The following is a 135,003-nucleotide window of genomic DNA, read 5'->3' as shown; positions in this document are numbered from 1 at the left end:
TCAATCACATGCATATGGGACAAGCTTGGGTTCTCAATCAGATGCATATGAGACAAGCTTGGGTTCTCTACCAGAATGATAAGCTGAATCCTTACTCATTAACAAAAAGGTGACAATGTATCCGTACTCAATTACATGTATGACAAATTGTATTGTAACGCAATTATGTAAAAAAGATACAAAATGAATCAGATGTAGTTCAGCCTGTTTCTTTATTGTTTCAAACACATGCAAGCCTATTTTTATTCTCAAAGCACAGCTTTAGATGCGACATGGCGTTAGGTCCATTCGTATAGCATAACACTAAGTACATTATAATAGCAAGAACTTGGTCCATTCTTATAGCATAACACTAAGTACATTATAATAGCAAGAACTTGGTCCATTCCTATAGCATAACACTTACGTACACAGTTGTAATATAGTGCTAAGTCTATTCTTATACCATTCCTGTAATTACATTCGTAATGCATAACACTAGGTGCATTTAAAGGTGTAGAAATATGTCTATTCTATAGTTCTAGATGCATTAATATAACGAAGCGCTGGGTCTATTCTTATAGCATTGCACTAAGTACATTATGAAAGCAAAGAGCTAGGTACATTTTTATAGCATAGTACTAGGTACATTTTATAACACAATGCTAAATACATTATTATAGCATACAACTAGGTCCATTCTTATAGCATATCATTTAGAACATTCTTATAGCATTCCATTTAGTACTCATTCAGATTTTTGAGGAGCACTACTCTTTCTCAATCAGATGTACAAGATACTGGATCAGTCATTTGTGTTAGATAAACTGTACCTTTACTCAATCACGTGCATATGAGACAAGTCTGGGTTCTCAATCAGATGCATATGAGACAGCTTGGGCTCTCAGGCTACCAGAATGATTAACTGTACCCTTACTCTCACATAAAGATCACAATGTATCCATACTAAAAAAACATCCATAAGAAATGGTAAAGTAACTCAATCATGTTATTGAGATATTAAAAGTATCGGATAAATGACAACCTTATTGTAAATATTTCAGATGTGTGTTAGCCTGTATTCTCCATGTACCAGATGTCAGCCTGTATCCTTTAATGTTTAAGATTTTTAAGATATTGTAAACTGTTGAGTCTCAGGAAAGTTAAAAAATATCTTGTATTAATGTATTGATTAATTTTCGATTGCTTAACGTCTAGGCAGTGACAAATATTTCATGCATGTTCAGGACGAGTATATAATAAAGAGAGAAACTAATAGTGTTAACGTTGTTGTCGACAATTTATTCTTTCACTTTGATTTTAATATAAGTTAGAAAGTAATAAAATTTGATAAAAACTAATCTGGTTTTAAGTCAAAATTATGTAACATTAAGGGATATTTTCAAAAGAATGTGATTGTAACTGGGACGCATTTAAATTGGAATAAGTGTTATGTTGTAATTGGGAATTTAGTGTTGGTTTGTTTTCTTTTGCAGTAAAACTATTTTGATATAGATATGGATTTTACATTTTTTAAATTCTTTTTCAGGTTCAGAGAATATGATCATTTGTTGTCACGCGCCTAGTATGGAAGTTCTTTACTCTTGTTTTGACTCTTTGTCACAAATTGGGAATCCTCTAGTTTTATCCATTTATCTGACTGAAAGTTTACGCATTAAAGATGTTCGATACTCTTGTTTTGACTTTTTGTCAAATTTTGGGAATCCTTTAGTTTTATAAAATTGAGAATTAAAATGGGGAATGTGTCAAAGAGACAACAACCCGACAAATGAGCAGATAACATCCGAAGTGGGTATTCAACGCAGCGAAGAAATTCCCGCACCCGGAGGTGTGCTTCAGCTGGCCCCAAATGTATACTAGTTCAGTGAAATATACAAAAGAAACTTAAAAAAAGGCCAGAGGCTCCTGACTTGGGACAGGCGCAAAAAATCTGACTGACAGTTTACGGATTAACAGATGATGAAAGAAACGCTTTATGATAATAAAACGCCACAACTAACAATAAAATACTCCCAATATGTATGCTATGGACAACTGACCACTCATAAAATATTTATAGTCGTATATTATTTACGACTCTCTTTGTTTCTGAAAAAATATAGAGGAATGGTCAATTTCGGGCGACACAATGCTTTTCTTAAACGAGTTCATATATTTCCGTTATCTCTGTGACGAGTTTGTGGTCAAGCATAAATACTATCTACAAATTACGACTGAAATGTCTCACTTTTCGTATATACAACCTCGTCTTTACTTATTGCTACATCAATAAATTTGACTTGCTATTAGGCATTGCATTTTTACTTGTCGTTTGCAACATGACGGGTGCTACTTGTCGCTCAAGAATTGCTGTCACTTTAATAAAAGCACAAGATTCACTCCAAGTTCTTGGAGGTTTTTTTACCCTGTATTTTTTTTTTAGTTGTTAGGGTTTTGTGAACTATTATTGTTCGTCTTTCTTTCTTTTTCTTTTTACCAAAGTACAGTATTTTTGTTTCAGTTACCCTTTAGGGAGAAACCATGTAACTTCAAATGAGGGGGATCTAAGTCAGAAATTTTTCGACGCTATCGATCAAATTATTTGTTTTCAAATTTAACACTATAGGGACAATCTGAATTCAGAATATTTTAGTCTTGGCATCTGCTTGACCACAATATTTTTTTCATTGGGGATCAGAATAGATCTTTATTGAAAATAACCTTTTTGGAATTAAATTATCGTTCCATTACCAATATGCAGCAAGGTGTTGTCTGGTTTTTGTTTGACTTATATAGTTTTTGTTTAGTGTTCAATTAGTATTTTCTCCCTCTCTTCACTTCACTGCTAGTTAACCGAAGACGTCTGACTGACAGGTCAAATATTATCAGATGGTAAAAATAACAATTTACGGTTATAAAAACGCCCAAACTGACGTACAATAAATGATTATTATGATGTCTGCCGTGGACAACTGACCATGTGCTTACCAAAGATTTATGGTTGTTTATTTAACGTCCACACTAGGTCGTAGTTTATATCATTTAACTATTGTGTTATGATATTCTGTTGCAGTCCATATTATTTATATTCAAATTATCGTTTCCTCGATCTGCTAGAAAATTGACATATTTTAAAAGCTAAGCTTTCAGATAACTAAATATTTAGAAGAAGGACATGTATATGCGTCCGTTTTTTTTCAGTAATAGATACAATAAGAGTACATTGCAGTTGTTTGGGACGAAAAAATATACCAAACTTTAAACAAAATAAATATCTACACGATGAAATCAGAGGTAATCAATTAAAGTTATACTATACAGAAAATCTTCAAATTACACACACAAATTCGACCTCCTGTCATTGAACCCCGCGTGTGACCACAATTTATAAAATGGGGTAAGGAAAAATAAAATCTTTTGAAGTGAAATTTGAGTATAAAAATGTAAACTTTTGTATCTTGATAAACCTTTGCTGACGTAAACCACTAGCACTCTATCGTGCGTACTTTTTGCACACAGAAATCACAGTTATTCTGGACCCTTGTTAGATTTATAGTTTTTCCGTTAAAAGAAAGTAATTTAGTCCAAATTTCCAATGAATGACATACAGCAAATATATTTTAACGTTTACGTAACAAAATGTCAGGTTCATTAATAGTTTTCTTGTTGTATGGTGAAAACAATTATATAACCAACCAGGGGTATAACTATCATTAATTGATTTATAGTGAATTGATTTGGATTTTGAGAAATTTATAGTTTTTTCGTAAAAGAAAACATAATTTAGCCCAATTTTCTAATTTAGAGGAAGTTAAACGTAAAATATATATCAACATGTTACGTAACTTGACAAATATCAATTTCATACAAGTTTTTCTTGCTTTATGGAATAACAATTCGCGAATATTTTAGTCAGCCATGGGTCGCGATTACAGTAAACACTAAACGAAAACAGAAACGTGTTTTGTATCGATGCGTTTAACTGCTTTAGAATGAATGAGATAACTTTGTATCAATATCAAAATCAGAAATAAGGTAACGACTTTTGTCGAAAAAGCGAGACAAAGCACGATCCTGGTACATTCGTCGTCTGCTGTGTCTACAAATAATCAGTCTGTGGTTAAATTAAGTTTTTGAAATTTTAATAGAGTGGGGCGCCCATATTCGCCGGGGACACAATTTCGCCGTTTTAGGATTTTGAGGTGTAAAAACTTCAAAGGATGGCCGAAATGGAAGACATTTACCGGTAAATGATATTATATAACTAATATGATTATTTTTTAAAACCGAGACAAAATTGCGGCACCTACTGAAAAGGATCGAAAAACGGACAACGATTTTCGGCCAATTTCCTGAAGAAAAAAAAACGAATTCAAAGAAGTATTTCTAAGTAATTCTTTGACTGAATGCCCCTAAATTTCAGTTCTTAACACCTTTGAAATGTCTGCTATTCATCTATAATGAAATTGATTTGATCAATGTTGTTAAAAACTGCGGTTATTTGATTGTAAATAGATGTGTAAAAACGGCGTATATGTGTCCCCCATTGACAAAAAATCAATAATTTCAAACATCCTTAAATCTAACTTTTCAGATGATTATATTAAAACATACACGTTTTCAAGCTAAAGAATATTTTGCATTTGTAGTTATCTTCATATAGAAATATCAGTATACTTCAAAAACATTTAGACCTGAACAGAAACTGTAGAAAACATGAAAAGATGTGGCGAAAATGAGCACCCCACTCTAACTTTCTTAACCTATCCTTGAATCCTGCCAAACTTGAACAAAAGCTTGTTTCTGATCATAAGCTTGTATCAAGAAATAAATTTTTAAAAAAAATCCTGTTTATCGAAATTTTACTTATTAATGGACTAAGTGTTATGTTAGTTAATATAACATTCACTCTGTGGTTAACGTTTTTGAAATAATAATAAATTTCTTAAACTATTCTTGATTTCAACAAACCATGGACAAAAGCTTGTATATGATCAAAAGGTGGTATCCAGATGTAAATTTATTTCCTATTTTACTAATAAATAAACTTAGTTTTTCTGCCAATTAACATAACATTCACTCTATGGTTAACGTTTTTAAAATTCTAATAACACGAATAACTTATTAAACTATCCTGGATTTCTACCAAACTTGGACAGAAGCTTGTTTATTATCAAAAGCTAGTATATAGAAGAACATTTTATTTAAATATATTTCATGTTATTCCGCATGTTACCTAATTATGTACGTAGTTTTCTTATAGCTAACATTACTCACAATCTGCAGTTAAAATTCCCAAATACGTTTATTAGATTCATAAAGAAAGCGAGTGGAACCCTTACACATTTTCATCTAAAAATCAAAATGGCTATTAAAAAGGGGTCCGTATTCCAGGGCTGTACTATTAGACACAAATGATATGTAATGAATAATATGTGTTCCTAATAATTGGAAAGTTATCCCCTTCCCCTTCATGAATTTGACCTACCGAAATAGACTATTTACCGTTTTTGTTAAAACATAAGCAACACGTGGGTGCCACATGTGGAGCAGGATCTTCTTTACCAAACGGAGCACCGGAGATCAACCCTAGTTTTTGGTGGGTTCGTGTTGTTTACTCTTTAGTTTTCTGTGTTGTAACATGTGAACTATTGTTTGTCTGTTTGTTCTTTTCATTTTTAGCCATGGTGTTGTCAGTTTATTTTCGATTTATGAGTTTGACTATCCCTCTGGTATCTTTCGTCCCTCTTTTATCATTTTGCTCATTGAAGAATTATTTCGTTTGTTATACAAAACACAGTTATAGGAAAGTTATGTATGATTGAATAGTTATAAAAATTATAGATTTAAAGTATACATAAAGAGAGAAGTTAATATACCTAATGTTTACCCTACCACGGCGTTCTTCAATAGTCTTTAAAATGAATATGACTTGTGATAAATCATCATCATAAAACATGTCAGTAACTGAATATTTAAAAGTAGATGCGTTCGATTGTTTTTCCAATGATAAATGCAAGGAAAGCACTTGCTGTGGTCAATTAAAAATATAAATTTAAACAAGTTCAAAAACTACCCAAACAAATCAGAAATTTCTGAATCATTTAAAGTTATTCTTAAAAAAATATATGTTAATTCAAAAAATATAACAGATATCTACGTATCTCCAAAAAGTACAGTAAATAGTTATCAAAGGTACCAGGATTATAAGTAATTTTCAATTAATTAAAAGGAAAACGTTGACATTGTTTTAAAATATAATGTCGAGAACGTTGTAAAAAAAATGTCAAGTGCAAATGACAAATATATAAATCTTTTATATCTTGATAAACATTTGTGGACGTAAACCACGTTCACTCTATTGTGCGTACTTTTTACACACACATATTATATTTATATCATGAATCGGACCCTTGTTATATTTATAGTTTTTTCCGTAAAATAATTTTTTTTTCTCCAATTTTCCAATGGTGTTAAACGGCAAATATATTCGTCTGTTATGTAACAAAAAGTATTAGTTTTGTATATATATTTTGTTGCTAAACATCGTTTAACGGTGAAAGTAAGTCTTTCATTCACCGATTTAATTTATAGTTGTTTTCCGTTAAAGAAAATAGTTTGGCCCACTTTAGAGATGTTTAACGTAAAATATATATATAAATTTGTTACGTGACAAATATTCAATTTCATGAATAGTTTTTCTTGCTTTATGGAGGAACAATTATTCATTAATCAGCCATGGTTTGCGATTATATTAAACAATATATACGAAAACCGAAACGTTTATTTTTTTCATTTAAAATATTTTATTAAAATTATGGTAACCTTTCTTTTTAAGTAAATGCTATAGACTGGGACACTTGTGTCTCAAGATCATAACCAGAAATAGGTAACAATTTATCATTCAAATAGCAATATTACTATTCATAAAGAGCTCTATTACTTGGCTGTCTTATCAAAAACCAGAAATAGGTAACAATTTCTCATTCATATAGCTATATTACTATCCATAAAGGGGACTCTATTACTTGTCTGTCTTATCAAAAACCAGAAATAGGTAACAATTTCTCATTCAAATAGCAATATTAACATTCATAAAGGGGACTCTATTTCTTGGCTGTCTTATCAAAAACTCATAAAACTATAGTTTTCGTTATAATTACAAGGTTATCTTTTGTGCATTTGGTAGTTCTTTCATCTGTTATGCCATAAACAATTATAAGAATATATGTGGGATTGCATAGTAATAAAGATTGTAAATGAAAATAAAACAAAAGAAAGATTTTTTTACGAATGGAACCCCACCACGGTTTACTTCAATAGGCATATGAAGTAATAGAATAAGTCATTAATTTACAACACAGTAAGACATGTTAAAGACGCCATTTTTTCATTTTCCAACGTTTACTTTATGATCACGTATAGTTAAGAATATTTTTCGAGTGTGATATTATGATACTTTAGAGGCCACCTATTTTGCACTTCTTCTGTACTATTATTTGTCAGTTTGTCTATATTTTTTTTAGCCATGGCATTGTCAGTTTATTTTCAATCAATGAGTTTGACTATCCCTCTGGTATTTTTCATCCCTCTTTTGCAATCGAAATAACCAATCTAAAAAAATCATGAACTCGAACTTTAATCGTTATCATCAACTATTATACGTTATCATCGGTTAAATTCGTGTTAACGAATATGTGTAATTCGTTATAAATAAGAACATATTTGAAATTCGTAATAACGAGTCTGTGAAGTCGTTATAATTAAGTACAATAGTTATCAAAGATACCAGGATTATAATTTAGTATAAAGTAAAAACACAAAAATACTGAACTCCACTTAAAATTCAAAAAGGAAAATCAAAAATCAAAAAGACAAAATCAAAAGTCCAAACACATCAAACGAATGGATAACAACTGTCATATTTCTGACTTGGTACAGGCATGTTCATGCCTTTATGCCATCATATCAAAACATTTATGAAGCCAAACAAGTACAAAGTTGAAGAGCATTGAGGATCTAAAATTCAAAAAAGTTGTGCCAAATACGGCTAAGGTAATATATGCCTGGGATAAGTTTGAAGATGAGGTCATGGTCAGATGACACCTTCCAGTTGGACATGTTCACCTTACAATCCTTCCATTCACCAATTACACTAAACCTATTGTTTTATAGTATCTGAGATATGAAATTCGTGATAATCGTTTTTCAAAATTTAGTTTAACATATTAATCCAAAAAATTCGTGTTTTATCAGATAACTGTGATTGATATTTTCCATGCATCGCTGTTAGAAGAACTAAAAACTATTACTATATTAGTGACTAGTTGTTGCTTACAATTTATAAGCAACCGTGCAAGGTTTGAATATCTCCTGATTTTAAAATATCCATGTCAAGTATGTACGTTCCATGTAACCTACATTCTCGGTGGGGCTTAATTTTGCTTTCTTACTTAAATATGATAATAAATAATGATAGATGACACGCAGATATAATTTTGTATGAAAACTTACATATATATTAAACATACATATTTGTTCAATAAAACTGCCAAGCGGTTGTATGTAGGTCAATAGTATATAAAATTGTCAAAGCAAATACGATAAACTTAGTTGGAATAGTAGAAATGATCTCAATTTTAACCACGAATCAATAACATTTTTGCTAGTTGTGTATTTATTCTCAAACTACTCATTTGAAAGGGTTATGTTAAAGTCATAAGAAACCTCAAATCAAAAAAAATAATGCATGTTTGTTTATAACTCAACGGATAGTTTTCATTATAAAACTTATGTACATATACTTTTTTTTCGGAAGAAAATTCTTCAATTTATTCATATTTAGAAGAAGTTTACTTTATTTGAATTGCTTCCTTCCCCGACATATTTTTCGTATGCAAAGTAACCTCAGCGTGACCCATCTCGTTAAAATCCGTTGATCACAATACGCATGGATGTCCTTAAAATAAACTATTATTTGAATTTACATGTTAAACACGTGCTCAATTTCCATGCTTTATTGTTGATTTGTCGAGTGTTGACAAACAGGTGACAATCGTTTAACTTCGGATTCAAAACACGAACTTTAATTACCTGCCATATTTTCACAACAACACTGACCGATTGAAAAACAAATTGACGATTATACAAAATTTACACGAAAAAAATGATAAATTCGTGCACAGAAGACTAAGTTAATGATGTTTGTATGCAATGGTTCAAGAATTGGAAGAATATTATTTTGGCAGTGGCTATTCGACCGGCACCGACTAAATAGCAAATTTGCTATTTGACCGGCACCGGCAAAATAGCAAATTTGCTATTAAGCCGGCACTGAATAAAACTGTTCATTGATATGATTAGCAGAGAAAATAATTTAAAATCATTTTATCACAATATCAAGCTTAAAAAATACACCGAGTACAATATTTTTTTTTATTGAAGATGTTTATAATATATAATTTATAACTTTATAATATTAATTAAAAGCATGAAAACACATTTGTTTATACTTTTTTAAACGTATTCTTTTCAAAAATATTTATAAAAAAGTTGATGTCCAAATCTGTGTAAAATCTATGGTTTAAATATACTGCCAAGCTATAAAAATAGTGTTATGTAAAACTATGTACATCTTAAAAAAGATAATATTAAAAGTTGTTTGCTACGAATTTCAAAAGGACACATGATTTAACATTTGCAATTGTTACAAAACCAGTTCTTTGCCTTTGAAAGTTGTTTTAATCTAGCACAAGATAAATGTTGCCACTCCAAACAGGAACTACACATGACACTGGCTTCCTTTGAATCTGCATCATGTGTGCATAGGATTCTTTTATTTCTCTTTATAATTTTATATACATTCTTAATAGCTTCGTTTTGACAATACTTTTTGATTAAATCAATGTTTACAATTAAGTCCAAACAAGAGGCAGTTAAAAATTCAGGTCTTGCTTCAACTTGTTCCTCAGTTATTAAAATGTTGATATTAGCAGCATTTTTTGCTAAATTGCTTCCAACAGAACATCTAATAAAAGAAATCCGATTTCTTTGGATCTTTTCGGGTACTCTTTTTTGGAAGCCCGATGACTGTTTGTTATAGCTGTCAATATAATTTCTCTATCGCTGTTCTCTTTCTGCTCTAGTTTTACTTCATACCGTAGTGAAACCTGTTTCAGGATATATGCCCAAGCATATGGTGTCACCAACTCTTGATATTTATATTCAGGTGAATCATTCGAGAATGCTGAAACAGATTCCTCTCTCGAAATATACCACTTGTCATGAGGTCTTGTTCTGTTTGCAAAGAATCAGTTAAGAAAGTGTTCAATCATATTGTGATTTTAAATTATCATTAAGCTTTTTTATTCTCTGCTAATCACATCAATGAATTGTTTTATTCAGTGCCGGCTAAATAGCAAATTTGCTATTTAGCCGGTGCCGGTCAAATAGCCACTACCGGTCAAATAGCCACTGCCTATTATTTTTCACCTGTCACTCGTTTCTTATGACTTTAACAGAATAAAAGTATAAGAGTGTACGTAAAAAAAGCCTAAAAATAATAAATACAATAAAGAAGACCCCGATGTATACTCTTCTGTAAGTACGAGGTATCATGTATTTACTAATTTTTGTCGAGCCTACGATTTTTTCACAGAAAGCTCGACATAGGTATAGTGATCCGGCGGTGGAGGCGTTAGGTCACTTCTTACTTTAAAAAGTTTATTTTAGAAGGTGGAAAACCTGCATGTTTCATACCATGTGCATTGATACCTTATGCTACGACCTTTCCATCAATCACATGTCCATTGTCCTTGATCTCATTTTGCTGGTTCAGTGACTACTTGAAAAAAAGTCTAGATATTTTTTATGTTAATTTCTCTCTTATTGTGAGTTATGGGATAACTATATTTTAAAATAACTCATCCGAGCTCACCTATGACCCTAAATGTAAGGCCGGCTGTTTCTGTCGTGTTTGGGGGGAAATCCGAGTCCGGCTTCATCAGTGGTCATCTCAATAAGTTGAATATTTGCGTGTTATTTTTTTTTATTATTATTTATTTCGTATGTTATATTGGACCAGCATGTCCATTTTCCTGGTTCAGTGACTACTTGGAAAAAAGTCAAGATTTTATTTTAACGTCAATTTCTCTCTTATTATGAGTAATAGGATAACTATATTTGGTATATGCGTACCTTGTAAGGTGCCTCGTTCAGTTTTAACCTGACCTAATTTTATGGATAAGTGACCAAGGTTAAGTTTTGGCGGTCAGGGACATATCTCAGATACTATAGACAAAAGGTCTAGTGTATTTGGTATATGGAAGGATTTTAAGGTGTACATGTCCAACTGGGATGTGTCATCTGACCGTGACCTCATTTTCATGGTTCAGTTGTTGCTGTTAAGTTTTTGTGTTTTGGTTTGTTTTTCTTATACTGTATACAATAGGTCTACTATGTTTGGTGTATGGAATGATTGTAAGGTACACATGTCCAACTGACAAGTGTCATCTGTCCTTAACCTTGTCCAGACTCAGATACAAAACTCGACATATAAGTTACAGATACTTTTGATCAACCAGAAAAAATTAGGCAATAACTCAAAGACGTCTTTCTGCAGTTTTGATGTGAATGTAAAGTTTGAAGATCTGAAAATTCTAGACATTTCTTATATTTTGCCTTTGACAATTTTTCTGTCTATATTCAGTTTTTGTCGAGCCTGCAACTTTTGTTGCAGAAAGCTCGACATAGGGATAGTGATCCGGCGGCGGCGGCGGTGTTAGCTCACTTCTTAAAAGCCTTATATTTTAGAAGGTAGAAGACCTGGATGCTTCATACTTTGTATATAGATGCCTCATGTTATGAACTTTCCGTCAGTCACATGTCCAATGTCCTTGACCTCATTTTCATGGTTCAGTGACTACTTGAAAAAAAAGTTAAGATTTTTTGTAATGTTAAATTCTCTCTTATTATAAGTAATTGGATAACTATATTTGGTATGTGCGTACCTTGCAAGGTCCTCATGCCTGTCAGACAGTTTTCACTTGACCTCAACCTCCGATTTCATGGATCAGTGAACAAGGTTAAGTTTTGGTGGTCAAGTCCATATCTCAGATACTATAAGCAATAGGTCTAGTATATTCGGTGTATGGAAGGACTGTAAGGTGTACATGTCCAACTGGCAGGTGTCATCTGACCTTGACCTCATTTTCATGGTTCAGTGGTTATAGTTAAGTTTTTGTGTTTTGGTCTGTTTTTCTTATACTATATGCAATAGGTCTACTATAATTGGTGTATGGAATGATTGTAAGGTGTACATGTCTAGCTGACAGGTGTCATCTGACCTCGACCTCATTTTCATGGTTCAGTGGTCAAAGTTAAGTTTTTTAGTTTTTGTCTATTTTTCTAATACTTTATGCATTAGGTCAACTATATTTGGTGTATGGAAATATTTTATGATCTATATTTCGGTTAAGCAGGTTTTATTTCACCTTGACCTTATTTTTACGGTCCATTGCTAAGTTTTAAGTTTTTGTGTTTCGGTCTGTTTTACTTTATTTATAAGCAATAAGTCAACTATATTTGTTGTATTGAAAAATTGTTAGCTGTTACGATACATGTCTGCCTTGCATAATTCATCTGACCTTGACCTCATTTTCATGGTTCACTGATCAATCTTTCATTTTCTTGGTTAATGTTGAGTTTATGTGACAGTTGTAATAAAGCTTTATATTTAGATCTATCAAGATAGTATCAAGGATTATTTAAGAAGGCGAGACATTTCAGTGTGTGCACTCTTGTCTCCAGTATACCTCGTTCAACAAAATCAACGTACTTTGAGCTAGCTCTAGAGGAACGTATCAATTGAGACATATATACTCCATATGCTGGTGCCACTGGGATGTTGCTACACAGAAATGGAAGTTGACTATAGGAAAATTAAAATCATCCAGTTTGTCATAAATTTTGGTATTTAACCTACCATTCATGGTCACCTCGAGAAAAAGGTCATAATATGAAGCTGATTTATCTGTGTCGATAGTATCTTTAATTTCCAGTTCACCTTGATATATTGAATGTAAGTGATAACTGAATCTATTATCATTAAGAGACAGTACATCATCAATATACTGAAAGGTGAAATTAAAAGACTGGGCTAATCAGAGTTAATTAAGATTGGGTTTTAACATAACCACAGTGTTGCCAGGATAGTGATACAGTAGAACAAAATTGAGATGGAAATGGGGAATGTGTAAAAGAGACAACAACCAGACCATAGAAAAAACAACAGCAGAAGGTCACCAACAGGTCTTCAAGGTAGCGTGAAATTCCCGCACCTTGAGGCGTCCATCAGCTGTCCCATAAACAAATATATACTATTTTAGTGATAATAAACGCCATACTAAACTTAAGAAACTAAAATTAAAATAATACAAGACTAACAAAGGCTCAAGGCTCCTGACTTGGGACAGGCGCAAAAATGTGGCTGGGTTAAACATGTTTATGAGATCTAAACCCTCCCCTATACCTCTAGCCAATGTAGAAAAGTAAACGCATAACAATACGCACATTAAAATACAGTTCAATAGAAGCCCCAGTCTGAATGCCTACTTAGACCACTCGGGCAACAAGGCCCTGTGAAAAATAACAAATATATAATAAAACTTTATTTGATAACATAAAGCAACCTGTCTAAAATCAAATTTCTAAATTACAATAATCACAGTGACCTAAAATATACACCGTATCACACAATCACAGTGAAATTATATTACATCATCACTAAATATAGCAAGTCTATTTTTATGGAATATGCAATAACCTTACATTCTCTATTCATACATATATGTAGAATATAGTGAATTAAATCAGATGTTTGTATAGAAAGGGACGTTTTTTAAATAAAAAGTTTGTATCAGGAATTATGCAAAAACTTCTTACATACATGTATGTAGAATATACAAATCAAATCTGATGTTTGGGTGGCATATCTTACACAAACCTCACAAAGGGACTTTTTTAAATAAAAAGTTTGTATCAGGAATTATGCAATGACCTTACAATCTTTATTCTTACATATGCAGAATACAGTGAATTCATTCTGATGTTGAATGCAAATTATCTTACATAAAATATACAAAGATGTATAAGGGACTAATTTTAAATCAAAAGATAGTGATAGGAATTATGCAATAACCTTACAATCTTTATTCTTACATATGCAGAAAATATGAATTAATGTGTGGATGGAAATTATTTTACATAAAACACATAAAGATGTATAAGGGACTTTTTTTTTAATAAAAAGTTAGTATCAGGAATAATGCAATTACTTCTTACATATGTAGAATATACGAATTAAATTTGATGTTTGGATGGATCATCTCACACAAAACTCACAAAGATGTAAAAGGGACCATTTTTAAAAATAAAAAGTTAGTATCTGGAATTATGCAATAACCTTTCAATCTCTATTCTTACGTAACATTATGCAGATTATATGAATTATATTTGAATGGAAATTATGTTACATAAATCATACCGAGATGAATACAGACATCTTTTAAACAAAAAAAGTTTAAAAATTAGTATCATGAGTGGTACAAGGATATTTGATAAAACAAAGAATATATTAGTTGCTGCAATGTTGAAAATTGTGAATTTTAAGATTTAAAAAAAAAAACTCGTGTAAGTAGGACAATGTTAGAATTTACATGGTCAATTCGTGTATAAATAGAAATGATGTGATAACAAAATATTTAAACTTTTCACAATCATACAACCAGTGGCAATCTGCAGAAAAAATAGTTTTTATTTATAGCATTGGAAGTAATACATCTCTGATATTATTTGTAGAATCAAACACAGGCATATAAATAAAGTAGTTGAACCAAAGGGCCAGAAAATAGAAATTAAGAAAAAATTAGTGAAAGTTGTTGATGAGGCTGAAAAGCGATAAAAGATAAAATATTTGCCTGATTATCTCTAATTCCTTGTACATTTAAACCCTGTTTGACCAGCTGGATATATTAACAATAAAACATTTATAGTTTCATAGGATTTCTGTCCATGTTTATTTTGAATAAAATTAATCATTTAAGAAACAGACTCTACCATCTTACCAAATCATTAAATTATATTTACCCGTCTCCATTTTTTTTAAATAATCAAAATTTAAAATTATCTCAATGTATCTTGAAAAAAAAATCAAAATCAAAAATGAAGAATCTATATATTCAATTAGTTTATCAAATAAAAGATTGATTTTTCAACCACCCTTAAAATTTGACATATAACAGATGTTAACGATATAGGGATCAATATATTACTTTTATTTTACAAAGCACACCAAAATGAGGTAATATATAGGTATTATACATAGGATTTCTATTCGATTAAATTAAGTAAAAATAAAATTCTACAAAACATTATTAAAACAAAACTTTAATACTATCTTATGGCTCAATACAAATATATGACTACATAGTATAAGATTTTTTTTCAGATTACCTCCCATTGAATTTCTCAAAGAGTTAGAGATTTCTAAATTTCAGTAAAATGCACTTTGTGCTTTACTCATGTATAAATTAAATCTCTTCCAATTTAGAGTATGCACATCACCACAAGCGAGTTGGAGAGTCTAAGGATCTACTTAGATCACCAAGCCCACGCGGTCACAAGTTTGATGCAAATATTATTTTCGCGATAAGTCACAAACATTACAATGAGAATATTTTAACACTGTTTTAAAAGTTTTTTCATTACATTCAATTTAAGGTAATAAAAACTGACCTTACTAGACCAGTACACATAAAAATGATTTTAGACAAGAGAGTCAACTCAAATAAGCTTCATACGACAAATATGACAGACATTAACTTAAATTTTCTACTTATCAATAAACAGAATAATAGATACAAATAAAGCTGAGTATATGTAATACACATAAAGCAACACAATAAATTAGCACTGCACATATAGCTTCATAAAATAACAGGAAAAATGAGCGCTGCACATTTAGCTACACAAAATAATTACACAAAATAACAATAAATGAGCACTGCACATTTAGCTACACAAAATAACAATAAAATAGCACTGCACATATTGATATACAAAATAAAAGGATAAAGGTGTCACAGTATGTTTTAATCAAGTTAAATGTGAACCTGAAATATTTGTGTATGAACATGTTATACATATCCTTTATAAACTTAAAACAAAATTCTCAGCCAGCAAGGAAAAATATAAATATCACTTATGTGTTGTCTGAATGATGTAGTTTTTTTTTTTATCTCCATTTGAGAGAGAATTTAACAACTAAATGTAATGTCATTGCATTGAAGTAATACTTTATTGCATTGTTATATTTCTAAACATCCTGAGATTCAATAATTTTGATTTCAATCAAATGCTTATAGGCAAGCCAAAAGGCTGGTAATTTTTTTTTCTTCTCAAGATTGTGAACATTCTTTCACAAATTAAAAATTCAAAATCTACAATAAATCTGACTTGTTATTTATTTGTATATACCTTGTTTTATGCTAAAGCAATGTTGTTGCTAATGCAATAAAGATTCATTCATTCAAATTCATTCATTTGACAATGACTGTGTGGTTTTCAGTTTTAAACAGGCCCTTGTTGATGAATACTCAATAAAATGCCTAATTAGATTGAATGGAGACAACTCAGATTAAAGGGAGCTAACTCAAATCTACTGTAAATTCAGAAATTATTGTGTGCATCTATTATTGCGATTTTGTCAGTTAAGACTAAAATGTAATTTTAATTTTTACGATTTTGAGAAAAATCCTGTTTTATATAATAATTCGTATAAAATATTTCAAAATGCGAGTTTAAATTATTGCGTTTACAACTCTGTTGCATTTTTCGCAATAATTAAAACCTCGCATTAATTTCTGAATTTACAGTAATTGATTTTTTCAGCTGATGAATGATGGACTATTGAGTTATGTTTTCCCTTGTTACAAGAGAGACAACTCTAATTAAAAAAAAGCAAAAAAAAACGTTTTATCAACCAAATCAAACCAGACAAAACGATCACACAAATTAATTCAGTAGTTCACAGTATATAATACTGTGGTAAAATTGCACAGTCCCTTTCAGGAAAAAGATTACATGATACTATTTCTACGGCATAATTTTGTGTTGTGCTATTTTTTCTGAGTGTTCATAAAATGGAAAAAATCTCATGGTCAAATGTGAAATTTTCAACGCAAGACATCATTAAATATAATTTGATAAGACCCAACAATAAGATATTCAAACTTTTCAGAAAAAAATATGTTGAAAATATTGTAAATTTAAGCAACAACTTTTGACAGATGGTTTTTATCCTGTTTATTTTGTTTTGAAATGGATCTTTCAATGGCAATTTTATATAAATGAAAAGTTATTAAGGAAAAATCAGAATTTGTGCAACACAGAAAATCAGTTAAACAATGCAAAATATGAAGAATATCGATTTTTTTTTAACAAGCATTTTTTTCAATGAAAATTACGAAAAATAAGATGTAATAAACCAAGGAAAATGCTGTTCTAACATAAAAACATAAGGTAGATAAATACCCAAATTATACCCTAATAAAATAAATAATACTCTTAATTATTATGGAATCTTGGTGAAGAAAAATCAACAGTATGCATCATAATGTATTTATTTAAAACTTTAATCAGAAGCTGCCAATACTTACCCTAGTGCATGTCAAATGTTACACTTTTCTGTTACGATTATTGGTGAAAATCCAAATTTTAAAATGTTAAAAATCATTGTCAATTTGTGGTAATTTTTCGACATAAGATTGGTGTCACTGCCTATTGAACGCAGCTCATCTAAATACGAAAACACGTTTGATCTTGTTTAAACCCGTTAAGTGAGATCTTTGGTTACAGCTCTAAATGTTGGGACTATATTTTTTCTCTTAAGATTTGGGACTACCGGTATATTTCTCTTATGTATTTAAAAAAAGCCTTCTAAGAGGGCCTTTACAGCCAATTGCTTTGAGTGTGTAGATTTACTGTAACATCTTAATTTAGCTTGCTTGCTAGACCGTGAAGTCATTATAAGGTAAGGTATACTACCCTCCTTTAGAAGTAGTTTAGTTCTAAAGACTAAAGACTAAAGATTGTTTATCGGTCAGACTGGTCCATTCCTAAAGAAGGGTAGATTACCTAACCTAATAATGACTTCATGGTTCAGCTAGCAAGCAAGCTTACCAAAGATATTATCTTTACCTACATGCTCACTGCAATCAGCTGTAACAGAAAAATGTGTCAGTGCCAGACTAACTCTACAAAACAAATAATTATGCTGATAATTTGTAAATTAAAAATACAAAATAAAGTTATACAATGGGATGAATAATGGAAATAAAAATATCTCTAAAATAGCTTAAATTATGCAACAAACATAGAAATAATTTAGAAAGCAAACAAAAGGAGACACTGATTACCAATTAGAGATGTATACACAATGTCATTATTATGATTCAACACACATACACTAACAAATAATCACAAATACCTTAAATTGGCAATTATAAATCATGAAAATATTATTCCAAACAAAACATAATGGATTTCAAATATTGAAATAAATGATAATTCGATTGCTTTCATGTTCAAATTCCCTGTTATTTACTGTTCTAAAAGAGGTAAAGCAGGAAAAAATGATGGATTTCAAATATTGAAATAAATGATAATTCGATTGCTTTCATGTTCAAATTCCCTGTTATTCACTGTTCAAGAAGGGGTGAAGCAGAAAAAAACATATTTCAAATATTGGAATAAATGAATATGCTTTGGATTTCAAGTTTAAATTCTAGATCATTCACTATTCAAAAGGGGGTAAAATAGATTCCATTATGTATAGGAGATGAAATGTCCTCAATTTGATTTTCTATTTTCAACAAACTTCTAGTGGGGGTGCTAACATGCTGAATTTATATTAACTATCATAAGTAGAAAAATATGTACTTTAATTAATTTACAATCAGAGGATAAATTAATTCTCACATGTTTTTTCAGCTTGATTTAGTGTAAAACTAAAATGGCAATGTTGCCAGCTATACCAACAAAGTGGCAATGTTGACAGCTATACCAGCGAAATGGCAATGTTGCCAGCTATGCCAGCAAAGTAGTAATGATTTCAAGCATGCTCAGGCCTGCTTTCTTTATACTTTTTATGCTGGACTATAAAGGCATCCGTATGAATGATACAGAATTTGCATATTCAGGTCATCAAGAAAACAATACAATTGCAACGCTTTACCCAATAAATAAAGTTTGATTCAAGTGCTAGACTTACAATTCATGTAAAACAATTATAATACAACTGAAATGTATATTTGTACAATTCATAGGTTCTAATACAGTACTTCTCATACAATGTCTATTAGTTCGAGTCTTAACAAAACATGTATCTGCACAATATAAGTGTTAAATAAAATGACATTTGGAATAAAGGACAAGTGTGGTTTATATTGCATTGTTTCATAGATATTGTCAATAAGCATGAGGGTTGTGTTAGAAGGGTTTCCCACAATAATGTCGTCTTCGATATCTATGGAGGGCTTAGGTTGTCACTTTTCAGCTACATATTATCAAAATTTAGGACAATTTTCAGTTCCTTTACATCAAATCTAACAGTTCATAACATACAGTCTGCATCAACAGCATTCTAACAAATATAAATGAAATAGTCAACACACATAATAACACCCTTGCAAGTCATGCAATTACCACTTTTCTCTCTAACACTGAATTGAAAATTTCTCTTAACAGTCTAGCTTTACAACAAAACAATTTGATCACACAGATCAATAGCAAATGTTATGCAAAAGCTTATATAAAGCAGTCGTTCAACTAAGGTCACTCTTAATCCATTCAGTCTTAGAATTGTAAATTGGATTATATCTGAATTAGAATGAAAGTATAAATTTCAAATAAAAAAATTAAGGCTGGATTTCTCTTATTGCTGTTGTAAGCTTATTCTTATTCGTACATGTAAGTTAAGATATATAAACAAATGACGTGGATGTTCGACAGAGGACTCAAATCACTTTCACTTTCCAATAATCACTGTCAAGTTACTGGCCAAAAATAAAGTGTTAAAAGGGGTCCTGATTCAGAAATCCCAGGATTAAAAACATGAAATCCGGAGGTCCAGAATTTAAAGAAATTTAAATCCTGACATCCCAAAACTCTGAAAAAGAATTCCTGGATCACGACAGGATCAATCACGAAATCTCAAGCTTAAAAACACCCAATCATGACGTCCATAAAAACAGTCCTGCTCCCCCCTCCCCCCTCTGTTAAGTAGAACAAGAGAAAAATGTCATGAAAATATTTACCAAACAGATGGTCAAAAGTTATAACAATACAGTCTTCTTATAAGTGGGGTTCAGTAAAACTAATGCAAATTTTTCTTTAAAATTAACAATAAACTCAATATTGGAGGGGTCAATGTTATTTGTTCTCTAGTTAATTGTCAACAAGCTCACATTGATAAACTCAACAAATGAACAAATATACAATAATGACAGATTCATAAATGAAATGGCTTAATTTATACAAATATAATGCAGACTTTTCAAAATAAATTATGTTTAAACATGGTTATCAACTAAATAAATGTTTTTGCAACTATTCATTTAATTACTTATGAATAATTATAACATTTAATGAATGATCATAACCCACTCATAACACTATTAATTGAAAATAACTGCACACAAATTATTTCCTACACATAATCGCGATGCATCATTCCGAACTATACATTTAACCAAGAACCATATTCTAAATTATCATTCTATAAACCTGATCATCAGTTTAAGTTAATTTTCCACAAATAGAAAAAGTTTGTTCTGTGAATATGGTTCCAGGATGTATTTACAATTTGTTCAAATGGACACAAAGTTGTCCTGGTATTTCTAAATGTACATTCATTTATTTGCAATTAAATAAGTTATTAAATAATAGAATTATATACTTAACAAATAATTGTAAAAATACCCACAATTTAAAATAATAATGCTTTTCAAATAAGAAATAACTTAATCTAAAATAATTGAACATTTCAGAGAAAACTCATAAAAATGGCATCATAACTTTTGAGAAAGTCCCTGACTAATAAATATTCATTAGTTGGTATCTTTACACTCTCTTATCACTTCTGAGAAAGTCTCTGACTAATGAATATTCATGAGTTGGTCTCTTTACACTCTCTCATCACTTATATTATTCATGGAGCTAGAATTCTTTTTGAGAAAGTCCCTGACTAATGAATATTCATGAGTTTGTCTCCTTGCACTCTCTCATCACTTTTATTATTCATGGCACTTTTGAGAAAGTCCCTGACTAATGAATATTCATTTGTTGATATCTTTACACTCTCTCCTCACTTATACTATTCATGCTATTCGTGGCGCTACAATAACTTGGGGGATCAATCACGATTTCTATTGGCGAGATCTTGTCTTTGTCTAGGAGGGTGTCAGTTTCTTCTTCATCGATGTAAAAATGTGTTTTCTTTGGCTTTTTCTTTCCTTTTGATGGCTTATGAGAGGAGAATTCACTTTCACTGGGAATTGTGGGTAATTCTTCCCCATCTCTTTCTGGTCTCCTCTTGGTTTTTCTGTAAAGAAATAAAAAAATAAATTAAAAATTCAATAAAAGAAATGTTACCCGTTTTTTTCAATTTATTGTTTCTGGGTTGATGCTTTAAAAGGATTCGTATATAGTTGGAGATTCTCTTATAATTGTGTTGTTTAACTTTTGAGAGCAGTTTTTATATTTTTTATTTACTTGTTTATTATATTTTATTCAAATTATATTATCAGATTATAGCACACCTATTATTCCCTACCAGAGGTTGAAGTCATAAAACTTTGCTCAGTGCTTGGAGCACAAAAATCATGCTCGAAACACCAAATCCTGTGTTTTGATTGGTTGATTCTCTAGTATGAGTACAAAAATCTTGCTCAAAAGTTTTATGACCAAAAGACCAGGGGTTGAAGTCATAAAACTTTGCTCAGTGCTCGGAGCACAAAAATCATGCTCGAAACATGAAATCCAGTATTTTGATTGGTTGATTCTTGAGTCTGAGTACAAAAATCGTGCTCGAAAGTTTTATGACCGCAAGGCCAGAACTCACCAGTAATAATCGCGCGCATTTAGTCCGTGATAAAGTATATAAATTCTTGTAGAATGAATTTACCAAAAAGATTTTAGGAAAATTCTAGCCAAGGTATCAAAAGTCTGAGCCTATTGCAGGGTACTGTATAGGATCAGAACAATTCTTTAACCCTCCCCCTTTTTTCTGAGGTCCTTTATTTTTTGTTTTCTGTTTTTCTATATACTATGAACATATATACTAAAAATTAAGAGTATTTGCTATTTAATTATTACAAGTCAAAGTTTCCTTAGTATCAACGGCAGTCAGTGATATATTAAATAGATAATCTCTATATAGTATATCAGTGACCACTGTGGATAAATTTAGAATTGATTGTAAATAACAAATATACTTTGTTTATAGTATAAGTTTTATCAAAGGATACAGAAAAATGTGGAAATAGTTGGCCTGTCCACAAGTACAAAGGATTTGTATAGGTAAAACAGCCCTGAACGGCAGTCTATGACTTAAAAGTCCGTCCAATGATGAAAACAATATACAGACTTCATTATTTTCGTTTTTCTCCCAAAATAACCTGAACTGCATAATCATAAGCAAGGATGGCAAATGCGACTATACATGGTTCTACAGGCCCGTAGCCAGGAATTTCCAAAGGGGGGTTCGTTTGACTCACAAACTCGACTTTAACAGTCACAATTCGAACAGAACATCAACTTTAACAGTGCTTATTAGTTTTCAAGGGGGGGGGGGGGGGGGGGGGTTGTCCGAACCCCCCTGGCTACAGGTATGTTCTATGCATGGTAAAGTGACGCCACAAAAATTCAAACTTGATCTGTAATTTGTGGTAAGAAGCAATATTGTGTTTAACTTTCATATTTTTTGGTTGAGGCAAACTAAAGTTAGAGAACAGAAACCAATTTTTGGATGTATGTATGAAAGAAGGATAAATTTAATGCCGTCTCAGCTACAGCAGTCAGTTGTATATAAACTCTAAACTTAATTCAATCAAAGCCAAGCTTTGGCTGCCAAAATTTAATTTGTTCATACGAACATTATATGCGTAAATCATGCGTATAAGATGTGTATGGTCAATCAAAATGGCAAACTTTATAAGGAGAATGACATTTTTAACTCAATAAGGTGTGCTAATACTGCAGAATTCCTTATTATTTTTTTAAATAATTTACATCTTACAAAGTTTACCAGAAAATTTCAACACAAAATATTTAAACTTTGATTTACAGTGTTTTAATACACAGAATATTTAAGAAAGTATGCAAAAAAAAAATTATTTTTTTTTTTTTATAAAATTTGCTGACAAGAGTTATTTCCTATAGATCTGTATTTCAAATTTTCAAATCTAAATTAAAATACCTGATCTCTCCATAATATTTCAAAAAATTACAAGACTTATCTTTTCTCTAATTTTTGTGCTATTTTCACATTTCCTGACCGGTGTGAGAAAAATATTTCTCCTCACTAGTGAAAAATGTGTTCTCTGCAAATGATTAGTCAAAATTTAATAATGACGTCTAAATGTTTTGTTTTCTTCTGAATTTTCCTATTGTGACCTCATGAAAAAAGGCGACAATGCCTGATGACGTCTGACACCATTACTCATGTATTACGATATTTCTCCACTCTCGACAGTTAAATTTTAGTTATTTAAAGAGCTCGACAAGCCTCGCGTTTTAAATAATAAAATTGAACTGTCTAGAGGCGGGAAATATCTTACGACACTTGTTGCAGTGTAAAAATCTATATTTTTTCTAAAATTAGGAAACCTATTTCAAAATTTAAAAGCATTGATTGATTGTTGGTGTTTAGTACCCCTTTCAGTACTATTGGTGGTTAATTATTATTTGTTGAGGAGGCCTATGTGAATTATAACCTTCAGTAGGCAAACTGACAATCCTAATTAAGTTCAGAGCATTCAAGCTGTACAATATAATTATTATACTTCATATCTTAAATGTTAAAAGATTTTCTTGAAAAGATTTAAGTAAAAAACACCTTAACCATGATATTTTAAACACCCTTTCTATAGAAAAGTGTACCCTCCCTTTAGATATTAGATATTGAGAGGATTTTAATAACAAATGACACTATATCTCAGCCACAGTATAATGACACCAGTTTCTGTCCAGTATCTTTTTATTCAGTAAAAAGCTGTACAAGATGCTGACAAACATATACTGTATAAAATTCAAAAATTATTGCATGCATTTATTATTGCAATTTTGTCATTTTAGACTAAAATGCAATTTTAATTTTTGCGATATTCAGAAGAATCCTGTTTAATTCATAATTTTTTTTCTCAATTTACAGTAGTTGATTCTATATGTCATTTATTTTGTGTTCCTCCTACATCTCTTTTGTCTAGAGAGACATAAACATAAATGGTTTATAATAATTATATAACCCACATTTATAAATATGTAACAGTACTTGTTGTATATTGATGTGGTTCGCAAGTGTCTCTGGTTTCTTTTATTCATACCTGCCAACTGTCACTATTTGCCGGGGATTTCCCCCATGGAGGATCCCAAATTGAAATTTCAAAAGAGCAATTTTGACCACAATTTAAACAAAACAATTAATTTTACAATGACGATAGGCTTATAACAGTATGGAGAAGCCAAAAAAACAACATTAAAATGTATTTCCTGTCCCCTTGAAGGTTTTTTAGGACTATGTCAGCCATCTTGCACGCAAAACCCCCATGGACATTTTGAAAAGTTGGCAGGCAGGTATGCTTATTTCTCTTTTTTTTCATAAACAAAATCATTGGTTATCCGGTTTGAACTACTCATTTATGGCCCTTTAAAGCTTGTTGTTCGGTTTGAGCCAAGGCTCCTTGTTGAAGGCCGTACTTTGACACATTGTGACTTGGATGGACGGTTATCTCATTGGAACTTGTACCACATCTTCTTATTTCTATACATGTTTATATGTAAAAAAAATTGTAATATCTAATGAACTAAAAGCCTAAGTGTTGTGAATGTTTCTAAGCATTATATTATATGACTGACTGACTATAATATATTATTCTGTATAGATATATGTATTGTGCTTGGGAATTATATAAAAGCTAAATATGATGAGCATCTGGTGCAAGAAAATTGGTACCGTTATAAATTTTATTAGGTATACCTGCTTTTGAACAGACTATTTACACCATTGAATAATTGGAAAATGAAAAGAAATTGTAAATCATTTAAAAAAAATAATAAAGATATGTGAAATAATTTGAAGATAGATATTGCTTACAAAATTTAAACTTAAAAGAGCAAAACGCTATAATTGTAGTACTGTACATGTATGGTAAAAAAGAGTAACAATTCTTGGTGACTATAACATGTACAGTGAAACCTCACTAAACCGAATCATGTATAAACCGAAAACCTGTATAAACCAAACATGTTCATAAGCACCATCATATCAAATTACGTGCATTGTGATTACTTCAACTTGTGAACCTAATAAAACCGAACATCATCAAAAACTGAAAATTCATAAGTCCCGAAGATGTTCAGTTTAAAGAGGTTTCACTGTATAACCATTGCATACATATTAATCTATCACATGAACAAATTCCTTCAAATTATACAACTTGTGCCAAAAAGATGTCTTCCCAGACAGAAAGACAGCCTGATTTCCCAAAAAACTATGAAATGCATATTTAATAGGACGAATGTCACCATTGTAAATTGTAGTAGGTCACTGCCACCTAACCGATACAGACTTTCCCAACCTATTTATTATTCTAGTTATAAACATCTATGATATTCATGTATTAAATCATCATAGGATTCTGAGAAGTAGAACTTTTTTTATTTGAATTAGGCCATTTGATTTCTTGGTTGAATTGTTTTTCATTGTTATTTCAGGGCCTTTTTTATAGCTGACTATGCGTTATGGGCTATGTTCATTGTTGAAGGCCGTACGGTTACCTCTAGTTGTTTTTTTCTGTCTCATTTTGTTCTCTTGTGGAGAGTTGTCTCATTGGCAATCATACCACATCTTCTTTTTTATATTTACAGCATATCGTTTATCAAAGAAACAAATATGTTTTTTAAAGGCACCAGCGTCAGATTCTGGGATGAAAAGGCACATCAGGGACACACTTTTCAAAATAAATTTCATAAACACTTTTTGAAAAATATTTTAAAGCACTTAATTGTGTGTTATACATGACTTTTCACAGATTTGACATGCATCACAAAACATCACAACATGAGCTATGCCAAGACAGTTGAGAAAGAAGAAAAAAACATAAAAATTCAACCACATGTTCCATTTTCAAAAAGTTCATAACTGTTTTTGCTTATATCAGAATATCTGGTAGGTCTGAAAGTGGCCAGTTGGATCATAAATATAGGTCACAGTCACCCAACTATATTTTACAACAAATAACAAAAAAATGGTTTCACTCAAAATATTACCAATCTCTATAAAATCTCAAAAAGTAGGTCATGCATGGTGACTCAATTTTTACTACATGATGATGAGAGGAATGAAATAGTTAAATGTCACAGAAGTCAATCTTTCTCAAAATATAAAATGTTATCCTATGCCATATGGACTTTTGTCAGGACTGATATAAACAAGAATGAAATCCAACCAATTAAAAACTACAAAATCGAGGGTAAAAAAGGGATTTTTTTCACAACAAACATGCTTCAAATTGATTCCAATGTAAAGTTCTATTACTTTGTAGTGACAACCTTTAAAAATAATATGGATCTTCTTCTAAAAACGCAGGATTTCCCATATTTTTGCTGTGTTTTTATGAATTTTTGTAACATTAGTATTCTTCAAAGTTCAGAAATTTAATAAATCTTTTGACACTGATTTGTGGAATCCTTTTTTTTGCTTACAAGATACGAGTCAAAAAGACCATAACATTTAGTACATTGTACTTTTTGTGCATGTTATAGGGTCTAGATACAGCTATATTTGCCAGTCATGACCTAAACTGAAAGATATTTGTCCTATACAGCAGATTGGAGTTAAGGACAAATCTTATTTTTTTACTGAAATAATTTTGATGTGTTTTGGTATAATGCCAATGTCAGAATTCACAAATCTTGAAAATTCTTTAAATTATCTGATGTTAAAACATGCCTTCATATACAAGTCCATTCGATTAAATATTATTTGCACCAATGCATTTTCAGAATGAAATTTGCATCATTCAACATACAATATGAATTATGATCAAATTCTTTTCCATGTACGAAACAGTTTATCAAATGATGAAGAAAGAAAGAAGGAAAGTTTTTTAATATGCCATTAAAAAGGATTTTTTGTTGTTGTGTAATTTCATCGACAAGGCAGGGAGAAATAAATCAATGTATTCTTTAGACTATTCTATTTTGAACTACATTTAAAGACCTTTAATCAGTCTGCATGGTTAACCACTAGCCTGATGCCCCAGACTAGTAAAATTTCATTCGGACTAGTAAGTTTTTGCAAAACTTTGTTTGGCCCAATAAGAAAAATGTCAGAATATTGGTCTTTGGACTAGTAGTTGAAAAAGTTTTTGGTGCAGACTGCTTTAATCATTAAAACTTCCCAAATATTACAATATTGAAATCTCTACGATTTTTGCAATAAGGAGACAATCACAATTAGTGCTTCATGCCTGTTTGATCTGTTATGATAATCAGAATCAGAGAAACGAAAATGCAAAAATAAAACTTCAGGAAGAAATTTGGTCCTAGGAATCCACAACTAACACTCCAAAAAAAATGATACTGTTCAGTATATACCTTTTTAAAACTGTTTACTAAGTACTACAATATGGATTTCCTTTCAGAAACTAGTCCAAAATCATACCATACCCTTAATGAAAGCAAAATTACAAGTATAATTCCCAATTACACATGATATATATTTTTATGCATTATTTGTTTATGAGTTGAAAGCATTCATTTCATAGAGAGGGGAATAAGCCTTACATAAAAAGAATAGTTCTTTCTCATGATATTTAATCTGTTGAGGCAGAGAGCTAGATTATAGTTTACAACATTTCTTTTCTCATTTTATTTAAATGGTTGAAGCAGAGAGCTAAATTATATATTACATTTCTTTTGTCAATTTAATTTTATTTAAATTGTTGAGGCAGAAAGCTAATTATATATTACAACATTTTTTTTCTCAATCTATTTAAATGGTTGAGGCAGAGAGCTAAATATTATATTACAACATTTCTTTTCTCAATTTATTTAAATGGTTGAGGCAAAAAGGGAGAAATTATATATTACAACATTTCTTTTCTCAATTTATCTAAATTGCTGAAGCAGAGAGCTAAATTAAATATTACATATCTTTTCTCAATTTATATAAATTGTTGAAGCAGAGAGCTAATTATATATATATTACATTTCTTTTGCAATTTATTTAAATGGTTGAGGCTGCAGAGAGCTAGATTATAATTTACAATAATAATGATATGAAGAAGAAAATAATTCTAAAAGCTGCACAATCAATAAAGGGTGTACTCACTTGCTTTGCTGATCGAGTCCTTTTCTAAAATTTATCATTAGTTTATCATCATAGACTCATTAAACTTATCTTTGATGCAATATGATATGTTACATTATTTTTGATTGGATGATGTCTGCCATCAATTTCATCATTGACAGTCAGAGTACCGGTAATTGTTTTGATTGGATAATTTCTGCCATCAATTTCATCATTGACAGTCAGAGAACCAGAAATTGTTTTGATTGGATCATTTCTGCCATCAATTTCATCATTGACAGTCAGAGTACCAGAAATTGTTTTGATTGGATGATGTCTGCCATCAATTTCATCATTGACAATCAGAGTACTGATAATTGTTTTGATTGGATAATTTCTGCCATCAATTTCAGTATTGACAGTCCGAATAATTGGCAACAACTTGGAAAATTGCAGTTAAAATTTTCGAGCATACTGGTTATTCAATTGTTTTTTCAAGACATATACAAGTATTGCAATAGAATAATTTTGTATATGAACAGTATATGCATCAATTGGTGATTTGACGTTGGCAAATCTTTAAAAAAAAGTTTTGTTACTCCTCAAATAATTACTCCAGGGTTTTAGAATAAATAACATGTGAAGATAGCAAAGAAATGAAACCCCAAGGAGTCATACACTAATTTGCAATGTTTGCAACTCGACAACTGTTTTATTTTATCTTTTAAATAAATTTTATAATTTATCGTGTAAAAATGCAGAGCCAGAACATAAATCATAGGTAAATGATGAAGCTGATATTAGGGAGGCAACCAAAAACCAAAGGTCAAAGGTAAATAGACAACACCATCACCAAAAAGAAAAATGACGAAAAGACAAGCAACAGTTCATACAACACTACACAGAAAAGCCTACAAACAACAGTTCATACAACACTACACAGAAAAGCCTACAAACAACAGTTCATACAACACTACACAGAAAAGCCTACAAACAACAGTTCATACAACACTACACAGAAAAGCCTACAAACAACAGTTCATACAACACTACACAGAAAAGCCTACAAACAACAGTTCATACAACACTACACAGAAAAGCCTACAAACAACAGATCATACAACACTACACAGAAAAGCCTACAAACAACAGTTCATACAACACTACACAGAAAAGCCTACAAACAACAATTCATACAACACTACACAGAAAAGCCTACAAACAACAATTCATACAACTCTACACAGAAAAGCCTACAAATTGAGCAACTCTAACACAACAGTAAAACAGAAGGTGACTATCAGATATTATTTATGGACAAAAAAGTAGAATGTTCTAAAAACATAAATTTTGTTATATGTTTGTTAGTAATACCTAACGGAACTTATGTCCAGGTCATTAGTGATGCTTTCAAGAACTTTATTATGTTTGGGTCATTAGTGATACCTACCGGAACTTTATTTTTTCTGATGATTCACTGGCAGTCAAGTTTTTCCAGATGCCTGTTTTTGACATTTCTTCTGAAATATTGACCTCATTGGGTCCAAACATGACCTCTGCAGGTATATTCTCCAGATTGCCACTCATTACTGGTATCTGTGTAATACAAGACGAATCTCGCCGAACGTCCATAAATTTAGTAGCAGCTTCCGACAGTTCTTCAGCTTCATGTTCCTGGAAAATGCAACATTAAAGTTAAATCTATTTTAAGAGGCCACTTAAGAGAGTGATTATAAAATTATACTAAATACTCAAACTGGTTTTTTTTAAAGTCAGCACATATATTTTTAATGTTTAAATGATTGATTGATTGATTTTTGTTTTTTTAACCACTTTTAAGCACTGAATTTATGCTATTTCATGGCGGCCAGTTTTTCTTTGTGGAGGAAGCTGTAGCGCCCGCAGAAAACCACTGACCTTGGATAAGATAATGTTTAAATGACCATGATTATTATTTTGAGTGAGCTTACATCAAATGGAAATTTGTTAATGTGAATCAACCAGCATAGAAATGCTGTTTCCTAATTACCCTTTTCTGTATCATCTCCCCTGATTTACATGCTTTCACTTAAAACCGAAAGAAGAATATGTGTCAATAGTACAAGGATGCCTCATACACTATCATTTTCTATGTTTAGTGGGCTGTGAAACTGGGGTCAGAACTTTTATTTGGCATTAAAAGTTGGAATGATTATATCATAGGGAACATTTGTAACAAGTTTCAAGTTGATTGGACTTCCAACTTCATCAAAAATATCGTGACCAAAAACTTCAACCTGAAGCAGGACAGACGGGTGGACAAACAAATGAACAGAAGCACAGACTGAAAAACATAATGCCACTAGATGGAACAAATAAATTCCTAAATTTTCAAACTATTTTTCTCAAGTCAGCACAGATTTTTTTTTATTGTTTTTAAATAACAATGATGTTATTTCAAAGGTAATATATGAAGGTGAATCAACCAGGGTAAAAATGCTATTTCTTAACAACCCTTTTCTGTATTATCTCCCCTGATTTCCATGCTTTCACTTAAAATCAAAACTATTTATACCTCTTCTTCTTTTTTCTTCAGTTCATCTTCCTCTTCTCTGTGATGAGATTCAGGTAAATTGTCATCTAACCATTCTAGTTCATCTCTGGTAAATATCCAGTCCATACCCTTACGTACAAAACACATGGCTAACACCTAAAATAAAATCAACATGAATTACTTCCCTTTATATTTACCAATTATTATATAGCCAGTCCATAACCTTACGTTCAAAACACCTTGCTAACACCTAAAACAAAATTAACAATAAATTACTACCCTTTAACTTCAAACAATCAATTACTTCCCATTATAACAACTTCAGTTTCCGGTGAAATAAAATAGTCCATGTTTTTCTGAATTTTTTCTGTTTGATTTAAAGTTTATGATGAATTGAAACATATATATAGATTTAAAATTTATTTGTATCTTTTTAGGATATCAATCCAAGAAAGTGGAAGGATATCATGTTTACTGGAAGTGGTGCAGCCTAGTAAAAGCAGCAAACAGAAATTTGAAAAAAATGTTTTGACTTCAGGGTTAAGTAACTTTTTATTCTTCATTACCCACAGAAAATACTATAAAAATCTCTTAGATTGTAAGAGTTCTCCCCACTTTATTGGTTCCTGTGGGAATTACATATTCTGTCTATGCCTTATACTTACCATGAGAGGAAATACTATAGAAATCACTTTGATTGTTTTGACCATCCATAATAATGATAAGCACAAAATCTGGATGAAGGTAAAAAGGTGAACTCTTTTGATCCTAACGTGTCGCAGAAACATGTAGTCTGGCTGGTATTTCTGTGGCATAAACATTATCATCACACGATGACACAACTGCATCCCTTTCAAAGAGGACACACCCATGTATAGAAATACTCCATATAAAACAGGCATAGGTATAATCTGAAATAAAACGTAAATTTGTATACTGTGGATTCATTAATATTCGTTGGATACCAATTTTTGTGGATTTCGTTTGCTCAGGGAAACCACAAATTTGAAAGTTCAACGTATTACAAATTTTCTAAAGGAATGTATGCAAACTTTGCCAAAACTATGAAATTAAATATCAACGAATAAGCAAGTTTTCGTCAAACCACAAAAATTGGTTCCCACGAAAATAAACGAATCCACAGTATTGGTGGCTCCAATAGAAAAAAGATAAGATAGATAATAAACAACAATAGGTCGCAATGGATGTGTTTCGGTTATTGTAACCACAATCCAGTCCTCTTTCACTGGATTATGACATGCCAAATCTTTCACTTTATTATGACATGCCAAATCTTTCACTTTATTATGACATGCCAAATCTTTCACTTTATTATGACATGCCAAATTAGACTTATCAACAGGTTTTTACTTACATGAGCAATTAAACAGGTGCCACATGTGGAGCAGGATTTGTTAACCCTTTCAGAGCACCTTTCATCAACACCAGATTTTGATTGGATTCATGTTGCTTATAATTAGGCGATAGTTTTCAATGATGTGTTTTGTGCACTGCTGTTTGACATGGATGGTATTGGCAGTTTGTTTGTCATTTATGGATTTGAATTTCCCGTTGGTGCTTTTTATTTTTAGAATACCTTGGTTTTATTGTTCTCGATTCACATCTTCAAATATATAAAAGACAGAAATTTCATTGTACATCGTAAATTTTTAAGAAAGTAAAAATGGAGTGTTGTCAGATCCTTGTAAGCAAAAATACAGACATGGGATCAGTTCTTTTTAATTTCAGATAAAAAAAATACTGTACCCTTAAAAAGTTTGTCATTAAAACAGAAAGTCCAATGAACAGGAAGATGGATACACCAGTCACACGTTGTTCCCTGAAAAGAAAGTAATATATACTGTTACTTATAAGTAAGGGATTGCATAATTGTTATTTAAATTTAAATGTAATGGAGGGAAAGGGTGTTGTCAAGATGCTCAAACATTTCCACCTCAAAAGCATATTTCCACCCTTTTTCTTCTAAAACATGGTATGTTTTTGCTGTCTGTTTGTTTGTTGGTCTTTTTCTTTTTTAGACACGAGGTTGTCAAGTTTATTTTTGACTTAGGAGTTTGACTGTCCTTCTGGTATCTTTAATCTCTCTTTTTCTATAATTGATTAAAACTTGAAAGTAGAGTGATCTTTAATATAACAATTTATTTTTTCATTTGTAAAGGGATATAACTCTAGAATGGTAAAAAAATGCCACCAAATTCAAATTTTCTCTGTGTTTTGTTGTGATAATCATTTGTGTACCAGTTTAATAACAATTTGTTGAAGCAAACTAAAGTTAGAGAATAGAAACCAATTTCAGGACGTACAGATAGGCTATTGTAAAACTTAATGTCCCCTTACAGCAGATTCCATTGAGTGTGAGGCCAAAGGTAATATCTTTGGTTAGCTTGCTTGTTAGCTGAACCGTGAAGTCATTGTTAGGTTAGGTAAATTACCCTTCTTTAAGAATAGACTAGTCCGACAGAAAACCAATTGATCTGTCTGTTGGACTATGCTACTTTGAAAGGAGGGTAGTATACCTTACATTATACAGACTTCACAGTTCAGCTAACAAGCAAGCTAACCAAAGATATTACCTTTGGCTGCACACTCAATGGAATCCGCTGTAAATACGGCATGAGTGTTTAACAACTTGTATTGGTTTTGCGGAACCCAGTGTCTCTTCTACTTTTGCTGAAGTCTATCAGTGTGATAGGGGAATGCGATTCTAAATTTACAGTAAATGAAATAAGACATTTGAATGACGGAATCTAGGATAGCTATGTCTCACTGGCTTGACAAAAAACACCTGCATCAAAGCAATTAAGTCTTCTCTCTGGAAGGTTTGCATAAATCTCACCTGCATCCCAGGAACTTAGGTTGCTCCCCAGGAGCTGTACATTCAGACTCTTTCTTCAAACTCATGACATGAGTTATGGACAAAACAGTTGCAGCCACAAACCATGGTAATCCAAGGAAGGAGTTTATTAAGATAAGAGTAGCTACAATCAACAGATCTAGATGGTAGCCATTGCCTTTCTACAACAAAAAATAAACTTTTACAAAAAGAAATTTTTTAATGGCCAACAGACTCAATTTTTTATTAGCAACAACCTTAAATTTTCAAACATTTCCTTCTTGATTAAAATAATCTAAACATTTAACCTTAAAATGTCAAATCGTTTTACAGAAGCATGCTTAAGATTTTTTATACAGTACTCAGTAGTAATTGCAATTAGAACCTTTAGAAGCACAAAGCTTCAAATTAGAATCAATATATGGCAAATGTATGCTGACATCACAAAATTTCTGAATTTACAATTAACACACTTACTTGTAACTTATTTTCTTTTCTATTAACAATGACCGCTGTAATTTGCTGATCCATAAAAATCAAAATGGTTGCTAAAAGTGCTGGGAGCACGGCAGATGGATATGTATACCAAGGATTCTTCCCAAACGGGCTTATCACCCAACCACGATTGGGATTAGTTGGCTAAAATAAAAAAATACAATATAAAAGTTTACAAGCATAAAAGATTTTTTAATTTGATGTGTAGTGTACAATGCTGTGGATTTATTAATCGTCATTGAATACCAATTTACATAGATTTCGTGAGTACAGGTAAAGCATGAAATATAATGTTCAACAAATAAGATTTTCTGTAGGCATGTATGCAGATTGCGGCAAAACAACGAAAATAAATATCCACGAACATGCAAGTTTTCCTAGATCCACGAAGATTGGTACATGAATTAGGGTATAATATCTTATTGAACTGTGTGGAGAATTTGACACTTCCACTAATAAGTCTCCAAAAAAATACAATTTTACTTCTAACAACATAAATAGGTTTCAATGAAAATGATAATAAATGAATTCCCAGTTTTAGTTTTTTCTTACCTGAAAATCGTCTGGCACTTCCAGTTTTGGCGTTTCAATTCCCAAGAGATAATCCAGCAATACCATTGATACAATAGCTATAATTACTGCAAAGTCACTTATCAGCAATCTCACCTAGAATTAGATATGACATACAATTACTAATATAATATCATTTCTCTTATTCATAGCTGATTTATCCTTTACCTGACCAGTTTTATATATTATTTTCATTTTATCAAAGTGTGGTTTGCTCATACATTATTGTGGATATAGTGAAATCTTATGTGGCTGTCATACAAGTGAGAGGTTAAGATAGCTATAAAACATGGCTTATACACCATTTGCTACATAAGGAAATGCCTGTACCAAGTCAAGAATATAACAGTTATTTTTCATTCCTTGAATGTGTTTGAGATTTATATTTTTATATTTTATGAAGGATATTCCTTTTTGAATTTCCCTTGCAGTTTAGTATTTTATTATTTCCCTTGCAGTTAGGTATTTTTATTATTTCACTTTTGTTAGATCTGAGTTTTTCATTGGTTAAATTCAATAACAATATCAAATTTTCTTGCTTTCCACTGCAGTTTGTATTGTGACGTCACAAAAAAAGACAATGACGTCACATAGAAAGAACACATCTCTTAGCCGATCAGTGATTAAGTTTGTTTGCCTAACGTTTAAAAATCAATAGTGAAGCAGATTCTATCACCAAATGTGTGGACTATGATATTTCTCCACTGGGCACTCTCAACAGATAATCATAAAATAACTTGTTAATGAATTCAAATAGAGAAAAATATCTAATGAGTGACCCAACAACACATTAATTCACTTATGCCTGAAGTGCATGAGTTGATTATCAGTGTAATTTGATCATGAGTTGAATATTTTTTTGATGCATACCATTGCAATGTTATTATAACTCTGTGTATAGAATTATAATGACATCAAGACATTGCCCCCCCCCTTTTCATCAAGTATATGCTTTCCCTAAAAAAAATAATCAATGTAAAGTACTGCAGAATTTTTATTTTTCGTGGATACAAATTATCTTGGATTGAGGAAATATTGTATTTTAGTGGACATTTAAATTCATGGTCTTGTCAAAGTCTGCAAACAAGCTTAAAAAAAATTTGTTGTTCTTAAACCTTCAAATTCATTGTTCACCTTTAACAACAATAATGAATCCATAATATACAACTTACACCATGTGGGAAAAATCTGCTGAATCTAAGACTCTTTAAGATTTTGGCGATGAAGAATGTTCCGAGGAACAAAAGGACAGACAAGAAAAACACGTCTGGAACATGATCTACAAAAAGATGACAACCTTCAAATTTGACCACACCTCCCATCGTCATACAATATGTACAGTTCATTAGATGCCATTGTTCCTCCGTTGCGTTGAAGTCAGAACTGTTAGATATTGTCACATTATAATTCATTGAAAAAGGATTTGACGCATTTATCCAACTTGTATTTAAAACTGAGGTATCCTTTGGTGGGGGATCACAGCAACACTCGTAATACGGATTCTCTTTGGTTCCCAACTTTACAGGATGAGAATGGCTGATAGACCACAGTTTAGCAAAGGCTTCTTTAATGAAGATAACTGCTATCAAAAGCGCAAAACTTTCTTCGGTAAAACGGGTGATATACCGCACCAAAGCACTCAAGTCAAACACCACCATAATCATCAGGCAGACAAATGTCCACATTCCGACCCAAAGGCGAAATTCTAAATAATCCCATCCATATGTACTGAAAATATATAAAGAAGATAAAAGATTATTTTTTAATCGTTCCTTTGTTTACAGAGTGATGTTCAGTGCACTTGGTCGTCATTTGTTGATGTGGTTCACAAGGGTTTCTTGTTTCTTGTTTTTATATATAAGTTTGACTGCTGGTTTTCCTGTTTGAATGGTTTTACACTAGTCATTTATTGGTTCAGTAATCTCAATAACATGACTTTAAATGCATGCAATAATTCCTGAATTTACAATAAGCCTCTCTTCTTGGGTCAAAATTAAAAATATGCTTGTTTCCCCTCCCCCCACCCGGGTCAAAATAAGCCCCCGGATCACTAAATTATTTTCCACAAAAAAAAAATGAAATTATTTTTAGTCCCAAAAATAATTTGTTTCTGTTTTTGAAAAGTACTTGAAAGCAAATGGATTGATAATCTAAATAAATACACTCAAATTGAAAACAAACAACTGTTAAGTGGCATCAACTGGACAAGTCAAATCATGAATGTGACCATGCTACATAATGTATGACATCCAGTTAAAAAAAAACAAGAATGTGTCCAAAGTACACCGATGCCCCACTCCCACTATCATTTTCCATGTTCAATGGACCGTGAAATTGGGTAAAAAATTTAATTGGGCATTAAAATTAGAAAGATCATACCACAGAGAACATGTGTACTAAGTTTCAAGTTGATTTGACTTCAACTTCATCAAAAACTACCTTGACCAAAAACTTTTACCTGAAACTCGCACTTTCATATTTATGTTCAGTGGACCGTGAAAATCGGGTCAAAAGTTTAATTTGGCTTTAAAATTAGAAAGATCAAATCATAAGGAACATGTGTACTAAGTTTCAAGTTGATTGGACTTCAGCTTCATCAAAAACTACCTTGACCAAAAACTTTAACCTGAAGCGGGACAGACGGACGAACGAACGGACAGACGAAAGAACAGACGGACGGACGAACGGACACACAGACCAGAAAACATAATGCCCCTCTACTATCGTAGGTGGGGCATAAAAATAATCTGCCTTCCTGGTCTGTTTACAAAGGGTAGACCTGAGGTTGGGGAAACAGAAAGTCTTTTAAATGTGGCCCTATGCATGTATTGCTGACCATGTAAATCAACACTCCTATATGGAATTTTTATATTTTTTGTATGAATCTATAACATATTATTACATTGGTTGCAATGAATTACCTTGATTTCCCAGTTAAATAAAAATTGATAATGTGAAATAAATGTGGTTATTTTATTACATTTGCCAATGTAATAAAAGAATAACTAATTAAAGAATTCAAATATCGAAAAATATTCAACTCGTGACCGAACAACACTGATAAATAACTCATGCGCTACGTAATGTGGTGTTTCGGTCACTCGTTAAATATTTTTCTCTATTTGAATTCTTCGATTATAATTAATCACAAATGATATTTCATTCAGTAATTGATGATGAATAGCATACTAATTAACTTTCAATTTTTTTCTCAAGTTTATCAAACCATGACATTAATAAACGATCAACATAGAGTGCATGGCTATGCATGGGTACCTAACTGGTAAACTAAAGTACCTACCTGCAAAATTGAAATAATATTGTTTCGAACACCAGAACTGGCCCAGTACTACCTAGGATGGTCAATGGTTGGCCAGAACATAATGCATAAACAACACCAACTATACAACCAGCTAGTAAACTCTCAAACGCAGCCTGAAATGTAATTAACAAAGTGATACTGCAAGTTAATGCTCAATGATGATACCCTCGCCCAAATATTTTAATAAACAAGAAGTTGTTGAGTGATTAATCTGTAAACACATCAGTGACATCACACAGTATAGTTGAATAAGGTAAAACCAAAAACCAAATTTCAGAAATCCTTATGATATAGTTCCTGAGAAAGGAGGGATGAAAAATATACATTGGATGGACGGATGAACACTTTTTTTAAGTATAAGGATCGCAGAAACATAACATCTTAGTGGTTGTCATTTTAGTGGTTTTCATTTTTGTTGTTTTTATACATTGTTTAGTACATAAATCAGCCCATTAGTTTCCTCTTTTGAATTGTTTTCATTTATCATTTTTGATTCTTTTATAGCTTTCTATACAGTTTGGATTTTGCTCATTGTTGAGGACTATAGTTTTAACTTTGTGTCATCTGATCTCTGTTGAAGAGTTGTCTCATTGGCAATTTTACCAAATCTCCATATTCTTGAGTAGATACTGTGGATTCATTAATTTTTGTTGGATACCAATTTTCGTTGATTTAGTGGTTACTGTTGAGCCACGAAATTAAATATTCAACGAATGACAAATTTTCTAAAGGCTTGTATGTAGACTTCATCAAAACCACGAAATTAAATATCCCCGAACATGCAAGTTTTCCCTAATCCACGAAAATTGGTACCCACAAAAATAAAGGAATCCACAGTATAACGTTTTATAAATGAACAATTGCCTACTGACACAATAAGGCATAACAAATTCTGACAACCCCTTCACATTAAAATTAAATTATCGTACCCTGTTAGTCCAAAATATAACATCAATGTGTAGAGAGGTTTGTTTCATATAATTATAAATTACCCATCTTTCTTGACCAGCAGAGATAGTGGGGTTTGTGTTACTCAGTTTTCTGTATTATGTGTTTTTGTTTATCTTTTTCTATTAACTAAAGCATTTTCTGTTCTTAAGGGGACTCGCGGGTCTAAATCAAATTTTTTATTTAATATAGGATTTTGCTATATTTTTCTATAAATGAACTTTATCTTATACTTAGTAGAAAAATGAAATAAAAAAATGGGGTCACCGTTCATTTACGCTCACAATCGGCCTTCGAAAGAAGCATACATTTTTGTTAATGTCATTTTTTTTGTTGAACTAATAGGAGAAAAAGCGGTAATATCGAAATTAAAAAGGAACTAAATTACAGAAATCGCTTAAATTTTACAATTATTTGGTTTATGTACAGCTTATTCGAAAACGACAATAAAATATATAGGTCACCGATGAGTTAAAAAAGATATTTCAATTTAAATGCCAAAAAATGGCATTTTTGCACCAAAGGGAGATAATTTGGAGCTTTTTCAATGATATCTTCATTTTAAAAGTCACCTGGGGCCAACACGAATCAATTTTTTGGAATGATTTTTGTACCAAATGATAAAGTACCAACTACTAAAGGTAATTAATAAAATTTGTTATGAAAAATAAATGTTTAATTTTTTTCTGAAAATCTTATACCCGCGAGCCTCCTTAAATTTAGGAATTTTATTACAATTCTGGTCTGAGACCACTAATCAAGAACTGACTTTTTACCAGCAAAAGACAAAACATCATCCTGATATCATGAAAAACAATGTTAAAATTTCAAAGGATTGTAAAATTCAGTTATCAACATACCAACCCAAATGATTTGGGGCATCTCACAAGTGCCACCCAAATGATTTGAGGCATCTCACAAGTGCCACCCAAATGATTTGAGGCATCTCACAAGTGCCACCCAAATGATTTGGGGCATCTCACAAGTGCCAACTAAATGATTTGGGGCTTATCACAAGTGCCACCGAAAATTAATAACTGGATTTTTACTTCCATAAAAGAGGGACGAAAGATACCAAAGGGACGGTCAAACTCATAAATCTAAAACAAACTGACAACGCCATGGCAAAAAATGAAAAAGACAGACAAAAAAACAATAGTACACATGACACAACATAGAAAACTAAAGAATAAACAACACGAACCCCACGAAAAACTAGGGGTGATCTCAGGTGCTCCGGAAGGGTAAGCAGATCCTGCTCCACATGCGGCACCCGTTGTGTTGCTTATGTGATTACAAATCCGGTAAATAGTCTAATAAACCTCTAAATAAAGTGACAGGAAGTGTCCAACTTACCATGTTTTTGTCCGTTGCATCACTCAAAAGTCCGCCAAAAGTAATGATAGGTGTTAAACAAGCAAAGTATAAAAATATAAATGATGCAACACATTGAACATGGAGAGCATCTTTGAAGTCACTGATATAAAATGGAGCTTTTCTTTTGATGTCAGCAATTAGTCCTCCAAACAATCTATAAAATTCAGAAAGAAAAACAAATCAATTTTAAATCAAAAGCAAACTTAGGACATTTCATTCATGAATACATGCATTTTTAAAGTTTATTACTAATTAAAGGCTCTTTGTTAGCACGTTCATCATGTACCCCATTCCCTTACATTGTAACTGGGCAAACAAAATATCACCAGATTCATATGTTTAAAGATTCATAACTGTTATATAACTCAACTGATAAAACTTGTGGATATGCACATCTACATAGTTTGTCCTAATTATCTACATAGTGTTTCATGAAATTCTGTTGTAGGTTTTCAGAGGAGTTTCAATGATAAAGTTGAAATAATACTTAAATGCCAAAATTCTGAGTTCAAAGAGGCATAACTTCCAGGAAAAAAAAAGAATCACAATTTCCTGATTATATGCACATCTGCATAGTAAATGTCCTAATTATCTACAAAGAGTTTCGTGAAATTCTGTTGTATGGTTTCAGAGGTGTTGGGATGACAAGAATGGGACTGATGGAGGGATGGGTAAAAAACATTATACCCTGTGGACTATAACTTATTTCAAAGTTGCTGGACCATGACATAAATGGCACCATGTCAAAATTATCGTATAACTGAGATGTCCTTATAAGGAAACATTAAAAAAAATATCATTGTCTAACATAAGTAGCTCCTATCAAACTATTAACTACAGCAGATAACTTGACAAATAATTGAAAGTCTCTGTGGCAGGGCCTTGAACTAATTGTCAAACTGTTAAGTACTGATAGTAACGCAACTTTGTAGAAAATATCCTTGATCTATAACAAGTATTTTCTATCAAACTAATTTATTCAGAAAAACTTAACAATTGTTGAAATGGCCCCCAAGAAAAGAAACACCTTTGTCTTCTATGACCTTCATCAAAGGTGAAACAACAAACAGATTGTACACAGATAACTAGAGGCTCTAAAGAGCCTGTGTCGCTCACCTTGGTCTATGTGCATATTAAACAAAGGACACAAATGGATTCATGACAAAATTGTATTTTGGTGATGATGATGTGTTTGAAGTTCTTACTTTACTGAACGATTTTGCTTCTTACAATTATGTCTATCATGAACTTTGCCCATTAGTAACAGAGAACTATATTTGGTAAAAATTTACATAAATTTACCAAATTAATGAAAATTGTTAAAAACTGACTATAAAGGGCAATAACTCCTTAAGGGGTCAATTGACCATTTAAGTCATGTTGACTTATTTGTAGATCTTACTTTGCTGAACATTATTGCTGTTTACAGTTTATCGCTATCTATAATAGTATTCAAGATAACCAAAAACGGCAAAATTTCTTTAAAAATTACCAATTGGAGGGCAGCAACCCAACAACCAGTTGTCCAATTCATCTGAAAAATTCAGGGCAGATAGATATTGACTTGATTAACAATTTAACTGCTTGTCAGATTTGCTCTAGATGCTTTGGTTTCATAGTTATAAGCAAAAAACTGCATTTTACCCCTATGTTCTATTTTTAGCCGTGGCGGCCATCTTGGTTGAATGGCCAGGTCATCGGACACATTTTTCAAACTAGATACCCCAAAGATGATTGTGGCCTAGTAGTTTCAGTGGAGATTTTGTAAAAGATTACTTAGATTTATGAAAAATGGTTAAAGGTTGACTATAAAGGGCAATAACTCCTAAAGGGGTCAACTGACCATTTTGGTCATGTTGACTTATTTGTACATCTTACTTTGCTGAACATTATTGCTGTTTACAATTTATCTCTATCTATAATAATATTCAAGATAATAACCAAAAACAGCAAAATTTCCTCAAAATTACCAATTCAGGGGCAGCAACCCAACAACCGATTGACCGATTCATCTGAAAATTTCAGGGCAGATAGTTCTTGACCTGATAAACATTTTTATCCCTGTCAGATTTCCTCAAAATGCTTTGGTTTTTGAGTTATAAGCCAAAAACTGCATTTTACCCCTATGTTCTATTTTTAGCGGTGGCGGCCATCTTGGTTGGTTGACCAGGTCACGCCACACATTTTTTAAACTAGATACCCCAAAGATGATTGTGGCCAAGTTTGGATTAATTTGGCCAAGTAGTTTCAGAGGAGAAGATTTTTGTAAAAGATTACTTTAATTTACGAAAAATGGTTAAAAATTGACTATAAAGGGCAATTACTCCTAAACGGGTCAACTGACCATTTTGGTCATGTTGACTTATTTGTAGATCTTACTTTGCTGAACATTATTGCTGTTTACAGTTTATCTCTATCTATAATAATATTCAAGATAATAACCAAAAACAGCAAAATTTCCTCAAAATTACCAATTCAGGGGCAGCAACCCAACAACCGATTGACCGATTCATCTGAAAATTTTAGGGCAGATAGATCTTGACCTGATAAACATTTTTAATTTTGTCAGATTTCCTCAAAATGCTTTGGTTTTTGAGTTATAAGCCAAAAACTGCATTTTACCCCTTTGTTCTATTTTTAGCCGTGGCGGCCATCTTGGTTGGTTGACCAGGTCACGCCACACATTTTTTAAACTAGATACCCCAAAGATGATTGTGGCCAAGTTTGGATTAATTTGGCCAAGTAGTTTCAGAGGAGAAGATTTTTGTAAAAGATTACTTTAATTAACGAAAAATGGTTAAAAATTGACTATAAAGGGCAATAACTCCTAAACGGGTCAACTGACCATTTTGGTCATGTTGACTTATTTGTAGATCTTACTTTGCTGAACATTATTGCTGTTTACAGTATATCTCTAACTATAATAATATTCAAGATAATAACCAAAAACAGCAAAATTTCTTCAAAATTTCCAATTCAGGGGCAGCAACCCAACAACCGATTGACCGATTCATCTGAAAATTTCAGGGCAGATAGATCTTGACCTGATAAACATTTTTACCCCATGTCAGATTTGCTCTAAATGCTTTGGTTTTTGAGTTATAAGCCAAAAACTGCATTTTACCGCTATGTTCTATTTTTAGCCATGGCAGCCATCTTGGTTGGTTGACCGGGTCACGCCACACATTTTTTAAACTAGATACCCCAATGATGATTGTGGCCAAGTTTGGTTTGATTTGGCCCAGTAGTTTCAGAGGAGAAGATTTTTGTAAAAGTTAACGACGACGGACGACGGACGACGGACGCCAAGTGATGAGAAAAGCTCACTTGGCCCTTCGGGCCAGGTGAGCTAAAAACCAACAAGAAGAAAAGATCTTGATGTACAAATAAGCATAACTGTTATTAAACCAATTAATTTTTTGCATGCAGCTTTTGTAAGAAGAAAAATAACGTGAATATGTAAAACTTGATTTATCTCCAAGTTAATTTTAGAATTGTGAAATTAAATAGCAGTGAATTGGGTTAGAAAAGACTAAATGCAAAATGAAGTATCCACAAAATAAATTGGTTTACAGTATCACCAGAATACACATAAATACGTCTAAACTGGTACCTTCCAGTTCTTTGTAAAGTCTCAGCTTGACTTTCTCCTCCTTCTACTTGATCTTCTGGTACTGGTTTACCATTTGGTAGACTGGAACCAGTAGGCTGTCTACGAGAATCCTAAAAATTAAACAATATTATCAATACTTAATTCTTTTCAGCTTTTTTTGTTATACATTTATTTCATGATAGTTTGTTCTGAATTTTGAACTGTTGTCAAATCAGGAACAACAAGTTTAGTAATACATTCATTCATTCATGTCTTTATTTCCTCATAATTGAGATAAAATGAATACATAAAATTATCTAAATATCAGACAACAAAAAGAATAAACGAAATAGGAACAAAACAAAAACAGTTTTTTATATATACAGACAAATATATACACTTAAGTCACTCAGCATAAAGTCCTTATGCAATCTCGAATGATGACATATCATGTATTGCCTAACCTGACACCACGTCCATATGTTGCTATGCATTAAACAACATGGGCGTAACAAAGCTTCTCAGACTCCGAATGTTCGGCAATGACATTTAATGGAATTCGTCCTAGTAAGATTGATATACATCCTCATAATCATATTCACTTAGTTTGAAATACAGTTGTAGAGAAATGTGTATAGATTGACAACAGTTACAACTTAAATTGAATTTAAGAAATATGTAAAAATATTATCATTCTCGTGGTAATTTTGACCTGAACCATACATACAATAATTTCAAGGCTTTCTTGGGTTAAGTTTAACCACAAATTTTCTACAGGCATGCATGAATACAAAGTTTTGTTAAAATTAGAAAAATGGAATATCCAGGTACAATTTTCTTCAATCCACGAAAATTGGTATCTATGGAAAAAAAAATCATCAGTACTTTAAAGTTATCTTGTTTTTGAACCAAATAACATGATTATGAATTTTGTACCTGTGATGGAACACTTTTTGGTGGTTCTATTCTGATTGTAGGATCCCATTCACCAGGTGGCAGCACTGTCACCTGATCCAGAAACTCATCAATTCCTGTCAGTAAATCTTCTCTGTTGTGAGCATGGTAAGCTACATCACGGAAAACCTATTTAACAGAAAAAAGTTTTTTTTTTAAATAACAGTATGTTATTTTGAAGATTTTATCTTAGGTAACCCAACTTTTTCAACAGTGCAGCTACTTAGTATCAAATTGTGGTTAACAATAACAAAACATCACCTTTTCAAACAGGAACTAGTTAGAATATCTGAGCTGTATTTTTATGCAGAAAAAATACTGACAAACAAAAACATAAACCTCAAAATTTTGTTCTTTGATCCGACACGAACAAGCTTCTGTCTAAATTTTGATAAAATTGCATGAAGGTTTGACAAAGTTTTTGAGGTCTAAAAAACTTTTTAACTATGCCAACAACAACAAAATCAAAAATTCCTAAGAAAATTGAAGTTAAAATAAATTTCTCATGACTAATGCGTAATGTTAGTGCATTACCTCCTCAAGAACAAGAAATGTTTTAACATACCTCATCAGAGAACAGTGTAGCAATAGATCTGCCTATTTCATGGTAATGAGCTGAATTGCCCATAGGACCAAGTAAAACAAATATAAACTTTGTAGGAACAGGTACTTCAGTTAAATCAGCCATCACAGGCTTCAGCAATCGTATAAACGCCACAATTTGATGATTGGTTAGAAAGTCCACCTCTCCAACTAGGATGTTAGCAGCCTCAGCACCAGGTGGAATCTTCTTCATGAAGTGGAGATTTAACTGAAAATACAAATTTTAAAAAATATACTTTTTTCTGATTTTTTGGATTTTTTTCTGCTGGAAATATGTTTATATGTATTTTACTGTAACATAATTCATGTAATTATTTTGACAAGTCTAAGCATATCCATACAGCAAAGAGATTTTAATACTGGTATCATAAATTTCAGGTTTCTTATTAATGATATACTATGGATTCATTTGTTTTTCGTGGGTACTAATTTTCGTGGATTGAGGAAAACTTGCATTTTTTGTGGATATTTGAATTTGTTGTTCTCCAAAAATCTTTACCCTTTCCTCCTTGGACATTTTTTTTTACACACTTGATTCGCATAGGATCTTTTCATTAAAATTGAAATTTCAGTCAAGATATTCTCATGAATATCCTTTTCATATTGGATACAATTTATTTATATTTGTTAAGTCTGATGCAGACATTTCGAGGTCAAAGCCTTTCAACTGAGGTACTACACAGGCGTCAAAAGGTGTCATTATGGAGTAAAGGGGGTAGCATCAAAAGGCTTCATTATGGAGGAAAGGGTTAATATAATCATACAACAAATTTGTATATATACTTGAACATATAAATTTTTGCCTTCTTAAATCTACAAAATTTACAAAATCTACGAAATTTTGTATTCAACGTATAATAATGAATCCCATGCTACACTATAAGATAGCTAGTATCTATCAATGTCTGAAACTTTTATTAGTTGGACAAAATACCTAAGATTACGTTTCCAATCCTTTAATGGCTGGTTCAAGGCAGAGATGATTAAAAGTGATATTTCAGGTACAACATGTGTTTGACAAAAAAATGTTCAAATATAGTGGGAATATGTTTGTACATACAGTCTTACCAAAATGCTGGCTGATACAGCAATATCTCGGTCCATATAAGTAACTGTGTAATAGTTATACAAACCACATAGCTAAGGTTTTTGTGTATACATGTACATGTATAAGCCAATAAAAATCAATCTGACAACAATTCAGACAGAATGTTTCAACTGTTCAAAAAAATCAAAAAATTATACATTCAAACCAAAAAAATAATTTAAATGCTTTGCTTTTATAGTGTTTATAAAAATAAAAAGATGTGGTATAATTGGCAATGAGATAACTCTCCATACGTGACAAAATTTTGAACACAGTAATTTACAACTTTCATTTCATTTCATAGCAGTCTCAACAGGCTTATAAGGTTTTGAACAAACTCTTCCTTCTTTAAATATCAATTTAATAGGTTTTATCTTTTCAAGCTCAATTCTCTCTTGCAAACAAAAGGTTGCAAGTCAACAAAATCCTCAGGAAAAATAAATTCAGCTGTTGTTTGTAAACATATGATGGAAATGCATGTAGAAAATTGCACATTTAAAGAAATAACATACAAAGTAGTTCAAGGCTCCTTCTAATGGTAAAATCAAATAACATCAAAAACCTATTAATATCCCTTAAATATATGAAATCATCAATAATTAGGTGCTATTGATTTATTAATGGAGAAATAAAATCAAATTAAGTTATAATAAGATGTGAAGGATTACAGACAGACAGGAAATGTCTTTGAGGAAAATGTTTACAAAATATTAGAAAGATGACTGATTGAAGTTTAGCACCACTTCCGGGTCTCAATATATAGATATCAATCATTTACTTTATAAAGAAATTGGTCTTATTTGTTTTTTTTCTCTCTCTCTCAGTAAGCTTTATGATTTATTGGAATTGCAAATACAATGTAACATTATATCATATTACATCAGGAAGTAAACAAAAGGGAGATAACCTATAAAACAGACTCAGATCCAGTTAACAAATATCCTATTCTCAAATAACATTTTAACATCCAAAAGTTGATGGGATTCCTTATCAAACAAAGAAGATTTTCAACTTAAAAAATTCAAACCATTGTATATTTAAACAAGAATGTGTTCCTAGTACACAGATGCCCATCAGCGTTATTATTTTCTATGTTCAGTAAACCGTGAAAATGGAGTAAAAACTCTAATTTGGCATTAAAATTAGTAAGATCCTATCATAAGGAACATGAACATAATGAATACTAAGTTTCATGTTGATTGGATTTCAACTTCATCAAAAACTACTTCGACCAAAAACATTAACCTGAAGCGGGACAAACGAACAAACGAACAAAAATACCAATGGACACACAGACCAGAAAACATAATGCTCATATATCATGTATAAGGGGCATAAAAATTGTCAGAAATATAAAGTTGTCTGTTCCAAACCTTTTAACATATAATTATCAGAGAGTGAGATTTTAACACATAGTTATGGTTGACTTCAGAATGTATATTAATGAAATTTATCCTGGTGAACTTACTTTAAATAAAGCTAATACTAACAATGACCACTGCCCTTTCCTCAATCTTGATATCTATATCACTAACAGAAAGCTGAATACTAAAATTTATGATAAAAGGGATGATTTTTCATTTCCTATCGTTAATTATCCGTTTTTAGATGGTGACGTTTCCCTTGTCACCATCTTACTGTGTTTATATATCTCAACTTGTACAATTCGCTCGTGTATGTAACAATGTTTTAGATTTTAACGAGAGAAATTTATGTATTGCTGAAAAATTATTACACCAGGGTTTTCGATATCACAAACTAGTCAAAACATTTACTAAATTTTATCATCGGTATATATAAAGAAATCATTCGTAAATATAGCTCAACATGCAGACTTCTTATACGTTCAGGTATTTCACATCCAATTTTTTATGGAAATATTCTTTATAAAGCACAAAGGTGTCAGCATTCACCTCATAAACTTACAAAACCTTTGAATAGACTTATTAAGAAGGGATATAATTACGATACTGTTGTCAAGTCATTAAAGATTGCATATTTTGGCGTTAATATTGAGTCACTGATAAGGTCTTTGCGTCGGAACTAAACACATTTATTCTAAAAACAGTTGTTGGCATGACACGGGTTATGTTCTTCTCATATATGTTATGATGGTATGATACTAAACCCCTAACGGGAAGGATTGTGCCTGATGTTCATATGATGAAATCATAATCTTTCAGTCAGTTTAATTGAAGTCTGGAGCTGGCATGTCAATTAACTGCTAGTAGTCTGTTGTTTTTTATGTATTATTGTCATTTTGTTTATTTTCTTTGGTTACATCTTCTGACATCAGACTCGGACTTCTCTTGAACTGAATTTTAATGTGCGTATTGTTATGCTTTTACTTTTCTACATTGGTTAGAGGTATAGGGGGAGGGTTGAGATCTCACAAACATGTTTAACCCCGCCGCATTTTTGCGCCTGTCCCAAGTCAGGAGCCTCTGGCCTTTGTTAGTCTTGTACTATTTAAATTTTAGTTTCTTGTGTACAATTTGGAAATTAGTATGGCGTTCATTATCACTGAACTAGTATATATTTGTTTAGGGGCCAGCTGAAGGACGCCTCCGGGTGCGGAAATTTTTCGCTACATTGAAGACCTGTTGGTGACCTTCTGCTGTTGTTTTTTTATTTGGTCGGGTTGTTGTCTCTTTGACACATTCCCCATTTCCATTCTCAATTTTATTATAACAAATTTTGACGGAAGTACTCCCTTTATATTATATAAATAGCAACTTTTCACTGTTTGCCGGTCTACAATTATATCAAGACAATATTCTCTTGATAATATATAAGTCACCCTTCACAGATTATTGTTCTACAATAATATCAAGACAATTTGCTGCTACTACTCAAAATATCTCGACATATCCATCAATACATGTTGTCCAATAACTGTTTCAGATGAAAGAGTTTGATTGAATCAGCAACAAAACGCTCCATTGATTATTAAATTCAGCCATTTCTAATTAATCTTATCTTCAACTAACTCACTCTTTCAGTAATCTAAATGACAATTATATCATGACAAACTGAAAATAACACTATTAATTCTGTGCTTCCGGGTTCGCTTTTCTGTGTATGACATATCCGAAAACACTCATACACAAAATTTTAAGCCTGTGGATGATTTCATGTACATCCTAAACAAATGAAGAGCTGTAAGATTAGACAAGTCCAGACCAGACCTAAAGAGAAAGCCAGATCATCGAAGATCGACTTGAACTTAAAAGCTGGAAGTGAAATTTTTTGTTTACAATAATTCAGTATGGAAAAAAAAGTAAATGGGGAACATGTCCATGGGACACAGATGATGGCCCCACTAGCATAAACAATTATAAAGGAAAATTACTCAACATAAATGCAAATTTTCAACCGAACCAGGAGAAGAAATATAAAATAACCATACATTGTCTTGAGATATCAATGTTATTTGTACAAGGCTTATAGAAACAGGTAGAAAGCCATGCTGTGCTGAGCATATCTACCTGTTTCAAGCGGAATACAACTAACATTTGTATTTTAAGACATGTATGATTATTCTTTATATACTGCAGCTCTTATAACTGTTCCAAATGAAATATTTAGGGTAAAAGCTATAATTTTTTAATTTTGAATGGACAAAGTAGATTTTCCACAACCTGTACGTTTTATTGATGTTATAAATAATACTCTACGGAAACGCCATTGTCTACATCATAAACGATTTAAACCAGACGATATACAGTCAGTCACTGTATACAACATATGAATATAAAGTCAATGCAATTTGAATGTGCATTTCCTAAGCACAGCATAATTTTTGTATGCTACGTACAGTATTAGAAGTTTTCACTGCAAGTTAGACATAAAATTGTTTACATTTCATTGAGGGATTATAAAGGCTGGTGAATTTAGGTTGATGGATCAATCTCAAACGTGAATTCTTGATACATGTACATGTATTATAGTTTTAGTCTGGTTATTATCCAATCATAAGACAGAGGTCTAGTTATCATCCAATCAGAGGACAGGGGTATAACACATCACTCCTTACCTTGGTTCCTGTAGACCCCTAAAACATCACTGATATGACATAATCATAGACACAACTAGTTGTAAAAAAAAACTTATAAAAAAGAGAAAATTCTTCATTATTTTAAGACTTTTGAGGACATGAAATCCAATTTTTAAAATGAGTTGTCTAAGAGTTTAAAATTAAAGAAATTAGAGGCTGGTATATATCTGATCATTGGATTGTGCTAACAATGGGATTAAACAAAATTCTAAGCATTTACATACTTTAGCATTACACTTATTAATTTTTAACTGGGTTAAAGCTGAAATCAATACTTGGGAGTTAAAAAAAAATGTGCTCAAACACATACTGTATTTTGATTGGTTCAATTCTGAGTCTGAGTACAACAATTGTACTCAAAATTGTATGACCTCAAGGTGATGTTATGAAAAGTTTGATAATGAGTGCTCAAGATGAAAAGCTTAATTTGTTGTGATGGTAAAGATATTAAAAGTTAGTGTTTCAAAATGACAAACTAAGTTTTTAAACAACTATTGAACAAAAATTAAAACTAACATAAAATAATTATTTCATACATCTAAAAAAAAAGGAATTCAATAATGTGCTGTAAGCTAAAAAAAAAAAACACACTTCAGGTTCTAATCAAACCTTAAACAAAAACAGCTCTCTTTAAATGTAAACTTAACCAATAATTGAGTTATCAAAGGAATTAGAGCTATTTTCCTAATGATTGTAGTGTGAAGTTTGATTAATTTGCTTGCTTTGTTTGTATTTATGTTTGTTCAAATATTATAATCGAGATTGACATCTGCCATCAATAGATAGGAGGGGCTTCAGCTTGTATACAGTATACTTATACATGCTTTTGGTTGTTAAGCAATGTATATGAGTTGAAGTCCCGCCTATCTAATTAGTGTAGAAGTCAATTTTAAAATTACAATGATTGAGTAAACATTTATACAAACAAGCAAGCAAATTAACCAAACATTTAATCTACAAGCATTAGGAAACTAGCTCTAAACATGGAATTAATATTATCAGATTATTACATGGCATTTTTCATATCGCATGTATTATCAGCCCTAGGTTCAATATCAGCCCAAGAGCCGCATGGCTCGAGGGCTGATATTGACCGAGGGTTGATAATACATGCGATATGAAAAATGACATGTTATGATCTTTTTATCATATGCTTCAACAATGGAGAAAAATCACAGATTCATATATTGATCATTTTACGTGGTTCCCAAATAGAATTTCAAAGAGTGAAAAGTTCACGGACGTCGGACTCCAAATTTAGTACATTCGATATGAAATTTTTCTATCAGATGCCTCAACAGAATTATTTTTTTTTAATATGGACAAAACGACAAAAGAAATTATTCAAAAATATACATAATGAACACTGTTTGAAAAAGTGAACTTTTTAACGTAACTTTCTAAATTATGTTTGAAACTTTAAAAAAACGCATTTATTTAATAATTTGATTTTTTTTTTTTTTTTTTTTTTATTATTTTACAAAATATACTTTCCAGTATCCAAATAATTGTTTCGTTAATAAAATTGAGATTGTACACTACTTTGTAAGTTTTTTAGTGAAAATGTAGCATTGAGGTATATTTTCCGGAATTTGCCGAGCATCACCGGAATGCCATGCGATAACGTTACGGAAAGGCATGTGATAACACTCGAAGCATGTGATAAACTTTTCATATCAGCCCGCTAAGCACCAATTCGAAAAATATGGAATTTACGTTGATTTAATGATATTATCATACAGTAAAAATCATATGTTATTTAGTCTAAGTATATGATAAATATATATATGTTACTGTGGTAATGGAATCATTCACATTGACTAAGCCCTAAATCAAACAATTCCTAAGTACCATAGTTAGAGTGATTGAAGAAGAATCCCATGTTATATCAAGTTTTTCTTAAATGTTGGCGATAAGTCTGTTATAATATGTATGGCTGTTATATATTTTTGAAGTGAATCTATTCTCAATTTTTGAAATATGAATCTATGGTTAAAATATTAATAACAAAATGTCCAAAAGTTGCAAAAGGTCTGAAAGTTGGCAGAAGGTCTAAAAGATGAGAATTGTTACAAACAATTATTTCTATAGACCAATATTTAACGAAGGTCAATTATTACTATTAGCTCTTTAAATTTGATAAGAACTTTAATCTAACTGATATTGTAGTAACTTTTAAAAGGGTGTCCATGGAAAAACCAAGCAGTGGATGGCACATGACATATTTTGTTTTCAAAATTTTTTCATCTATTTCATATCACAAATTCATATTTTCTCAGAGTTAAATTTTGTTTTTTTATTAACTGCAACAAATAAAGAGAAAAGAAATACATAGAAATCACTAAAAATTCATTGAAAAGGGGAGATAACTCTTCATTTTGTACGAAATTTTGTTGGGTTTTTAGTAAACTTTAAAATCATTTTCTGAGCCATCCACTGTTGATTCAAAAATATCTTTGACATATATATCCTTTGTAGGATATAAACATTGCATTGAAACCAAAAATTCAGTGGATAAAAAATATGTTGTGCCACCCATATCATAGGATTTGCTTGATATTTTTATAATTGAACAGCCTCTTAAATATTGTACCTATATTACACTTGGACATAATTTAAACTATGACATTCAGCATCGTCACATGGATTATCTCCCTTGAATAAGTATAGTATGCACTCAGACAATTGTATTGGTTCAAATTATTGAACTTTTGCCCAATCAACCAATTATTGATTATCCCAATTTTCAGTCAGGACATAATTGATCATAAGATTAGTCTTTCTTTCAAAGAATTGATTATTGGAAATAAGTGTTACAGCACTGCAACAGACTTGTTTATCAATAGTCAGTAAAATCTTCTCTTAAGAGTCTTCCTTTCTTATGATTCTACACAGGGATTGGTTTGTAAGCTTAGTTAATGTCCAGTGGCAAGTATTCCATGCATTTTAAGGACTCTAGAGCAAATCAATTATAAATAAAATACAGCATTTCACCTGGGATAAAGGCTGTAAAATCTAAATTGCTGTACTGGTACAGTATTCTTTACTCCTAATACTTACAGTCCCTTCAAAAAGTTGTTACAAGGGGGTCTCATTGGGGGGGTTCTGATCCCGGATTCCAATTACTGTTTCGGCCATCCCACGTCACGCTTAGACCTCAATGTGACCCACTTGCAAGGTTTACCAATTTTGAATTGGGGCAATCCTTCTTTAAATCTCAACAGACAAAATGCTGCATAAGATACATATTAAACAACCTATATTGTGTTGCATTCACATTTAATGCACTTTATTGTGTTTCAGACACACTTCTGACTCAAATGTCAGTCACTGAAACATTTTTCAAATTGTTAACAAAAACACAGATTATATTCACACTTTAACAAACTTACTGTATAAATAGCTAGAATGCACTGTTTTTCTCTTTCATCAAAATGTAATACTGAAGACAAACTTATAATATTTCATTTTTGGTAAGTCTTTGATAATCACCAGGCCAGTTATAAGTGTGAATATAAAATGTATTTGGAAACATTTTGAAAACCATAAAGATTCTGCATAAAAGTTAACGCATATGCAACTTTACAACTATGGTACTAGGAAGTGGGCGTAGCAGAGTACTAAATATATAATGTACTAAATATTGAACTTTCCATTCATAATAAACCATGCAGCCTTACCTCGCTGTGAGGAATACTATGTACACTACTGTGTGCACTTGATAAACTCTCATCCACCTTTAAATTAACAATTTGGATCATTGTGAGCAGACATTTTGATTGTTACTTTGTTATTAGTAGATCAGTACAGCATTTGAAGATTTGTGGCATCAATCAGTAAATTGATTGCTGTGAATAAAGTTTACTAGTGACCTTATAACTGTATAATCTGTCGGCAGTAAACTAAATTTTCAACCTTCACATCACCAACTGATTTCAAATCTTTAAATACATTACTGTTGTGTCAATTCTCATGCAACTGAAAAAAATGAAAATTTCAAAATCTTTTACATGATGTTTGGGCTTTCATGTATAATTTTGCTGTATTAACATATGATGATCACGATAACTAGATATCATTGAGATGGAAGCCATCTCTGTGGGCCCCGCTGTCAATAACGTGGGGTAATAGTGATAGTACTATTTCATAGTATAATAGTGATATGACTGCATGATGTGAACTAATTGTTGACTACTCTAAGGAGTCTCATGTGTGATTTCAATTTAAGATTTTAAGTTAAAACTGATAAATATTCTCATCTTACTTTCATAGTATAATAGTGATATGACTGCATGATGTGAACTAATTGTTGACTACTCTAAGGTGACTTCTGGATGTATGGATTGATGTTTGAACAATATGTTTAAAGGTGCTGCCCAATTGATATTTGTCACATATTTTTAGAATTATGCCTTCAATATATTCAGTGATATTATGACCCACCAAGTATAAAGTATGAAATATTAACGGTTCTCGAGAGGTAGAGCGAACACAATTTGTTAAGAACAACAAACGGATGGACAGACTGACAGACTGACCTTAGACCTAGGATGCATACATTATGACACATTCTCTGGTGTTGGTTTATATATATGTTAAGTTGAAAATGTTTGTCAGGTATAAAGTATGAAATAATAACAGCTGTCCTCTCAAAATATAGTGTGGATCAAATTTGTTAGCGATGGACAGACCAACAGACAGACAGACAGACCTTTGACCTCGAAAGTGGTACATACATCATGACACACCCTCTGGTGTTGGTTAAAATGGATGTCAAGTATAATATTTGAAATCATAATGGTTCTCAAGATATAGAGCGGACACAATCTTCACCACAGGACACAGGATTGTCAACTGAAACCAAAGTTTTTTTGACGTTGACCTTTGACCTAGGAAGTTGTACATACATCATGACACGCCCTCTGGTGGTGGTTAAAATGGATGTCAAGTATAAACTTTGAAATCATAACGGTTATCTAGATTTGGAGCGGACACAATCCCACAGGACACGGGGTTGTCAACTCTAAACCAAAGTTTTTGACCTTGACCTTTGACCTAGGAAGTTGAACATACATCATGACACACCCTCTGGTGGTTGTTAAAATGGATGTCAAGTATAAACTTTGAAATCATAACCGTTATCTAGATTTGGAGCGGACACAATCCCACAGGACATGGGGTTGTCAACTCTAAACCAAAGTTTTTGACCTTGACCTTTGACCTAGGAAGTTGTACATACATCATGACACGCCCTCTGATGGTTGTTGAAATGGATGTCAAGTATAAACTTTGAAATCATAACGGTTATCTAGATATGGAGCGGACACGATCTTCACCACAGGACAGGGGGTTGTCAACTAAAACCAAATTTTTTGACCTTGACCTTTGACCTAGAAAGTTGTACATACAACATGACACACCCTCTGGTGTTGGTTGATAATCATGTTAAGTATTAAGTATGAAATCATAATGGTTCTCTAGATATGGAGCGGACACGAAAGTGTTACGGACAGACGGACGGACAGACGGACGGACGGACAGACTGATCACTATAGGGCGACCCGCCTTAGTCGGCGGGGCCCTAATTATATTGGTATTCAATCAAAATGAACTTTACAACCAGTGTTGTTTTAGAACAAAAATATAAAGCAGTTATATATAAGGGAGACAACTTAAATTATCTCCCTTTGAACTTATGCCTAATGAATGACTTCTAATTGTCTTCACTAAGTAATTTTGCTAAGAATAGATAACCACTCTTTATAATGAACATCTTAATGTTCCACAATGGGCATTTCTAATCTGGCATGGGCTTCTTGATTTTGCCAACACGTTGAACATTAAATAACACTTCCATTCTTACAGCTGCTTAAACATTGTCTACAAAAAACTTTATATTGTTGGGAGAAAGCTGGTCTCTTCTCTTTCTTTCAATTACAAGAAGCCATAAACCTGGAATTTGTATCCAAATGTTATGATAACCAGCTCTGCACATTTCATACAAAAAATAATACCACATAAAATCAAAAATTTGTCATTGAAAAATATTCCTGTCCTGCCATAGATTGTACCAGTGATATTGCACATATACATACAAAATAATAAAAAAAATACTAAACTTAACAATACACTTTAAGGAATTTCTTAAAATGTTTTGACAGTTCTTGTCCATTCGTTTTTGATGCGTTTTGTTTTTGGATTTTGCCATGTGATTATGGACTTTCCAAATTGATTTTCCTCTGAGTTCAGTATTTTTGTGATTTTACTTTTTTTGAAACATAGGGTTTAGCTCCAAAAAGAAAAGATTAAAGAAAAATAATAATAAAGCACACTTGAAGTCCTAATCAATTTTTACTCTTTACTACCAAACAGAGATTGTGATAATTGTGAAAACTCCTTTTTTTCTCCTAAAACATAAAAAAAAGTTGATGCCCATTTAAAAATATTCTCCAATAGCACTTTCTAGTAAAAGCTTCAAACTGACATGAAAAAAATCAAACAAACAAAATAAAGTTATATTGCAAAGAGGTATCCCTTGTGTTACTAATGTATTTATCTAAAGCCACATCAACACTTGATAATAGAATATAGTTCAAACTGTTAACACACCTATATAGCTATAGATAAATAAACAATAGGATCAGAATAAGTTTCAGTTATAAATACCAGTATACTAAGTAAGTGACCAGAGCAAACTATAAATAGAGAGGGTTTATGTTTGTATCGTACTGGCCTATAAATAGATAGTTTGTAACTAATGTTACATGCACAATACAAATCCTGTGTTAAGGCTTTGTTTTCAAAGATCTGACAGTGCTGTAAATTGCCTTCTGTAATCATACCTTTTCCAAATCATCAATACTTTTATATCAAGCACAAATTACACCCATGAAGGGATCAAAGGCATAACAATTACATGTAATAACAACAATGTTTTCCAAAGAAAGTTTATACATGGTGGTGCCTGCAGTATCCTTTTACTCTGCATAAACTTCCTTCGCAAAAGTCATGTGACATTCATCCATTGGAAAAATTTCTAACGAAAAAACACTGAGTCTTGTCACTGTCATTCCTCTTGAAACCATTTTAGGTATAACCTTTTTCTGAACAGAATGTGGAACTAAGCATTGTCAGATCTTTGTAACAAAGCATTGAAATTCAATCTGGATCTTTAATCAGAACATGTTAACATGAAGGCATTTATACTTCATGAAACAGAAGTGACAGTTGGAATCACATGATATAGAAAAAGCATTCTACAAAAGTCATGTGATAAGAAGAGAGATCTTAACACCCTGAAGGATATAGTATTTGAGGGGTTCACTATTATTTGTCATAGGACTGTCTCAAAATGTAAAAATCTTGTATTCCAAAATAACTTTATATGTATGTGTTTTTGAAGCCAATTTGATATGAAATTCCCTTTCTGATCAAACAATCATATATAAAATTTTAAAATCAAATTTCAAATTATTTGTAAATAGAAAACCAAATTTATCTTCCAATTTGAGACATTCTTAAATACTAATTGTGTAACAGCACTGGATTTTCACTGTATTTTCTTTCAAAATTTTGATTTCCTACAAACTAATGTAATTCAGAAAAAAAACTGTATGAAAAAGGAAAACTGACTCTCTGAAAGACATTTTCTACATGAAAGTCTTTGGATTTACATCAGCACTTCACAACAAATTAAAGATGGTGGTTCATTATTTCTGCTGGCCATCATTCAATGAATGATAGAAGAAAAAGTTCTAAGCAATGACCAAATCAAATGTTGTTATAGTTTTCATATTTCATTTTAAGAAAAGTTGTGATATAGTGAAATTGTATTGTGCTTTGCATGAAATAATTGACTGGTCTTAATTTTTTTAGAAGTTTATCTAATTTCTTTGAATCTGATAAATATTTACATAATAACTTTGTTTATTATTATAATCATTACTAATTTCATGGTTTGTAAATCACAGCAAAGATTAAGATACAATTTTAAAATTTTTACTAGAACTATTGAGATTTTTTTGTTTTAAACTTAAAACCAATGAATAATATAATGTAATTTTAATTTTAGAAGTCACCTTATTTCACGCAAAGCAACACAAAAAGAATACCTCCTTCATAACAGCAGATCTAACATGAATATGTTGAAGCGTAAAAACAATCCTTATGTATAATTTGCCAAAATAAGAATAAAGGGTTGTCGTGCGAGAGGCAAAAGCAATTTCTGACAACAATCACTGCTTGCAAAAGTCAAATTTCAGTCAACTTGTTTATCAAATTAATATTTATGATGTTTGCTACAAGATTATGGTCCTTTTTTAAATATTGCCACATGATCATGGTCTTTGTTTATGTTTGTTACAAGATTATGGTCCAAAGATTGTCACATGATCATGGTCCTTGTTTATGTTTGTTACAAGATTATGGTCCAAAGATTGTCACATGATCATGGTCCTTGTTTATGTTTGTTACAAGATTATGCTCCAAAGATTGTCACATGATCATGGCCCTTGTTTATGTTTGTTTCAAGATTATGGTCCAAAGATTGTCACATGATCATGGTCCTTGTTTATGTTTGTTTCAAGATTATGGTCCTTTTTTAAAGATTGCCACATGATCATGGTCCTTCTTTATGTTTGTTACAAGATTATGGTCCACATGATTATCTTTATTAAACTTGTCAAAGCATTCTGGTCATTGTTTTACTTTCCAATCGATTTGGATTCTAAACCACATGATTTTAGTCCTTATTAAAGTTTAACACACAATTATGGTCCTTTTCTAAATTTGTCATATTACAATCTGCCCTTCATTTATCAAAATTATTTTTTGGGTTTTAAGATTGATCACTCATGATTCTGTGTGGTCTTTGTTCACTCAATACTTGACCTGCTGTTGTGAAGTATGTAAATATAATGATGGTGATGAAACACAGTGAATTCTTGTTATTTTTCGCTGATCACACATATGTTAACTTGCAGATATAATATCATTTTTCTACCCACCTTTGAACTCAACTAGAACAAATATAAAATAACATCAACATCAACATGTACAAATAATAAAACAGTTACCCAAATAGGCTCCTGACAAAATGAATAAAAACAAGATTTTACAATATGAACTTCTATCAAACAAGGTTAATAATGTTCAGATTTTAAATAATATTTGTTTCCTCTTCCCATTTTAAAAATCCTGTCCTTATTTTCTAATAAAATGTGAAGATTTTTGTCAGGTTTAGCATTCACAATGTTTCTCTTTCAGCTTATTTCTTTGTAGTTGAGACAAAACTATGATCATTCTACACTATTTTTTTTACAATAGAACAGTTTCAAAAAATGTTGTACAATGAAGCTCGTCTATGATGAAAATTAGTCTTCATGAATGTATATAAGGTAAAACAATGAATTTTTAAAAACTATGTTACAGACTTGTGAAAGGGAAACAAATATTATTTTACAAAGTTACAATGGTAAAAAATAAATAATGAATTATTTAAAAGTACATGCATTGAATATTTTGGGTCATTTGTAAATTCTAAATAGACCTAAAATGAAGTAAGCATGCTGCATGTGCTACTCCTTAAATCATCATAATAAAAAAAATAGACATTATTTTAACATCTCAGACTAGACACTGACTATATCATAATTGTATATACAATCAATAGCACAGTACTATAATATAATTATAGTGAAAAAACACTCATCAATTTCAAGTCTCTTGAATTTTTGATAGAAAAGGCTAAAAAGCTCTGAAAGAGCACTGTTGTCACCCTGCAGTAACTTATAAAAGCAAATGTTACCTTTCCAGTTGATGACGGGCCCTCTGAGTCATCTTCGCTAGGGGCCAATGATCCTGGCATGGTCCCTGAAGCCTCTAATCTATGACTGCTCTGAGCACGTCCAAAGTTTGGAGTTGTTTTGGCAGTGGACAAACTATTTGCTAATAGGAGAAAAAATAAAATGTAAAGAGAAATTTCCCTATGTTGTTGAAAGCATAAAACATGTTAAATAAAATATAGACTAAGAGATTGGTCAAATAATTAGTATCCATTTCATTTATTTGTAAAAAACTATGTACACCAAATGAGAAACAGCCAATACAATTGAGAATAAAATCAACATCAAATAATCAACAAAACTGACAAATTTAAAAAAAACCAACAACTTTGCATTGACTATAGGGTACTCAACTCCTACTTGAAAGAAATCATCCATTGCCAAAAATTCTAAAACTGGAGACAAAGTTGGTACATTGAAAATTAAATAATCTTACTCTCAATATGATAACACAACAGGAATCCAATCAATTATTCTCAAATTCTCAATTCTCATAGATTTAAAAATTGGCATATATATCCAACATTTAATTCTACATCTATAGTAAACCAAAGATTTAAATATGGCTTTTTGATTTTTTCCTTCAATTTTTTTTCAAAAAAGGCATATGGATTCAATGTCTGGACTAAAGATTTATGCAGTGCAGAAATTGACAAAACTTGGTGTGAATGTTAAAGATAGAAAGAAGTTTTACAGGACACAACAACTTATAGACTTCTATTATCAGGTGAACAGGTCAATATTATTATCAGATGACTGGATCAATATGTTATGACTTCTTCTATCAGGTGACTGGTCCAATCTGCTTTGACTACTCTTATCAGGAAGCTATATTGTGTAAGGATTATTTTAAGGTGAGGTCAAAGATGTAGTTTCACATGATTATAATAATACCTAGGTAATTAACCCAAAATATTGTTACAATTTTGAGTCAAACCAACTTGAAATTGCTAACTTCCTAATCATTTGCTGGTGTACATCAAGGATTTTTTGGGGTTGGGGCCAGGCACGCAAAAGAGTTTTCAGTGATACATGTAAAAAGTCTTTGCATAAATTTATGAAATATGAAGCTTCATTAATATGATTAAGGGTATCCCCTGACACCCATCCCCTAAATCTGTCTCTGCTTTGGTCTACAGTGAATGGTTGTCTCATTGGCAGTCATATCACAACTATTATGCATACTTTGTATAGAATATCAAATTCAAATATTATAATGTTTTATCTGCTCCAATTTGCATTTTTTTTTTCAATTTGGTACCAAAAATAACAGCATAATACTTTTTTAGTAATAACTGCTTAATACAGCACATTATTATTAGGCTGGTTTTATTGAGAGCACTGGTTTCAATATGAACAGAACTGCACATGCTGATAATTCTTGCCAGCTGCTTAAATAGTTATAGCTGAGTTATACATATATGTTGCTAGTTTTTGAGAAAATGGCCTTATTATAAATAACTCTCTCTAATTTGTTAATGCCACCATGGCTGTCTGGATAAAACAACACAGGTCTTTATATTCTGCAATGTTCAACATGTTCAACACATGTCCTTTGGTTGAAGCAAATGCCAAAACCCTAAAGCATTATTTTGCCAAACTTAAAAAAAAATGGTACCCTGTATCCATGAAAATAAATGGAGCCATAATAAGATAATCTCAAGTGTTCTAAGCTTTATACATTCTATGTGCTGAATCTCAGGCAAATAAACCTCTTTCTATATAAATTGAAATAAGTGGGATTTCTTACCAATCCAAATAACCCAATGAACATGCGTAACCCAGAGAAAATCAGGATAATATATAGGATTCTAAAAAATGTCCAGGACCATCACTGTTAAGGGGGTTTCCCTACAACATAGACAACATGTGTGACTCCAAAGTTTCTGAGCCCTTGGTTATTAACTTTTTTCAGTATTCAGGGTAAAAAATGTGTTCTTGAAACTCCAAATCCAGTATTTAGATTTTCAAGTCTGGAGTGCAAATTAAGTGTTCTGCCACAGTTCTGGATATTTTTATGACCGTCAGTTCTTTTGGAACCTAGATACTTTAGGTAATTAAACAAAGGTTAGAGTTAACTTGTATTTTCCCTCCGATATAGCTGGCAATAGACTTATCTCAACTTTAAGTGTTTCCATTTATAAGTCTTGTGATGTGAGAACATTCCTGTGTGCCATGCCAATTTTTTAACTGTGACATGCCTTTTAGGGAAATCTGTCTTTTCCTTTTCCACTTCCAGAAATAGGAAGCATAAAAAATGGTTCACTATCAGAAAAATTGAGTCCAACAGCTTTTTATTGTTATTCTTGCCAATTGTCAATCACAAATGATTATCCAAATTTGGTATTAATAAAATTACAAGAGGATTATACATGAACATGACGAATGAGACTTATTTTATTTATACCTAAATATTTTTTTATGTAGAATCTAAAAAATTATTGGTAACTGCATAGTGTTTATTACAAAATGAGAAACGTCATCTCAACAGACTATATTGGTAACTAAAATATTCTAAAATTCTGAGATTGAAAATATTTTTAACCATGAACATTTTTAACCAATGAACTATTTTTTGTTTTTAAATATGCTTGATGTAACTCATTTGAATCTAGATTCACCAGGGGACAACACTACCACAGTCGTAACAAGTCATGCTAAACAAGACATATTCTATAAACATGATAAATAGACAGTAGAATGCATAAGTTAGAAACAAAGATGGGAAGCAAGAATTTCTCAGTTAGAAAGAAAAAATCTAAAAAGTTGTGATTTTTCCTTCTAATTTGTAAGTCAAATTCAGGTATCACCGTAAACCAACTTATTTTCGTGGATACTTAATTAGTTTTAATTTCTAACCCATACCAAGATTAAAGCTCTAGTGTACACAATGAAGATCATAACAAGAATTGTGTACCTATTGCTGAACCTCAGGCAGAGGTACATGTTGATTAAGCATTTAACTTTTTCTAGCCTACTTTTGACTGAAATTTCATATTTGTAATTTTCTAATTTTTTTAGATCATGTTGATGGATATAAGCTTAAGGGAAGATCAAAGTTTGACAGTTTTTTTCTATCTTGCAAAAGTTGCCACAAAACATTGGTTCACAGTAGAATCTACTAATTTTAACTACTGTGAACCGACAAATTTTCAAGATCTATTTATTTTCGTGTCTTTCGCGAGTAGTAAAATAAGGCAAAAATAAAAAGTCGTGAATATCATAAGTATGTTATGTATGTAAACTTGAATCTTTCCTCATTGAAAAACATAAAACGAATTTGAAAATCACAAAGTTAAATCGCTGCAAAATGGGTTAGTAAGGGCTAAACGTTAAATAAAGTATCTGCAAAAAATAAAGTGGTTTATGGTATATCTGACTGCATGTACTGATGACAGCGAACTAAAGCGTCGAAAATTAATTTCTATCTCTCGATGACTTTATTCAGATTTTTTTCATTTCTAACTGAGAAATTCTTACTATACTTGTACCATGATTCCATTATTGGGTTGGAGAACCTATTACCTTTGTTGTATTTGTCAAGTCTTACAGCAGTCTGGGATTTGGGAATTTGGGAATTTTTCAGACGTCCTGTAAACAAATATGAATTCTATTCGACAATATATATTTATCATTTTTTAACCTTTTTGTACATGTTGTGTACACATTTATTTTTTCAAACATTAAAATGTATACACAAACATATACCCCAAGCTCCTATGGAGTTTTCAGATTATTTGTATACTTTATTTATATGATTTAACACGAATGTTTAAACCTGATGTTTTCAAAATGAATTCATAAAGATCAGAGGCTCTTGGATTGAAAATGGAAATATTCAAATCTTTAAAGAGTTTGATTTCTCATGAATTTTTTTTTTAAGAAAAGTCCCTTATGCTAGGTAAACTACCTGTAGTTTTAAAAAAAAAATTATATAGGAAATAGCCTTTTCATAAACACTATCTTCTTTTTCTGACAAATAGTTATCAAAGGTACCAGGATTATAATTTAGTACGCCAGGCACGAGTTTCGTCTACATAAGACTTATCAGTGACGCTCATATCAAAATATTTATAAAGCCAAACAAGTACAAAGTTGAAGAGCATTGAGGATCCAAAGTCTCAAAAAGTTGTGCCAAATACGGCTAAGGTTATCTATGCCTGGGATAAGAAAATCCTTAGTTTTTCCGAAAAATTCAAAATTTTGTAAACAGGAATTTAAGAAAGATATAATGTTACTGGTTCCATTTCTTCAAACTATATAAATGATAAACATATTTCAAACAAAAAAATTCTCCATATATATTTTATACGGTATAATCTGAAAACTCCAAACCAACAGATATCACTCTGGGCTGGACACCAGGCTGTGGACCTAGGTCAAAGGTCACAAATTAGTTTTACATTTTCAACTGTAACAAAAAATGGTCCGAGTTAAGAACTGAGGTTTTGGATATAAATAAAAGTAGTAAACTATTTATATGTACATATAACAAATGGCAACACACTATTGTATCAGTTGAAAATCTACTAAACTCAAACACATCTTACAACATACACATTCATAAAACATACAAATTTGATGTATCTAAATTATTCAAAAACTAAATAATGAAACTTTAATTAAATTCTAAACAAGAACATGCCATCTGATTATATCATCTAAGAGACTAAGAAATTCAAATGATAATGAAAATGGTGGTATATAACTGAAATCCCCATGAGGGGCCTCTGTATAGCCAAAAAAAAACCTAGATGATTAAGCAACATGATATTGATTGAACTAGTGCATTAAATCAATGATATTGATATAAATGTTTCGCAACCTATACAGGGAGTTGGGGACAGTTTCAGGAGGAGTTAACTCTTGACAAACATTGATTTAGCTTTGTTTAGATATTTGAAAAGTGAATTTGACTCGTCAAATCAGAGTTTGAACAAAATTCAAATTAAGCATAAAACCCGAAAAAAGGGGTAAATAAATGTTTATTTGCTACAACAATATATTAGTAGAGCAATCACCTTTTGGAAATCTTTTAAAACAAAAGATCCTTTAATATTTTTTAAAGAAAATTTAAAACCTAGTTCCCATAAAATATGTATTCATAAAAAAATAGAGAGAATTTAGACATTTGGATGAGTAATCTTAATTGTTTTCTTCAAAAATAGAAAGGAAACATATACATGTATTCAAAATAACAAATACTATCCCTTAATGTTCTTTTATCATTGCTGAATATTTTAGTTTTCAAAACATAACTGTACCTTGCAAATATTTCCTAGACAACATTAATGAAAATGAAAATGAAACTGTCCCATAACTCCCTCAAGAAATTATCTAGTGGCTTTCACAAAACACAAAAAATACAATCAAATTTAAAACAAAACGTAAAATCTTTATTCAACAGTTGCCTTTAACAAAACACTAAAATATAATTATATAAAAGACAAAACTTACCATTATTATGCAATGCAGGTGCAGAGAACTTTTTCCCGATGTCAGCAAGTGATCGTATGATTGGTAAATGGAATCGACCACTATTGCCGTCCTCGTGGTGTTTTTTCTGATACTGATGGTGATGACGTAAATACAACGTGTCCAGAACTTTATCTTTTAAATTTTCTTCCAGCTGTTTGGCTGCTATTAAGTTATCAACCAGCATGTCTGAAAATAAATTAATCTGGAGATTTAAGGTAGATCAGGTGGCTTCTTCTATAGACCACTTCTTAGGCACGCTTTTTTGGTTAAAAATATTACTGTGGATTCATTTATTTTCATAGGTTCCAATTCTTGGCATGATTTGTTCAATAATAACAGTAACAGTTTAAGAGTTGGAGATATCAGGCTTTTGTTTTTGATTTGGTCAGTTGAACGGTGCTGGTTTTTGTGTGATTCCTGTCATCTTTCTTTATGTATTATCCACCACAAGTCAAGGATCTACACATGTAAAAATATAATTTATGGAGAAAAAGTTTAATTCTGTCAAAAATTGGGTTGAATTTTATAGGACAATGACAAATGACCATTACAAAACAATAACCAATACAAACTTCTTACCAAAAACAAAATGAATGTCATTAGCTTCACAGTCTAACATGACTGTGCCGTTCATGAGGCCACAGCGTAACTCAAACAATGAGTGCAATGATAAGGTGGCAACATGTGGCTTTGACCATCTCTCTCCTCCCTCTTCCACATCTTCTTCAAACTTTATCCATCTGTTTAAAATAAATAAATACAGTTAATTATTTTATGCATTCTCTCCCATGGTCAATTTTTTGCTGACATAGGGTTTTAATAAAAAAAAAAAGGTCTAGTTATGCTATTAAAGTGCATAAGAAAAAAGTAAAGAAGCGGAAAAAAAATATTTTCTAATAAGTAATTGCATATGAAATTTATAGATTATTGTTGATCATCTCGACGAGATTGATTTTCTCGCTTGAGCTGGTACAGCGAAAGTGAGAAAAGCAATCGAGTTGATTTTGAAATGTTTTGAAAGAATTAATCAGGAATTTTCTCAATAACGCAAAAATCAAAAACACATTTAAGTCTAAAATGACAAAATCACAATAATAAATGCACGCAATAATTTCTGAATTTACAGTATTTGGATTTCCTTCTCTACAGGATTGTTTAAATATAACTCAACTTTGTCCTCATTTAAATTGTTTGGGCTTGCATGTCATACATGTCATACATTGTCATATATAATGTACTGTTGTCATACATGTAATACATTGTCAAATATAATGTACTTTTGTCATACACAATGTAAACATATTCAGCTTTAATTGATTTGTGGGTTAAAAATAAACTGACTCAGCAATTTTATTATTTCTTAAAGTGTCTGTCACAATTTTAGGATCCTGTTTCTCAGACATTGTTATGATTGTAATTTGTTACTGTCATTGTATTAGTTTTTTTATCTATTGTTTTGTCATTAATCCAGATGTTTGTTTTTTCCTTTGGAATGTTTCAGGTCATGTCATCTGACTATGGGGTATGGGTATTGCTTATTGTTTAAGGTTGACCTATATGTATACATTTGGTAGTTGGGAAAATCCACATAATTTTAACTCTGTTGGAATGTTGTCTCATTGTTGATCATACAACAGTTCTAATATTATATATGTTGTTTGTTTTAATATTTCTCTCTAATCATGCTAATTGCACAAAAATCAAATTAAAAAAAATTGTGCATCATTGTGCATGTTGTGGATGATTTACAATCTAACTACTGAGGGAGGGTAGGAAAGGGTCCTGATCCCGAAATCCCTGGCTTAAAAACATGAAATCTTGAAATCAAAGGCTTAAAAACACGAAATCAGAGGTCCTGAAATTCCAAAAAAAGAATTCCTGGATCCTGAAAGGGTTAATCCCAAAATCCCAAGCTTAAAAACACCTGATCCTGGAGTCCCAATAAAAGTCCTATCCCATCTCATTACTATCCACAATAAATCCTTGATAAATAGAATACCTAGCAGTTTCTTTCCACTGTGGTTCTTTCCCATCCACAGTAATAAGCTCCTCCAATTCACAAAACAAGTCATGTGACGTATGTTCATCATCATCGTCTTCTCCTAGCAGGAATTGAATTCTCATACGTGGAGGTGTGGTCGCTAAAATATCATTAAAGATAAATTCAGAATGTATAATTAAAGGACCTAGAATTTGTGACCATATGACACCTTGCTCCATTGGAACTTTATATTACTCTATTCAGTGAACATTGATTTGGGGTCAAAAAACACTTTGGCATATAATTTTAAAAGTTAAAATCAAAATGATTTTTTATATTGTGTCATTCTATGTTGTGATGTTATACTATTGTTTCAGGTATGAGTGAAGGTTGGTACCTATTAAAGCATTTAAATCAGATACATTTGTTTGCAAGTCAGGAACATGATGTTCAGTGGTGACTTTTGTTGATGTGGTTCATAAGTGTTTTTTGTTTTTTTTATATAAATTAGACCGCTGGTTTTCCTGTTTGAATGGTTTTACACTAGTAATTTTTGGTGCCCTTTATAGCTTGCTATTTGGTGTGAGCAAGGCTCCATGTTAAAGACAGTACACATTGACCTATTATGGTTTACTTTTATTAGGCCAAAAAAAAAAATAAGTCTGTTTAAGGTTACATCATCAAAATAAATAGGGTAGGTAGGTAGGTATTTCCATTTTATTTTATTCACCATGATTTTGAGTTGTGCGGTCCGTTTTCCGTGGTCTGAGTTGTCCATGGGCAGAGTTTACCCGTATTTTTAATGATTGTATTATTTCCCTTTGTTAGATATTGATTGGAAAAAAATGGCGGTGAATTGTTTATTTCTTCACACAAGTCGCGAATTTCCTTAAAACAGCTATCATATTCATGATTATGAACATTGGGATCTATCAGGCAACACTATGTTCACTTTTAACACAAGTTCAGTTTATTTTTCACTTTACGACGGAAATAAAATGGCTTAGGTTCGGTGCTCAAAATAGGGTCGGTTTGGTAACCATAAACAGACATACATTTTTTTTGGCCTAAGTTGTATCATTGGCACCTATACCACGTACATCTTCTTATATCTATGTAATGACTTACAACTGTTGTCAGTTTCCTCCGCCTTAATTCTCTCAACACCGGTCTTTTTATGTTTGTGGTGACGTCTACGTCGCATCCCATGGTGATGTTTAGGTAACTGTAAACCAATGTATACTGTTTCTTGATGTCTGTGGTCTGGAAAATAGTCAAATAAATTAGTAAGAATGAATAAGAATTAGTACAAAGAAATAACACAACATCACTTTTTTAAAACATGGAAAGGTGATTTTATGAAAAAGGTATGCTGAATTCAAAAACGTACTATAAATCTGCAAAAAATATCATGCCTATAATGTTCATATTACATTGAAATGTCAATATTCAGAATTTATAATTTTTCAGTTTATCTTTCATATTTGCTTCAAGTACAAAACTGCCAAAATAGCCTCATATTTTAAAGATCTAGTCATTACAACTTAGATATATATAAAAGCCAAGGCTTTACCTAAAAAAATATTTAGCTAAGAGATGTACATGTATTCTACATACATGACACATATATGTAGATGCAAAAGTGTGTAAAATATCTTTCTTGGTAAGGCCTTTGCTTATACATGTATATCTAAATCTTCGTAAAATAATTAATATGTCAATTTCTATATGGTTAACAGAATACTTTATGCAATTTCAGGGCCCTCATCAGATATGTCAGAAAGAATTGCTACCACATCTCCCCTTTTCTATGCATGTGTTATTTTGCTTATTTCATAATCATGAAAGTAATTGAAAATATTCCTATACAAGTTAGATGTACAAATTTATAATATTCATCTTGTTAAATGTAAAGAGCTCACTTATTGTTAAATGTGCATAAGATTTACATGCTTTATGCATTGACTTTCATGACATTGTAAAAATAAATGAAATAATTATAACAAATCATTAAAATATCCATGTTAACATAAATGTATTAATATTACAGTCACATTTTTCTTTTACTTTTTATTAATAAAAACTTAAAATTAGAACCCCTCCTGAGAATACATTATCAAATCAGATAAATCTTTAAATTACCCGTAAAGATGAATAATACCATATACAATGTATATAAATGCAGAAATAATTGAATGCATTTATTGTTGCGAACATTGGACACAAATGCATAATTAATTGTTGTAATTACAAGAAATCATCCATACAAATAATGCTTTTGAAATTTAAATGCATCATGTAAAAGTTTTTATTTTTTGGGAAACATAACTTTCCACATTTTTTGAAATTATTTTGGATTATTATTTACATTGATAAATTCACATAGAAACAACACTAGTGAATTCTATCATGTCTGTAGGGAAATCTAATTTTAACCTAAAAATCCAGATTAAGACATTACTATATATGACCAAAGGATGAAGATGACAGACACCCAATAGCCCATCATGCCCATAAAACATAACAGAGAAAAACAAAAAAAATTGTAAGGGTTCCGTGGAACCCAGTTTCTCGCCTACTTTTGCTGTTAATCACACACTAAAGAAAAGTGATGGAAAAAATCAATAAAAATATTCCTCTCGATTCTATCTTTTGATTTTTTAGAAGCTTCTATCCAAATTTGGTAAAATCCAGGATAGTTAAAAAACCTTAAAAATGTCTTAAAAACTTTAACTTCAGACTGTATGTAATGTTAACTGGAAGAAAAACTAAGTCCATTTATAAGTAAAATACGAGAAAAATGAGATTTTTTTTTTTACAAATTTACTTCTGGATACTATCATTCATGTCATTTGACTATCTTATGATTAGAAACATGCTTCTGTCCAAGTTTGGTACAAATCCAGTATAGTTTAAGAAAGTTATTAAAATTTCAAAAACTTTAACCAGAGTGAATATTTGTGGACGCCGCTGCCGACAATCATTGACAATCATACCACATCTTCTTTTTTATACTCACAATTCTAAAACCAACAGTGAACTAACAGGTGCTTTTAATTTTGAAAGCAGATAAGATGTTTTGATGAGTTACCTTTTATATCAGCATCACTGGGCACATGTGCATTGGCAAATGATCCCAAATCCCTGATGGGTAAATTGGGTATAGTGGGCGTATCCATAGGCATGATGAGTTCTATTTATAGATTCAAATTATTTTATCCTCTTCACTGTATTCTTCTTCTATGTTCATTCTGATATTAAATTATTTCTGAAATAGAAAAAAAAAAGCTATGATTTTATTTAAACCAAACATTTACATGATCATCAAGAAATGTAAGTACCAAAAATACAATAAATTATCCCTGCCTACATTTAATACATGTAGCTACACCCTTCAATATTCTGTGTTCTTATTGAGTTTAAGCTCTGCACTTGTTTTCTTTTTTAAATTCTTTCTTGTACAACTATATATTTGACTTTCGAATCCCTTAGCCTATATGTACAGTGAAAACTATATCAACTGTCTGTCAGAAGTTCAGAACTATGGGATCAAAGAATTTATTAGATAACGGATTAGCCATGTTCAAAGATACATGTAACAAAGATGCTGTTATAAAAAGACTTTGTTAAAGAAAGGTTTCACTGTATATAAATGTCTGACATCTATATGACCTTGAAGTCATATAATTAATTTTCTCAACAGCATTGCATCCAAGTGTGTAATAACTATTTCTTTTCTCTCTCCCTATAATCTGAATTACAACACTACACAGCAAAGGATATTTTTGATTGAAATTGTAATGTGAAAACACTACACAGCAATGGATATTTTTGATTGAAATTGTAGTGTGAAAACACTACACAGCAATGGATATTTTTGATTGAACTTGTAGTGTGAAAACAAGAATTCTTTCTGGTACAACTGTATATTTGACTAAAGTTCCAATCCCTTAGCCTATATGTTCAGTCAAAACTATATCAACTGTCTGTCAGAAGTTCAGAACTACATTGTATGGGATCAAAAAATTTGTTAGATAACAGATTAGCCATGTTCAAAAATAAATGTAATCAAGATGCTGTTAGGCAGCAACCATTTGATTTTCTGGGGGGGGGGCTATGGTTTTTTTTCTGGACAAATTATTTTTTTCGCCTGTGGCGAAAAACAATTATTTTTTTTCGCGACAAGTCGAAAACATTTTTTTTCTTTCAATTTTGGCATAACATATAGTGGCAGCTGAGGGTGAAACAAACAATTTTTTTTTCACAGAATCAAAAACAAATTATTTTTTTCTCCAAAAACTGGAAACAAACTTTTTTTTCCAAAAAAAAACATAGCCCCCCCCCAGAAAATCAAATGGTTGCTGCCTTATAAAAAGACTTTGTTAAAGAAAGGTTTCACTGTATATAAATGTCTGACATCTATATGACCTTGAAGTCATATAATTAATTTTCTCAACAGCACTGCATCCAAGTGTGTAGTAACTATTTCTTTTCTCTCTCCCTATAATCTGAATTACAACACTACACAGCAAAGGATATTTTTGATTGAAATTGTAATGTGAAAACAAACAAAAATCTCCATTGTGTGAAAACAGAAAACAGATTATATTCTTAGCCTCTTTTGTACCTGTAAGTCAATGTCTGAATCTCGGTCTGAATGGATAATAAAGTCTTTCAATAAAATTTTGTTATTCATATTATCATTTTATCAATAAACATGATAAAATGGGAAATCAGTGCAGCATTAATTCAAAAGCAAATAACTTGGCATGAAAGGTCAAAAGTTCCGTGTTTATTCCAAGGTAACTATCTTCCCCAAGTAAAAGGTAAACTCAGTGTCTACCGCAACGCAACACTTATCAACTGATCCTTCTCAATTAACGTTTTATCAGATTAATGATCCTTCTAAGAATATATCTGTGTCTTGCCTGCTTCAAAAATATTAAAAGGGACATAATAAATATAACTGTCACTTTTTAGGTCTCAAGTTTTTCAAACTTTTTTTTTTATTGACAAAATCAGGAATATAATTATACTTATAATATTGTATTTTAAGTCCAACCCCAATTTACACTATACATATCTGATAATCATGATAATTTGTGTATGCACCATAGAGCTATTGCAATTTCCAATGTAATATGACCTTACTGTTTTAATCAATTAGCTAGGATCAATTTTATTTCTAATCTGACGGAAGAAATTGGACATTTAAAATATGAGTTCTTAATCATAATATAATGCAACAAAATGATACATTTACAAAATGTATGTGTACTTTATTTATTTTTCAAGTATAAATATATCTTTATTTGCAAAACATACAAAAAACAATTTTGGTTGTGGCAAATACATTGACAAACAAACATAATGAAACATAGTGAAAACTCAACAATATTATAAGAAATATGATAAAAACAGTTACTGTTCTCCTTTCCTCAGTTCTAATGACTCTTTAATAAAAGAAACAACTGCTTTTACATCATTTGGTGTTGATGGATTAAGTATTATCACGAGTTTATCAGTAAAATTAAGTGTATTAAAATTTACATATTTTTGTATATTATATTTTAGAAAGATTTCTCTTATATTTTTATTTATTTTACAGTTGAAGAAAAAATGAAATTCATCGTCTAAGATATTACAACGTTTACATTTTCTTTCATTTCGTGGTATTTTGGTATATCGTCCAGTTTCTATGAAGAGACAATGATCGCTTATTCTAAATTTGGTTAACATTTTTCTTGTCTCTTTACTTATGTGTGATAGGTAGTATTGCATTTGGTTATTGATATTAGATTTAAGAAATTTATATAGATATATTTTATTATTTTCATTTAAGTTATTTATTTTATCATCAATAAGAGTTTGATAATAGTTGATATAACTTTTTTTTAATTGGGGTTTTAACATTTTAGTCTGTTTTAAAGTTTTATTTTCCTCAATAAGTTTAATGTCAATATTTATATCTTGTGACACATTTTTTGCAAAAGTATACCAAGAGTATGTTCCCTTGGTATCTAAACATTTAGTTAATTTAAAGGCTTCATTAAGAAGTGGGTTTAGATTTTCATTATTTAATCTAGATAGGTACATCATAGTTTGGGTTTTTATGAAAGTTTCTAATGGCAAAAGTCCTAGTTCATTTCTAACAGCTAGATTTGTTGAGCTTCTTTTTGTCCCCAGTACTTGTTTCATAAAATGTAGCTGGGTTTTTTCTAAAACAGTTTTATCAATAAAAGTAGATAAATTTTTTTTTAAATCATTATATACAGTATTATAATAGAATTTAGAGACATATTCAGAGAGGTCCCAGGCCTCCCCTTTCCTGTAGAAAATTTGGTTGATTACATAGGGAATACCTGAAGCATGACCAGATCGGCCCCCTACAAGCCAGTCAGTGGGCCCCCACTTATGAAAATTTCTGGATCAGCCACTGGAATCGACAAAAATGAAGATAGATTATTCAATTTCAAGTGCAAATATTCCTAAAAGGAAATTGAATGTAAGTGTTGCATCTCTTTAGGGACAACATCAAAAGTTCAATGAAGGATAAAAAACTTAATTCATATAGTTTTTTCACTCTCTTAACTTGATTTGGGAAAAATTGATTGACCCATATGGATATATATTTGTAAAAATCAATGTCAGATAACCAAATCTTGCAGTAGTTCAACCCCCTTCCCAAACTATTTGAATTAAGTTTTTGATCTTACATTGATCTTTTGATGTCGTCCCTTAGGTTATGAGGGTATTCCAAATGGGTACATGTGTAGTAAGGCTTAATAAAGTGACCATTCATGATTGTGTTTAAGGTCAATGACATTTACTTAACAGATAATACAATGACCGATAAGCTTGCACCTAAAACAGAAAATACAATGACCGATAAGCTCACACCTAAAACAAATATACAACACGTTTAGTACAGACTATACACCTGTGATGACGAAAAATGTCAAAATATATGTCATAAAATTTTCGTGCAATTCCATTTAACCTAATTAAAAGGAGCAGTTGTTGGGTACATTATATTATATACCTGTCACATTGTGTTGCTTAACTAGTAATAACATGTGTAACATGAAAGAATACAATATGCATGTTTTAATTAGTACTATAATCAAATGAAGATAGATTTGCAATAAAGAGGGCTACTGAAACAGCATTTGATGAAGAAAGTAGTGACATACCTGCCAACTGTCACTATTTCCAGGGGATTTCCCCTTATGGAAGCTCCCAAATTGAAATTTTGAAAGATCAATTTTGTCCACAATTGAAACAAAACAAATTATAATTTTACAATGACTTTAGGCTTATAAAAGTATGTAGAAGACAAAAAACAACATTAAAATGTATATGCAGACCCCCTTGAAGGTTTTTAAGGACTAGGACAGCCATCTTGCACGCAAAATCCCCATAGGCATTTTTAAAAGTTGGCAGGTACAATGTATGTAGTGATGCAATTTCAAACTAAGTATGTAAGTTTAGGACCTTAATTAACTTAAGCCTTAAAATCATACATGTACCAACTAATAAAGATACATCTGCATCAAAGAGGGCTACAAACATCATGGGACAAAGAAATTGGAATGGAATCCAAAACTAAGATCAGCGCCCTATTAAATTGAAGCTAGCATTATACGATGACCCAGTGTTCTCCCTAAGACCTTTCAGCATCAGAGTAATGTGATCTTATATTTTTGAATGTTTGACTAGTTTCTTATAGATTATGTTATGGATGTGATGCTATTGCTTTTAGAAACAAGATAGTATTTCAAATTTCCCTGTTTACCATGCTGCTAAATCCCAGGCACTTCTCTCAGAAAAAAAATTCCTATATATACCATACTATAACACATAATTACAATCATTGATCCTGATATGTTTATTTTAATATATATATACGACCAAAAACAACCTGGTTGCATACAGGTATTTTTGAGAGACAAGTGCGTGTGATTTTAGCGTTATTCAAAAGTTAAGTGTTTTCCTGTACTGTTTATTAGTGTGTGCAAGTGTTATATTAAGGTATATCTATAGGGGGAAAAAATTCTGAGACAAGTGCCTGTGTGCTAAATGCATTTCCTGGGGAGAACACTGTATAATACCTATCAAGTACATGTACAAACTACTAATCCAAATACAAATATTCTGACATTTTCCTTATGTGTATGTCTAAACAAGTTTTGCAAAAGTTTACTTGTGACAGAATAAAATTTTACTAGTCTGGGGCAGACTAGTGGCTAACGGTGCAGGCTTTATAGCTAGCATCATTCTATACATGTACCAAATATCTCAAATGATCATACACATTTATTTACAAACAAAATTAGGATTATTAAATTCTATTAAATAATTCCTAAACTAATCCAAGGAAAGTCAATTATACTACATATTAAGGTATACATAAAGCTAGCTACCTTAAACTTCAACCATAAAAGTATTATAATGACGTCAATGTAATAATTTCATGCTTCAACCTAGATGACCTCCGACATGACCTCAGATCCCTACTTGATTCTAGACAAGTCATCTTTACAAATACAATATTTATATATTTAAAATTAACTTATCCAAGAAAAGTTACTTACAAAAATGACTTTAACAAACTACATAAATATATAGCTTCCTTCAACCATAGAAATTTCATAATGACGTCAATATAATATTTCCATGCTTCAACCTAGATGACCTTAGATCCCTATCTCATTCTCAAAAAGCCGAAGTAACAATTACCGTCAAAACCTCCTTCCATTTAAATCGAACACACAACATACATTTAAAGTTTCCTACTTTATACGTTCGCACAACACATACATGTAATAAAGGATCCCAAAGTCAGCATCAATTTTGTTTGCCACTGTATAAATAATTATCCCTCACCTTTTATGAATATAACTGTTACATCTTTTCCCCATATCAATGGTTCATTTGTGTGACAGTTGACAATTGATATTAAAATGTTACAAATGTTCCCAGTCTGTTTACACTACTGTGTTAAACATTGTTAATCTCCTACTGATCATATACCATGGGATTTAAACATCGAGGGGCTGGAGTAAAAACAGGCTATGGGGTCAAAATATTATTATATGTTGTATTAGTGTACTGTAAATTCAGAAATTATAGCAATTTCTTTTTTTTTATTTTATGCAAATAATATCACAATAATATATAAAAACTCATATTCTAATACGAGACACAAATATATATAAATTGCAATAATTAATCTTGCCTTTTTGTCTATACTTCCAAAATCACAATAATACATTTATATGCATGCAATAATTTCTAAATTAACAGTAAGCATTTTGTTCTTTTCTTTATATACTTTTATAGCTGACTATGCGGTATGGGCTTTGTTCATTGGTGAAGGCCGTACGGTGACCTGTAGTTGTTAATGTTTGTGTCATTTTGGTATTTTGTGGATAGTTGTCTCATTGGCAATCATACCACATCTTCTTTTATATATATATATGGCTTCTCCTATATGCAGTTTAAATATTTTGTATGATATAAAATTACATACACTTAAAACTATTTGTATGGTACAGACAACCTCCATTGAAAACTTTATTTGTATTTAACATTAAAGTAAAAATGAAATTAAAGGTTTTAACAAATATAAGTACAAGTTAAGAATTAGGGCCAATGTCCCTTAGCCTTGATTTTATTTATTGAAGTCTTTTAACTTCTATGCTCACATTAAGAAAAAAGTTCATGAAAGGTTACTTTAAAAAAAATGTTTTATGCTAATAATATTGTAAAATTGCTTTACTATAATATTGGTGCCCTCGTATTCTTGGTGTGTTTACATGTACTGTACATGTATAAATTAAAACTACAATGTACTAATAATATTTGTGACTTTTGACAGTAGAAAAATAAAGTGAATATAAATTTTTGCAAAGATGTCCAACTTGGATTCTACCTGATGTACAAATTCTATCACCAAATCATGAAAAGTGGATAGTCTAATGAGCTTTTAACAACAAAATGTGCCCATGTTAATATTTAGTACTTTATATTTACATTTTAACATATATAGGAAACATTTACTTTTAACAGCATACACTATACAATTGTATTTAAATGGTTTAAACACATTTACAAAATGCTTAAGTTTCACTTTACTTCCCTTCACCTTTAAGTTTACATTTTCACTACGCAATAGTATTTCCACGTATTTTTACGATAGAATAAAAATCCAGGAAGATCTATGCATCTTTATTTGTATAAGTTATCAAAGAAAAACATTGATTAAACAAAAACTGACAAAATATATTTGATTTAATGCTTAAAATTAACAAGTAAAAAATCTTCATTCTTACAATTGTTAAGGAAATCTGTCTTTTATCACTAGTATAATATACTATTATAATGCATAACCCACTCAAGTAAATTGTTGACACAGAGTAATGTTACGCCTGTATGTTATTGTAATTTAGATAGTAAATGTTGAAATTATATAATATAACTGCAATACTTTTAACATGTACACTATGCAAAACATTCAAGCTTTCTACTGCCAAGGCACCAAATGTGTGTGTTTGTTTACATTATGCTGGTCAGTGGGAAACATAGAATGTGATATCACTGATCAGAGAAGGGCTAAAAAGATTATTTCTTAGTTTATATTAGCAGCTAACACATCTAACACAGTACTAATATAAACAAAGATTTATTTGAATCTGGAAAATTGATAAGTGTCTTTAATGAAAACTATCCCATTTAAGGAGGGTTAATGGCAAAGACCTGGCCTTGAAGTCATAAAACTTTGCTCAGTGCTTGGAGCACAAAAATCATGCTCGAAACATGAAATCCAGCATTTTGATTGGTTGATTTTCGAGTCTGAGTACAAAAAACATGCTCGAAAGTTTTATGACCGTGAGGCCAGGGTTGGTCATGTTGTTGGTTAGATCAAACTGAAATATCAGTGAAAGTTACCAGCTGGTACTTTAGCCCTACAAACATGGCTATCCCTATTTCATGTACTTAGATAGGTTAGTTTACATCATACATTGCACAATTCTTTTTAATTTTCCTGAATTCAAAATTATTCAGAATTTAATAATGGCTTAGGTTAACTGGTCAATGATTGATTGATTGTTAATTGCTTAAAACTGTCGTCTACTTTTTTCTTGGACATGAAGTTATACATGCATGCATGCTGGACATATAATATTTCCAACAACAATTTTGAACAATTGATTCTGCCAGATTATATCTTTTTCTTCAGAATTTCAATAAATCACTTAATTTTGTAGATATTCCTTACAGAAGTAAATGTCAAACAGTTGCTTGTTATAGAAATGTAACAATAGTAAAGTTGATTTCTTAAATCTTTAAATATCAGTAAGTGCTTTAAACGGTAAATTTAATTCTTATGTTGAAATTGATACTTTACTGGCATGGATGCTTTGTTTAATATATATTTTTAATCAATAAATGTATGAAAAGTAAGATTATATATAATCATAAAATATGTAAAGTCAAATTACTCATGATCAATTTTCAAAATAAAAGTATTGGAATGACTTGTCAGATGTATTTTGTATGTGCTATTCCCTAAAAACAAATGATAAACTTGACTTTTAATTTTTGTATATTTTGTATTTTCTTTTGTTTTTTGTATTTTTTTGTATTTTCTTGTATGTTTTGTACTTTGAATTTTCTTGAATTTTTTGTATTTTCTTGCAGCATTTGTTCTGTTCTTCAGAATTCAAGTATCATTACTTAACAAAGTCTATACTTAAAACAAATGAAAATGCAGATTTGTTTATACTTCAACATATAAAAGACAAAAAAGGGGCAGTCATGGCAAAAAATAATCATGATAATTGCCTAGATTAGAAAAGAAAAAGGTCCAAATATTTTTACAAAAGTTTTGACTTACAAATTAACATAAAAAATTTAATGAACTACAAAAGTAATATACTGAATTTAGTGTTCTCCCCAGATATTTCATAAAGCATCCTTGTAAAAAGTAAAATAAAGATACAATGTACATGTACCATCATGTTTCTAAAAATTATAGCATCACATCCATAACACAATCTATAAGAAAATCAAATCAGATAGCATCACATTTAGAAATATAGCATCACATTACAATGATGCTAAAAGGTCCTCATGGTCCTGGGGAAAACACTGACTGAATTATCAAAATTGACTATATATAATAATGGTGTTTTTCATAATAAAAAATCTATAAATATGTTAAGGGCAGTTTTTGAATATACATGTATTTCAGAATCTAAGAATTCTAAGTACACGGGGTAATACATTAAAGTGTACACCAAAATGTCATAAAAAATGTTTTAACAATTGAAATTCAATGCAACCAACATGGCCAATGACATGAATAACACGAAGTTGTTTTCATTTTGGTGTATATATGAACAATAAAATTAACAATACTAGCTATATAGTCCCTTAGATTCTGAAACGGCCATGGCTAATAGATAGAGTTTTTCGATTATGATCGATAATAGGAACACCACTAGAAATAATCTAATTCATACAGGATCACCCATTGTCTGAACTCAATGATAAGTTATTAATTGATGCTTGTTCCAAGTGAATGATCCTGACTTCCTTCCTTGTATGTGTGTTTCCTTCTTAGCTATTACCCTACACTTATTCAATTAAAGATATTTAATAATTAAATGGTAATGTGTTTAATATCCTTATTTATCCTAATGACCCTCAGGTCTTTAAAACATATTACATATTTTTTTAATGTTTTACAATTCGAGGTCATGTGACTTATGTCAACCTGCCAAAGAAGCCTATCAGTACATGTAGTAGTACATGAAGTGGGACACCTTAGAATTAGATTTTTGAATTCATCATTAAATTGTACAGACATTTGTTTTCAATGAGGCCAAAAAGAAAGTACATGTACATGCATTTATGTATGTGCGTTTACTGTCCATACTGAAAAAAAATACTGGGGTAATTTGGTAGGGATTTTTTTTTATTTTCAATATTTTTTGCATTGAGTCTATGGGAGCATGCATGCAACATTGTGACTTCAACATGTTCAACACTTGCTTAATCAAAACTGGTCTAAAAAACTTTAGGGTTGGGGATAAAAATTAGATCGGTGTACAGTAAACACATAATTTTTCTTTGTCTTTTAATGTTACACTGACACCATTTAACTGGTATTTAATAATCCTTAATTATTGATGTGGTATCCAATCTAAGATCAAGTTCCTATAATACTTTAAGTGATATGTATACAATGTACGTCACATGTAAGTACTACCATGAAAGGAAAACATAGCTTAAGCATTTGTTCCATTATAAAGTACAAAATTTATACCATTTAATAACAATGTAAATCAGGGATTTTATTCTACATTGTATACATGTTTATATCAAAAGTCTTACACTAGTCATTTTGGAGCCCTTAAAGCTTGTTGTTCTGTATGAACCAAGGCTCTGTATTGAAGACTGTAATTGTACTCTGATCTATAATTGTTAACTTTTTATTCATTGACATTGCAACTTGAATGGAAAGTTGTCTCATGGTCACTCACACCATATCTTCTTATATATTCACCAGATCATACCCGTGATATCGCGGGTCAGTGACTGAATTAAAGTGTATAACTATGCGTAAGTTTTTTCTTTGGAAAATGTCTGTAAAAAGTTAAGAATATGACTTTTTTTTTTTGTTCCATTGGTTGATATAGTCTAACATTTCATTTTGTCAGTTCATTTGGACTTCCCAAGCCTCCTTTTGAATTTACAAATGTACTTTGGAATTCTGTACTTATGTTAATACTTTTTAAAAGACTTTCAACGTGCTTAAATTATGTATATTTTTATTGAATGATATAAAATTTTATGATCAGGACCAACGGGTTGATTTAATCTTGGCACATCTGTGCAGACAAGTCAGTATCAATTTGAAATTTTATATTTTACATGCTAGAGATAACCAGTAGTGCCACAATGTCATAGAAGCAAGCTTAAGAAATGTTAAGGGTTAAAGTATATACATGTACATCAGGGATCTCCATGGATGAAAATTGAACGATGGAGGAACTTTCACCATCACAAACCATGTCTACGCCGTACAGTGTAGCGCAATAGGAAGTATTTCATCCCTCCACATAAGGAATGGTGAACATGCTAGTTCATTGCTCATTTAAATTATATTTATTTGAATTTTCATTATAAATAGAAGTATAAATATTTTCAAGAATTGGCAATTGCCGTTTGTAACCATTCAAATGCCAAGCCTTCATGGTCCCTCCCCCCCCCCCCCCCCCCTTTAGTCGAGAATGACATAAAGCTGTCATGAAGGTCCCCATGTAGTTTTCTTGCTATTTTTGGTAATTGTAATGGGGGTTAAAAATCATGACATGTGAAGCTTATTTTTCACAGACACGGCTGTCAAATTCAGAAGGCATGTACCTATTACCGCAGCAACAACAAGACAATTCGTAAGGTTGAAGAGATTTGTAAAGCAAACGTTGACAAATAAAAAGCTTTTTAATAACTTTTTCTAGCAAATGGATGCTATACAACACGCATCTTTCGAGTCTGAATAGAAACCGGAAACGCAGATGTATCAATTTGATTGTAAACTACGAAATGAATTCGGAATTACGATACGACATTTCTTTTGACAGGAAATATTAAACGTTTTTACTTTGTAACTTTTAAAGTACATGTAATTCTATATTATTGTTACAGCAGTACTCGACTTATTTGCGATGAAATAATAATAACTGTTTTACGTCTTATTTTGTACTTTTAAAAAAAGGGGGATGCTGATTGCATAAGTCAAAATAAAAGCATGTGTTTGACTTGTTAAACTGTTTTCTTTGAAATTGGATTATTATCATTTATTTAATCTAAATTATCATAAGCATTTGCGGAAACTTAGTTGAAGAATTCAACAAATGGATCGTCTATCTTCAGATAGTATTCTCCTGTCTCATTAATTGATCTACCTGTACAAGCTCAGGTACAAGTGATTAGCGATCTTAATCCGGATATCCCTCAGGCGTTAGAACTGTATTGGATTATGAGATAAAAAAAAAGCCTAAGGGTTATGCAATTACAAGAATTTGATTATAATTGCTAAAAAAAATGGTGTCGGGCTTTTAAACGATAACAGTTTTGAACGATGGCGGAAGCCAATTTAACGATGGCACAAGACATTTGAACGATGGCGGGGCGTCATCGTTAAACAGGCCATGGAGATCCCTGGTACATGTATCAATACATCTATCTTGCAAAACGTCTCTGTCTTCACTCAAGCATGTCAAGCCCAAAGAGCAATATATATTTTATACTTATTGACTGGGTATGAGTGGAAAAGTTAGTTTATTGTTCCTGAAGCCAATCTATTGCCCTGAGCTTTAGCCGAGTTTAATAGTTGTATCTGAGAGGACAGTAACATGAGTAAACTTGCTTGTCCACGAAAATACCCAGTCAGTAAGTATTTTATAATACTGAAAGAGACTACAGACAGTAAATCTCAGGGCTATATCAACTATCTGAATATAAAAAGCAGAAACACAACCATACTGTTTCACTTTTACTTCATTTATATTTTGAATGCTAATTAAGGCTACATTCCACACTGATGCCAACCCTAGATACAATAGGTAAAACATGACGTTATTACTCCCACAGTATTTTCAACATTATCCAATCCCGCAGCTGCTTTTCAAATTCCACGAAATATAATGACGCTTGCAGAGTCAAATAGTTTCACTGAGGTCCAATAGATGGAAACTATTGACTGGTCAAAAAGTTTAATGCTTGTAATTTGAAAAATAGTGAAAATATTGTATATATATATATAATATACAACTTGTCTAAACATCAACCCAACAATGTTAGATCTGTAAATTTGCTTTCGCAAATTTTTGGTTCTTCCCTCGCCGGGATTCGAACCCATGCTACTGTGATATTGTGACACCAAATCGCCCAGCCGTCCCGCTAGACCACACGACCACCTGGGCTCTCAAAAAAGAGTTTTCGCTGGCCATGTGTTACCTTTCCACGTCAGTTTTAATCTAGCGGCGTATTACAGTACATGATATATAAGGCATGAAGATGTTATTGTTACAGATCAGCTAAATTATCTATAGTAAAGGATCCTACAAATTAGTGTAATATATATATAGATATAGGAAGATGTGGTATGAGTACCTATGAGACAACTCTCCAACCCAGTAACAATTTCTAAAAGTAAACCATTATAGGTCAAGGTACAGGCTTCAACACAGAGCCTTGGCTCACATCGAACAGCAAGCTACATGTATAAAGGGCCCCAAAAATTCCTAGTCAGTGTAAAACCATTCAAAGGTACTAATTTTATATAGAAAATGATAACTGATCATGAGGTACAGTATAATAAATATCACAATATCATTTTCAAATAAGAGAGAAAAACCAGCAATAATCATTGTACTTGTCTATAGATGTGCGAAAAACATTTGTTTTAAGCTTTCTACAAGCTACATGTAAATGATGATATTTGAAAGCCAAGTGCACACAAAATCTCCCTCCCTTCAGTTGTATGGGATACGAAATTGCATTCATGTACACCATAAATTATTTCTATACATACTATCCTACATAATGCGAAGGGATTGGTATACATGTATGTAGTAGATACTTAGCCAGCTGTTAGCAGTTGAGCTCGGAAAGTACTTCTTAAACCCCGAAAATCTTCAGTCCGGACTGAATTTGTATGATCTGAAACAGCTACAATATTTTATCAACTTGTGACAGATTTAATTGCCAAACAGTTGAGGTTATGGTTTCACATCTGATAACAGTTCGCGGAGAAAAGACAATGACCTTAGTTTTAGAGGAAAGAATTTTTATCATCAAAATACATATGCATTGAATATTCACACATAATGATTTCAGAGTTAAATTGTTTGTATAAATTGAAAATTTATTTTTATTTTTTATTATTTATATTTTCCCTAGTACAAAATAAAACTTTCAAAAAGCATGATGAATGTGTCCACTTTTTGGCAAAAGTGTCCACATTTGTCTTTCTTCAATGAAGCAATATACTCAAATATGAAAGAAGTATTGAATAAAAGTACATTGTCAAGATTACAAATCAACATGATCTATTGAAATGAAATTACAAATTTAAGATATGGAAACATTAAAAATTGTAAACACACTTTATATGTTGACCTTCATTATACATTCTTTACCTAATGACATTTCAAGTATAATATTTGTAACGAAAGTAAAACAAGGCTAGGCATCTGCAAGTCATCAGCTTCTCGTTGTCAAATATATGGTCATAAATTCATTGATAAAGAGAAACCATACAGTGACTTTCCTCATCACCAAACTGATCAAAAAGCGGTGTACTTCGGGGTTTAAGCTCAGTTGGTATATGTGCTGCCTTGTAACACAGAGGTGTTGGACTGTTGGGCTAGAGTCCTGGTGGAGTCAGAGATGAATTGGGCGTCCAACAATAAAAACCAAAAAAAAAGAATTACCTAGACACGGAAGTGTAAAATGAAGATATCATCATTACAATATAATGATTCTTGAAGTCGGGGAAGTGTGACAGGATTGCTTCCCTTGGTACAAATGTTTATGACTACATCATAGTACATGCAAATATGTAGATTCATTGTACTTAGCCAGCCATAAGCAGTTCAGCTAGGGAAGTACTTCTTTGGCTCAGTTGGAATACATGCTGCCTTGTAACACAGAGGTTCAGGTTTCGAGTCCCGGTGAAGACAAAGATGATTTTGTAAGAAGAAACATGATCTTGGGACTCCAGTTACACAAAGATTGACTATTGTCTAGATCTACAAACAGGTAATTTGAAGCATGTGCTAGATATATGTACATGTACCTGTAAATGGATTGTAAACATATATATTGTACCAACCATGTGTCTAAAATCTAAGAGAAATTCAGAATCCTCCTCCATGTGCTGGACTCGTGTCACATGTAACAAACCACAATCAATGACAATGTGATGTTCTATCACTTAAAAAAACATTCAAAGAGGAAAAGAAACATTAAATTTATAAATATGGGCCATTTAAACATATAACCTGATTGACATTGAGAAATCAGACAACAATTTCTTCCCGTTGACGTCAAACAAAGACCATTGACTATTTGAACTCGTTCAATAACATGGAAAATTTTCAGCTATTTATACTGAAACTTACGCTATATGACTTACATTTCCACAATTTGTTAACTTCTGAGAATAAAAATGTTATTCAAACAAATAAATAATTAGCATATATTCCATAGAATCAGTTCAAGAGTTCAGTTTCTTTCACGCGAACGTGACTGGAACTCTCCGGAAACAGGTGCCAAAAAATACATTAGGTCGTGCTAAATACCAGCCATATTTTTTGAACATTATAGAGGACAACAATGGTCCTCTTTTAAAAGTAACGAATTAAAAAAAAAACACCTGTTACCGGTTGCATGTTACCTTTTGTGATTCCCTCCTTTAACAGGATAAACTGGATTTCATCAAGTATATTATGTTTTTCTATATTTACAGTCTATTTCCAGGAACTATACTTCTGCCATTTTGGATTGTAAAAAAATAGAGAACCTAATGTCCAGATTTTCAATCATGTTAGCAAAATTTGATGCAGGAATGCAGATATATAATGTGAATTTTCATTTAAAAGAACAAATTTATAAAGAATAAAACTTATAAATATTAATATTGTTACAAGTGTAGAATATTTGCTTGATTTTTAATGTTTTCAAATTTGCAATTTAAGTGGATGTAACTCTGAAATAGTGCATTTTCTGAAGGAATCTTCATGGAATTTTGCTATTTTGTATTTTAGCCAGAAAAAAACATACCGTTACCCTAAGCTATCTTTTCTTTTGACTTCTTCGAAGCATTTTTTAAAAGTATTTTATCATTTAGTTTTGCTTTTTTAAAATCACATCAATGATTTGTATAGTAAGTCTTATTTTTAAATTCTTCTTCATTTAGACACCATACCACCTTAAACATGTAAGACTAACCGTTCAGTCATAGAAATAATATTTTTTTGTTTATTTACATTCTAGAAGAGCCTTTCGTTTTTCATGAAGAGAGTAGCACGGACTTCTTGTAATTGATTATGTAAAGGTTTTTTTGAAACACAGAGTACCATTTAAAAGACCACATGTACAGTATGATATTATTTGTAACATTCTAGCCGTTGCATATCATTCCACATGTCTGACCACGCAGCATTTTCAATCTTTGATTCAACAACTGTATAAAGTTTTGTGATAAAAAAAATAATTGTTAAAGCAGAGCATAAGAATAGGAAATATTCTTAGTTTTTAGTTCCTTCTTCACATAATGAACAAATTGAAGGTTTTTTTTACCATTTTTTGAGTGGTGCAGGTTAGAGTGCTGTATAATGTATGTATCTAAACGCAATTTGGTTTTATAACAGGCTTTACGTAAACCCATTTGTTCCGAAACTACACTCATTCATATAGAACTAACAGCACAAATTTTACAGTTTTGATGTTTAAGTTCCACAGTGACAATTTCGAATTGACTTCAGTAAACATATTTTCAGTCGTTTTTAGCTATGGTACCAAAGGTTAACAGATAATTTTTTGTATGTAGAAGTGCAGTGATATGTAGTTTACCTAGAAGTAGACTAGACTCCAGCGTTGGAGGATCTAACCAGAGTAATTTTTGAATTTGTTTCAGAAAGTTATTACTTAAGAATTGAATGGTTCTTTTTGTAACTTCTTTGGGGTGTAAAAGCGTTGACCGAAGTACATTTTGTAAACATTTCCAAAAATGTGCGCACGGTCAACGCTTTTACAACCCTATGAAGTTACAAAAAGAAGCATTCAATACTTATAATTACATCTTTTAGCTGGGCTCATGAAAACACGATTTTTATCTTTTTTTTATTCAATTCACCTGTGTACTTTATTTTGGGACCTCGTGTTATCATGAATGATAAGTTTTATTGTGTAATGCAATTGCTTAAGGAATATCACGTGATATGCAGTTAGCCAATCAGAATAAAGTATTATAATGAAACATACATCTAATGTAATTATATGCAGAAAATGTCCAGACGGGAAATATCTTTTGCACTAAGATTGACTATTTCAAGTCCTGAAATAACACGGTTATAATTCTAAATGCACGGGGGAAGGGCACAGGCACTTGTCTCAAAAAGTATATAGGGAAAAAAAAATTGAGACAAGTGCCTGTGGGGAAGGGTGCCAAATAAACAATTTGGTTTAAGTTCTGCCTCGCCGTCGAAGCTTTAGGCCCGTACCATTGGCGGATCCAGGGGGGTTCCCGGGGTTGGAACCCCCTTTTTTTGGACGATCAATGCATTTGAATGGGAGCGAAGAGCATGGCTGGATCCGCCCCTGCATACCATACAGTCAAAAGTTTTAACACATACAAGGGCCATGCGACAAAAGAAGGGATATGAAATAGACAAATCTATCTGAAGTCAACTTCGTCCAGTAGATTTGGAACCTCAGAATCAGTTTATCACTAAATAGAGATTTGATAAAAGTTTGTGATAAATCATGTCAGTACCGAAGCACTAACAACAGAGTATCGACAAGGTCATGTCGACTTAAATAGTCCCATTTAGGAATGTAAACTTCAATACAAATGTAACAAAAATAGACATTGTATATGGACAGTTTTCATAATAAAAGGTACCTGCGGATATAGATAGATCAGTCAATGTAATCACGAAATGATATTTATACAGGTTTTTACTATGCATAAATGTAGATGTTGGGTATAAGTATATAGTCTTGAATCCGTTCTCAGTATACCTCGATGTAAAAGAACGCAGTCAACATTTTTAGATATGAGAATTTTTAAACGTTCCAAAGTCATTCATTAGAAATGAATATATAAATGCAGTTAAAAAAGTTTCAATCATTTTTCTTTATCGATCATAGTTTCCTAACAAAAAATGCCGAGAGGAAAATAATGAAAGAACCAGAATGAATGAATGAGAGAGAAAAGGCCGAAATGAAAGAAAGAATGAAAGAAAGAAAGGATGAGAGAAAAAAAATGTATATATATGTAGCTATAAAATCATTTTTTTTCTATAACTATAAGATTGGGTAAACTTCATGCAATAAGGACGCAATTTACCCAACAATCCATGCAACCTAATGCAAACCATAGATAGACACGTGTGTCACAAAGAAAAAGAACCCACAAAATGTGAGGATCCTAAGACCCTGTTTGGTATTAAAAAAAAGAAGACATGGACAGACACGTGTTTCGCCAAACAAACACTGTTCTTCACATGCCCCATTATACTTAATCAAAAGCTGTCTAACTTAGAATAAACAGAGATCAGTCAGTTAAAACTAACACCGATTGTAACTAACATTTCAACTTCAGACACGTGTCACAGAATCACGATTTTGTAGAATTCACGTGTCAACGTCCTGAATGCTACTGTGAAAGTTTCGAGTTCATGATTGACTACTAAAGTTATAACTGATGACCTAACAGGACCACGGGGGTCTTTTCCTATATACATATATACCCACACACCGGTACGGGTAACTATTTTGATTTTGGAATGTCAAATATATCATCTGTGTGCAATAGTTTATCAATTGATGGAAATTTGTATATATGTGAATGAGTAATGAATCTTGTTCTTATGTTCAGAAAATAAACATGTAAAGATTTAATAGATTATGTTACTAACATCTGGGAAAAAGAGGTTATGATTTTCCTCTTAAATAAACCAATGGGTAAAGATTTTCGCAAAGAGCAACATATGAAGGGGAAAGGGGGTCAGACGTCAGTACTCAGATTTGTATCTTGATTGTTGAACCCCGTGAAGAAGACTCCTCATATACTTTAAGAGACGTGTTACAGAAAAGGCGTATTCCACAAACTGGAAACACAACTTTATATACTTATTTTGTCGAGGATTGTATCCTGTGAACGAAACAAAAACAGAGGAAATCAGTTCTCCTTCTTTCAAATGTAATTAGAATGTTCGACGATCGCGGGTGTCAGGAGATGATTCGCTAAAGACATATTTTTTGCTCACTTGACAAAATATATTGCCCTTTATTGTGACAATTAGCTAATAGGTAAAAGAACCTTGTTCCTGTAAAAAAAATCGTACATGTAAACATCTCAACATATTACGTCATATAGATATTGTTCAGAGACATGTGCCTGCATGTGCTCTCACAGTTAAGATTATACGCCAAAGCAGAAAACTGAATTCCAGATAAGTTCTACCAGGAGGATTAATGATGCCTCTTATCCCCAATTCGTAAATGAAGGCTATAATGATGCCTCTTATCCCCAAATCGTAAATGAAGGCTAATAAATTTCTCAAAAAACATTTCTTTTGGATGATCTCAAAACTACTCGTTACAAGAAGCCAGAAACAGAGAGAAAAAAATATGGAGATGCTGTTGGATTCCGTAATTGACAACTATCCGAGAAAACCGAATGAAGCAGATGTCAGATACCGTGGATACGGCTTTCAACAATGAACAAAATTCGTACCGGCATAGCAAGCTATACAAGGCACCGACATAAAAAATATAAAACAATTCAAATAAGAAAACTCAACAGCTTGTTTTATGAGGGTATTCACAGGGGTACCCTAATGTTGTATAATGGTTAAAATATTGCCAAATGACGTTAACGGTAATTTTTGGTGCATGACGATTAAAAGTACACTTTCTTTCATTCGATAAAAAAAATTGACTGATTTTGACCAATCCCATTTTCACTTCAATGTTCACTACTTGAAATATTCTTTCCTCCTTGAAATAGCTAGCGTCGTTCTAGTTTTTTTTTCTATTTTTGAAAAGAAAAAAAGGCGCGTTAAATTAATTACAAAAAACTTTCCATTACTTTTCTTAAACATATCACGTTTGAACATTGTACTTGTATAAATGTTAAACTTTTAATATAAATATAAGGGGATGCGATATTATATGTCAATGAGACAATACTCTACAAGAGACCCCGTATACGGCCATCAACAATGAGCAAATCCCATATCGCATAGTCTGCTATAAAAGGCTACTTACCCAATCAATGAAGTAAAAACCAAAATAATGGAAGCACTGTGAATGTACTTAAATGTCAACTTCAACCCGTTTCAACATACTCCTAGCCTACATGTTAATTGGTCACATATGTTGCTTTTACCATTTAACAGCTGCCGGCAAAATGTCCAGTTATTTATTAACTTTTGAGCACACGTTAACAATATGTTGCCTTTATCAGAATCATCATTCGTATGACCTATTTAATGCTATTACAAGTCACTTTGACACATAATGTTTAGGTACGAACACTCTATCCATTCATGTACTTTTGTTTTGTTTTTATTTATGATTTTTTTTTATAATTTTGTCTCTTCATTTTTGCGTATGAATATATTTTTCCCCGAAGGAAAGGGGTTAGTGCTTAACACTAAATACATTTTGAAGACACGGATTATATTCGAAAGGTCTTTAGTTTTCTGAATCATAGTAGTCCGAAAATGAGGTTCAATCGATCAAAGACACAATGGTTGGAATATTTGGTCTCAAGAACCTGATAAGCTAAAATATACTGCAATTGTTTGCACCTGTCCTAAGTCAGGAATCTGATGTTCAGTGGTTGTCGTCTGTTTATGTGGTTCATACGTGTTTCTCGTTTTTATATAGATTAGACCGTCGGTTTTCCCGTTTGGATGGTTCTACACTAGTCATTTTTTTAGTCCTTTATAGCTTACTGTTCGACGTGAGACAAGGCTCCGTGTTGAAAACGTACCTTGACCTATAATGGTTTACTTAGATGGAGAGTTGTCTCATTTTCACTCATACCACATCTTCTTATATCTATTAACTTGACAAATATGTATCTTATTCTTAGTGCATATGACAGTGATTATTCTTGTTGATCATTCTATATGTGCCTGTCCAAAGTCACGAGCCTGTGATTGGGTGGGTGTCGTTTGTTGCAGTTTATCATATTTGTTTTTCATTTCTTAATTGTTTTGTATATAAAAGTGTTGTCCTGTGTACCACTGTCTAAGGTTAAGAAAGGAGCTTGCATCCGCTAACATGTTTTACCCTACCACATTCTGTTTGTGCCTGTCGCAAGTCAGCCAGGAGCCTGTAATTCAGTGGGTGTCGATCGTTTAATACTGTATATCAAATGTTGTCATTGCTGTTCTGTGCATTACCTGATGTTCAGTGGTTGTCGTTTGTTGATGTGGTTCATAAGTGTTTCTCGTTTCTCGTTTATTATATAGATTGGACTGTATGTTTTCCCGTTTGGATGGTTTTACACTAGTAATTTTTTGGGTCCTTTATAGCTTGCTGTTCGACTTGAGCCAAGGCCGTACTTTGTCCTTTAATGGTTTACTTTTACAAATTGTGATTTTGATGGAAAGTTGACTCATTGGCACTCATACCACACCTTCTTATATCTATAAATTGGTTTTCTCAATTTAATTGTTTATTATTTTGTTGTGTCGGGGTCTATTATAGCTTGCTATGCTGTACATAGTTCTGCTCATTGTTGAAAACGGTATTGTAACCCATGGTTGCGAACATCTACTCCATCCGGTTTCTTCATGGTGGATAGTTGTCACTTTGGGAATCATACTTCATCTCCTTTTTAATGCCCCATAATAGATAGTAGAGGGGGCATTATATTTTCTGGTCTGTGCGTCCGTCCGTCCGTTGGTTCGTTCGTCTGTGCGTCCGTTCGTCTGTTCGTCCGTTCGGCCCGCTTCAGGTTAGAGTTTTTGGTCAAGGTAGTTTTTGATGAAGTTGAAGTCCAATCTTGAAACTTAGTACACATGTTCCCTATGATATGATCTTTCTAATTTAAATGCCGAATTAAAGTTTTGACCCCAATTTCATGGTCCATTAAACCTGGAAAATGTTAGTGCGTGTACTATGGACACATTCTTATTTTATTCTGTTTCTTGCTTCTGTCTTAGAATTGTCGCTCTTAGGTTTCTGAAATTAATATAGCCCGAAAAGTACTTCATTATTTAAAAAGCAATACACACTTATATAATGTTGAAATAACTGCATATCATAAAACTGGTTATTAAAGTTGAAGTTCATTCGCAACAGGCGAGCGAGCGAGAAAGTGAAAGATATATATAGATATATTTTACTTAATTATTTTCTATACGAACTGAATGTTAGACCAGAGACATATAATACATTATATGTCTCTGGTTAGACCGATACGGTAAATTCAAAAATCATTCCGGTTTTTTTCTGATACATATACACAGGCACTATAATTCCTATATATATATATATAAAAGAAGATGTGGTATGATTGCCAATGAGACAATTGTCCACAAGAGACCAAAATGACTCAGACATTAACAACTATAGGTCACCGTACGGCCGTCAACAATGAGCAAAGTCCATACCGCATAGTCAGCTATAAAAGGCCCCGATATGACCATGTAAAACAATTCAAACGAGAAAACTAACGGCCTTATTTATATACATGTACCTTAATATATTATATCTTGAGGTATGTATACACACTGACTGTGTACATATATCTGTATGCAGAAAAACCGAAAACCGCATCGATTGATGATTTCGCAATTTTGTCCATTCTTTAAAACCTCATAACAATCAATGCAAAAAATAACTTCTGATTTTACAGTATTTATAAACATATTGATAAAAGCTTCAATCAAACTCAATAATTCACAGTGTTTCATTTCCAGTTCTACAATTCGATCTCTATATATATACTACTTTCCATATAGCCGTCGATTGTTTTGTAAGACTATAGAAAACAATTAGAGCCAATTCTCTCTCGTAACTTTAACTACGTCCTTTTATTTTGGCTCATTAAAACGCAACTAACCTTTGATAGAGGAAGGTTTTTACAATAGTTGTGCAATCAGGCTTCGTTTTCCTTTTCTGCAACTTCTATATATGGGAATTGATTCATAAGGAATATAAGAGGGTATCGATACGAGGTTCTTCATTTTTTATCTTTACTCTTCAATTATTTGGATATTTTTGTCTTTATTCCGTATTCATTATGCTCATAATAAATTCTCTACTTCTGATATTTCACCATCCCATTATTTTCTATGCTATACATTTCAGCACAATATTATTCATCATTATATAAAAAAGAAGATGTGGTATGATTGCCAATGAGACAACTATCCACAAAAGACCAAAATGACACAAACATTAACATAGAGGTCACCGTACGGCCTTCAACAATGAGCAAAGCCCATACCGCATATAGTCAGCTATAAAAGGCACCGATAAGACAATGTAAAACAATTCAAACGAGAAAACTAACGGCCTTATTTATGTAAAAAAATGAACGAAAAACAAATATGTAACAAATAAACAAACGACAACCACTGAATTACAGGCTGCTGACTTGGGACAGGCACATACATAAATAATGTGGCGTTTGTTTACCGTATGTTTTTCTGTATTCCTGATTTGTGTTTGCCCTTTGTTATGACCATTATTCTCTACTCTCGCAACTTCAAAATATTGCGCATGTTATATTTCATTCCTCATCAGCGTAATAACGCTTATTTCAATCCGAGACTTATATGTTGAGGATGCTAATTTTCACTAATAGTTGACAAACTGGTCTCGGTCTCATTTTACCCCCTCCCTCTCCTCCCTCTTTTCGCCGAGAAACATAACAATCAGAAGACAAGGAATTATCTTGTAATTCAAAATCTATAAATTTGATAGATTGCCTTTAATTTTGTATATAACATTCTTCGTGGGATATTAAACAAACACTAATCAATCACTGAACGAAATGTCTATCCGATTAATGATGTGAACCGTGTGTTGGAGGAGAAATACAAATAAATCAACATGTTATATATTCCAGGCAAACAGACAGTGCCATCTGATTTTCTTATCGGAAAGTTGATGAATCTTAATGGAATTCCAATATCAAAGAGTTTCAAGGGTAGAACTTCCAATATTAAAGAGTCTCAAAGAAACACAAATAAATTTCAATATTTTACGTATACAAATCAAATTGTTATCCAGATATAGGAAGATGTGGTGTGAGTGCCAATGAGACAACTCTCCATCCAAGTAACAATTTAAAAAAGTAAACCATTATATGTTAAAGTACGGCCTTCAACACGGAGCCTTGGCTTATACCGAACAACAAGCTATAAAGGGCCCCAAAATTACTAGTGTAAAACCATTGAAACGGGAAAACCAACGGTCTAATCTATATAAACAAAACGGGATTAAACGTTTTAATGGATCCAAACCTTCTCCCTTTTTCTGAAACAATAGCATAACATCACAACATAGAAAAACACACGATAAAATATCAATCGGCAGACTTAACTCAATCAAAAAACGTATGATTACACAATGAACGAATAAATTTGATCTGCGATATCTGAATACAAATGCACAGTTAATTAAATATTAGAGACAAACATTCATGACCAACAATTTAAGCTAACAAACAAATTCAAACAAAGCCATGGCAGGACATCACTGAGAAATATTTAACCAATTAAAATTCACTTAGAAAAAAACTGGTTTTAAAAAAATAATTATAATCTTGAAGTTTATACAAATGGAGTAAGAATAAGTGAAAAATTGAAGATATTACAAATAATCAAAGCTGGTGTACAGACAAGATCCATATAAATAAAAAATAACAAAAAAGCATTATAAACAGTATCAACAGGTCGAATTAACAAGAAAATACGATTTGAGAGTACTCGCAGTTACTGACAGCTAGTTAAAAGCCAAAACAAATTAATAATAAAAAATCATGCATCAGAGACTAAAATCAACTAAAAAAAACCCAGGGATTTAGTATTTTAACGTCATTAATAGTCAAAGAAGACATGACTTGTGCAATGCCAAAAATAAATGTATCGACAGGTAGTAGGATAGTAAAGAGCGACTTCTATAGAAATAAAAATTAACGTGTCTGTGTCTCTATACATCTCGCCTCAAAAGATAATGAAATTTAGTTATGTTTTAATTTGCTAATGACAAAATCAATATTAGTGCCAATGTGAACTATATTCAGAGATCTAATTACAATATTTGGTACGATAACCCTTACTTAAGGTTCGATGAGTTTACAAGGATCACATAGTGATTTCCTCGCTTTAAGTACAATATTACCATAAAATTTAGGATGTGAAATACCATTTTTAATAAGCTTTCTACAGGTATAGCCAAATTTACTAATCAAATCTTTGTATCTATGAAAGAATTAAGTAAAAGTTTGAAGTAATTTATGGTATCGAAATCCCTGACACAACAATTTACCAGTGCTGCATTGATTACGTTCGTTAAAATCTATGACATCAGAACACACAGGGGCAAACCGAACGAGTTGCGATATATAAACACCGTATGATGGAGCCAAAGGCACATCGCCGTCTAAAAAAGGAAAATTAACAATAGGAAATGAAAAATCGTCTCTTTTGTCGTAAATTTTAGTGTGAAATTTCCCGTTTGAAATTGAAATGTCTAAATCTAGAAAAGGACAACTGCTGCTGTTTATGTTAGATTTAGTTAAAGTAGGTTCGTTTGGGTAAATTTCTGAAGTATATTTAGAGAACTCTGGATTATTCAACGAAAATATATCATCCAGATAACGGTAGGTATTTTTGAAAGTATCAACCAAATATAACAATGATGGGTCTTTACTGAGTTTGGTCATAAACTGAGATTCATAGCAATATAGAAATAAATCTGCTATTAAAGGGGCAAAGTTGGTGCCCATAGGAATACCTACTACCTGACGATACACTTTATCGCCGAAACGTAAAATGTTATCTAGCAGAAAGTTTAAAGCCGTCAATTTTATAATTCTAGACATAGTTGATGGATTTTTATAATTTCACATTGCACACACTAGGAACCAACGGCCATGTAAGAAAATACTTATTGCTCATTTGGATATACATTTCCCCTTATTTTGAAACGTCCTTTCTATTTGTTCTGTCTTTGAGAAGCGTACTTGAAATTGAGAATGTACAGTAATTAAAATATTGCTCCGATTTGAGAATGTACAGTAAACATTGCATTGATTTTAGAATGTACAGTAAAAACTGCAGTTATTTGAGAATGTACAGTAAACATTGCATTGGTTTGAGAATGTACAGTAACCACTGCATTGATTAGAGAATGTACAGTAAACATTGCATTGATTAGAGAATATACTGTAAACATTACATTAATTTGAGAATGTACTGTAAACATTGTATTGATTTGAGAATTTACTGTAAACATTGCATTGATTTGAGAATGTACATTTTACAAATGTTAACTGACGTTTTCATGACTAATGGAAGAGAAAAGGTGTTAGGCGGTACGTTTTTCTATACCTGATTTTGTTACAACGATACTTCCCTCAGTATGTCAGATCTTCGACACACTGGACTACTGGCAACCCTACTGGCAAACAAATACAGACATCGTCTAGATAACATTTGCTGTTACTTTATTTTGGAAATCATTTTAAATCATATCTCCCCTCTGCAAAGATCTAACTCCTTCTCTTGGTTATGTTTACCTACCTTACGTTTGATCAGATATTTAACGTCAGTATTACAATTTGGTTTATTTTATATATTTCAGCTTCGAGGATCACCGATGAGATATTAATTGTCGAAATGCGCATTGGTTGCAGAGAAATTGGTGCCGTTATTGCTATTCCAATTGATTCACGGGAAAATATCCAAAAACTTCAAAAACTTATAATCTTTGATTGACGTGTACAATGCATGTAAAACAGAGTTCCAGCAGAGGCTAACATGCAGTTATCTATTAAGTGGATATATTAAAAGCAATTGACATATTGTTTCTCTATCTATTCTATAATTATTTTCCCTTCTGTACATAAATTGTGAAACTTCCAACCTTGTACCCATGTGCATCAGTACAATAGATATTACAGAAGTGCAGAAACGAAATGGAATAAACAGAATAGTCAAAGAGGTCATTGAACTCGTTCACTTAACTAAAACTGTTGGTACGTTATTTAATTGTCTGTTATTAGAATCACGATCTTCGGTTTTCATCGATCTCTGACTGATTTATGGTAAAACATGCATAATAGATATCCGGAGAACAGAAAGTGTTATTGTGTAAACATTTCGTTTACTTCTTCGGACCACAAATGTGTTTTCGAAAGACTTGATTAATGGATTTATACTGATTATCGCTTGTTTTTCAATTGGTTCTTGTGTTTCTGCCCTTTCTTTAGGTAATAAGCATGTAATATTCGTGACTGAACGTTTACAAAACAACAATTAATCATCGAAATTAAACTGTCCTGTCGGGTTCCTACTTCTTCGCGACATGGCTCGTCTATCTTGGGTTATTTATGCCAACTTTTCATCGGGTCATCTCCATCCAGCTTTTAATTTTTTGTCTGATCAACAGGACGCCGCATGCCGCTTCCTTATATTATGCTGCCATCCTCAACCTGACTTCGTCCCTTCGTCCCAGGTTAATCCTGGCATCCCCCCTCCTGCTACTTGACGTAAGTGTCTTGATTTGAAATATTGACATTTAGTTGTCTAATAGTGAGAACATGCTTTCTTTTTATGGTTTATAACACATTTTCTTTTGTTTCGAACATTGCTTACTGAAATTTATCTCAGATAAAACTGATAGTAGGACGCATGCTAGTAGGACACAAATGATAATGGCGGGTTTCAGTGCATTATAAATTACCATGCCTACAAGAGTAACATATACACTTTCTCGTCTGCACGTAGACAATCAGAATAAAAGAATTCTAATATTATTGTAAATTACTTCAGATGATTTATCAATTACCTTTTCAAGATAACGCTGTCATCACGCGCTCACGAAATGCACAGCAATTACTTATATTTTGTAATACTGAAGAGTTCGAAAAAGCTAGTTAAGATACCTTGAACTTTTCTATCGTGTTTCTTGTATTTTTATGTTAACAAAATGCACGATTGTGAACCATCCAGATAAACGAACTGAAAGTGCATTTTCGCGTGTATCGCTTATATTAGAAAGAAGTGCACTCTTTTACAACTTTAAGCACCTTTCAAAATAGACCAACATTCATCTTTGAGTTTGTATTTGAATGTTCCAATATCAATCAAAAGTCTTACTCATGTACTATTTCACAACAAGGACGATTTATAACCTCGCATACATGTATTTTATTTAATATAGAAAGACACCAACCATTCTGTAAAAGCACATGTTAACTGAAACATGAATGAAGTAACAAATTAGGAGGAAAAAAGGAACAGGGGATAAGGGGGAAGGTAAATCTAGTACAAAGCGTTATCAATTAGGTACAATGAGAGTTGCTTCCCTTTGGACGCAATTATTTAACTTGTAGAAGCAAGATACATGATGCGGGGTCAGATTGTTTTCTTTTTTGGACACATAGGTGACCAAAAAGGATCTGTTCGTTTTTGTGACCATTTGGATACAAAGGTATTTTATATTAGTTTCTGAACCTTGTTGACTTGGTCATATGGCTTAGCATTTCACGGACGACCATTATGGTGTGATAGCTAGATGTCATTTAACATATCCGTCACAAATCCTGTTTGTAAACAAACATGACTTGACACCAAACACGATTGCTTATCGATGTTTTGCTGGTTGTGAGCATCACCGCGGGTGCAACTATTGGGATAGGAAATGTTTTATGCCCTTCTGGATCAGCAGAGTTGATGGTTTCAATAGATGTTCGAATTAATTAGTGATATCATTTTCCGTCTCATTTTTTATTTCGATTTCCGTTATTTGTTATTTTTGTTATAATAGTAACGACACATTTTTTTTAGTTTATCGAAATTTCAATTAGCAGCGTCTATGTTGAAAGGGAGATAATTCTATCGGCCTAAATGCTGGACAAGAAGATTGAACTTAACTATCGATTTTACTTAGATGTATATATACAAAACTCACCTTCACAAAGTTCCACTGCCTAGCGTCTTTGGAAAAAATAACACCGCTAAATCCTCCCGAATTTCTGGTCGAAGGCTTAGTAAACAAATCGTCTGTTTAAAACAAATTCTTCCTAAGAAGGTTTCATATCATCAGATCAATATCGATTAAGAAACAAATAGCAGTATCACAAATCAACAACAACTTTGAATTAGCAAGTGTACATCCCGTATAAATAAACAATCAAACGCCTTATTTCTCGACAAGTTCAGAAAAGCGTATGATAAGCTTCATGTACATGCATAATATATAACCAAATAACACAGAGGTTTAAATTAACCATTATCATTAGAAAATGTGTAGATATACTGATGTTAGATGTTAAGGTTGGGGTTCGTCAAGTTGAAGAATATTTGAGGAAATTCCTTTCTCCTAGTTTTTATAAATCAAAGGTTTCCTATATCAGTCCATGCGACCGGGCAAACACTCAAATTAATGAGACTAATTAATTTATTTGATTATTTATACGAATTAAAATAAGTTATGATCACCAGAATATATTTGGTAGTGATTTATGCAACTCTTAGATTATGCTATTTACAAATTACAATTAAACAGGTTCCGTCGTTTATAGTCTTTCTTTCGTGATTGAGATTAGATCTAGTTTTCTGTGAATTGTTTTATCCATGGACTGCTGTCCGTAAGTCACTTATTTACTTTTTTGTATTGTGATTGACCTCTGTGTATTTCCCGCACCTTTTTTCATGAAAGATGTTCTATTCTTATACCGCTGAGTTTTATATAAGAATTTCAGATAGATTTGCTAAAATTTCAAATGATTTCCTTGCAGCGTAAGAAATCGAGTGATGACATGTGGACACGGGTAGTCTGTACACTTTCCACCCTCCCGAAACCCCCCCCCCCCCCCCAATTTATTTTTTTACCTCAAACCCCCCTCCAGAAAAACAAAAATGTTATAAAAACACCAATAAACAACAAACAAACACAAAGATAAAACAAAAAACTACTCTCTGCCAGACTATTTGATTTCCATTTGACAATATTGCTCCCTTATTGTTGGAATACTGACTTTTGTGTCAAGGGAGCTTACGGAAAAACGGACCTTTGAACTAATTGTTAGATTAAAAGGTTGTCATCTTATTGAGCGCATTAATCCTCAATTTTTAATAAAAAAAACTCATAGACAAGTAAATTTTGGCTCAAAATGATCTATATATATTCCTCTTTCATCAAAAGTTCCATTTTTGCAAGTTTGTTGGTTAGTTTAAGTATACAAACACATCAAAAGCACTATTTTGTGTCAAGGTAGGGCTACTTTTACCTACATATGTCCTAAATTGGAGGGAGTAATTGGTGATCTGACTCCTATACATGTACTATGAATTATACTCCTATAATATAAAGAGACTTTCTATATAATACAGCAGTGATCGCCGTGGAGAAGGAAACTTGGAATTGATAGTTAATAGCATATACTCTTTATTCCAGGTTGGAGCGTTGGGCATGGGGTTTACTCCCCCATCCTGTTAAAACTATCACAGTTACAGTAACCACAAGATATTAAATAAGATTACCCTCTGTTATAGGTTCAACTGGGGACTCAAACCACAACGGAATGACTTCTCCAAGTGAAAGGCCTGTTGTGGAAACTAGGAAAATGAATATGAGTCTTCCAGGGCCTAAAGCACAAATACATATAGGAGCCTGGAATTTTCCAACCAATTATGAAACATCAAAGACTGTACAGGTCATCAAGGAAATGCAGCAATACAGGTTTGACATTCTTGGTGTGAGCGAATGTCGTTGGACTGGCTCAGGAAAGACGAGAACACATAGTGGAAACATTATTCTGCACTCTGGAAACACCGACAGACATATTAATGGTGAAGCAATAATTATATGCAAAGAAAAGGCAAAAACACTACTAGAATGGGAACCAATCAGTGAAAGATTAGTAATAGCAAAATTTAACTCCGACTACTGTAAATTTTCTATCATACAGTGTTACGCATCAACAAATGGTGCCGAGATGAGACCAAGGATGATTTTTAAGAACAGCTGCAGACTGCCATTTTTAAAGTACCTCAACACAACATGCTGGTAATAATGGGAGATCTTAATGCAAAAGTAGGATCAGACAACATTGAGACTGAAAATGTGATGGGCATGCATGGTTGCGGGGTGAGAATGAGAATGGTGAACATGCTATAGATCTCTGTCTTTGCAATAAACTGATGATAGGAGGGACCATCTTTCCACATACAAACATCCATAAACTAACATGGCAATCGCCTGATGGAAGAACAGTTAACCAGATTGACCACATTTTGGTGAACAACGAGTGGCGTAGATCATTAAGAGATGTACGAGTACTCATGCGTGCAGATGTAAAGTGACCACTACTAGTATCTACTGAAATCTACCATCAAATTAAAACTAAGTTAATACAGGCAACAGTAGTATACCGCTGTAAGGCACCTTCTGAAAACCAGAACAGAAAGAGACAGCAAGGTTGAAGTCACCAAATGTCAAGAAAGCTTTTTGCTTAGAATTGAAAAATCGGTTTTACTAGATAACTCTGATGATGGAGAAGGCAATGTACAAGATAAGTGGGATAACATTAAATATATTAATGTAAAGACGACAGAAAAGACAGTTCGTCACAAAACAAAAAAGAACAAAGACTAGTTAGCATCGGAAACCTGGCAAAAAATTGAAGAAAGAAAGACGATACAACATAAATCAGTGAATGCAAAGTCCAAAAGGTTACAAGATCAACTACAAGTAACATACAGAGCTAAATACAAAGATGTTAAAAGAAGTCCTAGAAAAGATAAAAGACAATATTTTGAGGACCTAGCAAAAGAAGCAGAAAAGGCAGCCATTCTGGGAGAGTTGAATGCAGTTTACAAAATCACCAAACAACTCTGTGGTACATCAAATGCACAGACAGCACATGTAAACGACAAAAATGGCAAGTAATTGAAAACAGAAACGGAACAAGCAGAAAGGTGGATCCAACATTTCAAAGGTGCCCTGGACCACCAGAAAATGATTTAAACATCAACACAGAACCACCAACTGTAGAAGAAGTAAGAAATGCCATTAAATCATTGAAGACACCAGGCATTGATTCCATCCACGCAGAGATGTTTAAGGCAGACTTAGATACATCATCCAAGGTACTCCACAATCTTTTCCTTGTCATTACATCAGACTGGAGCAAAGACCTGATTGTGAAATTACCAAAAAAGGCAATCTACGCAACATGTGATAACTGGAGAGGGATTACATTACTTTCTGTCCCTAGTAAGGTATTTTGCAAAATTGTTCTAAAAAAATACAATTGTGGATGGAAAGCGTAGAGAAGAACAAGCAGGCTTAAAAAGAGGTAGATGATGCATTGGCCAAATTTTCACTCTGAGGAACATCATTGAGCAATGCATTGAATGGAACACACAATTTTTCATTAATTTCATTGACTTAAAAAAGGCCTTTTAAAGTAAACATAGAGAAACTCTTTGGAAAATTGTAAAAACGTATGGAATTCCGCCAAAAATTTCAATGCTAATAAAAGCCTTCTTCATTAGCTTTGAATGCAGTGTCATTCTTGATAGCTCTATCTCAGACTCATTTGAAGTTAAATTTGGTGTAAGACAGGGATGTATTATGTCACCAATCCCATTTCTATTGGCCATTGACTGGATACAAAGACAAACAACATCAGAAAAGAAAACAGGTATCCAACAGACAATGTTTTACCAGCTAGAAGACCTTGATTTTGCTGATGACATTGCCATATTATTAACAACAAGTGAATACCTGCAAGAGAAGGCCAAAATACTTAACAACTATGCAAAGCAAACTAGTCTGAATTTCAATGCCAGGAAGACTAAGGTAATGTCAATAAAATCCAGAAATACAACACCAATAACAATCACTGATCTACCAGTGGAGAGTGTTGAAAATTTCACTTACATCGGGCATCATCAATAAATATAATGGGACAGGGAAGCATCTAAAAGCAAGACTATCTAAGGCACGTGCAACATTTGCAAGACAATCTAGAAGTCCAACCAGTACAGTTTAAGGCCCAAACTGCGAATTTACAACAGCAATGTAAAATCTGTCCTACTGTATGGTTCAGGAACTTGGTGTGTTTTAGTTAGTGACTAAACTAACTAAGGTGGGGGGAGGGGGGGCCTAGGATGAAATTTGAAAAAAAGACAGGACAGGATTTTGAGTAAAAAAAAAGTCAGGATGAGTAACTTGGCAAAAAAAAAAAAAAAGGCAGGATGACAATTGTTGTAAAAAAGTCAGGATAAGCTAAGAAAAAAAAGGCAGGACCGAATAGACTGAAAAATAAAAAGGCAGGACAGAGATTACAAATAAAAAAAAGGCAGGACACAATATTTCATCATAGCCCCCCCCCTAAAAATCAAATGGTAGCTCCCTAAGAAAGATCAACAGAATATTCTGGCCAAATAAGATAAGATAACATAAGATCAGCAATAAGAGCCTTTTTGAGAAATGAAATGCTAAGAACATAACAGCAGAAATCAAACGACGAAGATTTAGATGGTTCGGCCATGTACTGAGAATGCCACAACACCGCACACCTAAAACGGCTCTATATTGGACACCACAAGGAAAAAGGAAAGCAGGGAAACCTAGAATCACCTGGCGAAGAACTGTTACAGCAGAATTAGAAGCAATGAGTTACACCTGGGGATAAGACCAGTACACGGTCAAGGACAGAGAGAAGTGGAGGCAGTTTGTTGTGGCCTTATGTCCCACTGGGGATGCAGTAAGTAAGTAACACTTTATTAATGATATGCATTTATGTTCATAGTATACAGAAACGCGAAAATCATGGAATTTAACAGAAAACAAATAAATAACGAAAATGGGAGAGGGCTTAAAACAATTGTCCAGATAAGGGAGCTACCATTTTATTTTTATGTGGGGGTGGGGGGGTGGGGGGTGGGGGGTGGGGGAGGGGGGGCTAGGATGAAATTTAAAAAAAATAGGCAGGACAGGAGTTTTGAGTAAAAAAAAAGGCAGGATGAGACACTTGCAAAAAAAAAAAAACAGGATGACAATTTATGTAAAAAAAGTCAGGATAAACTAAAAAATAAAAATATAAAAAGGACCGGATAGAGTGAAAAATAAAATAGCAGGACAGAGATTACAACTAAAAAAAGGCAAGACAAAATTTTTCATCCTAGCCCCCCCCCCCCCCCCCCCCCATAAAAATCAAATGGTAGCTCCCTAAAAGAACGTTTTATCTAAAATTGGCAGTCAGGAGCCTCTTGTCTTTGTCAGTCTTGTATATGTTTTTGAAATTTTAGTCCATTTATATATTTTGGAGTTAAGTGTGACGTCCTTTTTCACTGGATCCTTACTTATTCTAATTTAAGCAAACGTAAGCCAAAAACAATTTAAATCGACCCCTATCCCCAATTTGGATAGTCAGACGCCAATATTGACCATACCAACCCCGGATCTTTTTACACCGGTTCTTTTTACACTAGGGACCAAACTGAGCATAGTATAGGTCTATACAAGGTGTCAATTTCATTGCAAAGGCCTTAGCTTACTATTAGACGTGAACACATTTTTGTTGCGGATTAGCGGAAGCCCGCCTCCTTGTGAGGGTTTTTCTCGCTGTGTTGAAACAGTTATAGACTTTTCATAAAATAAAAAAAAACGAAATAGGTAAACAGATAAAATCTACAAAACAAATCAAATAAATTAAAAATGGAAATGGGGAATGTTTCAAAGAGTCAACCCGACCAAAGAACAGAAAACAGCCGAAGGCCACACATGGGTCTTCAACACAGCGAGAAAATCCCGCACCCGACCTAGGAGGGCTCAAGCTGGCCCATAAAAATATGAGTACTATTTTAGTTATAATGGACGTCACACCAAACTCCAAAAACATTTAAATAAGGACAACAGTAGTATACCGCTGTTCAAAACTCGTAAATCGATGGACAAAAAACAAAATCGGGGTAACAAACTAAAACAGAGAGAAACGCATTAAATATAAGAGAAGAACAATGACACAACATTAAAATATAACACACACAGAAACGGACTAAGCATTAGAAAAAATCCGATGAGAATAACAAATATGACAAAAAATGGTGGGTTCAACCTGGTTTTGTGGCATGCCAAAGCTCCCTCTTTAATGGCAATGTTAAATATAACATTAAAATGACAACATAACAATACAAATAGGAGAACATATTAGACAAAGAAACAAATGAATAATAACTAACAAAAGGCACCAGGTTGAAAATTCAATACACCAGAAGCGCGCCTCGTCCACACAAGACTTACCAGTGACGCCCAGATATAAAAGTTCGAAAGTCAAAACAAGTACAAGTTGTACAGCACCGAGGATCAAAAGTTCAAAAAGGTTGTGCCAAATACGGCTAGGGTTTTCATAAAAGCGAACTCAAATTATAATAAAAATATATTTACAAGACTAACAAAAGCCAGAGGCTCCTGACTTTGGGCACATTTCGTATTTGAATGTTCCAAAATCAATCAAAGTCTTATATTAAAGATAAAGCCATACTGTAAGTGGAACTTGAGAAAAGTGCGACGGAAATATTGAATAGACAAACGGCCAAACCATTGATAGTATGTTAAATTCAATGTATGTTGTGTACAAGATGTAAGTTTGTACAAATTATATTTATAGTTATAAGTTTTTGAAACATACCTTTTTGTACCAGGTCATAACATTTTATGTTCTAAAATTTATCAGCTGAATGTCTTAAATCAAAATCTATATACTTCAAACTATTGATTTTCCTTGTCTTTAAACTGATAATTAAAACACCTGAATGTTTTAAATTCTATTTTTATTTTTCTCCTCAATCAAAAACTATATACTGAAAGAGTCTTGTTGTGTTCTTTAAATTCTTTTTGTATCATTGCTCAGTATAAGACTGTATCAGGAAGTCACGGAAATATGACAGAAATATGCAAAACAAAACACTATGCGCTTGTATCATCCATTTGTGTTCAGCGGTTCATAAAACATTTACAACTTGTACAAAAATTATGTACAAATTATAATTATACACAACATATATGCCCCAATCATTCGCTGTGTGTACAATTACATTCAATAGTGCGATTGTATCGCTTAAGAGTTGTATTAATAATTTGTATTCAAACAAAATCTAACTGTCTTTGAATTGGTGATACGCATCATTGCTTATATATTTAAATATAAAAATTTAGACTTTCAAATATAATTTTTTGTGGAATATACTTCCTTATGAAGTAAAAATGGAACTCCTGGTTTTGATTGAAGTTTTGCACTTTATCTTGATACATGGTATGTACTTGTTTACAAATAGAATCATATTCGAAACAGTGTGGTCCTGGCCAATGATTGACAACCTAAATTATCCCTCTGACTGGGACAGATTAAATGAACGTTTGTCGGTAACAATCACTGCTCACTGTGTACTTGTTAAAGACACTGAATCTGTGGGATCACCAAAGGTTCTCAACACCTAAATAAAGCAATTCGAAAAACTAATTCGGAATAATTCGATGTGTTGATTTATATCAATAATATAAATCAAAACATAAAGGTTATTCCTGAATAATTTTTCGAATTATTTTATCATTAAAGGCGTTTAGAAACCTTTGGTGACCCCACAGTTTAAATTCTATAATAAGTAAGAAGTGAACAATAGTCGTTACCGACAAACGGTCATCTTATCTGTCCCAGTCAATGGGATAATTTAGGTTTACAATCAATGGCCAGGACCACACTGTTTCGAATATGATTCTAAACGTTGCGTAGACAGAAAATAAATAATTACAATTTTAGACCAATAGAGTTTTAACGGCATCCTTTCCAAAATGTTTCATACGCGCATCCCAACAAAATCCAACCAGTCAACATTGAGAAATAAACTCAGCTAGAGGAAGAGGATGGTACATGCTTATTTTAAGTTGTGACGTTGAATTTCCATTGTTGAGTACGTTTTAAATCAATCATAATGTGTTGGTATACGCCTTTGAAACTATTTCCCAGAATGCATTAGATTCTGAAACGGCGAAATATTTCTTGCATTTTCCTCCATTTTTAAAAATCGCGGGAAGAAATTAGTGATGAAAATAGAAAACATATCTCTTCACTTGATTTTAAATGTAATATAGATAGTAACCAATAAGCTAACAATCTTACATGTATATATACAAGTCTATCATAGCTATCTGTTTCATTAGTATGAATTTACGAAAACTAATGAATATGGCAGTTGTGAAGATATAGAAACTATACAATATAAGCTTGTATTAATGCACTGAATCAAAAATTGGAAGAGAATTTTCTAACTGGTGGAATTTTGTTTTTGGAGTTAGAATTTATTATAATTCAAAAGTGTTGAATTACGATTGCGTAATTTCAAAGTGATACATTTTATTTGCAAGGTATCACATACATATGCAAAGATCGTACACTTACACTGACTGTGAATGCTTTTAAATATATAAACAGACGTTTGGAAATGTAAGAATACTAACCTATTTCTAAATACAAACACGAGGCCATTTGTCGACAGAAAAAGGGAAGAAAAGGGGTGGGGATGGTGGGCATTAGCATGTTAAATGTTCCAACAATTAATCTTAAGAAAAGTATCACTATATATTCACATCGAAAACTTATATCATTTATAATTCGTAGTCGCATAATAAATGCGTCACATGTGTTTTACTTAAAGATTAAAACAATGTATGTAAGCACTTTAGTCTGAACACCATAGAAACGAAAAAAAGAGAGAAAAAAAAAAGAAGTTAAATACAAGTAAAACATCTGAATTTTCAGGGCTCTTTATTTCAAAAACGAATTATAGTGTTATTAAAAGCGTACCAGACCAGTAATTTGACGCTTTCGACACAAACACATTTTATAACTTATGGTGTGCGCCGGTAAGGCAATAAAGTCACACCTCCCCAAAATATATAGATATAAACAGTTATAAGGCGCAAGTAAATAAACACGATTTAACCTTTGTTTCCCTGTTTCCATTTTTTCGTGCATGTAACGTTCCAGTGAAATCAAAAACTGATTTCTGATTGATTGATTTTCACAAGGATTAGTAAATATCCTTTGATAGGTGATGTGACAAATCATATCATACAGGGAGTACAATTTCGTATATATATATTTCGGTATCGAAAAATAAAATTGAATGTCAACTTTAAAATCATTTTCTATGTACAGGGTCAATCTACTTTATTCGTGTCTGGATAGTGTATGCATTTAACCGTATGATAACAATACACATATAATCACATTCAGAAATTATTTCACGTACACAAAGAAAACATATATTCCTTTGAATCACGGAAACAAGTAACTTTAACTTGAGCCTCATAGATTACAAATACAATATCAAAATAAAAATCAACTGCTTTCAAAAAGCAATTGTAAACGGTCTTTTAAACATGATTGATTGCTATGATTCTTTTTTTTCTTTCTTTTTTTTTTTTTTTTTCTTTCTTTCTTTTATTTGTTAAATTAATATCTTAACATTTACTAGTCAATTGTCCACATTACAAAAAGAGAGCGAGAAAAAAAAAACATTAGTAAAAGAAAGAAGAAGGTTTAATGCCACCCCTTTAACAAAGGGGGCGGGACCAAATTTTACATTTACATATAAGTGTCCAGATCCTTGATTTAGGTAAGTGTCTATAGCTAGATTGTTAAGTTTTTATTCCATATTAATTGATATTTCTACCAAATAAAAGTTTTACTTGAGAAACTTCCGATGTTGCATGTTTTGTTGCGCTGTATGGTTCTATATATTTGTATATAAAACAAGTACAAAAAGTAGCTACTTTGATTACACAAGTCACTTCGTGTTGTCCTTTTCAAGGTCATATTGCTTGCAACTTAGTGCAAAATGGCTTTATCATGTATATATTGTGTACAAGTTGTAATGTTGTACAAATTATAATTTGTACAGATTTTTTGTACAAGTTATCAGTGTTTTATGTACTGCTAAACACAAATGGATGATGCAAGCACATATTCTTTTGCTTAGCATATTTCTGTCATATTTTCACAATTTCATAATACAGTCTAATACTAAGCATTGATACCAAAACATTATAAGACCACAAAAAGAATTTTTATGGGTATGAATATGGTATAAGGAGGGGAAAAATAGAATTTAAACCATTCAGGTATCCTCAATTCCAGTTTGAGGACAAGGAGACTAGCCCTAAATGTTAGGTTGAAGTATATAAATTTAAATTTAAAACATTAAACTGTACATTATAAAAGATAAACTTGTATCACCTGTTGCAAAAAGGTATGTGTAAAAAAACTTATAACATGTACAAAAACCCTGTACAAATTATAATTATAATATAATAATCTTGTACACAACATATATATTAACGGCAATAAGTGAAATTAGGCATCAAGCTTAAATCCTAGGCAATAAGTTAACGCATAGGCATTATGTTATTGCCTGAAATTTTTAGGCATTAAGCTTATTACCTGAAATCTGGTGATGATTATTCATCATATTACCGAAAAGGATTTTAGGCAATAAGTAAAATTTGGAATTTATGTGTTTTTAGTGATTTTTCTTGAAGTATTTTCTTAATTATATTCCTTATATTAATATATCTTTATCTGACAACTCTTTAAATTTTAGTACTTTTCATATTTAAAACAGAATTAACTCATACTTTGTTGTCTAAGTACAAAAATAAAAAAAGATTTAAAAAAGTGATTGTATCCCTTAAAAGGGGGAGATATAATGCCTACCCATGTAAAAATGAGTATAGAGCATGACATGATAGAATTATTTCGATTCTAATAGAAAATTTGTATCTTTTGTACTTTGAAGCGGACCTATAATACACACTCGAAAAGCAGCCATTTTGATTTGATGAACCAAAAATGTTATAGAAAATCAACAGTTTAACGATTAAAAATGAAAAGATACATTTAAAGTTACTTTTAGATTATTATTGAATTTCCTAGCAAACAACACCAACAAAAATGTCAATTTTGATCTCCGGCGTTGTTCAAAATTCTACTGACGTTGCAATTTCAATTGTGACGTCAATCACGTGCAGTCCATGTTTTATTGGAATTAGAACATGACTTTGTTTCCAAAGCCAAAGGAAAACGTCATATTAGCTCATATTAGAATAACATTGAATCACAGTTTAAAAACGATGGGCACGTTTGGGTGTTTTTAGAATATGGACAAAATAGAGCGTTCGTAAAAGAGAGACGTGCTGGATTCATTAGATACGCGTGTGTTTTTTATTTTTAAAATAGACACGATTGTGGACACGATTTGAAGCCTTTAAGTAACTAGACTTGTTTTTCAGTTCTGTGAAGTCAGATAGACACGTTTGGGCGAATTGGTCATGTTCGGGGGAATCAGTCAAGTTCGGGCGGATTGACACGTTCCTAAGTTCTTCATGCATATTGCATATGATAGAATGATGTAAGGTTTATGGTGCATGGGAATAGTGTATAGTGCACAACGAATGTTTTTTAAAATTGATTTTTAAATAGACAAAACACAAACACAACATTAACATTATATTTTTGTAGGTATTCAATTTGAATGGACTTTATGTGTTGACACGTTAAAAGTTGGCAGTAATGAATTGAAAGGTCAAGCACTACGAGTGACAATCTATAATGTTGTATACTTCGAAGATTATTTCCTTTTTACGTTTAGGATTAGCTTTAATGTCATTATGTAATAATTTAAATGTAAATGTAACAGGTCCTCTAATTGGTGTCTATTCAGGTCATAGACATAATTTTGTTATGTGACCGTGACATTATCAAGTTTTTGTCATGATTTACTCCTTAAAAATGGAATTTATAATTAAATTATATGGAAGACTTAATTTGTTTTCTTCTGTCGATTCGAAATAACCTAAAATGTGGTGCACACTTTTAAATAAAGCGTTGCGCTGTTTAATCAGTGTCTATCATTTTTTTTATGTTATTTCTTCAAAGACAGAACAAAAATTACAGTCGTTCTTAAAATATTACTGCATGTATTTTTCCCTCATGTCAGTCCCCGTTTGGTTATAAATTTCCTCGCTTGTTAAGGTACTCTGCAACTTTGGCTTCAAATGTTTAGATTTGTGCATTACTAATAAAGATAAATCCTGAAAATATGATTTTGTAACATAAAACTATAAAGTGTTATTTTCATTTTACATCTTTTGTTTATTTTGTAGGTCATATATCAATACATGTGAAACCCTTAGACGGAACTGCCGTTTACGGAGATGCCTCATACACTATAGAGTGTACTTTATCTGGAACTGGGGCTGAAACATGGTTGTGGTCAAAAAGTTCAATCACTGGTGGTACAACAACGACAATTTCTACTGGAGGCAAATACAGCATTGTAATATATACTACTGCTACGAATTTAACTATCAGTAATGTTGTGGAGGAGGACGAACAGGATTACTTTTGTCAGGCGATAATCACTGTAGGGTTAGAAATCCAGACACGATCAAGACTTATTGTCAGTGGAGGTCAGTTTGAGTTCTAGCTGTAGCTGACAAAGCAAATGAGCTTTATTTTTTAATTAAACGTTGATATAATAAAATTTGATTATTTGTAATTGAAAGAAAATGTTTTACTGATGTGGCAGTGTTTTTTTTTGTTTACTACAATTTGAAACTGTACTTTGAATCCAATCGTATGTGTCCTTTTAAGATGCTGTTTTCCTTAGGACCAAAAAAAAAAGCATTTATTTAAAAAATCATTACCTACTATACAAAGCCAGATGCACACGTAAAGAACAATATGCTAACAGTTCAAGAGCACACTCGATAAAACCTACCCCGAACAGCAAGACACAAAAGGATAAAAAAAAGACAAACGTAAATAACTCAAAAGGAGAAAACAAACAGCTCACCCTAAATACAAAAGAATATAAAAAAAAACGAAATACAGAAACAAATGACAACGTGTGAATTACAGGCTTCATTAATTTGTTTGCATGTATCCTTAACTTCATTTTGATAAATTTATATTTCTACTGTTCTCTCCGACGCATTTTCGTAAATAAGCAATAAACTTATCAAGCATTAATACCAAATGGTAAATCCTCTGTACAGAAATTTAAGTTTGATGAAATTAAAGTATATTTATTGCTTGTAGTGGTTATACTTGGATCATTAAGATGGTATATATTGTCCATCATCTTTTAGGTTTTCCAATTGTTGTAATTTCTCCAACTGATGCTGATGTCTTCCAGGGACAATCTCAGTTAATTACATGTTCTGTCGTTGCAGAACCAGCAGCCGTAGCCATTAATTGGTATTTCACACTACATGGTTCTGAGCGACAACAAAAATTAAGCTTATTAAATACTGCCAAATATTCTGGTGGTAACACTCTGACTCCTTCATTAACAGTACTGAATTTCCAATCGTCCGATAGTGGAAACTATGTGTGTGTTGCTACAAATGGTGTTGGAAGGAGTTCCAGTACATACTGCGCTCTTAGGGTCATTAGTAAGTATATGTTGATATGTTTACTTCAAGTTTTGTGATGATTAAACTCTGATTTTGATTGCAGGAAACAGGTGGAATATTGAGACTGATTCATGGTAGATTTGCACTTTTGATTATGTTCCTAAGATTCAAAGCAAAATATAATGAAATATTTCCTAGCGTTGTTCTCATGGACAAAACAAGCCAACAAATACGTTTAGACATACATATCTAAGAAGGCAATAATAATACCGTTTTGAAACATTAAAGCCAAAATGAATGCTTGCAAAACAGTTTTGAACAGGTTAATATAATCTCTGTGTTAAGGACTTACGTCATTGTAATGCAAAACCTGATTCTGAAAAAGTAAACAACACTTTATAAGTTTCATGCGTTTGAAGCTATTTTATGGAACTACCTTTAACAGGAACTCCCTTAGCAAGATAATTCAACACCAAGGGTTGATAAAAACCGAAACACTTGAAGAGCTGTCATACTTAAATAGATCTTAAATGGCTGCACAGTAACCATGAGTTTAAAACACACATATTTAAGCGGTTGTATTGGAACTGTTTGCAGTTCCTAATAGCAAGTTCAATTCTGTAATAGATCGCACTCAGTGAATTCACAAGCAGGCAATATATGATCAAATTGTTGCTACACTTAATGGGATATATTGTTGGTACTTCGTAACAAAGATATTAAAAGATATTCAATAACGCTCTACTGAATCATAGTGGCGTCCGTAGACTGTAGATTCCTGTGTAGAAAAAAAACGCGCTACTGTCTTTGAAGACTTTGACAACATATTTATTGAATTTAGAGGCAGATTTTTCAACAAATTGTCGGCATTCCTGTGGGACCGAACTGTGTGCCTCTTCTTTCCGACCTCTTCTTATTTTCATATGAGTCGGAGTTACTAACACTTATCAAAAGCATAAAATTCAAAGAAGCAAAATCATTGAAAAATTCACATTCAGATGTATTTATAAGGGTTCTTTCCATTAAAAATGCAAATGTTTCAGAGTGGGTTCCATTAATATATCCTTAAGAACTAAACATAAAAATAACCCACACACTACTTTCTCCGCCTCATTTGTAGACTTTTATCTCGAATTTAGCATTTATATAAGCGGTCATCTTAGTACCAGAATGTATGACAAACAAAACGATTTTAATTTTGAAATTATAAATTTCCCACACCTTAGCAGCAATATAACAACTTCACCTGCATATGGGATATACATTTCCCAACTCATTCGGTATTCAAGAGCTCGCTGCTGCTACTCAAATTTTATGAAAAGTCACCAGTGTTTAAGCAGAAAGTTGACGAACCAGGGTTATTTCAAAGAACGTTTTATTTTTAGTCTTAAAAAAATTAAAATTCTTGAATATATTAAATGTGCTTAATTCTCTGTGAAAAAACTGGTTAAATTATCCAATTTCCATCTCATCTGCATTAAAACAGTTGAATATGATACAAAAGATGACTCTATGATGATAAAAGCCACTAAGATACCTATATTATAAGGTACTTTATGGTCCATTTATACCTATTATTTCCTAAAAATGTTTTCTCTTTAGGCTTATGAATCAAAATTATTTGGTAACTTTCACATGTTTGTAAAAATGTGATAATAAATGAGTAATTGAATTATTGAATTGTTCAAGCTGAGTGATCTAGCCACGTTTACTGAATCGATCCATGGAGGTTTCAAGAAATCCTTAAGTAAGACTCAAATTAACGCTGCGTACAGGAGAGGGATGAAAAATGGTTCCGTTTCAAAACATAATTTGTTGTTGCTTCAAAACATTTCATTTACTTATAACTGTATATTTCTTAAATAATTACTTTGGGAAACAGTTTTGTTGTATAACCAAATATAGGAAATAAGGAAAAAACGTCAGTAAAAGCTCCTTAAAAACAATGAGTATGGCATGCTCTGCCTATGATAGTATATACCTATTTTACGGCTGTTTTCTCTCAAATATGTTTTTGAGACTCAATCCACTCAGAATAATTCAATCTTGCTATATTTGAGTAAAATATGATGGAATTAAAAAATGAGAGTCTATACAAGGACAGAGGTGCATATGCAGCCTGCAATTTAGGAGCAATATTACCATTGATTTTACCCTATAAATCTTTGTTGAATTGTCACTTTTCAAAATATTGTGCAGAAATTATCAATTTTTAAAATAAAGAAAAAATTGGCATGAGTAAAGTTTTACCGTGTCCAGTAATACAGTGAAAATTGCATTTAACCTTGCATTGCATATAGGATAATAAATATCACGGGAAGGAATAACAATGTCAACCGTTTTTTCATGTTAACAGACTTTAGTTACCATGTTACCTGAACTTTCCAAAATATTTTGTAGAAACAGAAAATAAAAAAAGTATAGTGCTTTTAAACACCAAAGATAGAAGTTAATGACTCAGTATTAGTTTTTTGCAATGAAAGGCAAGGGTAGTTTCCTACAATTGTCAAAACAAAGGGAATACCTTTTCGACCCCCTTTTTTTCTAGCTCACCTGGCCTAAAAGGCCAAGTGAGCTTTTCTCATCACTTGGAGTCCGGCGTCCGTCGTCGTCGTCCGTCGTCCGTCGTCAACATTTACAAAAATCTTCTCCTCTGAAAGTCCTGGGCCAAATTTAACAATACTTGGCCACAATCATCATTAGGGTATCTAGTTTAAAAAATGTGTGGCGTGACCCGGCCAACCAACCAAGATGGCCGCCTTGGCTAAAAATAGAAAATAGGGGTAACATGTCAATTTTGGCTAATAACTCAAGCATTTAGAGCAAATCTAATAAGGGGTTAAATTGTTTATCAAGTCAAGATCTAGCTACCCTGAAATTTTAAGACAAATTTGTAACAGCAATAATGATCAGCAAAGTTAGATCTACAAATCAGTCAAAATGACCAAAACGGTCAGGTATTGCACTTTATAGTCATTTTTGACCAATTACTTTTACAAAAATCTTCTCCTCTGAAACTACTGGGCCAATCTTAACAATACTTGGCAAAAATCATCATTGGTGTATATTGTTTAAAAATTGTGTGGCGTGACCCAGCCTACCAACAAAGATGGCCACCATGACTAAAACTAGAACATAAGGATAACATGTAGATTTTGGCTTATAACTCTGAAACCGAAGCATTAAGAGCAAATGTGACAGTTTTTGAATTTTTATCAAGTTAAAATCAAGCTGCCCTGACATTTTCAGACGAATCAGATAACCAGTTGTTGGGGTTGCTGCCCCTGAATTGGTAATTTTTAAGGAATTTTGCCGTTTTTTGTTATTATCTTGAATATTATTATGTATAGAGATAAACTGTGAATAGCAATAATGATCAGAAAAGTAAGATCTACAAATAAGTCAACATGACCAAAATGGTCAGTTGACCCCTTAAGACGTTATTGCCCTTTATAGTAATTTACTTCTCTGAATCTACTGGGCCAAATTTAACATTACTTGGTCACACTCATTATTGGAGTATATAATTTAAAAACTGTGTGGCTTGACACGGCCAACCAACCAAGATGGCCGCCATGGCTAAAAAAATAACATAGCGGATAAAATGTAGATTTTGGCTTATAACTCTGAAACCGAAGCATTTAGAGCAAATCTGACAAAGGGTTAAATTGTTTATCAAATTAAGATCTACCTGATCTAAAAAAAATCAGACGAATCAGATTAGCGGTTGTTGGGTTGCTGCCCCTGAATTGCTAATTTTTAAGGAAATTTTGCCGTTTTTGGTTATTATCTTGAATATTATTGTAAGATCTACAAGTAGATCAACATGAAAAAATGGTCAGGTAACCCCTTAAGGAGTAATTGCCCTTTATAGTCATTTTTTACCAATTTCTTTTACAAAAATCTTCTCCTCTGAAACTACTGGGCCAATCTTAACAATACTTGGCAAAAATCATCATTGGTGTATATTGTTTAAAAATTGTGTGGCGTGACCCAGCCTACCAACAAAGATGGCCACCATGACTAAAACTAGAACATAAGGATAACATGTAGATTTTGGCTTATAACTCTGAAACCGAAGCATTAAGAGCAAATCTGACAGTTTTTGAATTTTTATCAAGTTAACATCAAGCTGCCCTGACATTTTCAGACGAATCAGATAACCAGTTGTTGGGGTTGCTGCCCCTGAATTAGTAATTTTTAAGGAATTTTGCCGTTTTTTGTTATTATCTTGAATATTATTATGTATAGAGATAAACTGTAAATAGCAATAATGATCAGCAAAGTAAGATCTACAAATAAGTCAACATGACCAAAATGGTCAGTTGACCCCTTAAGAAGTTATTGCCGTTTATAGTAATTTATTAACCAATTTTTCATAAATTTTTGTTATCTTTTACAAAAATCTTCTCCTCTGAATCTACTGGGCCAAATTTAACAATACTTGGTCACACTCATTATTGGGGTATATAGTTTAAAAACTATGGCGTGACACGGCCAACCAACCAAGATGGCCGCCATGGCTAAAAATAGAACATAGGGGATAAAATGTAGATTTTGGACTATAACTCTGAAACCGAAGCATTTAGAGCAAATCTGACAAGGGTTTAAATTGTTTATCAAGTTATGATCTACCTGATCTAAAAAATTTCAGACGAATCAGATTAGCGGTTGTTGGGTTGCTGCCCCTGAATTGCTAATTTTTAAGGAAATTTTGCCGTTTTTGGTTATTATCTTGAATATTATTGTAAGATCTACAAATAGATCAACATGAAAAAAATGGTCAGTTGACCCCTTAAGGAGTAACAGCTCCTTACAGTCAATTTTTAACAATTTGTAAGTTTTTAACAAAATATTCTCTTCTGTAACTATTGGGCCAAGTTCATTAAAGATAAAGATAATTATAAGTAGCAAGATTATTCAGTAAAGTAAGATATACAAACACATCACCATCACCAAAACACAATTTTGTCATTAATTCATCTGTGTCTTTTGTTGAATATGCACATAGACCAAGGTCAGCGACACAGGCTCTTAAGAGCCTCTAGTTTCGTAGGAAACTGGATGGGACGTACTATATGTGATTTGGTATAACACTTAAAAAAGTCAATCGGAAGATACCATGACCTTGTCGATGAATATTTCGTATCAACATCACAAATGATACATGGCGGTCTTGAAGTATAGAGTCTATGTACTGACGTTGTTTATCATCTTATAACCGCGTTGTAGTTTTCTTTTATTTGTCTTTTTTACCTTTACTGTTTAATCCATTTTTTTTGTAATTTAGTTTATGCGTGGTTAGGTATTTATAAACCCGCCATTATGTTATTGTGCTATGGTAATATTTATATTCTTGTCTTTCCTATTTTGCAAATATGCTTTGTCTTTAGAGTGGCTATATAGCATTTTTGTTTGTCTTTGTTGAAATAGTTAGTTGTTTTAAATTTTAGAGTGATTAAGATTAATAATTTTTTGAGTTCAGTGTGACGTCCAGTTTTATTGAACAAGTACATTTTGTTTAGAGGTCAGCTGAAGCTCGGCTCCGGATGTTGGATTATCTCGATACAACCAAATTGTTAAAAGAAATGTTTGCTTTCCCAATCCTATTATCAGTCTAGTTGTCACAATTCATGTGCTGATACAATATAAATGATACATGTATGTTCATTTCATTTGATAATCAGAAAATGTTAGAATAATTAAGGAGGCTCTGTACAGCTACAGGTTCACTATTTGCACCCTTAGTCAAAGCTTTCTTAAACTCAGAAAATGTTGGCTGCAGTAGGTTTTGAATAACGATTCCTTCTCCTAATCGCATATTAGTTTTTTTTACTTTTTCTTTAAAATCAAACCTTGAGAGGAAACAAGCTTCAGTGAGGATGTTTAATTGGTTGACTTCAATTTATAAGCCTTTATATTTGAATCTCAAATCTTTGACATATATTTACACCAAGCATCGCCCAAATTATCGAAATGATAATTTAGTCATTTTCATGCATTCATACTCAGTTGTACGTATTGTACCATTCTATTTTAGCAGAAAATACGAATCACAACAGACAACGATTTCTAACCTGCACGAATCTACAGGTAAACCAATTTCATAAATAATACAATCTTTTATTAAAATAAGAACGACATAGTATATATATTCTTTAAAGTTCTATAAAAACCTCAAATAATCTAGTAAAAGAACAAACTGACAAATAAATTCATCATAGATACCAGGATTGAAATTTCATAATTTGCCCCAGACGCGAGATTCGTCTACAAACAATCATCAGCGACGCTCGAATAAAAAATGTTAAAGGCCAAATAAGTAACGTATTCGAAAACGTTGATGACCAAACATTTCATGTCAACACAGATGTCCTAACTACTGGACTGGCTAACACAAAATGCAAAAACAACACGCGGTACCGCTCCTCTGTTAAAGCAGTTTTGCTGTTAACTTTAATTTCAGAAATATTTTACAAACGTTCACTACTTAATTCTTATTACATCATAGAAATGTATTTTTGTGTCATCCAATATTACAGTATATAACAACAAGATATATAAAAGTTAAACGTAAGAAGATTTCTCTGCAAAAGAATACACGTATACATTTTTGTTTGTTTCAGGTAATCGTGAACAGCGGAATCGTGACAGGTAGGTTGTTAATATAAAAGAACAGAAACAGCTAGAATGTATGTATGTTTAAATATTTAATCTATGGTTGGACGAACGACAAGGTTAAAACGTAACAGCAAGGTTTCTAAAAATCTGGACCTTATAAATACTGACAATTCCAGTAAGTCATACTTTGAAAATTCATGAAATTTTGAAATTTGAAAAACCATAAAAGCGGGAGCTTCAGCTAGCCACAAAACAAGGTTTAACCCACCATTTTTTTTAAATGTCCTGAACCAATTACAGAATGACAATAAACAGAACCGTTAAATGCCTTTCGGCGGCAAATAATTTCTTATAGATCTACGTCATTTTGGTATCTGGAGGATAGTTGTATCATCATCAATTCTGTCCGATTTAACAATTTCATAAGGTTAAAATATTACGCTAAAATGTAATCTCATTATTTTTCATTTTTTAGAGAAATGGCTCTTAATGTTTTTTTCATAAACCGTTTATATTTCGCAAATTTTATTAAGCGTATACAATGGAGCAAGATATGCTTATCTTTCTTTGGGAACAAGACATCACGTCCGGGATATATAATTTGTTTAAAAACAGCCCCAAAAATGGTAGATCTATAGATGTTTGCAAGCACATTTTTTTCCTTCACTGACCGGGATTCGAACTCATGCCGCTGACATATCGTGGCACCAACTCGCATTGCACTATGCCCCGCGCGTTAGACCATTCGTCCACGAAGGTTTGAAAGAATTCCATATTTCGGTGACTGGGTGATACCTTTCCTTGTCAGTTTTTATCTAGCATCGTAACACAAAAATCTATATCAAAGTTTTAAATTTTAGCAACAATCTAACGTCGCAAAAAACAATGGACAGTACCATTTTCAATTTAGCTATAAGTAAGAGAATACAAACAAAAAATCGACATAAAAAATGCATATCCAGTAAATTTGGTTGATGTTTTTGATTTTCAGAGTTTATTATGGATTGGATCCTAATCAAAAAGAGGAGGTGCGTGTTTATAACATACCACGAGAAGATGACGACAACAATCATTATATGACGATACCTGGAGATCTACATAATACTTACTTTCAACCGATCAGCGAAAACTAGTAGAAGGCCTGATGTTTTGAATGAAAAGTCATGAGATTCGACATTTTGTAGATGTATACTTGGTAGTTTGTGATACTCTAATGAAAGACATTGTGAGCTTTGGTTCTTTGACACCTACCTAATGAGATAATACTTTGCAAGAGCTGCAATTTAACATGTTGAATTTGTTTATCTTTATATATTTATATCAATTGGTCCGTGAAATACATATTATTTTTTTCATGAGCCATTCGTTTCAAAGCCTTTTTTTCATATATTGCATATGCTGTAATGTAGATATTTAAGTAATGTTTGTAAATCAAAAGTATAAATTTCCTGCATACTTAAATTTCTGTGTATACATATTTATGACTTAGAAGTTAGAAATGATGATATCCATTCAGTCTTCTTTAAAAGTATCGTCAAGGTTAGAACAGACCACAAAATCGCGATAAAACTGAAAACTGATGTTTTTTACTTTCATTCTTCATTACTGTATTATTTCCATCTTTATCAAGTTTAAGTAAACATTTATTTGAAACATGTCATATAACATATTAAAGTGCATTTATCGGAACTAAAAACACAATCACAGTATGGTATAATTATCATATTTCATATTTCATATTTCAAGTACAGTAACTTCTTTACAATTTTAAACTTATAATTTTAACTGGAAAAATAAAGAACTACTCTTTTGACACAAACTTACCACTAAGATTTTATTATTTCGAACACTTAATTAGGTTTGAAGTTGTCATTTCATTTCATGTACGGTTAAATTTCAAATTAGAATTGATGGTATAAGTATCGAAATGAAACACTGCTAAAATAATTATTTGAAAGATAAAAGTTCTTCGGGAAAAAAATCAAACTATAAGCATTATTAGTTTGAGTCAAACAGATTTCCGAGACAGTACCAAATACAAAACAGGTAAATTTTCGTATATTTTTGTATCGGAAACATGAATACCCCCACGACACTATATAAACAGGAAATCCTGAATTATCATTGGTTTGTTGGATTTTCGTACGTTAATTCAACCTATATTTTCAAAAAGGATAAGACTCAAAACGGGTTTTAGGTTACATGTGCAAACCAACGCGGGACACCTGTGGAGTAACATCTTCTTAACTTACCGGAGCATCTCCGATCACCTTTGGTAATTGGTAGGGTTGTTATCGCTTAATATTTTGTTTTCTATGATGTGTTTTCAATACTGTTGTTTGTCTGGTGTTTTCAAAGTCTTCTATAACAGTTATTTCATTTGATAAACATCGCATTGTTATTACAGTCGCACAGAATTCCATTATATTGAGACTAATGTTTGAAAAAAACCCAATAGGAAAAATGTCGAAAATAGGTGTACAGTACTCAACGTTGTGTTATAATCTTAGTCACTATAAAAACAAAGAAAAAACCAAAATGTATGATATACAAAGCACATTGATATAAACGAAAGTCAATAATACGAAAATTGACTATAGCAAAATAACACAATGACGGAATTAAAAACAACGAGGCAAGACAAAAGTATATTACCAAAATAAAAATGGACTAAACTGTGTAGGTTGATAATCCATAAGGACAAATAAAAGATCACTACAACACATAATTAAGAGTATGGACAACATCAGTACATAACATCTAAACTTCATGTATTATTTGTGAAGTTGATACAGAGTATTCATCAACAAGGCCTTGATATCTTCGGATATACTTTACGAAAAATGATGACATGTTCTTTGACATAACACTGGTTGTTAAATTTTCTGCTCAGACACGGTTCTGAGTAGCAGCTGTCAGCTATTGAATACATAATGAGTTGGGGAATTTAAATATGCAAATGATATGCAAGTGAAGTTGGCATACTGAACATTACGATGTGTTGGAAATTGGTATTCTCTAAATTTTAAAATCGTCTCCTTGTCGTAGATTCTGGTGCTAAGATGGCCGCTAATATCAAGTTCGTGGAATAAGTCTAAAATGAGTCGAAGGAATATGTGCCTGTTTTTCTTTAATTTCTAGTTCTGAAGTATATATAAATGAAACTCGATAAGACAATAACGTTGAATTTTTAATGGAAATAACACCATGAATACATCTCAATGGGAAATTTGATGAGTGGGCCTCCTTGGACTACTTGTTTGGACTGTAACTATTGGATAGTTTTCTGCAAAGTTATTGTTCCATCATGAACACTAAATCATTATTTTAGTAACTTGCATATGAACTCACAAACGTGTTGTTAGGTAGAAACTATAAACATCAATGTTTGACTTTTAAACATTATATATAATTAAAAACATAGATGATTATTCATAGGAGTTATTGACATTAAGTGATAATTTTTGTGTATGTACTTATTTAGTGTGTCTGTTTGTTAAAACATGTACCAAGTATATGATATGTAGAAACTGGATACACAATGAATGAAAAAATAAGGCTCAGCTATACAGGATTTACAAACAATGGTTTGATACATTTCTGACTAAATTATTTATCGAGCATTACAGATGGTGAGCGGAATTAGAGCAAAACGATAATATTTTGGACATGAATTATCATAGATTGTCAGATGATTTTTTTGTATCGCCAACAAGAAAACCACCAATTACACAAAACATCAAACAACTGGACGACGACAGCAAATTGAGAAGCTGAACAGCATCTTCGGATAAAATCTTTTATCCCACTCTTTTTTCAAAGCATTTCACACCTAAACAATGGATTGCACAATAGCATTACGCCAATGCTTCAAAATGTTACTTAATTTCAAAAAAATAACCTGAATATGACTGAGGACATTTTTGGCTGTATGTTGATATAGTTATCAAAAGTACCAGGATTATAATTTTATACGCCAGACGCGCGTTTCGTCTACATAAGACTCATCAGTGACGCTCAGATCAAAATAGTTAAAAAGCAAAACAAATACAAAGTTGAAGAGCATTGAGGACCCAAAATTCCACAATAAACATAGAAAGGCATCTCATACTCTAACATGTTTACAGAAAAAAGTAAAATCACAAAAATACTGAACTCAGAGGAAAATCAATTTGGAAAGTCCATAATCACATGGCAAAATCAAAAAACAAAACGCATCAAAAACGAATGGACAAGAACTGTCATATTCCTGACTTGGTACAGGCATTTTCAAATGAAGAAAATGGTGGATTAAACCTGGTTCTATAGCGCTAACCCTCTCACTTTAAGAGGTGAAACAGATAATTTAGAGGACCATACCAGGATTAAAAATGTACAATCAAACAAGCGATTACATACATCATTTATATATGACAAACCACATAGACTTAAATTTCATAAGGTATCTATAGCAATTAGAAAAATCTTGAGAAGTGGATAACCAATTTTCAAAACTCGTACATGGATTCAGAAAATGAAATGAGATTTTGTTTGCAACATTTTGTGCATTTACGGACTTTGTAATGTGTTTTCTGTAGCGATACCTTGTTTATAAAAAAAAGAAAATTTGATATCACTTCAAATAAGACAACTCTCCACAAGAGCCCAAACGACACAGAAATTACAACTATAGGTGACCATACGGCCTTAAACATTGAACAAAGCTAATACCGCATAGTCAGCTATAAAAGACCCCAAATTGTTTCTTTGAAGGACCTGACATATCATATATAGTCTCTTTTTAATTTGTCATCACCGATTCTAGTAAGAAGGCATGTTATACATTGACTATGTGTGTGAATATTTTCCTTGTTTAAGACCGAAAGTTCACATCTAAAACAATTAGTTAAGTTTGGTCCCGAGTATTAAGTCAATTTTCATTAAACATTATAAATCATGTAAATGTTGCAGCACACACAATAAATGGAAAAAGAACTTCAAATAGTTCAAAAGAAGACTATTTAGCCAAAGAAAGTATTCAAGCCAGAAAAAACAATATTCGAATAATTACGTTAACAGATCATTCTTTGCGAATTATGCACTTTGCGTTTACGGCCTAAACTTCGCATGAAATTGACGAATTTTCATTGAACTTTCGTTGAAAATCAAAATGTGTGCTCTTCGTGTGTTTTTGTACGTTTATTTTCTCTTTATCGATAAAAAAATTATTTTCTGTCTCGTCATTATTTTAGCATTGATTCATTCCGAAAGAAAGTCAATAAATCATATTTGAATTTTAAGCTTGCGATTCGTACTTTATTTGGCCTTTTTTTGTTTTTGTTTACTTTTTTGGATTCGAGCGTCACTGATGAGTCTTTGAAGACGAAACGCGCGTCTGGCGTATATACCAAATTTAGTCCTAGTATCTATGATGAGTTATTTAGATTTAATGACAAGTTCAATCTTTTTGACTATAAAAGGATATTTAAGCATATAGTGATGAGCTCGTGCAAAATGCAGGCATCTCTGTAGTGGTTAGCTTGTGTAAAAGAAGAAGTAGCTCTTTATGTTGTAGTTATAATTGTTAGTACTAAATTTCAAAAGTTAGTGTATCAATTATTCTTTAATTGTAGAATTTCTACCATACTATAACAAGTTCAGGAAAAGCATTTCAATTTAGTCACATCAAATGTGCAAAGAAACGACAATAGAATAATATCTTGTATTTATATTTAAGATCAATGCACTTACGTATATTAAACTACATTTTGTATAAAAACTTATTAAAGATTGATAACGATGTACATGATGCAGTAAATGAACAAAGAATGTTCGAAAATTATTCAGTTTTATATTGATATCGTGTTTGTTCTAAGCCTTGGCATTGCGAATAAAGAAGAATGAATTTACACACTCGTTCCTTATAAAAGTATTTAAGCACACTATTTAAATTATGCAGGGCAAATATGTTAAACTATCTATTTACAAAATCATTTCCTTTTCAATCCTTGAAAATAAGTTTTGACAAGAGATTAAGAACATTTATGTATGATTTGAACGTTGTCCTGTAGGTTTTTTTCTCAAAGACATATACATCAAACGAAGCTTATAAATATGCGAACATGAATCTTGTAAATCTTCTCTTGGTTAAATTTAGAACAATAAATAAACCTGAACACAAAGTCAAAAGTAAATTCACAAAAAACCTGAGCTTCGAGGAAAATTCGAATGGAAAGTCCCTAATAAAATGGCAAAATCAAAAGCTCAAACACATCAAATGAATGTATAGCAACTGTCATATTCTTGACTTGATACAGACAAGAGATAAGTTATTAAACAGTGAAATTCGAGAAACACTTCAAATTATTCCCGTCCTAAAGATATTCATATCCATTTTTATCGTCAATAAAGCATCCCATTATTCCATTCAACCATACTTCAAACTACTTGGTTAGTTTGAATTACGTCTATTGTTCTGAGCATATGTAAGTGTATTCTCAAAACTTAATTTTGTTCGAAAAAACTAATTTTTAACCAGTATAAGAAAGATCATTGGACAAAGACAAACACATAAAAATGATCAAATTAAAAAAATTGAAACTCTTGCAAAGATTCATATTGTTGAATATGAATACCAGAACGATTGCTGATAAGTTATATAGTATTACACACTAAAAATATACATGTAAAACTGTTTTGGAAATCTATTTACTTTTATTTTCAAATAACAACAAAACGCTGTTTCAAATATTTATGTTCAATTTCATTTATCCCAGACACTACGTTGTTGATATCCTAGAATTTCCGCTCACTGGTAGAAAGTAAGAATGACTTAGGTCTGAAGTTCTATATGTCGTCGTTAAATAATTGTTGTGTAGATCTGCGGATCTATGTGTTGGCGTTAAATAATTGCTATTGCGATATCGATGGTCTTGTGGTATGTCATAAACATGGCTCTGTCCTCTATTTCCATTAAATTCATTATAAACTCTGAGGATGACAAAAATTTAAACACGAATTAGTAGATACATGTTCCATCAATCACTGAGGTTATAATCAAATTACGAGTATATTCAAAAGCTAGTCCTGGTATCTATGATGATTTTATTAGTAACACACACATGCTTTATTGTAAGCACTGTACATTGAATTCATTTATAAATTGTTAGAAACGAAAGTGTCTACTCGATAAGGCAAAATTGACGTAAGATGGATTTGGTTATTTTACATGTAAATTTTTGTTGTTGTTTCGATTCTTTGTCGTATTTTGCTTTTTTATATTCGGACTTGGGCGTTCCTACTAAATATAATTCCAAAAAGCGTATCGTACGCATTGAATTATTTATAGTTATTTTCATTGTTCAAATGTCAATATATTCGAAATCCTTAGATGTCAAATTACTATGGAGGAGAATACGTTACTTAGCTCATGCATATTGATTTATATTTCTTCATTACATATTTTGTTTCGGGTTTTCTAGTTTTGTGTATCTAACTCATGAAACGAATATCGTTTTTAGTGCATTTGGTAATCTTTAAAAATCTTACAAAGCAAGAGAAGTAAAAACTAATTATCAATTGTTTTACCCGAAGTTATAGATTTAATTAACTACTTCCAATGAACATATTTTTGTATTTGTAAATCTAGCCAAACCATGCCACATTAACGGTGTTGTATCAACGTGACAATATACGACTAGAAATTTTGTCTTGCCACAGATCACCTTCAAATAGTGATGATGGTTTTACTCGTATTTAACAAAAAGGTCTCCAAAAACGAGAATGAACATTTAACCGTTATACAAAAAAAAAAAAATCACCAAAAAACTGAACTCTGAGGAAAATTCAAATTGGAAAGTCCCTTATCAAATGGCGAAATCATAAGCCCAATCACATCAAACGAATGGATAACAACTGTCATATTCCTGACTTGGTACGGTCGGCGGAATAAGCCTGGTGTAAATCTAGATAAACCTATCACTAGTACGACAGTCGCATCAAATTACATTATAAAAAACGATGTTAACACAAACAGTTATAATAGATAAAAATGTCAAAATAGGGGAACAGCAGTCAACACTGTGGTGCAGCCCCAATCACTATAAACACAAACAAATATGCAACAAAGAAGCACAACAAATACAAAATTCAAATAAACCAAGCATAATAGTAAAAATTAAAGACAGGAATAAACAAATTTACCGTAGCACAATAGGACATTGACGGGATGTATTAGTACAGAGCCACAAACATCCTTCTAGCTATATTACTATCTTTTGTAAAATAAACTTACCTGTCACGATTCCGATTTCGAGGTTGATGATTACCTGTAAACAAAACCTTTAATCGTATACAACTTTTCTAGAGAATTAACATTGTTTTCAAATGTATCTTGGTATGCACTTTTTGTCAAAGGCGAACAAAAGTATGTACGCATAATGACATACCCCCAACAAATAGTGTACTTAGTTCATTTGTTTTTCTCGTTTTTCGTTTTTTATATACATTTGACTGTTGGTTCCTGTTTGAATTTGATGAATTACTGGAAAAAATAATAGCTCAAACACATCAGACTAATATATAACAACTGTTTTACTCCTTAATGGGGACCGAAATTTTCTATGTAGAAAATGGTAGATTAAACCTGATTGTATAGCTAACTTTACCTCTCACACGTTAGCCAGGGCCATAAAAATTGCATTGTATTGACAACAATATGTGATTGAAACAAATGACATAATATGTATAAATATCAAAATCGAGGTTTAAGGTTTGAATTAAATAAACATTACCGTTTCTGTTGTTACAAAGTACTGCTATCACTATTATAAAGATCAGTAAAAATGCCACCAAGCCAATCACGGCGTATATTGTAATGTTCTTATCTTCTTTATCTAAAAAAATAAGCATTTAGTTTTACGGCAGTAACCATGGTAACTGTAGTTAAAAGTTATCAAAACACTAGGGTAAAAACTTGGAACACACAATAAATGTTAGTCCTATTCAATCGTAAAGTCAACTGGAAAGTCTGAATCTGAAACTAGTTTGTAAAAGTTTTCTTGTTGTCGATGCAGGATTTTTTATAATAAATGTCTTGTGTTAATAGATATAGGAAGATGTGGTGTGAGTGCCAATGAGACAACTCTCCTTCCAAATAACAATTTGAAAAGTAAACCATTATAGGTTAAAGTACGGCCTTCAACACGGAGCCTTGGCTCACACCGAACAACAAGCTATAAAGGGCCCCAAAATTACTAGTGTAAAAACCATTCAAACGGGAAAACCAACGGTATAATCTATATAAACAAACCGAGAAACGAGAAACACGTATATATTACATAAACAAACTACTGTACATCAGATTCCTGACTTAGGACAGGTGCAAACATAAATCCATATAATATAATACATTTGATGATTTTTACATGTAAATATGATCTACAAAACTGTCCAAACATAAACTAATAAGATCTATTTGACGACGATGTTTTTTTCTTAAAATCTCCTGTACCAAGTTGGGAAAACGGCAGTTGTTATCTCATAGTTCGTTTCTGAGTGTGTTACATTGCAGTTAGTTATTTCTGTTGAACCTCAGTGTCTCTGTTGTTTGTTGTTTTCCTTTTATGTTTGAAGTGTTTCCCTCGGTTTTAGTATTTAACCCGGATTTGTTTCCTCTCAATTGATTTATGACTTTCGAACAGCAGTATACTACTGTTGCTTTTACTTAAGTGGATAAGTAAATACAGTTACTGAAAGAATGCACATGACTTATGAAAACCAAGCAAATAATGCATTTATTATGGCAATGAAATGGACAGTAACGAACCGCGAGTAATATAAAAGAGAGGAAAATATAACAGAGGGACGGTCAAACTCATAGATCGAAAAAAAAAAAATGACAACGCCATAGATAAAAAAAAAATAGACGAACAGATATATAATAGTTCGAAAGTGACAATATCGAAAACTAAAGACTAAACAACATGAACTCCACTTAAACCTGGGTATGATCTCAGGTGTTCCGAAAGGGTAGGCAGATTCTGCTAACTACACATGTTGCATCCATCGTGCTGATAATGTTATTACACACCCGGTATATACAAGTACATGAATAGATTCGCCTTCCTTAAGGTTTACATGCTAGTTTTGAAATGTGAACATGTCTTGGAAGTCAATTTTTTGCTGTTTTTTTTAATTAAAATTAATGCTTTTCTAATTATAAACAGCATCCCAACGTGTGTCTCATTTCGGGGCATTTTAAAGAAGGCTTTGCGATGCCCTGAAGTTGTTTTCAGCGATGTAATTAGGTCTCTTATAGTCTCATCTTTTTATTTATGTTAGTTATCTTGAATGCCAAGAACCAAATATATAATAGATTCAGAGTGTATTATCACATAGCTTTTATTAGTTGTTCAAGACAACATACGAAACACTAACTTCAGTATCAAAAATACAATACCTTCAATTGTTAACTGCAAGCACACTGATTGGGGTACTTTGCTATTGAGTAGATGATTAACATCACAACAAAGAGTTTGTCCACTTTTGTCAGATAATGGAACCACCTCTAATGTTCCAGTTACTGTATAACTTCTATCAATAACATCATAAGACTGCACAACAACAAACTCGTTAGTGTAATATCGGTCCTGGATTCTAATGGAAATGGTTGGAGCAGGATAACCATTCAATGATGAACAAGTCCATGTTCCTGAGGAACCAGAGATCAGGTTTGTAGGTCCGGTCAGTATTGGGGCCTTTGATGTAACTTAAATGACACGAACATGGAATCTTATAATATCTTTACACATAAGATGTGACGGTATAAATGAGTATCAGTTCAAGTGATTATAACGGTAAGAAATATGACAACGTGATCTTACAGTCCCAACCAGACATGTTTTTGATCTAGTAAACAGATTCAAATAATGGTAAGAGACACATGCTGCTTAAATCATTTGAACCTTTATAATAGCAAGACCATATATATAGGGTTATTGCTCTTGTTATGCATGCACTAGACTTCCAGGAATTCACACTTATTTAAAATATTACAATTAAGAATAAAACACAATTGGTGTTATGACGTTTTATGCGAATATTATGGTATTTTAAATTTTAAAACATGTCGTAGTAAGTTGAAACACGAATTCGGGGTCCAGAACGAATAACATAGAACTGTTGATTTCAGCTGTTCTTAATCACAACTCTTCTAGAACGGGTTATTTTGTGAAGGCAACACAAAGCATTTAGTGAGAGTAGAGTATCAGTTTTGATATATAAGATGACTTTTCTTAGTTTTATTTGTCTTTACCGGAACAAAAGCAACTAAAGTGTAAGGTTGATCGCCAAAATTTTACAACATAACGGAACTAGAAACAACTGTCGTACAATTATAAGGTTAATCTATCTGTAAAAACAAGGTTAAAAGCACCATTTGTAAAAATAGCCCGTACGAATTCAAGAATATGAAAGTTGTTATTTCACTTGTCCTTTTATTGGACTTCCTTTTAACATGCCTTTGAATTAGGTATTTTTGTTTTACCTTTTCTAATGGCAATCATCTTGCCATTAATAAAAATAGATAAAAGTGATAAAGTCTTGATAAAGTATTTTAATTTTCGGAAGTTATAATCGTAATGTTGCTTAAACTTTTTGAATGATTTTGTATGTCATCAGTTTTGGAGATTCATAAAGCTCTGTATTAGGGGACAACAGCGCACCTGTATCGATATGTTTTAATTGTAGCAATTGAATATGCTTGCACAACAAATTTAGTGTGTTGTTAAACGTTCTTCTTTTAATATGTTTGATATACTCAAAGCTTTATATACAAATGTACGTACAATATACTTCAATATATGTTGTCGTTGCAAGTGGCTTATTCAATACGCCGTTACCCGCCTGACATTCAAACACTGCGAGGTGGTCTTCCAAACCAGCAGTAAAAGTTAAAGTTGATGTTGTTACGCCATTGTTCGTAGATCTACTTATACCATATGTAATGACATTGTCATTTCTCAGCCAATTTAATGTAGGTAAAGGATTTCCTCCTGTAGAACTGCATATTATTCTTATAGTATCTCCTAAGTGATATTGATGTGAACCTGTTATTTCTGGTTGACCTGGAGGGTTGATGGAAGCTATTAAAGAGAACAAAATAGTTGCTGAAATAACAAATTTTCTATAGACATGTTAAAGGTGAAATGTTACGTATAAAATATTATGAAATCAAATAAAATAACAAAAACAAAAAAATACCGAACTCCGACTAAAATTCAAAACAGAAGTCCTAAACAAATGAATAACAACTGTCTGTCCTATTTCCGACTTGTCACAGACATTGTCTTATGACAAAAAACGGTCGAGAAACCTGGTTTGATAGCTAGATAAATCTCTCACTTTTACCCAATTGATTTAGCAAATATTTTTAATCCCATTTCATATATAGTTAATGTTTCTGGTAAAACTGTTGTTTATTAATATTTTTTACATAAAAACATTTTTGATGTAAGTTACAATACATACGTTTAAGTGTGAGATATGTCGTCTTTACTAGTGGTCTTCTAAGGAACCCATTATCGACCTGACATTCATATACCTCATTGTTATCATTGGTAGTTGTTGTAAAAGTCAATGTTGTTGTTGTTAAATTACCACTGGTAGATGTATTAGTACCAGACGTAATTACAATATCATCTTTCAACCATATTACTGATGGTGGGGGGTTTCCGCCGGTAGAACTGCATGAAAGAATAACAGTTTGTTCTATCTGAAATTCTACATGACTACTTGTTTCCGGTTCACCTGGAGCTATCCTGACGGATGCTAAAAATATCAATGAGTCTTGTTAGAACCTATTATCAACAATTTAACAACACACTAGTTATTTTAAATGTAGGCCGTGTTGACATTGAGCTAAACTCTATGTGTTTTAAGTGTAAGATACAACTAATCAGAACTCTATACTCTATTACATTCCCATTGATAAGAATCAAGTGGAGCATGTAGCTGGAAGCAGGTTTTCACTTCACGAATTCGATAAGCAATGTAATCTTTGTTTTGGGTTAAGTGTTCACAAAACTAGAAAATAAAGAACGTGTGATCTATAGTCAATACTTTTAGGAAGTTACATACATTAGAACAAAAAATGAACTTACATATATTCAATAAATCAATTAAAGTAATAATATGACAAAAACTCAAAAGTTGTTCTTCTAAATCGGGTTGAATTCAATTTAAACATCAGCATTTAAGTGGGAGGTCTTTTTTCGGCTGATAGAGTTTTATATATACTCAACGAATGATAGACTGATTATATAAGCGCGACACATATTTTCAATTATTGTACACGACTATTTCGGTTCAAATTTTTCTTTTGTCCGTTTAAGCGATGACAGCTAAGGGTTTGTGGAATCAAATATGAAAGATAGATTTTATATCTGCTTTTAAAGATATACAATTTTAATAAGAAGAACATATTTTTTATAAAGTCACTAATTTTGTTTGATGCATTGTCATCAGACCTGGTAAAATCCTGATTTAAAATATTATATTGAAAAAGGGGTCATATCCTATAAAATTGTGGTTTTATAGCTAGTTAACTCTCTCACTTGTATGACAGTCGCATTAAATAAAATTATATGGACAGCGATGTGTGAACAACACAAACAGACATAAAAGGGAAGATTGTCAAAATAAAGTTTCTACTTTTCGAGACATGAAAGTATATAAAACCATAAATACGAAAATGAGAAATGAAAGTATTAGCAGCTTACTTTCTAGAACTTTAAGATTGACATGGTTACTTATAAAGTGTCTTTTACCATTGTTCGCTCGCATTTATAAATACCCTCATCGTTTCCTGTAATGCTGAATATATTTAAATCCGGGTTGGTTGCAGATGTTATAATTTGTCTTTTTGCATTATTTGTCCCCTGAGCTATTATTTCAGCGCTGCCTTCATCAACTTGTGTTTTTGTCCAGTCCCATCCAATTGCTGGTGGCTCGCCATTTATTGTACACGACATAGTGACCTTGGAATCACCTACTATAGCTGAATATTGTGTCAACGACGCAATTATATCTAGGTCACCTGTAATTTAAAAAAAATACTTGAATATATACGCATTATTTTCTGTAAACACTTTTTTGTCAAAGCAATAATCATAAATGGCACTTGAGTCCACATCGGCTTCCGTACAGAAACAACTCATTGCTCATAATCATGATAATGATAAACACCACATTTTCATACCATACCAACATCAATGATATTTTATATTACAAAGAGAGTTCTTGCTGTTAGACGGATAAAACTAACGGGGCAGAAATCTCACCGAGTTTTAGTTTCAACCAAAGTCATTTAAATATGACAGTCGGTAATGTAAGTACTCCAGTTACACTCTTAAAGAAATCACCGGTTGCGATAGAATTAACATATATGAGCTATATGCAAATATGATTTGGTATATTTTTCATGACAATGTAGAAGCAACCCGTCATTTTTGAAATTTTTTCTGAGTTGATGACCTTTTAGGTAATTTCCCTTGATATTTGCAACACAACGGTAACAAGAAGTGCTGACTCTTCAGCTTAAATTAAGTTCAAAGACGAGG

At 32.0% G+C, this 135,003-nt stretch overlaps 3 protein-coding genes and 1 long non-coding RNA gene across 11 annotated transcripts in view; all 4 read right to left on the bottom strand.

Annotated features, from left to right (window-relative positions):
• Nucleotides 1-13,631: 13,631 nt before the first annotated feature.
• On the bottom strand, nt 13,632-20,409 carry LOC134693950 (uncharacterized). The gene is made up of 2 exons (XR_010102529.1): nt 17,867-20,409; nt 13,632-17,721 (listed from the first exon to the last, which is right to left on the bottom strand). It is a non-coding gene; the product is annotated as an uncharacterized LOC134693950 (long non-coding RNA).
• Nucleotides 20,410-21,166: 757 nt separating this feature from the next.
• LOC134693949 (sodium bicarbonate cotransporter 3-like) lies at nt 21,167-91,464 on the bottom strand. 8 transcript variants are annotated; one of them, XM_063554925.1, is made up of 24 exons: nt 91,373-91,464; nt 71,391-71,567; nt 69,428-69,562; nt 68,318-68,459; nt 66,898-67,058; nt 66,298-66,504; nt 64,366-64,431; nt 60,804-60,943; nt 54,679-54,735; nt 45,817-46,062; nt 45,234-45,380; nt 44,319-44,428; nt 40,685-40,859; nt 38,360-38,493; nt 36,231-36,786; nt 35,041-35,154; nt 34,471-34,632; nt 33,997-34,175; nt 32,907-32,979; nt 31,805-32,050; nt 31,161-31,295; nt 30,057-30,280; nt 28,649-28,672; nt 21,167-21,637 (listed from the first exon to the last, which is right to left on the bottom strand). In XM_063554925.1, the coding sequence occupies exons 2-24, from the start codon at nt 71,482-71,484 to the stop codon at nt 21,388-21,390; spliced, it is 3,777 nt and encodes a 1,258-aa protein (XP_063410995.1). In that variant the 5' UTR covers nt 71,485-71,567; nt 91,373-91,464; the 3' UTR covers nt 21,167-21,387. The 8 variants fall into 8 exon arrangements, with proteins under 8 accessions (XP_063410995.1, XP_063410990.1, XP_063410992.1 ...); XM_063554920.1 differs by lacking the exon at nt 91,373-91,464 and adding an exon at nt 86,497-86,657; XM_063554922.1 differs by lacking the exon at nt 91,373-91,464 and adding an exon at nt 86,511-86,657.
• A 35,667-nt stretch (nt 91,465-127,131) lies between these two features.
• On the bottom strand, nt 127,132-133,392 carry LOC134694427 (nephrin-like). The gene is made up of 7 exons (XM_063555436.1): nt 133,335-133,392; nt 132,914-133,213; nt 132,232-132,528; nt 130,845-131,153; nt 129,178-129,279; nt 128,679-128,712; nt 127,132-127,375 (listed from the first exon to the last, which is right to left on the bottom strand). The coding sequence occupies exons 1-7, from the start codon at nt 133,390-133,392 to the stop codon at nt 127,165-127,167; spliced, it is 1,311 nt and encodes a 436-aa protein (XP_063411506.1). The 3' UTR covers nt 127,132-127,164.
• A 778-nt stretch (nt 133,393-134,170) lies between these two features.
• The window catches only part of LOC134694426 (hemicentin-1-like), an 8,890-nt gene continuing 8,057 nt past the window's right edge, over nt 134,171-135,003 (bottom strand). Inside the window, exon 5 of the mRNA XM_063555435.1 lies at nt 134,171-134,480. Within this exon, the coding sequence (XP_063411505.1) occupies nt 134,194-134,480 (287 nt within the window). The 3' untranslated portion in view covers nt 134,171-134,193. The remainder of the gene's footprint in view (nt 134,481-135,003) is intronic.

The sequence above is a fragment of the Mytilus trossulus genome, chromosome 13 (assembly GCF_036588685.1).
Source record: "Mytilus trossulus isolate FHL-02 chromosome 13, PNRI_Mtr1.1.1.hap1, whole genome shotgun sequence".
In the NCBI taxonomy this organism is placed as follows: domain Eukaryota; kingdom Metazoa; phylum Mollusca; class Bivalvia; order Mytilida; family Mytilidae; genus Mytilus; species Mytilus trossulus.
Note: the sequence above shows the minus strand (reverse complement) of the source record. Positions and strands in the feature narration are given on the sequence as shown.

Coding starts and splice junctions, on each gene's coding strand:
- LOC134693949 (XM_063554925.1), bottom strand. CDS start 71,484: ATGCCTATGGATACGCCCACTATACCCAATTTACCCATCAGGGATTTG. Junction 64,432..66,297: donor ACCTGCATTGCATAATAATG/GTAAGTTTTGTC, acceptor ATTTGTTTACAG/GACGTCTGAAAAATTCCCAA. Junction 32,980..33,996: donor CCTAAGTTCCTGGGATGCAG/GTGAGATTTATG, acceptor CTTTCTTTTCAG/GGAACAACGTGTGACTGGTG.
- LOC134694427 (XM_063555436.1), bottom strand. CDS start 133,392: ATGCTCCACTTGATTCTTATCAATGGGAATGTAATAGAGTATAGAGTT. Junction 129,280..130,844: donor CTTGCAGTTAACAATTGAAG/GTATTGTATTTT, acceptor TTATTTTTTTAG/ATAAAGAAGATAAGAACATT. Junction 128,713..129,177: donor ACTTTGTAACAACAGAAACG/GTAATGTTTATT, acceptor TTTTGTTTACAG/GTAATCATCAACCTCGAAAT.